Source organism: Macaca fascicularis, chromosome 6, assembly GCF_037993035.2.
Source record: "Macaca fascicularis isolate 582-1 chromosome 6, T2T-MFA8v1.1".
In the NCBI taxonomy this organism is placed as follows: domain Eukaryota; kingdom Metazoa; phylum Chordata; class Mammalia; order Primates; family Cercopithecidae; genus Macaca; species Macaca fascicularis.
In genome coordinates, this window is record NC_088380.1 from 188,652,817 (window position 1) to 188,787,109 (window position 134,293).

At 51.6% G+C, this 134,293-nt stretch overlaps 19 protein-coding genes and 1 pseudogene across 20 annotated transcripts; all 20 read right to left on the reverse strand.

Moving 5' to 3' along the window:
* Positions 1-9,945: 9,945 nt before the first annotated feature.
* On the reverse strand, positions 9,946-12,845 carry LOC102121773 (protein FRG2-like-2). 2 transcript variants are annotated; one of them, XM_015444696.3, is made up of 4 exons: positions 12,620-12,845; positions 12,282-12,359; positions 11,975-12,052; positions 9,946-11,651 (listed from the first exon to the last, which is right to left on the reverse strand). In XM_015444696.3, the coding sequence occupies exons 1-4, from the start codon at positions 12,792-12,794 to the stop codon at positions 11,185-11,187; spliced, it is 798 nt and encodes a 265-aa protein (XP_015300182.3). In that variant the 5' UTR covers positions 12,795-12,845; the 3' UTR covers positions 9,946-11,184. The 2 variants fall into 2 exon arrangements, with proteins under 2 accessions (XP_015300182.3, XP_015300181.3); XM_015444695.3 differs by having other exon boundaries at positions 12,282-12,362; positions 12,620-12,836.
* A 1,048-nt stretch (positions 12,846-13,893) lies between these two features.
* On the reverse strand, positions 13,894-17,892 carry LOC135971536 (double homeobox protein 1-like). Its single transcript, XM_073993211.1, has 3 exons — positions 17,163-17,892; positions 16,886-17,077; positions 13,894-13,938 (listed from the first exon to the last, which is right to left on the reverse strand). The coding sequence occupies exons 1-3, from the start codon at positions 17,781-17,783 to the stop codon at positions 13,894-13,896; spliced, it is 858 nt and encodes a 285-aa protein (XP_073849312.1). The 5' UTR covers positions 17,784-17,892.
* Positions 17,893-23,013: 5,121 nt separating this feature from the next.
* Positions 23,014-24,345, reverse strand: LOC123571617 (double homeobox protein 4C-like). Its single transcript, XM_045384624.3, has one exon. The coding sequence runs from the start codon at positions 24,289-24,291 to the stop codon at positions 23,014-23,016; it is 1,278 nt and encodes a 425-aa protein (XP_045240559.2). The 5' UTR covers positions 24,292-24,345.
* A 5,178-nt stretch (positions 24,346-29,523) lies between these two features.
* LOC135971170 (double homeobox protein 4C-like) lies at positions 29,524-30,855 on the reverse strand. The gene has a single exon (XM_065545988.2). It carries the CDS (start codon positions 30,799-30,801, stop codon positions 29,524-29,526), a length of 1,278 nt encoding a protein of 425 aa, XP_065402060.1. The 5' UTR covers positions 30,802-30,855.
* A 5,177-nt stretch (positions 30,856-36,032) lies between these two features.
* Positions 36,033-37,364, reverse strand: LOC135971171 (double homeobox protein 4C-like). Its single transcript, XM_065545989.2, has one exon. It carries the CDS (start codon positions 37,308-37,310, stop codon positions 36,033-36,035), a length of 1,278 nt encoding a protein of 425 aa, XP_065402061.1. The 5' UTR covers positions 37,311-37,364.
* A 4,046-nt stretch (positions 37,365-41,410) lies between these two features.
* Positions 41,411-42,742, reverse strand: LOC135971172 (double homeobox protein 4C-like). Its single transcript, XM_065545990.2, has one exon. It carries the CDS (start codon positions 42,686-42,688, stop codon positions 41,411-41,413), a length of 1,278 nt encoding a protein of 425 aa, XP_065402062.1. The 5' UTR covers positions 42,689-42,742.
* Positions 42,743-47,919: 5,177 nt separating this feature from the next.
* On the reverse strand, positions 47,920-49,251 carry LOC135971173 (double homeobox protein 4C-like). Its single transcript, XM_065545991.2, has one exon. It carries the CDS (start codon positions 49,195-49,197, stop codon positions 47,920-47,922), a length of 1,278 nt encoding a protein of 425 aa, XP_065402063.1. The 5' UTR covers positions 49,198-49,251.
* Positions 49,252-54,428: 5,177 nt separating this feature from the next.
* LOC135971174 (double homeobox protein 4C-like) lies at positions 54,429-55,760 on the reverse strand. The gene has a single exon (XM_065545992.2). It carries the CDS (start codon positions 55,704-55,706, stop codon positions 54,429-54,431), a length of 1,278 nt encoding a protein of 425 aa, XP_065402064.1. The 5' UTR covers positions 55,707-55,760.
* Positions 55,761-60,925: 5,165 nt separating this feature from the next.
* On the reverse strand, positions 60,926-62,257 carry LOC135971175 (double homeobox protein 4C-like). Its single transcript, XM_065545994.2, has one exon. It carries the CDS (start codon positions 62,201-62,203, stop codon positions 60,926-60,928), a length of 1,278 nt encoding a protein of 425 aa, XP_065402066.1. The 5' UTR covers positions 62,204-62,257.
* A 5,079-nt stretch (positions 62,258-67,336) lies between these two features.
* On the reverse strand, positions 67,337-68,859 carry LOC141406978 (double homeobox protein 4C-like; annotated as a pseudogene).
* Positions 68,860-73,933: 5,074 nt separating this feature from the next.
* Positions 73,934-75,265, reverse strand: LOC135971176 (double homeobox protein 4C-like). Its single transcript, XM_065545995.2, has one exon. The coding sequence runs from the start codon at positions 75,209-75,211 to the stop codon at positions 73,934-73,936; it is 1,278 nt and encodes a 425-aa protein (XP_065402067.1). The 5' UTR covers positions 75,212-75,265.
* A 5,159-nt stretch (positions 75,266-80,424) lies between these two features.
* Positions 80,425-81,756, reverse strand: LOC135971177 (double homeobox protein 4C-like). Its single transcript, XM_065545996.2, has one exon. The coding sequence runs from the start codon at positions 81,700-81,702 to the stop codon at positions 80,425-80,427; it is 1,278 nt and encodes a 425-aa protein (XP_065402068.1). The 5' UTR covers positions 81,703-81,756.
* A 5,159-nt stretch (positions 81,757-86,915) lies between these two features.
* Positions 86,916-88,247, reverse strand: LOC135971178 (double homeobox protein 4C-like). The gene has a single exon (XM_065545997.2). The coding sequence runs from the start codon at positions 88,191-88,193 to the stop codon at positions 86,916-86,918; it is 1,278 nt and encodes a 425-aa protein (XP_065402069.1). The 5' UTR covers positions 88,194-88,247.
* A 5,159-nt stretch (positions 88,248-93,406) lies between these two features.
* On the reverse strand, positions 93,407-94,738 carry LOC135971179 (double homeobox protein 4C-like). Its single transcript, XM_065545998.2, has one exon. It carries the CDS (start codon positions 94,682-94,684, stop codon positions 93,407-93,409), a length of 1,278 nt encoding a protein of 425 aa, XP_065402070.1. The 5' UTR covers positions 94,685-94,738.
* Positions 94,739-99,907: 5,169 nt separating this feature from the next.
* LOC135971180 (double homeobox protein 4C-like) lies at positions 99,908-101,239 on the reverse strand. Its single transcript, XM_065545999.2, has one exon. The coding sequence runs from the start codon at positions 101,183-101,185 to the stop codon at positions 99,908-99,910; it is 1,278 nt and encodes a 425-aa protein (XP_065402071.1). The 5' UTR covers positions 101,186-101,239.
* Positions 101,240-106,408: 5,169 nt separating this feature from the next.
* Positions 106,409-107,740, reverse strand: LOC135971181 (double homeobox protein 4C-like). The gene has a single exon (XM_065546001.2). The coding sequence runs from the start codon at positions 107,684-107,686 to the stop codon at positions 106,409-106,411; it is 1,278 nt and encodes a 425-aa protein (XP_065402073.1). The 5' UTR covers positions 107,687-107,740.
* Positions 107,741-112,905: 5,165 nt separating this feature from the next.
* LOC135971182 (double homeobox protein 4C-like) lies at positions 112,906-114,237 on the reverse strand. Its single transcript, XM_065546002.2, has one exon. The coding sequence runs from the start codon at positions 114,181-114,183 to the stop codon at positions 112,906-112,908; it is 1,278 nt and encodes a 425-aa protein (XP_065402074.1). The 5' UTR covers positions 114,184-114,237.
* Positions 114,238-119,402: 5,165 nt separating this feature from the next.
* Positions 119,403-120,734, reverse strand: LOC135971183 (double homeobox protein 4C-like). Its single transcript, XM_065546003.2, has one exon. It carries the CDS (start codon positions 120,678-120,680, stop codon positions 119,403-119,405), a length of 1,278 nt encoding a protein of 425 aa, XP_065402075.1. The 5' UTR covers positions 120,681-120,734.
* Positions 120,735-125,911: 5,177 nt separating this feature from the next.
* On the reverse strand, positions 125,912-127,243 carry LOC135971184 (double homeobox protein 4C-like). Its single transcript, XM_065546004.2, has one exon. It carries the CDS (start codon positions 127,187-127,189, stop codon positions 125,912-125,914), a length of 1,278 nt encoding a protein of 425 aa, XP_065402076.1. The 5' UTR covers positions 127,190-127,243.
* Positions 127,244-132,408: 5,165 nt separating this feature from the next.
* Positions 132,409-133,740, reverse strand: LOC135971185 (double homeobox protein 4C-like). The gene has a single exon (XM_065546005.2). The coding sequence runs from the start codon at positions 133,684-133,686 to the stop codon at positions 132,409-132,411; it is 1,278 nt and encodes a 425-aa protein (XP_065402077.1). The 5' UTR covers positions 133,687-133,740.
* Positions 133,741-134,293: the final 553 nt, after the last annotated feature.

The following is a 134,293-nucleotide window of genomic DNA, read 5'->3' on the forward strand; positions in this document are numbered from 1 at the left end:
AGTCACTGTTCGTAGATAACCTGGGGAAACCCTGCTAGGTATGCAGGGGGAGCCACACTCACCCACACACCTGCTATTAGGCCCACCATATAGCAGAACCTTGCCCTAGTGCCTGCTCTACAGAACAAAGCCCTGAAGACAATCCAGTCTGCCCAAAAACATGACAGGACTCACAACCACATGTGCTCCTGGTAACAAGCCCACTAAAGGTAAAACCCACTCCAGATTCAGCAGCCACCTTGTGACCCAGCTACAAGCCTTTTTACTACAAACCCAGTAAAGATCTCATCATCCTTGAGATCCAACAGATGAAGATCTTTACCTGCAGAAACCAGTTTATAAAAATGAAGAGAGGTGTTTGCTCCTTCAAATGCACAAACACCAATGCAAGTCTATATTACACCCATTCTAACGGTTCTAACATAGAACTGGAAGTCCTGCATAGAATAATTAAGTCCTACATCAAACAATTAAGCAAGAATATCGAAAAGATCCAAATTGAAAGGAAGGAAAAAAGTCACTGTTTGTAGATGACATAATCTTATATATAAAAAACATAAATAGTTCATTTAAATAGTGCACTTAAACTAATAAATACAGTCAGTAAAGAAGCAGAATATACAATTAACATACAAATATCAGTTTTGTTTCTATATGCTTGAGCAAACCAGTAAAAAAGAAAAAATCTCATTTACAATAGCAACAAAATAATAGATTTCTTAGCAATAAATTTAACCATTGTGGTGAAAGAGCTTTACAATAAAAAATAAAAGATATTGATGAAAAAAATTAAAGAAGATACAAATAAACATAGATTACATGTTTATGAATTAGAAGAATATTGTCTAAGTGACATATTATCCAAAGCAATCTGTAGATTATTTCAACTTCCTATCAAAACTCCTGTGCCACTTTTTACAGTAATAGAAAATAAAGTCTACAATGTATATAAACCTATAAGAAATATTGAATGGCCAAAGCAATCATGAGGAATACAAATCTAGGGACATTACACTTTATTATTTAAAACTACATTTCAAGACTACAGTAAACATAATAGAATGGTATGTTTATAGGAACCAACACAAAAACTAATGGAACAGAGTACAGAGCCCAGAAGTAAATCTATGCATCTAAAGTTAATCTTTGACAAGGGCACTATGAATATGCAATACAGAAAGTATAGCCTTTTCAATACTTGGTGCTGGGAAAACTGTATACTCACAAGCACAATAAAAAAATTAGATCATATTTCTTATGCCACACACAAAAATTGACTTAAAATAAAGACTTAAATTTGATACATAAATCCTTAAAAGAAAATATTTTAAAAAGCATATGAAAAGCCTCCACGATGCTGGCCTTGGCAATGATTTTTTAAATATGATATAAAAAGTACGACAATAAAAGCAAACATAAAGTTGTAGTGTATCAAAGCATTGTGCACAGCAAAAAATAAGAAAACTTTTAAGATGGGATAAAATATTTGCAAACCATATATGATAAGAGGTTAGTATTCAAAATATAGCAGAAAGTCATACAAATCAGAAACAAAACAATAATAATAATAATACCGAACTAAAAAATAGGCAAAAGACTAAGTATTTTAACAAACATATTCAAATGGCCAACAGATGTGTATAAAGATGCTAAACATTACCATTCGTCAGAAAATTGCAAATCAAAATCATAAGGAGATAGCACTTTACAGCGGTTACAATGGCTAATATCAAAAATAAGAAATATGACAAGTGTTAACAAGGATGTGACAAAATATTTCTGTACAGTCTTAATGAGTTGTAAACTGGAAGAGTCATTATGAAAATTAGCATGGAGGTTATTTAAGAAAAATAGAACTATCATACAATCCAGAAATTCTGCTTCTGTCTATAAACAAAATAAAATCAGATATCTCAAAAAAAACTTCACCCCTGTATTCAATGCAGCATTATTCACAACCGTCAAGAATATTTAAAAAAAAAACAAAAAACAAAAAACGACGTATCTGTAGATGCTGAATGGATAAGGAAAATGTGATATAAACAGACAACCGAATATTATTCACCCTTAAAAAAGATTGAAATTCTGCTATTTCAACATGAATGAACCTGGGTACATTATGCTAAGCAAAATAAGCCAGGCACAGAAAGACAAATGCTGTGTGTTCTCACTTAAATGGAAAATCTAAAAAGGCTGAACTCATAGAAGCAGAGAGTACAATGGTAATGACCAGGTCTGGAGGTAGAAAAAATGGTAAAGTGTTCAAAGAGTACAAACTTTCAGTTATAAGATAAATAAGTTTTGGGGATCTAATGTATAGCTTTAAAATGTAGTTAATAATAGTGTTTTGTATGCTTAAAATTTGCTACAACAGTAGGAGACCTCAAGTGCTCTCATTACAAAAAACAACCATGTGAGGTGACATAAATGTTCATCAACTTAATTGTATTAAACATTTTACAATATATATACCTATCAAATTATTATAATGTACACAATACATAATTATGCAATTTTTATTGGTCAAAAAATTGATGTTATGTGCATATGCATATATACACATAAGTGTGTATATACATAAGTGTGTCTATACAGGTATGTAAAACATATACACATATATCCATGACATATGTTGTTATGTATATACTCGTGTGTGTGTATATGTATACATACATATCAATAACACAGTCCTAGTAAGCTTCAAACTAAACAAGAGAAAATTATAAAATGATAACTATTTAAAAATCAGGAAAGAAATGGGAATTTAATACATGCTCAACAATGTTCTAAGTTCCTCAATGGCAAAGTACATGTTTTAAATGTAGAAAGTAGATACATTAAACCATATTACAGTTTAGGAATTAGGGCACAGAATGTTTACAGTATTAGTCTCAATACATACCAAAAAACTTAAAGTTTTGAAGTAAAATAACATTAGGTTTTATTATATGGGGCAAATGCTTAGTGTTCTGATAAAATTTTTGAGTATGAATTTCTGTAGAATCACATTTGAAACCTTCATAGGATATGAAATCGTAAAACAGAAAACACAACATCTGGATGTGGTGTTTCCGGGATTTCTAAACCAAATCCCAATATCTCCACTACTCTCACACATTTTAGACTCAAAATGGAAATTAGAAAATGTTTAACATGGACTTCCTTAAAAATCACAGACGGCCCCGTGTCCTCAAAAGCAATAAAAGAGCAAGCAGCCAGGTCCTCCAGTCCCTTGCAAGCCATGCAATGGGCTTTGATTTTCTTTGTAACCTGGAAGAATGATCCCCGAAGGGGAAGCCCAGTCCTAGAGAATTGAAGAGCCTGGAGCAGAAGATGTCTGTCTCTACATGACAGCAAGAGAAAGAAACCAGGGCTTCTCAGAAACGATTTCCATTGGAGCATAGCTTCGCAAACCACTCTTCAAGATCTGGCTTTCTCCTTGACCTTTGGACATCTCATCTGTGTCATCTGCTTTATTCATTCCCATCTATTTGGATGTTTGGCTACTACCTCCTGTCTCCTCACACTCTGGGGCTTTTTCTTTTTCTCAATATAGGTGATCAGGTTTAGCTTAGAGAACAGCCAAGGACTCTGTATTAGAAAAAGTAATATGACTTCTGCTGTGATTTTCCAGTTACTACTTAGTACTGTGCTCAGTGGAAAGCACAGAACATTATAAAAGAGTCTAAAAATTTAATACCAAATACTGTTTCCTCATAGAAACGTTATGATATTTAAAAACTTTTCTAAATTTGTGGGTCCTTAGCTCCATGACCCAGTCCTGCTGAATCAAAACTTGGTGGTGGTTGGCTGGGCATGGTGGCTCACACCTCTGATCCCAGCACTTTGAGAGGCCAAGACAGGCAAACCTCTTAAGCCCAGGGGTTTGTGGCCTGGGCAACATGGCAAGACCTAGTCTTGGGGGGGAGGGGGAAAGGTGGTGGTAATGAGAGGCGGTAATGCGATTATACGGTGTGGGCAACCATATTTTGTGCCTCTAAATTTCTGGAGTTACCACTAACCTAAATTAAGGATACACATCAGCTGAAGAAAGAAAAAGATTTACGTCAAGATGAAGCCTCCTCGTGGGGGTCCGCAGCTGCAGCACCGCCAGGCGGCAGCATCCCACCTCCTCCACCTGGCTGCAGCCCCACCAGGAGCCGGGCTCCAGCCAGGGCGCTGCGGCAGGCACCCGACCCCGAAGGCGCAGGCGTAGGTTTCCTGCCTTCCCGGGTGCCTTCCCGCTCCCCGGACGCCCGGGCAATTCAGTTCATTCATCCAGCGCCGCCGCAACCTTCCAAGCCGGAGGAAGGGGCGGGCAAGGGTAGCGGGTCCCACAGACGCCAGCCAAGACCTCCGCTCCAGAACCCGTGGGCTGCTTTCCCCGCGGAAGGACGTTGCCATCGCCAGCCACGAGGAAATCCATCCTTGTGCACCCGGATTCCCATTGCCACCGACTTCGTGTAAACCCCAGTCCCGGGGACACCAGAGAGACCCAGGCCTCGGGCCGTGGACACGCTCGGTGCCCCGGCTCTCGCCAGACGGACGGGCGCACTCTACAAATCTCGGGACCCACCGCAGCAAGAGGACAGGGAGAAGCCAACAAAGGAAGGACCCTATGAAACGCACCCCCAAAGCAACCAACCAGTCCAAGAAAAAACACGTCTCAGGTCTCCGTTTGTTTTCCCGCGTGGGGGGCCCTGACCCCTGTTCTAGCCCGGCCCAAGCTCCCTCCACCCTACCCCGGCCTGCTCAGTGGGACCTGTCTACCTGAACACAGCCTCGCTCTCCAAGGCTCTGTCGCTCTCGCTCTCCAGCTCCCTCACCCTCTTTCTCTTCCTCCCCCTCCACTTCGCGCTCTTCTGTCACCTTCTGTCTCTCTCTCCCCCTCCATCTCTGTCTCTGTCTCTCTCTTTCTCTCTCTCCCCGTTTCTCTCTCTCCATCCTGGTCTCCGTAGCTCTCTTTCAAGCTGTGTCTGTGTCTTTGTGTGTCCATGTGTGTGTGTCCGTGTGTGTTCCCGTGTGTGTGCGTGTCCGTGTGCGTGTCCGTGTGCGTGTCCGTGTGTGTGTGCGCCCGTGTGTGTCCGTGTGTGTCCGTGTGTGTCCGTGTGTGTGTTCGTGCCCGTGTGTGTACCAGTGTGTGTGTCCGTGTGTGTTCCCGTGTGTGTGTCCGTGTGTGTGTGCCCATGTGCGTGTCCGTGTGTGTGCCAGTGTGTCCGTGTGTGTTCCCGTGTGTGTCCATGTGTGTGTGCCCGCGTGTGTGTGTCCGTGTGTGTTCGTGTGTGTGTCCGTGTGTGTTCCTGTGTGTGTCCGTGTGTGTTCCCGTGTGTGTGTGTCTGTGTGTGTCCATGTGTGTGTGTGCCCGTGTGTGTGTCCGTGTGTGTGCCAGTGTGTGTCCGTGTGTCCGTGTGTGTGTCCGTGTGTGTGTGTCTGTGTGTGTGTGTGTGTGTGTCCGTGCGTGTCCATGTGTGCCCATGCGCGTGCACCCGTGTGTGTGTGTGTGTCGGGGTGGGTTTGCTCGTGCTGGTGGTGGGGTGTGTCGGATTGTCCGTCAGCCCCTCTCTCCCGGGATCAGGCTGCCGGGACTCTAGTGCCAGAGTGGGGCAAAGCAGAACCTTCCAGCCCCGTTGACCACGGGCAGGTCTTCGTGGGGACAAGGGACAGTGGTGGGGGCGTTGTGAGAAAAAGGGCCCGCGGGACTGGGCTGGCGGTGTGTCCCCGGACAGCCCTGGCGGCTCTGGGTGTGTGGGGCAAGAGGGGGCCTTGCAGGAGGGGCGGCGAGGCATCCAAAACAATGTTTCCGCGGCAAGGCGGAGCACCGGAGGGGATCCCAGGGCAGTGAGCCCTGGGCCCTGACGCCTCGGAGCACACCCCGTCCTGAGCCGGTCCGATGTGTTGGAAGCTCGGGAGCTGAGAGTCGGGGAAGGCCTGGAGCGTCTGCGAAAGGGACGCCGCCCAGAGAGCCCGGAGCCTGGGCAGGGGTGGAGGCATCACGGCCTGAGGACGGATTCCTGTTTCCGGCAACAAGGGGAGTCTCCACTGTGGCCTGTTTGGAAACTGGAAAGGAGAGCGAAGACACGGTGCTGCTTTTCCACGCTTCCCTGGAGGTTTCTGGGTCCCCACAGAGCTCGGGAAACAGTCAACATGGTCTCTCTTTCGGGGGCCAGAGACACCTGAGCAACAGGCCCCCTTGTAGAGGGCAAAGGAACGTGGAACCCGGAACCACGCTTCAGTCGGCCTGAGAGTGACTCCTGTGTGGACCCGACTATCCGCCTCTCGCTCTGTTGCAGGCTCAACGTGGGGCTATGTCATCTGTGAATCATGCGGATGAAAATGCTCTCTGGGCAATTTGCTCATTCCTTGGGAGACGGAATTCTGAATTGCTCCGGGATGAAGTAACCCAGGCTGGCGATCCGGAGGGCTGGTGAGCGCCCCACAGGCGGACGCGTCTGTGGGCTGAGCCCTTAGCCCTCACTGGGCACCCAACATTTTGCTGGAGTGCGAGGTCCTGCTGGTCCTGGAGGCAGAAGACCGCTTTTCTCTCTGCCTTCCTTTCTCTATTTCTTACTCCTTTTATCCCTCTGTCCATCGGTCCCTCTGTCCATCCCTCCTTTCCTCCCTCCCCCGCTCCCTCCCTCTATCCCTCCATCCCTTCCAAGGTCCCTCCATCCATCCGTCGTTTCCTCCCTCTGTCCCTCCCTCCCACTTTGTCTCAGTTCCTTTCCCCATCTCTGCTTGACTTTCCTCCCACCTGGAAAGGGCAGAACCACGGTTTGCGCGTGTTCTCGGGGGTCTACATTTGGTTGCCGGGCGCTCCACGTGATGCCGAGGAGGCTGGCGGGGCACGGGTGGCCAAGTGACGGTGGTGTGGAGAGGTAGAGGAGTCGAGCCGCGGAAAGGAGGGCAGGCCTGGCCGCTGCCCCGGCTGGTATTTCCCGGGGGGAGGTCTCCGCCCACCCCACTGAGGAATGCGGAGTGGGGGCGGGGGGGGAAGGGATGAGAGCTCTGCCTGGGCTGGTCCCAAACCCTAACCGGCTGCCTGCAGGACCCGCGCATGTGCAGTAGACGGCCCATCTCTGGGTACCTGAGCGGGCTCCGGGATCCCCGGGATGCTCAGGAAACAATGACAGCCCTCGTCTGTGTGGAGTCTCTCGCCGGACCTGGATCTCAGGGATCCTAGACATGTCAGCTGGAAGAGAAGAGACGCCTCTCCAAACCGAGCCAGAGGTTCATCGCGAAAGAGGGGCCACTGCCCTGCCCCCACCCCGTCCCAACCCCGCGTCCTAAAGCTCCTTCAGCAGAGCCAGGTATTCTTCCTGGCAGAGGAGTGGTTCCAGAAAAGCGGGCTCCTCCAAGTCCTTCAGCTCCCCCAGTGGCTCCGTTGTTAGGAAAGATTATGCCTTTTCCTGAAATTCTGGGGTCGACAGGAGCTCATATAACAGGGTGGATGTGAGCGCAGATGAACGCTGGAGCGGTTGGGAGGGCACCTGGATGGCTTGCATCTGCTTCTGCCACGCAGAGGCCTCGGGGGCACGAGATGCGCAGGTAGATGTGCCTCGGCTTCGGGGTTCCCACTCCGCCCTGGCGACCTGGGGACCCTGGCCCCAGCCCCAATATGGACTCATGTGGGACGTGTGCGGCGCAAGCACACCTTGGCCCCGTGACTCAGCCTGAGCGGGCCCAGGCTGTCCCACTGAGCACGCACCTGTACTGCGGGTCCTGGTCTCCCTGCCATCTGTTCGGGTGCAGAGGTCACTCAGGTGTCTGAGGGTGGGACAGCGCCACTTCCGAAGGAGCCAGGGCAGCAAACCCAAAATCCCCAAGTGCCGGGGCAGATTCCTTCTGGGCTTGGGGCAGAAGTCTGGCTGGGCTGCAGCAGAGGGGCGACCCTTGCTGCCTGGCTCACGAAACCCTCCTGTCCCCCATGCCCTGGTGTGGGTGAAGGTGACCAAGGAGGGAGGAGGGTGGCGCCCGCCGGGGTCGCGTTGCACAGGCCGCCTGCGTGCGCGGGTCCCTGCTACCCTGGCCTGGATGCCTGGACCTTCGATTCTGACAGGAAATCTGAATCCTGGACCCCAAAAGGCCAGTCTCTCCCAGTTCGCGTACGGGTTCCGCTCAAAGCACGCTGGCAGGGCATCTTTTCCTTCAGGTTACAAATGAGTCTCCTTCGCCGTCCTGTTCCTCGGGCTTCCGCCGGGAAAGGGCTGTCGGAAGATGTGGGGAGAGCATCGCGGGGGCACCTGGCCGGAATTTCACGGACAGACACGGGCAGAGAGAGGCCGGCCAGCTCCGGTGAGCCTCAGTTGGCCTCTGCGCTGCAGGCAGGTCCAGCCAGAGGCCCTGGGAAACACCCACCAGCTTCACCCTTCATGAATATGCATGAGCTCCGGGCCCAGGGTCCCGGGTAGCCGAAAAGTCTCGGAAGCAGAAAACCACAGGGACCAGGGCCTTGTGGGGTGCGTGGGTGCAGGGCCAGACTGGAGGGGAACGGGGCTTCGGGGCTGGCTCTCTGGGGTTCTCCAGTGATTCTATAGAAACTGGAAGCCGCTGTCTTGACTCGCACACGTTTTCAGGGAGAAACCACCCTGAAGGGTGGAGCGTGGAACTGAACCTCCACGACAGTCTTGAGTTTTCCAGGCCCTCTCCGTGAAGGCGGCAATGCCTGTGGGTGTCGCCGTTGCCGTGATAGTCTCACGCACGCAGGTGTGTGGATCTCGTTCATTGTCATGTAGAAAACGAGAGCGAAACCACAGAGAAAAGAAACGTGCGGAGCATCACGGCCTGAGGACGGATTCCTGTTTCCTGCGACAAGGGGAGTCTCCACTGTGGCCTGTTTGGAAACTGGAAAGGAGAGCGAAGACACGGCGCTGCTTTTCCACGCTTCCCTGCAGGTTTCTGGGTCCCCACAGAGCTCGGGAAACAGTCAACACGATCTCTCTTTCGGGGGCCAGAGACACGTGACCAACAGGCCCCCTTGCAGAGGGCAAAGGAACGTGGAACCCGAAACCACGCTTCATCGGCCTGAGTGCGACTCCTGTGCGGACGGGACTCTCCGCCTCGCGCTCTGTTGCAGGCTCAACGTGGGGCTCTGTCATCTGTGAACCATGTGGATGAAAAACGGACGATCACCTGAGTCTCGGCTCATTGCTCTCTGGGCAATTCGCTCATTCCGTGGGAGATGGAATTCGTCTGAATTGCTCCGGGATGAAGTGACCCAGACTGGGGATCCGGGGGCCCGGTGAGCGCCCCGCAGGCCGACGCAGCTGTGGGCCGAGCCCTTAGCCCGCACCGGGCACCCAACATTTTCCCGGAGTGCAAGGTCCTGTTGGTCCTGGAGGCAGAAGAGTGCTTTTCTCTCTGCCTTCCTCTCTCTGTCTCTGCCTCCCTTTCTCCCTCTGTCCTTCCCTTCCTCCCTCCCCACTCCCTACCTCCCTTCCTCCCCCTCTCCCCACTTTCTCCTTTCCAATGTCCCTCTGTTCATCTGTCTTTTTCTAGCTCCGTTCCTCCCTTTCTCTATGTCTGTGTTCCTCTCCCCATCTCTATTCTTCAACATTTTATGATCCCATTGTATGTATCTGTGTGTTAACTTTTTTAGCAATAAAGTTCATTTTCATTAAGATATGTACATTGTTATTTAGACACGTTATTTATGTACGTGCATTTATTTAATATACATAATTTTATGTCAGAGTTATTCTACAGCATAGTGTAAGCATAACTCGTAAGCTGTGTCAACCCGAAAATTGTGTGACTCACATGACTGTGGTTCTTTTCTATCGCAGTGGTGGAGGATAAAATCTCTACATCTCCAATTGCTATCTATGTATTCCCATTGAACTGGCCCCATTTCCTGTAGTAACGGAACACTGTCCCCGGACTATGACAGAGCTGTGGGCTGCGGGGAGGTCAGGGTTAGGATGACGCAGAAGTGAAGATAAGACATTCTCTTTTTCACATCTTTATTAGATACAAATTATATATGAAAGAAATTTAAAATTCCAAACAACATTAACGTTTATTTCATTATTACATAAAATGAAAATTATAAAGCAACCAAACAAGTAATTAATACTCCTAGATAATGAAAGATTGTATGATCTCAGTACAAAATACCAGAATGTATGTCAAATATAACAAAATACACTGTGCTGTAGTATGTGATGAAATCTCCATATCCTGCAATACAGTACAATCAATTGAAATGTATAAAATACAATAAAATTTAAATTTAGGATATTTAAAAAGAAATAAAACATGAGGCAGGTGAATAAATAAGTACAATCATTTACCATTTAATAGATCTTGACTTAAATTTTATGTAGAAATATTAAAAGTAAATAGCTTGCATATTAATTTTACTATACTTATATCAAACTGTAAAAATGTATAGACATTTTCCCACAGGGAGTGCTATTAATGGTTTGTGGATATTAGTACTCCATGGGTTCAGGCTGGAAGAGTGAGAGCCTATAACCTTTTCTGAATTAAAAGAGAAGCAATTTCTTGGTAAGGCAGCTCATGCCTGTAATCCCAGCACACTGGGAGGCGGAGGCTGGCGGATCACTTGAGTTCGAGGCCAACCTGGTCAATGTGACAAAACTCTGTCTCTACTAACAAAACAAGAAAAAAACTCAGCCAGGTGGTACCTGCCTGTAGTCCCAGCTACTTGGGAGGCTGAGGCATGAGAATTGTTTGAACCCAGGAAACGGAGGTTGCAGTGAGCTAGGATTGTGCCACTGCACTCCAGCCTGGGTAACATAGCAAGACTGTCTCAAAAAAAAAAAAAAAAAAAAAAGCATATAATTTTATATTTACTTTTCTACAATCTAAAATACGCAAATTCACATGATTACATTCTAATATTTTTGATTATACAGAAATGCACGACTGTCATCAGACATCCAAAAGGCATCAAATGTCTAACATGAAATATAAAATTTGTCTGTAGCCTTAGTGCTCTGCAAAATGGAAGGCTCACAATTCTGAGTATGCCACTCAAGTTTCTTTCCTATGACTTCTTCAAGTTCTGTCATTTATTAACACAGTGCATCCAAAATTGTCACTGCTGGTCATCTGGAAGAATCTGAGAAGTAACAGGTCCTTGTTCTCATTCCCAGAGATGCATCCTCTGCTGAATAGGGTCAGGGTGCTCCCAGCTCAGCCTCATCTGATCCACTGACAGGCTCAGTTATCTCCTGCCCAGGGATGGGCTTCTCTATCCAGGGCTGAATCCCGAGGACCAGGCAGTGTGGCTGGGACAAGCCAGCCCTCAGCAGGGAAGACATAAGCTGCCTGGGTGGACATGGAATACAAGGTCTGCACCTGGGCACACAGAGGCCCCCAGAGCTGAGTGAGCAGTGTGAGCTGCTCCCAGGTCAGTGGAGAACGGATCTGCTGTGCCCACACCTGGGCTAGGTCTTGATAAATAGCCTCCGACATAGCTCGCACAGAGGTCACCAAGCTTTTTCGAAGTGACGGTGTTTGGACTCCTAGGGCCCGAGACGTGTGCCGCTGGCTGCGCCCAGTGCGAGCCCTGGAATGTCCCCCATGGTGGCCATCACAAGTCTCCTGGATTTCACTGTTGTGCACAGCAGTGGAGGATCTTGATTTTTTTTTCAGCGGCAAGCCGCACTCTTCTTCTGGACAGTTCCCTGCAAAGAAAGCATGTGAGAGACTCGCCAGAGCAGTCCCCACAGACCCTCATTTCCAGAACCCCCTGTGCACCCAGGTGAACCCCACTTGTCTCTCCCACTCCTTCCTGACCATCTCAGCACTGGAATGAAGTGAGGTTGAACCCCTTGTGAGTCCCCAAATATTCTCAGAGTGCTAAGCTCTCAAAAATGTACTTGTCAGTAAGTAACTCCCTTTCCGCTCAAGCCTCGTATAAAAGTTTCCTGATTATTTACCTTTTGGGGCAAACCAAAAACAAAAAACCCACCACTACCACCACCAACAAAAAACACCAAGATTCTACCTGCTCTGTCTTGGCAGCTGTCCTTGGAACGGATTTTTCTTTTCCTGCAGTTTTCCCGGTATGAGCTGGACTCTGGTTCTGTGAATACAATGAGAGTTTGAGAAAGTGCCTCCAACTGAACACCCTGAAATTCCTAGTCCATCCTGGACACACAGGAGCTCAGGTTCCCACCAAACCCCAACTCTCCTCTGTTCTCCAGTGTCCAGGATCTGCACCGCCCTGGCTGCCAAGGAGCTCCCGGTTTTCTGGCCAGGGGAGCCAGTGTTGCTGCCCTGTCCCTTCTTGCCTGGAAAGAGTCAAATCTTACCGGATCCAGCAGTGCTGTTCCCGGCCTTGAGCTTGGTTTCCTCAGAATTCTCCTCCTTGTTTGGATTGGGCTCCGATCCTGCTGCAAAAGGAAGTTTAGATGACTCACCTCTCCCTAGGCAGAGTCCCATAGTCTATCTCTGATGAGTTTTTGCGGATCAGTCTTTCATGTGAAGTTCTGCCAGCATCACGAGGAACACATTTCTCAAAGTCCCCTGAGGGCACCAAGCCATTTCCCATCCCCAAATCTCAAAATAAAACCCTACTAAAGACACATGGCTCAGTATCCCTGATTCCAACTCTCCTTCCAGCCTCCATGGCAGCAGCCCAAGGCCTTACCTTGCCTTTGTATGTGCTTCTCACGGGAATGGGAGGAGGCCGTCTTGCCTTTTCCTTTGAATGGTTTCTTCTCATCTGGGCCCCTTTCTGTAAAGACCTGTGGGGAGGGGGGCTGGTCAGTGGGGTGCTGCCTGGAGGAGCAGTGGAGATCCGGGTCTTCATTTCCCTTTCCCATGTGGACGCTCAAGCGAAAGGAGGCCGCTCTTTCACGTCCAAAGGCGGACTGCGGGTTATTCCGCTGGACCTGCCTTTATACGTCCCTCGGCTGGGCGTGGCTGACTCTTATTGGCTGAACAGGTTTCTCCTTCCTGCCGCTTCTTAGAGCCTCAGCAAGAAGTTTCTTGCTGTAGTTCTACTGGGGGCCTAGACCAAGTTAAGGAGAGACTTTTTCAGGATCCTGTCATAGTGACGAGAAAACAAAGAACCGGGAGCACAGGGATCAGAAGAAGATCGGGGAATCATGTCTTCCGATTTCTGTCTCAGTTATATTTTGCACAGAAAGAGAATTTATTATACATAGTGTTAACATTGTATACATAGATATTATAATTTCTTAAATGCTTGGAAACAACAAATGTCAAATTATGGTTGATTGTGTTAGATCCACACATATATGATGAAATAAAAATGCAAAGAAAAAATAAATACCAAATGAAATGGCCCATCCTACCTTAAAAATGGGGAAGATAATTAGATCAAATGCAATAAAATTGAATTGATTAGATTAGAGCCAGTGCTAACCTAATCAGCCCTTGATTCCTGAGGTAGCAAAAAGTCTAGGTGGAAAATCATTTCCCCTTTCTCACCCTGCCTCAGTCATCCTGGGAGCACCACTGTGTTCTGTGGAATTTATTCAGCCTCCCTAGTAAAAATGGACTTGATTCCAAACAGGTAACCCAACTGATCACAAGAAAAACAGCCCTGATTCTGAACATTCAGCTCCTGTCTTCACACAGCAGACACCACCCGAATCCCATCAAAGCCCACATTGTTTCTCAACATCCACCATCAAGACATATTCCAGGGCAGCCTCTCAAAATTGCCTCAGTGAGACAGAACAAGGTGTGGTGGAGCTCTAGGTTCAGAACAGTGGCCTCATCCCTTCCTACTACAGCAGAGTCTGTCTCTGCTGGTCAGAGCCCTCAGACTGCAGAAGGGTTAGTTCATGTCCCAGCAAGTGTTTCCTGGCTGAAACACTTGCTGGGACATGCTCCCGGTTCTTTGTTTTCTTGTCACTGTGACAGGATCCTGAAAAAGTCTCTCCCTAACTGTGTCTAGGCCCCCAGTAGAACTACAGCAAGAAACTTCTTGTTGAGGCTCTAAGAAGCGGCAGGAAGGAGAAACCTGTTCAGCCAACAAGAAGTTTTCCTTCTTGTCTCCCGTCTGCTGAGGAAAGCATGCAGGAATGAGACACTCTGTGTTAGGGAGTACTCAGCCTCCAGGCCCAGATGACTTGATTGACTGATGAGCGGATTCCCTGAGGAGGAGAAAGAACCAGGGAAGAGACTGTGTTGGGTGAACCTGTGTTTTCCCAGCTGTGCTGTCCGTGCAAGTAGTGGAACCAAAAAAGATATTGGTGGTTGACAGACACTGCCTAGTGAAATTATCTGAGTGTAAATGGAACTTATAATATCGTTACATTGTATAATATTATGATATATAAAATTTATTTGACATCTAAATAAATTTTGATATATTATGATATCATAATATCATATAAAATTTGGTCAGGTAATTTTATAAGAAAATTGAGTTAAATTCTATAACCACATTAACATATAAACTCAACAGAAAGCTAGGAAAATTGTCTGCTCTTGTGTAAATTACTGCTTTTTGGATAACTCTGTAAAGATGTGAAGAGGGATCTGCTACTTACTTGATAAGTAAGTACTTGATAAGACATCAACTTGCAAATCTTTGCTGTTTTTAACCAGTGCCGTCTCAAGATATGAGAATATTTTACTCTAAGAAAGTATTTTCATAGATATCATAATAAGAATTTTGTTCATTTTAGTTAATAAATTATTATAACATTTATTGGTTATTAATAATTTGTGTCATTGTTAAACTATACTTCTACAGACAACACATTACACACGTTTTGATTTGTCCTTTAATCTCAGGTAAATTGTTTAAATTTTTATTTATTAAATTCTATTTTAGATAAAAGAGACCTTGTAACTGCCATATGCTGTACTTTCTTAGAAAGAGAAATGCTCAGGCAAAACTCAGGCCTGGCTGGGCACGGTGGCTCACACCTGTAATCCCAGCGCTTTGCGAGGCCAAGGCGGGTGGATCACCTTAGGTCAGGAGTTCGAGGGCAGCCTACCCAACATAAGGAAACCCCATCTGTACTAAAAAAAAAAAAAAAAAAAAAAAATTGGCTGAATGTAGTGGCTCACGCCTGTAATCCCAGCTACTCAGGAGGCAGGAGGATCACTTGAACTCGGGAGGCAGAGGTTTTGGTGAGCCGAGATCATGCCACTGTACTCCAGCTGGGTGACACAGCAAAACTTCATCTTAAAAAAATAAAAAACTCAGGCTTATTTTTATCAAAATCTAGATTTTAAATAACATTTCTAGGTGTGTCCTTTCAATAAAAATCCAAACCAAAACAAACAAAAAATGTCTAGGTAATTCCCATGAATATTAATATCTGTTAAATTGGATACTTTTATTTTTAAGAGAGGGATTGTTTATATGGATGTGTTGATGAGTCAAAAATGTACAGTTAAGATTGCACCTTTTTTTGACAGAGCCTCACTCGTCCCTCTGGATGGAGTGCAGCGGTGCAATCACAGCTCACTACAGCCTTGACCTCCCAGACTCCAGTGATCTTCCTAAGTCAGCCTCCCAAATAGCTGTGATGACAAGTGTGCGCCACTGTGCCCAACTAACTTTTAGAAAATTGTTGTAGAGATGAGGTCTCATATCTTGCCCCAGTGAGTTCTCGTTATGTTGCCTAGGCTGGTCTCAAACTCCTGAGCTCTGGCTCCCAAAGTGATGAAGTTAAAAACCTGAGCCACCGTGCCCAGCTAAGATTAGACCTTCCAATAAGTGCATATCTTACCTCAAAAAAAAAAAAAAAAAAAAAAAAAAACTTATTAAAAGGTAAAGTCTGAGTTAAAAATGGGTTCACGTTAATGATTTTTAATTTGGTACTTCTACTGTTAAAAGAGGGATTGTTTATATGGATGTGTTTATGTGTAAAAAGCTAGTTAAGATAGAAGCTTTATTTATTTATTTTGAGACAGAGTCACTCTGTCACCCAGGCTGATGTGCAGTGACACAATCACAACTCACTGTAGCCTCAAACTCCCAGAATCAAGGGATCCTGCTATGTCAACATCCCAAGTAGCTGGAACTCCAGGCATGCACCACCGCACCTGATTAATTAAAAAAAAATTGAAATGAAGTTGTGGTCTCACTATGCTGCCCAGGCTACTCTCAAACTCCTGACCTCAAATGATCCTCCTGCCTTGTCATTCCAAAGTAATGAGATTACACAGGCATAAGCCATTGTGCTCAGCCAAGATTTTACCTTCAATTTCTCTGTGTGAGAAATGAGTTGAAGTATAGATAACACAAAATTGGCATATTATTAGGTATTGATGAGCCTGGGTAACAGGCGTATTGTACTGCTTCTTTTATTTTGTATATGTTTTAAATTTTCTGTGATAAAACGTGTGAGAAAACAAAGTTGATCTACAATGTTAGCCCTTAAGATCTTAGTGACTTTGGGGGAATGAAAAGAGAGAAAGTGGTTGCCAGGGCATCAGTGAAGCTGGTTCTATTTCTAGGTTACACACGTGTGTTCACTTTGTAATAACTGATTGAACTTTACGTGATTTCTTTGTATATGTCTTTCTGCATGAATGTTATACATTACAAAAATTTAAATATTACCTATTTGCACAAAATTTTAACTTCATATTTCAGAATAATAGCATTGATTTGTATTGTTTTAAAGTAGGACGTGTTTACTCAGGGCATCATCAGGTGGATGTTAATATTCCAAGCTATTTACTTGTGTCCTAACACTTTGGTGACCTAGGTCTTCCCATGTTTACATCAATTTAGTAAGTAGGATGGTTTTAATTTTTTAGGGTATAGGCCAAGCATGGTGGCTCATGCCTACAGTGACAGCTCTTTGGGAAGCTAAGGCAGGAGAATCATTTGAGTCCAGTATGTTGAGTTTTTTTAGGATGCAATTATTATTCAGCATCCACCACGGACTCCCCTGGGACGTGGGCGGCGCCAGCACACCCTGGCCCTGCGGCTCAGCTCCAGCGGGCCCAGGCTGTCCCACCGAGCAAGGGCCCGGCAGGCTGTGGTGCTGCGGGTCCCGATCCCCCCGCCATTGGCTCGGGCGCGGAGGCCACCCCCGGGGAGTCTGAGGGTGGGAGAGCGCCCCTTCCGGAGTCGCCAGGGCAGCGTAGGAAAGATCCCAATCCCCGCCTGCCGGGGCGGGATGGGAGATCCCTGCTGCCTGCGCAGCCTGGCTGGGCTGCAGCGGGGCGACGGCCCCTGCTCCCTGGCCCACGAAAGCCCCCGGTGGGAGAGTCCAGGGCGCGCAGGGCACGTGGGGGGCGGGAAGCCCCGTTGCCCACGCCCCGGTGTGGGTGAAGGCGACCGGCGAGGGAGCGGGGGGACACCCGCCGGGGGCCGCGTCGCCCGGGCCGCCTGCGTGCGCCGGTGCCCCGCCACCCTGGCCTGGGTGCCTGGCCCTCCGGTTCTGAAACCAAATCTGAATCCGGGACTCCGGGAGGCCCGTCTCTCTGGCCAGTTCTTCCCGGGTGGCGATGCCTGGAAAGCGATCCTGCTGGAAGGCTCGCAGGAGCAGGGCGGTCTGGGACCGGGTGACGGCGGTCCGCTTTCGCCTGCCTTCTTGCGGGCCGCGTTTCCCGGGCCAGGGCCGAGATTCCCGCCGGTGCTGCCTCAGCTGGCGCGATCTCTCGTTCTGAAACCAAATCTGGACCCTGGGCTCCGGAATGCCGATGGCCTGGGCCAGCTCTTCCCTGGTGGCGATGCCCGGGTACGGGTTCCGCTCAAAGCAGGCTCGCAGGGCCTCCCTCTGGCTCGGGGTCCAAACGAGTCTCCTTCGCCGTCCTCGTCCTCGGGCTCCCGCCGGGAGGGCGCCGTCGCCGGGTGTCGGGAGAGCCATCGCGGGGAGACCTGGCCGGAATTTCGCGGACAGACACGGGCAGAGAGAGGCCGGCGGGCTCCAGTGCCCCTCAGTCGGCCCGTGCACGGCGAGCAGGTCCGGCCAGGAGGCCGGCCCAGCCGGCCAGCGGCCCTTATAAAGGCCCACAGGCTCCGCCCCTTCAGGAATGCCGGAGGAGCCCAGGGCAAGCCCGCCCTCGGAAGCCGGGACCCACAGGGCCCAGGTCACTGTGGCCTGGGTATGGGTGGGGCCGGAGAAGCCCCGGAAGTGGGGAGTGGGGTGGGGGGAGTGGTTGATGATTTTTAGGATTGGGTTGGATTTGCGTAGTGGAATCATGGGTGCTTTTGTAGTTGAGGTACAACGATGGTTTTTCGTATCATTGGTTATGGTTGGAGTCCATATGGAAGCAATGACATATGTTTTATCGACATTAAGTGTATTATTGGTTATGGGGTTTGTAGGTTTTTCTCCTAAGCCCTCTCCTATTTATGGGGGTTTAGCGTTAATTGTTAGTGGTGTGATTGGTTGTGTGATTATTTTCAATTATGGGGGGGCTTATATGGGTTTAATGATATTTTTAGTTTATCTGGGGGGTATAATAGTTGTCTTTGGTTATACTACAGCAATGGCCATTGAAGAGTATCCTGAGACATGGGGCTCAGGGCTTGAGGTTCTAGGGGGTCCTTTGGTAGGATTAATGATGGAGGTAGGGCTGGTTTTATGGGTTTTAAGTTTGGATGAAGAAGTGGTGGTGGTTAATTTCAATAATATGGGTAACTGGGTGATTTTTGAGGGCGAGGGGTCGGGGTTAATTCGAGGTGACTGTATTGGTGCGGGTGCCTTGTATGATTACGGGCGTTGGTTAGCGGTGGTTGCTGGTTGAACATTGTTTGTTGGTGTATACATTGTGATTGAGATTACTCGGGGTAATAGGTTATATTATTAGAAGTAGGGTCAGGATAGGGGGGATGAGGAAAGAGAGGAAGTAGAGTTTGATTATGCCTCTCTGGGTGGTTACAGTTGTGGAAGCGGTAATATGTGTTTGTGAGATTATTTCGGGTATAGATTTTTCTAGCCATGTTGAGTCTAATAAGAGGAGGGCTAAGTTTTGACTTATAAGTAGGTTTTGCTAGGGGATCATACGGTGAACTGTGGTGGGGAAGTATCCTAGTATGTTGGAGAATTTGAGTATTTGTGATGGGTTTTTCACTTTTAGTTTGTTGGTTATAAGGGCGAGGTCTAGGGCTGTTAGGAAACCGAGAGCAGTTGCGTCTAGGGCTGAGAGTTTGAGATAGAAGGGTGTTGTTGGCTGGGGGAGTGAGGTAGGGGGGATATTACTGGTGATAAGGAATCCCGTGATTCTACTGCCTATTTAATTGGGTTTAGTAGGGCGGGGTTGTTTTCGTTGATGTTTATTAGGGCTGGGAAGCGGGGTTGTCCTGTTAGGGTAAGGAGAATGGTTCGAGTACTGTAGGCGCTTGTTAGGGAGGTGGCGATGAGAGTAATAAATAGGGCTCAGGCGTTGGTATACGACGTATTTGTGGCTTCGATAATGAGATCTTTGGAGTAGAAGCCTGTGAGGAAAGGCATTCCTGTGAGTGCTAGGTTGCCAATAACTAGGGAAGTTGAGGTGAGGGGCAGTGTTTTAAACAGACCTCCTATTTTTCGAATGTCCTGTTCGTTGTTTAGGTTATGAATAATGGATCCGGAGCACATAAAAAGTACAGCTTTGAAGAAGGCATGGGTGCAGATGTGTAGGAATGCTAGGTATGGTTGGTTAATACCAATGGTGACTATTATTAGGCCTAGTTGACTTGAGGTAGGAAGGCCACGATTTTTTAAATATCGTGTTGTGTGAGGGCACAGATGGCTCTGAATAGAGTAGTAATGGCTCCCAGGCATAATGTGAGGTTTTGGATTAGTGTATAGTTTTCTATCAAAGGGTGGAAACGGATGAGTAGGAATACTCCGGCAACAACTATGGTGCTGGAGTGAAGTAGAGCTGAGACTGGAGTTGGGCCTTCTATGGCAGAGGGCAGTCGGGGTGAAGGCCAAATTGGGCTGATTTTCCTGTTGCTGCTAGGAGAAGGCCTATTAGTGGAAGGAGGTTTGAGTTGGAGTTTAGGGCTAATATCTGTTGAAAGCCTCATGAGTTGTAATGCAGGAGGAATCGTGTCATAGCTAGGATAAGACCAATGTCGCCAATACGGTTGTATAGGACTGCTTGGATGGCTGCTGTGTTGGCGTCCGCTCGAGCGTGTCATCAGCTAATTAGGAGGAAGGATATTAATTCCTACGCCTTCCCAACCGATGAAGAGTTGGAAAAGGTTGTTAGCAGTAACTGGAATTAGTATGGCAGCGAGGAAGATAAGGAGATATTTGAAGAGTTGGTTAATGTTTGGATCTGAGCTTATGTACCATAGCGAGGATTCTATAATGGATCAGGTGATGAACAGTGCGATTGGAATAAATATTATGGAAAAGTAATCTAGTTTAAAGCTTAGTGTTAGATCTAATGTCTGGGCTGTTATTCAATGTCAACTTCACATGGTTGTTTCTTGGTTGAAGAAAATGTAGAAAGTTGTTGGAAGAAGGCTAGTAATAAAAGCATATGTTACAGTTGTTTTTACATAATTTGGATATGAGCGTGTTTTGTCAGGGTTGATGAGGGTGGCAAAAATTGGAAGAGTTAGGGAGGCGAGGGTTGTTGTTATAACAGGGGTACACACGATTGTTACTTTTATTTGGAGTTGCACCAATGTTTTTGGCTCCTAAGGCCAATGGATAGCTGTTAGTTATCCTTTAAAAGTTGAGAAAGCCGTAATTTTAAGTACGGAGGCATGGATTAGCAGTCCTTGCAGGTTCTCTCGGTAAATAAGAAGTGATAAGCTTCCATAGTTAGGTTCACAATCTAATGTTTTGATTAAACTATATTTACAGGGAGCAAACCCTAGAATGATATTGGGGTTGAGGGATAGAAGAATGATTGGAGCGAGGTGTATAAATACGAACGTATTTTCTCGTGTGAAGGGGGGTTTTATGTTGATTATATGATGTGTAAGTGTTCCTCGCTGCATTGTGATGAACATGTGGAGAGAGTAGAGGGCTGTAATTAGTATGTTGAGTCCTGTTAGTACAATAGTCATATGGGATCAGGAAAATGAGGCTGCGATTACAAAGAGCTCACCTAGTAGGTTGATAGTGGGGGGTAGGGCAAGATTAGTAAGGTTTGCTGTGAACCATCTAAAGGTTATTAATGGGAGTAGGGTTTGAAGTCCTCGGGACAGTAGTAGGATACGGCTGTGGGTACGTTCATAGTCTGAGTTAGCTAGGCAGAAATAGATGGAGGAGGTGAGTCCATGGGCAATTATAAGGATAAAATTATGATGAATGCATGGGCCGTTACAATAACGTTGTAAATATGGTCGTTACCTAGTAGATTGCCGGGTTGACCTAGTTCAGCTCGAAGAAGAAGGCTTAGAGCTGTACCTAGGATTCCAGCTCATGCACCAAATAGTAGGTATAGAGTCCCAATGTCCTTATGGTTTGTTGAAAAGAGTCAACGGTTGATGAGCATAGGTAGAGATAGAGAGAAGGGAAGGGTAAAGTGGCTGAGTAAGCATTAGGCTGTAAACCTAAAGACAGGGGTCTAGTCCTCCTTTGACCAGCCCGGAGGTGATTTTCACATTGAATTGCAAGTTCAAAGGAGCAGCTTTAAAAGTTTCTGCCGGGGCTTCTCCCGCCTTTTTTCCCTGCGGCGGGAGAAGTGGATCAAAGCCAGTTGATTAGGGTATTTAGCTGTTCACTAAATTTTTGTGGGTTCGAGTCCCGTTGATCTAGTGAGGGCTTAGCTTAATGAAAGTAATTGATTTGCGTTCAATTGATGCAGAGTAGGTGTTTGCAGTCCTTATGTACTTCAGAAATTAAGTATTTACACTTACTAAGGGCTTTGAAGGCTCTTGGTCTTGTTTAACCTAAATTTCTAGTGGATAGCCAAAATTAGGGCGGAGGTTGGTAGTAAAAGGGTAGAGGCAATGACGAGTGGGGGAATAAGGAGTGTAGGTTTTGTGTTTTCGAATTGCCATATTATTTTTGTGTTGTTGGATGTAGGAAATAGTGTTAGGGAGATGGTATAGATTAGGCGTATAGAGAAATACGGGTTAAGCAGAGTTCTGATAATTATGATAGAGGGGATGAGAAAGTGATTGTTTATTGTGAGTTCTTGAACGGTAATTCATGTAGGTAGGAAGCCGGTTAGAGGGGGTAAGCCCCCTAGGGATAGGAGGGTGGATGCTCTTAGTGGTGCTAGACAGGTTGATTTGTTTCAGGTGTGGGATAGTATGAGGGTGGTGGTGTTTGAGTTTAGGTTGAGGGTCAGGAATATGGTAGTTGTTAGGATGATGTCTATGGTGAAGTAAAGAATTGTGATAGTTGGGTTATATACTAGTGTTCTTATTATTCAGCCTATGTGAGTGATTGAAGAATATCCTAGGATTTTGCGTAATTGTGTTCGGTTGAGACCTCCTCAGCTGCCTACTGTGATAGATAGGGTAGAGGGAGTTAGGAGGATATGGGTGTTGATTGATGGGTGAATTTGGTATATGATTGAGATGGGGGCTAGTATTTGCCATGTAAGGAGGAGTAGGCCAGAAGTTAGGGATGTTCCTTGGGTAACTTCTGGGACTCCAAAGTGGAAGGGGGCTATTCCTAGTTTGATGGCAAGGGCAGCCCAGTGCAGAACACGGTGGTGGTGCTTTCGGTGGGGGTGGGGGTGGGGGTGGGGGTGGGGGTGGGGGTGGGGGTGGTGTGTTTGGGTGTGTGGGTGTGTGGTTGTGTGGGTGTCTTGGGGTGTGTGTGCGTGTGCGCGGGCGCGCGCGCGCGCGCTGTGTTGGGGAGTGGGGTGGGGGATCAAGCGGGGGTCGGGTGGTGGAAAAGCGTGAGAGCTCTGCCGGGGCTGCTCCCAGAGCCTTGGCCGCTGCCCGCACGGCCGCGCATGCGCAGTAGACGGTCCCCCTCCTGGAACCTGGGCCGGCTCTGGAATCCCCGGGATGGATGCTCAGTTCTCCTCGGTGTGGAGTCTCCGGCCGCCGCCGCCGCGCCCAGACCGGGAAGGCAGGAATGCCAGGCTGGTCAGCCCGGAGGGAAAACAGGCCTCTCCACACCGAGCCAGGTGCTCACCGCGAAAGGGAGGCCACCGCCCCGCCCCCGATCCCGTCCCCAACCCCGCGTCCTAAAGCTCCTCCAGCAGAGCCCGGTACTCCTCGTCGCTGAGGAGTAGCGGTTCCAGCAAAGCGGGCTCTCCCACGTCCTGCAGCTCCGTCGGGGCCTCCGTTTCCAGCAAAGGTTGCCCCTGCTGCAGAAACTCGGGGGTCTCCAGGAGCTCATCCAGCAGGCTGCAGGGGAGTGCAGACGAGCGCCCAGGCTCCTGGAGCGGCGGGGAGGGCGCCCGGATGGCTTGCATCTGCTCCTGCCCCGCGGAGGCCTCCGGGGGCGCGGGCCCCGGAGGTGGAGCTGCCCCGACTTGGGGCTCCCACGCCGCCCCGGCGACCTGGGGCCCCTGGCCCCAGCCCCACCACGGACTCCCCTGGGACGTGGGCGGCGCCAGCACACCCTGGCCCTGCGGCTCAGCTCCAGCGGGCCCAGGCTGTCCCACCGAGCAAGGGCCCGGCAGGCTGTGGTGCTGCGGGTCCCGATCCCCCCGCCATTGGCTCGGGCGCGGAGGCCACCCCCGGGGAGTCTGAGGGTGGGAGAGCGCCCCTTCCGGAGTCGCCAGGGCAGCGTAGGAAAAATCCCAATCCCCGCCTGCCGGGGCGGGATGGGAGATCCCTGCTGCCTGCGCAGCCTGGCTGGGCTGCAGCGGGGCGACGGCCCCTGCTCCCTGGCCCACGAAAGCCCCCGGTGGGAGAGTCCAGGGCGCGCAGGGCACGTGGGGGGCGGGAAGCCCCGTTCCCCACGCCCCGGTGTGGGTGGAGGCGACCGGCGAGGGAGCGGGGGGACACCCGCCGGGGGCCGCGTCGCCCGGGCCGCCTGCGTGCGCCGGTGCCCCGCCACCCTGGCCTGGGTGCCTGGCCCTCCGGTTCTGAAACCAAATCTGAATCCGGGACTCCGGGAGGCCCGTCTCTCTGGCCAGTTCTTCCCGGGTGGCGATGCCTGGAAAGCGATCCTGCTGGAAGGCTCGCAGGAGCAGGGCGGTCTGGGACCGGGTGACGGCGGTCCGCTTTCGCCTGCCTTCTTGCGGGCCGCGTTTCCCGGGCCAGGGCCGAGATTCCCGCCGGTGCTGCCTCAGCTGGCGCGATCTCTCGTTCTGAAACCAAATCTGGACCCTGGGCTCCGGAATGCCGATGGCCTGGGCCAGCTCTTCCCTGGTGGCGATGCCCGGGTACGGGTTCCGCTCAAAGCAGGCTCGCAGGGCCTCCCTCTGGCTCGGGGTCCAAACGAGTCTCCTTCGCCGTCCTCGTCCTCGGGCTCCCGCCGGGAGGGCGCCGTCGCCGGGTGTCGGGAGAGCCATCGCGGGGAGACCTGGCCGGAATTTCGCGGACAGACACGGGCAGAGAGAGGCCGGCGGGCTCCAGTGCCCCTCAGTCGGCCCGTGCACGGCGAGCAGGTCCGGCCAGGAGGCCGGCCCAGCCGGCCAGCGGCCCTTATAAAGGCCCACAGGCTCCGCCCCTTCAGGAATGCCGGAGGAGCCCAGGGCAAGCCCGCCCTCGGAAGCCGGGACCCACAGGGCCCAGGTCACTGTGGCCTGGGTATGGGTGGGGCCGGAGAAGCCCCGGAAGTGGGGAGTGGGGTGGGGGGAGTGGTTGATGATTTTTAGGATTGGGTTGGATTTGCGTAGTGGAATCATGGGTGCTTTTGTAGTTGAGGTACAACGATGGTTTTTCGTATCATTGGTTATGGTTGGAGTCCATATGGAAGCAATGACATATGTTTTATCGACATTAAGTGTATTATTGGTTATGGGGTTTGTAGGTTTTTCTCCTAAGCCCTCTCCTATTTATGGGGGTTTAGCGTTAATTGTTAGTGGTGTGATTGGTTGTGTGATTATTTTCAATTATGGGGGGGGCTTATATGGGTTTAATGATATTTTTAGTTTATCTGGGGGGTATAATAGTTGTCTTTGGTTATACTACAGCAATGGCCATTGAAGAGTATCCTGAGACATGGGGCTCAGGGCTTGAGGTTCTAGGGGGTCCTTTGGTAGGATTAATGATGGAGGTAGGGCTGGTTTTATGGGTTTTAAGTTTGGATGAAGAAGTGGTGGTGGTTAATTTCAATAATATGGGTAACTGGGTGATTTTTGAGGGGGAGGGGTCGGGGTTAATTCGAGGTGACTGTATTGGTGCGGGTGCCTTGTATGATTACGGGCGTTGGTTAGCGGTGGTTGCTGGTTGAACATTGTTTGTTGGTGTATACATTGTGATTGAGATTACTCGGGGTAATAGGTTATATTATTAGAAGTAGGGTCAGGATAGGGGGGATGAGGAAAGAGAGGAAGTAGAGTTTGATTATGCCTCTCTGGGTGGTTACAGTTGTGGAAGCGGTAATATGTGTTTGTGAGATTATTTCGGGTATAGATTTTTCTAGCCATGTTGAGTCTAATAAGAGGAGGGCTAAGTTTTGACTTATAAGTAGGTTTTGCTAGGGGATCATACGGTGAACTGTGGTGGGGAAGTATCCTAGTATGTTGGAGAATTTGAGTATTTGTGATGGGTTTTTCACTTTTAGTTTGTTGGTTATAAGGGCGAGGTCTAGGGCTGTTAGGAAACCGAGAGCAGTTGCGTCTAGGGCTGAGAGTTTGAGATAGAAGGGTGTTGTTGGCTGGGGGAGTGAGGTAGGGGGGATATTACTGGTGATAAGGAATCCCGTGATTATACTGCCTATTTAATTGGGTTTAGTAGGGCGGGGTTGTTTTCGTTGATGTTTATTAGGGCTGGGAAGCGGGGTTGTCCTGTTAGGGTAAGGAGAATGGTTCGAGTACTGTAGGCGCTTGTTAGGGAGGTGGCGATGAGAGTAATAAATAGGGCTCAGGCGTTGGTATACGACGTATTTGTGGCTTCGATAATGAGATCTTTGGAGTAGAAGCCTGTGAGGAAAGGCATTCCTGTGAGTGCTAGGTTGCCAATAACTAGGGAAGTTGAGGTGAGGGGCAGTGTTTTAAACAGACCTCCTATTTTTCGAATGTCCTGTTCGTTGTTTAGGTTATGAATAATGGATCCGGAGCACATAAAAAGTACAGCTTTGAAGAAGGCATGGGTGCAGATGTGTAGGAATGCTAGGTATGGTTGGTTAATACCAATGGTGACTATTATTAGGCCTAGTTGACTTGAGGTAGGGAAGGCCACGATTTTTTAAATATCGTGTTGTGTGAGGGCACAGATGGCTCTGAATAGAGTAGTAATGGCTCCCAGGCATAATGTGAGGTTTTGGATTAGTGTATAGTTTTCTATCAAAGGGTGGAAACGGATGAGTAGGAATACTCCGGCAACAACTATGGTGCTGGAGTGAAGTAGAGCTGAGACTGGAGTTGGGCCTTCTATGGCAGAGGGCAGTCGGGGTGAAGGCCAAATTGGGCTGATTTTCCTGTTGCTGCTAGGAGAAGGCCTATTAGTGGAAGGAGGTTTGAGTTGGAGTTTAGGGCTAATATCTGTTGAAAGCCTCATGAGTTGTAATGCAGGAGGAATCGTGTCATAGCTAGGATAAGACCAATGTCGCCAATACGGTTGTATAGGACTGCTTGGATGGCTGCTGTGTTGGCGTCCGCTCGAGCGTGTCATCAGCTAATTAGGAGGAAGGATATTAATTCCTACGCCTTCCCAACCGATGAAGAGTTGGAAAAGGTTGTTAGCAGTAACTGGAATTAGTATGGCAGCGAGGAAGATAAGGAGATATTTGAAGAGTTGGTTAATGTTTGGATCTGAGCTTATGTACCATAGCGAGGATTCTATAATGGATCAGGTGATGAACAGTGCGATTGGAATAAATATTATGGAAAAGTAATCTAGTTTAAAGCTTAGTGTTAGATCTAATGTCTGGGCTGTTATTCAATGTCAACTTCACATGGTTGTTTCTTGGTTGAAGAAAATGTAGAAAGTTGTTGGAAGAAGGCTAGTAATAAAAGCATATGTTACAGTTGTTTTTACATAATTTGGATATGAGCGTGTTTTGTCAGGGTTGATGAGGGTGGCAAAAATTGGAAGAGTTAGGGAGGCGAGGGTTGTTGTTATAACAGGGGTACACACGATTGTTACTTTTATTTGGAGTTGCACCAATGTTTTTGGCTCCTAAGGCCAATGGATAGCTGTTAGTTATCCTTTAAAAGTTGAGAAAGCCGTAATTTTAAGTACGGAGGCATGGATTAGCAGTCCTTGCAGGTTCTCTCGGTAAATAAGAAGTGATAAGCTTCCATAGTTAGGTTCACAATCTAATGTTTTGATTAAACTATATTTACAGGGAGCAAACCCTAGAATGATATTGGGGTTGAGGGATAGAAGAATGATTGGAGCGAGGTGTATAAATACGAACGTATTTTCTCGTGTGAAGGGGGGTTTTATGTTGATTATATGATGTGTAAGTGTTCCTCGCTGCATTGTGATGAACATGTGGAGAGAGTAGAGGGCTGTAATTAGTATGTTGAGTCCTGTTAGTACAATAGTCATATGGGATCAGGAAAATGAGGCTGCGATTACAAAGAGCTCACCTAGTAGGTTGATAGTGGGGGGTAGGGCAAGATTAGTAAGGTTTGCTGTGAACCATCTAAAGGTTATTAATGGGAGTAGGGTTTGAAGTCCTCGGGACAGTAGTAGGATACGGCTGTGGGTACGTTCATAGTCTGAGTTAGCTAGGCAGAAATAGATGGAGGAGGTGAGTCCATGGGCAATTATAAGGATAAAATTATGATGAATGCATGGGCCGTTACAATAACGTTGTAAATATGGTCGTTACCTAGTAGATTGCCGGGTTGACCTAGTTCAGCTCGAAGAAGAAGGCTTAGAGCTGTACCTAGGATTCCAGCTCATGCACCAAATAGTAGGTATAGAGTCCCAATGTCCTTATGGTTTGTTGAAAAGAGTCAACGGTTGATGAGCATAGGTAGAGATAGAGAGAAGGGAAGGGTAAAGTGGCTGAGTAAGCATTAGGCTGTAAACCTAAAGACAGGGGTCTAGTCCTCCTTTGACCAGCCCGGAGGTGATTTTCACATTGAATTGCAAGTTCAAAGGAGCAGCTTTAAAAGTTTCTGCCGGGGCTTCTCCCGCCTTTTTTCCCTGCGGCGGGAGAAGTGGATCAAAGCCAGTTGATTAGGGTATTTAGCTGTTCACTAAATTTTTGTGGGTTCGAGTCCCGTTGATCTAGTGAGGGCTTAGCTTAATGAAAGTAATTGATTTGCGTTCAATTGATGCAGAGTAGGTGTTTGCAGTCCTTATGTACTTCAGAAATTAAGTATTTACACTTACTAAGGGCTTTGAAGGCTCTTGGTCTTGTTTAACCTAAATTTCTAGTGGATAGCCAAAATTAGGGCGGAGGTTGGTAGTAAAAGGGTAGAGGCAATGACGAGTGGGGGAATAAGGAGTGTAGGTTTTGTGTTTTCGAATTGCCATATTATTTTTGTGTTGTTGGATGTAGGAAATAGTGTTAGGGAGATGGTATAGATTAGGCGTATAGAGAAATACGGGTTAAGCAGAGTTCTGATAATTATGATAGAGGGGATGAGAAAGTGATTGTTTATTGTGAGTTCTTGAACGGTAATTCATGTAGGTAGGAAGCCGGTTAGAGGGGGTAAGCCCCCTAGGGATAGGAGGGTGGATGCTCTTAGTGGTGCTAGACAGGTTGATTTGTTTCAGGTGTGGGATAGTATGAGGGTGGTGGTGTTTGAGTTTAGGTTGAGGGTCAGGAATATGGTAGTTGTTAGGATGATGTCTATGGTGAAGTAAAGAATTGTGATAGTTGGGTTATATACTAGTGTTCTTATTATTCAGCCTATGTGAGTGATTGAAGAATATCCTAGGATTTTGCGTAATTGTGTTCGGTTGAGACCTCCTCAGCTGCCTACTGTGATAGATAGGGTAGAGGGAGTTAGGAGGATATGGGTGTTGATTGATGGGTGAATTTGGTATATGATTGAGATGGGGGCTAGTATTTGCCATGTAAGGAGGAGTAGGCCAGAAGTTAGGGATGTTCCTTGGGTAACTTCTGGGACTCCAAAGTGGAAGGGGGCTATTCCTAGTTTGATGGCAAGGGCAGCCCAGTGCAGAACACGGTGGTGGTGCTTTCGGTGGGGGTGGGGGTGGGGGTGGGGGTGGGGGTGGGGGTGGGGGTGGTGTGTTTGGGTGTGTGGGTGTGTGGTTGTGTGGGTGTCTTGGGGTGTGTGTGCGTGTGCGCGGGCGCGCGCGCGCGCGCTGTGTTGGGGAGTGGGGTGGGGGATCAAGCGGGGGTCGGGTGGTGGAAAAGCGTGAGAGCTCTGCCGGGGCTGCTCCCAGAGCCTTGGCCGCTGCCCGCACGGCCGCGCATGCGCAGTAGACGGTCCCCCTCCTGGAACCTGGGCCGGCTCTGGAATCCCCGGGATGGATGCTCAGTTCTCCTCGGTGTGGAGTCTCCGGCCGCCGCCGCCGCGCCCAGACCGGGAAGGCAGGAATGCCAGGCTGGTCAGCCCGGAGGGAAAACAGGCCTCTCCACACCGAGCCAGGTGCTCACCGCGAAAGGGAGGCCACCGCCCCGCCCCCGATCCCGTCCCCAACCCCGCGTCCTAAAGCTCCTCCAGCAGAGCCCGGTACTCCTCGTCGCTGAGGAGTAGCGGTTCCAGCAAAGCGGGCTCTCCCACGTCCTGCAGCTCCGTCGGGGCCTCCGTTTCCAGCAAAGGTTGCCCCTGCTGCAGAAACTCGGGGGTCTCCAGGAGCTCATCCAGCAGGCTGCAGGGGAGTGCAGACGAGCGCCCAGGCTCCTGGAGCGGCGGGGAGGGCGCCCGGATGGCTTGCATCTGCTCCTGCCCCGCGGAGGCCTCCGGGGGCGCGGGCCCCGGAGGTGGAGCTGCCCCGACTTGGGGCTCCCACGCCGCCCCGGCGACCTGGGGCCCCTGGCCCCAGCCCCACCACGGACTCCCCTGGGACGTGGGCGGCGCCAGCACACCCTGGCCCTGCGGCTCAGCTCCAGCGGGCCCAGGCTGTCCCACCGAGCAAGGGCCCGGCAGGCTGTGGTGCTGCGGGTCCCGATCCCCCCGCCATTGGCTCGGGCGCGGAGGCCACCCCCGGGGAGTCTGAGGGTGGGAGAGCGCCCCTTCCGGAGTCGCCAGGGCAGCGTAGGAAAAATCCCAATCCCCGCCTGCCGGGGCGGGATGGGAGATCCCTGCTGCCTGCGCAGCCTGGCTGGGCTGCAGCGGGGCGACGGCCCCTGCTCCCTGGCCCACGAAAGCCCCCGGTGGGAGAGTCCAGGGCGCGCAGGGCACGTGGGGGGCGGGAAGCCCCGTTCCCCACGCCCCGGTGTGGGTGGAGGCGACCGGCGAGGGAGCGGGGGGACACCCGCCGGGGGCCGCGTCGCCCGGGCCGCCTGCGTGCGCCGGTGCCCCGCCACCCTGGCCTGGGTGCCTGGCCCTCCGGTTCTGAAACCAAATCTGAATCCGGGACTCCGGGAGGCCCGTCTCTCTGGCCAGTTCTTCCCGGGTGGCGATGCCTGGAAAGCGATCCTGCTGGAAGGCTCGCAGGAGCAGGGCGGTCTGGGACCGGGTGACGGCGGTCCGCTTTCGCCTGCCTTCTTGCGGGCCGCGTTTCCCGGGCCAGGGCCGAGATTCCCGCCGGTGCTGCCTCAGCTGGCGCGATCTCTCGTTCTGAAACCAAATCTGGACCCTGGGCTCCGGAATGCCGATGGCCTGGGCCAGCTCTTCCCTGGTGGCGATGCCCGGGTACGGGTTCCGCTCAAAGCAGGCTCGCAGGGCCTCCCTCTGGCTCGGGGTCCAAACGAGTCTCCTTCGCCGTCCTCGTCCTCGGGCTCCCGCCGGGAGGGCGCCGTCGCCGGGTGTCGGGAGAGCCATCGCGGGGAGACCTGGCCGGAATTTCGCGGACAGACACGGGCAGAGAGAGGCCGGCGGGCTCCAGTGCCCCTCAGTCGGCCCGTGCACGGCGAGCAGGTCCGGCCAGGAGGCCGGCCCAGCCGGCCAGCGGCCCTTATAAAGGCCCACAGGCTCCGCCCCTTCAGGAATGCCGGAGGAGCCCAGGGCAAGCCCGCCCTCGGAAGCCGGGACCCACAGGGCCCAGGTCACTGTGGCCTGGGTATGGGTGGGGCCGGAGAAGCCCCGGAAGTGGGGAGTGGGGTGGGGGGAGTGGTTGATGATTTTTAGGATTGGGTTGGATTTGCGTAGTGGAATCATGGGTGCTTTTGTAGTTGAGGTACAACGATGGTTTTTCGTATCATTGGTTATGGTTGGAGTCCATATGGAAGCAATGACATATGTTTTATCGACATTAAGTGTATTATTGGTTATGGGGTTTGTAGGTTTTTCTCCTAAGCCCTCTCCTATTTATGGGGGTTTAGCGTTAATTGTTAGTGGTGTGATTGGTTGTGTGATTATTTTCAATTATGGGGGGGCTTATATGGGTTTAATGATATTTTTAGTTTATCTGGGGGGTATAATAGTTGTCTTTGGTTATACTACAGCAATGGCCATTGAAGAGTATCCTGAGACATGGGGCTCAGGGCTTGAGGTTCTAGGGGGTCCTTTGGTAGGATTAATGATGGAGGTAGGGCTGGTTTTATGGGTTTTAAGTTTGGATGAAGAAGTGGTGGTGGTTAATTTCAATAATATGGGTAACTGGGTGATTTTTGAGGGGGAGGGGTCGGGGTTAATTCGAGGTGACTGTATTGGTGCGGGTGCCTTGTATGATTACGGGCGTTGGTTAGCGGTGGTTGCTGGTTGAACATTGTTTGTTGGTGTATACATTGTGATTGAGATTACTCGGGGTAATAGGTTATATTATTAGAAGTAGGGTCAGGATAGGGGGGATGAGGAAAGAGAGGAAGTAGAGTTTGATTATGCCTCTCTGGGTGGTTACAGTTGTGGAAGCGGTAATATGTGTTTGTGAGATTATTTCGGGTATAGATTTTTCTAGCCATGTTGAGTCTAATAAGAGGAGGGCTAAGTTTTGACTTATAAGTAGGTTTTGCTAGGGGATCATACGGTGAACTGTGGTGGGGAAGTATCCTAGTATGTTGGAGAATTTGAGTATTTGTGATGGGTTTTTCACTTTTAGTTTGTTGGTTATAAGGGCGAGGTCTAGGGCTGTTAGGAAACCGAGAGCAGTTGCGTCTAGGGCTGAGAGTTTGAGATAGAAGGGTGTTGTTGGCTGGGGGAGTGAGGTAGGGGGGATATTACTGGTGATAAGGAATCCCGTGATTCTACTGCCTATTTAATTGGGTTTAGTAGGGCGGGGTTGTTTTCGTTGATGTTTATTAGGGCTGGGAAGCGGGGTTGTCCTGTTAGGGTAAGGAGAATGGTTCGAGTACTGTAGGCGCTTGTTAGGGAGGTGGCGATGAGAGTAACAAATAGGGCTCAGGCGTCGGTATACGACGTATTTGTGGCTTCGATAATGAGATCTTTGGAGTAGAAGCCTGTGAGGAAAGGTATTCCTGTGAGTGCTAGGTTGCCAATAACTAGGGAAGTTGAGGTGAGGGGCAGTGTTTTAAACAGACCTCCTATTTTTCGAATGTCCTGTTCGTTGTTTAGGTTATGAATAATGGATCCGGAGCACATAAAAAGTACAGCTTTGAAGAAGGCATGGGTGCAGATGTGTAGGAATGCTAGGTATGGTTGGTTAATACCAATGGTGACTATTATTAGGCCTAGTTGACTTGAGGTAGGGAAGGCCACGATTTTTTAAATATCGTGTTGTGTGAGGGCACAGATGGCTCTGAATAGAGTAGTAATGGCTCCCAGGCATAATGTGAGGTTTTGGATTAGTGTATAGTTTTCTATCAAAGGGTGGAAACGGATGAGTAGGAATACTCCGGCAACAACTATGGTGCTGGAGTGAAGTAGAGCTGAGACTGGAGTTGGGCCTTCTATGGCAGAGGGCAGTCGGGGTGAAGGCCAAATTGGGCTGATTTTCCTGTTGCTGCTAGGAGAAGGCCTATTAGTGGAAGGAGGTTTGAGTTGGAGTTTAGGGCTAATATCTGTTGAAAGCCTCATGAGTTGTAATGCAGGAGGAATCGTGTCATAGCTAGGATAAGACCAATGTCGCCAATACGGTTGTATAGGACTGCTTGGATGGCTGCTGTGTTGGCGTCCGCTCGAGCGTGTCATCAGCTAATTAGGAGGAAGGATATTAATTCCTACGCCTTCCCAACCGATGAAGAGTTGGAAAAGGTTGTTAGCAGTAACTGGAATTAGTATGGCAGCGAGGAAGATAAGGAGATATTTGAAGAGTTGGTTAATGTTTGGATCTGAGCTTATGTACCATAGCGAGGATTCTATAATGGATCAGGTGATGAACAGTGCGATTGGAATAAATATTATGGAAAAGTAATCTAGTTTAAAGCTTAGTGTTAGATCTAATGTCTGGGCTGTTATTCAATGTCAACTTCACATGGTTGTTTCTTGGTTGAAGAAAATGTAGAAAGTTGTTGGAAGAAGGCTAGTAATAAAAGCATATGTTACAGTTGTTTTTACATAATTTGGATATGAGCGTGTTTTGTCAGGGTTGATGAGGGTGGCAAAAATTGGAAGAGTTAGGGAGGCGAGGGTTGTTGTTATAACAGGGGTACACACGATTGTTACTTTTATTTGGAGTTGCACCAATGTTTTTGGCTCCTAAGGCCAATGGATAGCTGTTAGTTATCCTTTAAAAGTTGAGAAAGCCGTAATTTTAAGTACGGAGGCATGGATTAGCAGTCCTTGCAGGTTCTCTCGGTAAATAAGAAGTGATAAGCTTCCATAGTTAGGTTCACAATCTAATGTTTTGATTAAACTATATTTACAGGGAGCAAACCCTAGAATGATATTGGGGTTGAGGGATAGAAGAATGATTGGAGCGAGGTGTATAAATACGAACGTATTTTCTCGTGTGAAGGGGGGTTTTATGTTGATTATATGATGTGTAAGTGTTCCTCGCTGCATTGTGATGAACATGTGGAGAGAGTAGAGGGCTGTAATTAGTATGTTGAGTCCTGTTAGTACAATAGTCATATGGGATCAGGAAAATGAGGCTGCGATTACAAAGAGCTCACCTAGTAGGTTGATAGTGGGGGGTAGGGCAAGATTAGTAAGGTTTGCTGTGAACCATCTAAAGGTTATTAATGGGAGTAGGGTTTGAAGTCCTCGGGACAGTAGTAGGATACGGCTGTGGGTACGTTCATAGTCTGAGTTAGCTAGGCAGAAATAGATGGAGGAGGTGAGTCCATGGGCAATTATAAGGATAAAATTATGATGAATGCATGGGCCGTTACAATAACGTTGTAAATATGGTCGTTACCTAGTAGATTGCCGGGTTGACCTAGTTCAGCTCGAAGAAGAAGGCTTAGAGCTGTACCTAGGATTCCAGCTCATGCACCAAATAGTAGGTATAGAGTCCCAATGTCCTTATGGTTTGTTGAAAAGAGTCAACGGTTGATGAGCATAGGTAGAGATAGAGAGAAGGGAAGGGTAAAGTGGCTGAGTAAGCATTAGGCTGTAAACCTAAAGACAGGGGTCTAGTCCTCCTTTGACCAGCCCGGAGGTGATTTTCACATTGAATTGCAAGTTCAAAGGAGCAGCTTTAAAAGTTTCTGCCGGGGCTTCTCCCGCCTTTTTTCCCTGCGGCGGGAGAAGTGGATCAAAGCCAGTTGATTAGGGTATTTAGCTGTTCACTAAATTTTTGTGGGTTCGAGTCCCGTTGATCTAGTGAGGGCTTAGCTTAATGAAAGTAATTGATTTGCGTTCAATTGATGCAGAGTAGGTGTTTGCAGTCCTTATGTACTTCAGAAATTAAGTATTTACACTTACTAAGGGCTTTGAAGGCTCTTGGTCTTGTTTAACCTAAATTTCTAGTGGATAGCCAAAATTAGGGCGGAGGTTGGTAGTAAAAGGGTAGAGGCAATGACGAGTGGGGGAATAAGGAGTGTAGGTTTTGTGTTTTCGAATTGCCATATTATTTTTGTGTTGTTGGATGTAGGAAATAGTGTTAGGGAGATGGTATAGATTAGGCGTATAGAGAAATACGGGTTAAGCAGAGTTCTGATAATTATGATAGAGGGGATGAGAAAGTGATTGTTTATTGTGAGTTCTTGAACGGTAATTCATGTAGGTAGGAAGCCGGTTAGAGGGGGTAAGCCCCCTAGGGATAGGAGGGTGGATGCTCTTAGTGGTGCTAGACAGGTTGATTTGTTTCAGGTGTGGGATAGTATGAGGGTGGTGGTGTTTGAGTTTAGGTTGAGGGTCAGGAATATGGTAGTTGTTAGGATGATGTCTATGGTGAAGTAAAGAATTGTGATAGTTGGGTTATATACTAGTGTTCTTATTATTCAGCCTATGTGAGTGATTGAAGAATATCCTAGGATTTTGCGTAATTGTGTTCGGTTGAGACCTCCTCAGCTGCCTACTGTGATAGATAGGGTAGAGGGAGTTAGGAGGATATGGGTGTTGATTGATGGGTGAATTTGGTATATGATTGAGATGGGGGCTAGTATTTGCCATGTAAGGAGGAGTAGGCCAGAAGTTAGGGATGTTCCTTGGGTAACTTCTGGGACTCCAAAGTGGAAGGGGGCTATTCCTAGTTTGATGGCAAGGGCAGCCCAGTGCAGAACACGGTGGTGGTGCTTTCGGTGGGGGTGGGGGTGGGGGTGGGGGTGGGGGTGGGGGTGGGGGTGGTGTGTTTGGGTGTGTGGGTGTGTGGTTGTGTGGGTGTCTTGGGGTGTGTGTGCGTGTGCGCGGGCGCGCGCGCGCGCGCTGTGTTGGGGAGTGGGGTGGGGGATCAAGCGGGGGTCGGGTGGTGGAAAAGCGTGAGAGCTCTGCCGGGGCTGCTCCCAGAGCCTTGGCCGCTGCCCGCACGGCCGCGCATGCGCAGTAGACGGTCCCCCTCCTGGAACCTGGGCCGGCTCTGGAATCCCCGGGATGGATGCTCAGTTCTCCTCGGTGTGGAGTCTCCGGCCGCCGCCGCCGCGCCCAGACCGGGAAGGCAGGAATGCCAGGCTGGTCAGCCCGGAGGGAAAACAGGCCTCTCCACACCGAGCCAGGTGCTCACCGCGAAAGGGAGGCCACCGCCCCGCCCCCGATCCCGTCCCCAACCCCGCGTCCTAAAGCTCCTCCAGCAGAGCCCGGTACTCCTCGTCGCTGAGGAGTAGCGGTTCCAGCAAAGCGGGCTCTCCCACGTCCTGCAGCTCCGTCGGGGCCTCCGTTTCCAGCAAAGGTTGCCCCTGCTGCAGAAACTCGGGGGTCTCCAGGAGCTCATCCAGCAGGCTGCAGGGGAGTGCAGACGAGCGCCCAGGCTCCTGGAGCGGCGGGGAGGGCGCCCGGATGGCTTGCATCTGCTCCTGCCCCGCGGAGGCCTCCGGGGGCGCGGGCCCCGGAGGTGGAGCTGCCCCGACTTGGGGCTCCCACGCCGCCCCGGCGACCTGGGGCCCCTGGCCCCAGCCCCACCACGGACTCCCCTGGGACGTGGGCGGCGCCAGCACACCCTGGCCCTGCGGCTCAGCTCCAGCGGGCCCAGGCTGTCCCACCGAGCAAGGGCCCGGCAGGCTGTGGTGCTGCGGGTCCCGATCCCCCCGCCATTGGCTCGGGCGCGGAGGCCACCCCCGGGGAGTCTGAGGGTGGGAGAGCGCCCCTTCCGGAGTCGCCAGGGCAGCGTAGGAAAAATCCCAATCCCCGCCTGCCGGGGCGGGATGGGAGATCCCTGCTGCCTGCGCAGCCTGGCTGGGCTGCAGCGGGGCGACGGCCCCTGCTCCCTGGCCCACGAAAGCCCCCGGTGGGAGAGTCCAGGGCGCGCAGGGCACGTGGGGGGCGGGAAGCCCCGTTCCCCACGCCCCGGTGTGGGTGGAGGCGACCGGCGAGGGAGCGGGGGGACACCCGCCGGGGGCCGCGTCGCCCGGGCCGCCTGCGTGCGCCGGTGCCCCGCCACCCTGGCCTGGGTGCCTGGCCCTCCGGTTCTGAAACCAAATCTGAATCCGGGACTCCGGGAGGCCCGTCTCTCTGGCCAGTTCTTCCCGGGTGGCGATGCCTGGAAAGCGATCCTGCTGGAAGGCTCGCAGGAGCAGGGCGGTCTGGGACCGGGTGACGGCGGTCCGCTTTCGCCTGCCTTCTTGCGGGCCGCGTTTCCCGGGCCAGGGCCGAGATTCCCGCCGGTGCTGCCTCAGCTGGCGCGATCTCTCGTTCTGAAACCAAATCTGGACCCTGGGCTCCGGAATGCCGATGGCCTGGGCCAGCTCTTCCCTGGTGGCGATGCCCGGGTACGGGTTCCGCTCAAAGCAGGCTCGCAGGGCCTCCCTCTGGCTCGGGGTCCAAACGAGTCTCCTTCGCCGTCCTCGTCCTCGGGCTCCCGCCGGGAGGGCGCCGTCGCCGGGTGTCGGGAGAGCCATCGCGGGGAGACCTGGCCGGAATTTCGCGGACAGACACGGGCAGAGAGAGGCCGGCGGGCTCCAGTGCCCCTCAGTCGGCCCGTGCACGGCGAGCAGGTCCGGCCAGGAGGCCGGCCCAGCCGGCCAGCGGCCCTTATAAAGGCCCACAGGCTCCGCCCCTTCAGGAATGCCGGAGGAGCCCAGGGCAAGCCCGCCCTCGGAAGCCGGGACCCACAGGGCCCAGGTCACTGTGGCCTGGGTATGGGTGGGGCCGGAGAAGCCCCGGAAGTGGGGAGTGGGGTGGGGGGAGTGGTTGATGATTTTTAGGATTGGGTTGGATTTGCGTAGTGGAATCATGGGTGCTTTTGTAGTTGAGGTACAACGATGGTTTTTCGTATCATTGGTTATGGTTGGAGTCCATATGGAAGCAATGACATATGTTTTATCGACATTAAGTGTATTATTGGTTATGGGGTTTGTAGGTTTTTCTCCTAAGCCCTCTCCTATTTATGGGGGTTTAGCGTTAATTGTTAGTGGTGTGATTGGTTGTGTGATTATTTTCAATTATGGGGGGGCTTATATGGGTTTAATGATATTTTTAGTTTATCTGGGGGGTATAATAGTTGTCTTTGGTTATACTACAGCAATGGCCATTGAAGAGTATCCTGAGACATGGGGCTCAGGGCTTGAGGTTCTAGGGGGTCCTTTGGTAGGATTAATGATGGAGGTAGGGCTGGTTTTATGGGTTTTAAGTTTGGATGAAGAAGTGGTGGTGGTTAATTTCAATAATATGGGTAACTGGGTGATTTTTGAGGGGGAGGGGTCGGGGTTAATTCGAGGTGACTGTATTGGTGCGGGTGCCTTGTATGATTACGGGCGTTGGTTAGCGGTGGTTGCTGGTTGAACATTGTTTGTTGGTGTATACATTGTGATTGAGATTACTCGGGGTGAAGGCCAAATTGGGCTGATTTTCCTGTTGCTGCTAGGAGAAGGCCTATTAGTGGAAGGAGGTTTGAGTTGGAGTTTAGGGCTAATATCTGTTGAAAGCCTCATGAGTTGTAATGCAGGAGGAATCGTGTCATAGCTAGGATAAGACCAATGTCGCCAATACGGTTGTATAGGACTGCTTGGATGGCTGCTGTGTTGGCGTCCGCTCGAGCGTGTCATCAGCTAATTAGGAGGAAGGATATTAATTCCTACGCCTTCCCAACCGATGAAGAGTTGGAAAAGGTTGTTAGCAGTAACTGGAATTAGTATGGCAGCGAGGAAGATAAGGAGATATTTGAAGAGTTGGTTAATGTTTGGATCTGAGCTTATGTACCATAGCGAGGATTCTATAATGGATCAGGTGATGAACAGTGCGATTGGAATAAATATTATGGAAAAGTAATCTAGTTTAAAGCTTAGTGTTAGATCTAATGTCTGGGCTGTTATTCAATGTCAACTTCACATGGTTGTTTCTTGGTTGAAGAAAATGTAGAAAGTTGTTGGAAGAAGGCTAGTAATAAAAGCATATGTTACAGTTGTTTTTACATAATTTGGATATGAGCGTGTTTTGTCAGGGTTGATGAGGGTGGCAAAAATTGGAAGAGTTAGGGAGGCGAGGGTTGTTGTTATAACAGGGGTACACACGATTGTTACTTTTATTTGGAGTTGCACCAATGTTTTTGGCTCCTAAGGCCAATGGATAGCTGTTAGTTATCCTTTAAAAGTTGAGAAAGCCGTAATTTTAAGTACGGAGGCATGGATTAGCAGCCCTTGCAGGTTCTCTCGGTAAATAAGAAGTGATAAGCTTCCATAGTTAGGTTCACAATCTAATGTTTTGATTAAACTATATTTACAGGGAGCAAACCCTAGAATGATATTGGGGTTGAGGGATAGAAGAATGATTGGAGCGAGGTGTATAAATACGAACGTATTTTCTCGTGTGAAGGGGGGTTTTATGTTGATTATATGATGTGTAAGTGTTCCTCGCTGCATTGTGATGAACATGTGGAGAGAGTAGAGGGCTGTAATTAGTATGTTGAGTCCTGTTAGTACAATAGTCATATGGGATCAGGAAAATGAGGCTGCGATTACAAAGAGCTCACCTAGTAGGTTGATAGTGGGGGGTAGGGCAAGATTAGTAAGGTTTGCTGTGAACCATCTAAAGGTTATTAATGGGAGTAGGGTTTGAAGTCCTCGGGACAGTAGTAGGATACGGCTGTGGGTACGTTCATAGTCTGAGTTAGCTAGGCAGAAATAGATGGAGGAGGTGAGTCCATGGGCAATTATAAGGATAAAATTATGATGAATGCATGGGCCGTTACAATAACGTTGTAAATATGGTCGTTACCTAGTAGATTGCCGGGTTGACCTAGTTCAGCTCGAAGAAGAAGGCTTAGAGCTGTACCTAGGATTCCAGCTCATGCACCAAATAGTAGGTATAGAGTCCCAATGTCCTTATGGTTTGTTGAAAAGAGTCAACGGTTGATGAGCATAGGTAGAGATAGAGAGAAGGGAAGGGTAAAGTGGCTGAGTAAGCATTAGGCTGTAAACCTAAAGACAGGGGTCTAGTCCTCCTTTGACCAGCCCGGAGGTGATTTTCACATTGAATTGCAAGTTCAAAGGAGCAGCTTTAAAAGTTTCTGCCGGGGCTTCTCCCGCCTTTTTTCCCTGCGGCGGGAGAAGTGGATCAAAGCCAGTTGATTAGGGTATTTAGCTGTTCACTAAATTTTTGTGGGTTCGAGTCCCGTTGATCTAGTGAGGGCTTAGCTTAATGAAAGTAATTGATTTGCGTTCAATTGATGCAGAGTAGGTGTTTGCAGTCCTTATGTACTTCAGAAATTAAGTATTTACACTTACTAAGGGCTTTGAAGGCTCTTGGTCTTGTTTAACCTAAATTTCTAGTGGATAGCCAAAATTAGGGCGGAGGCTGGTAGTAAAAGGGTAGAGGCAATGACGAGTGGGGGAATAAGGAGTGTAGGTTTTGTGTTTTCGAATTGCCATATTATTTTTGTGTTGTTGGATGTAGGAAATAGTGTTAGGGAGATGGTATAGATTAGGCGTATAGAGAAATACGGGTTAAGCAGAGTTCTGATAATTATGATAGAGGGGATGAGAAAGTGATTGTTTATTGTGAGTTCTTGAACGGTAATTCATGTAGGTACGAAGCCGGTTAGAGGGGGTAAGCCCCCTAGGGATAGGAGGGTGGATGCTCTTAGTGGTGCTAGACAGGTTGATTTGTTTCAGGTGTGGGATAGTATGAGGGTGGTGGTGTTTGAGTTTAGGTTGAGGGTCAGGAATATGGTAGTTGTTAGGGTGATGTCTATGGTGAAGTAAAGAATTGTGATAGTTGGGTTATATACTAGTGTTCTTATTATTCAGCCTATGTGAGTGATTGAAGAATATCCTAGGATTTTGCGTAATTGTGTTCGGTTGAGACCTCCTCAGCTGCCTACTGTGATAGATAGGGTAGAGGGAGTTAGGAGGATATGGGTGTTGATTGATGGGTGAATTTGGTATATGATTGAGATGGGGGCTAGTATTTGCCATGTAAGGAGGAGTAGGCCAGAAGTTAGGGATGTTCCTTGGGTAACTTCTGGGACTCCAAAGTGGAAGGGGGCTATTCCTAGTTTGATGGCAAGGGCAGCCCAGTGCAGAACACGGTGGTGGTGCTTTCGGTGGGGGTGGGGGTGGGGGTGGGGGTGGGGGTGGTGTGTTTGGGTGTGTGGGTGTGTGGTTGTGTGGGTGTCTTGGGGTGTGTGTGCGTGTGCGCGGGCGCGCGCGCGCGCGCTGTGTTGGGGAGTGGGGTGGGGGATCAAGCGGGGGTCGGGTGGTGGAAAAGCGTGAGAGCTCTGCCGGGGCTGCTCCCAGAGCCTTGGCCGCTGCCCGCACGGCCGCGCATGCGCAGTAGACGGTCCCCCTCCTGGAACCTGGGCCGGCTCTGGAATCCCCGGGATGGATGCTCAGTTCTCCTCGGTGTGGAGTCTCCGGCCGCCGCCGCCGCGCCCAGACCGGGAAGGCAGGAATGCCAGGCTGGTCAGCCCGGAGGGAAAACAGGCCTCTCCACACCGAGCCAGGTGCTCACCGCGAAAGGGAGGCCACCGCCCCGCCCCCGATCCCGTCCCCAACCCCGCGTCCTAAAGCTCCTCCAGCAGAGCCCGGTACTCCTCGTCGCTGAGGAGTAGCGGTTCCAGCAAAGCGGGCTCTCCCACGTCCTGCAGCTCCGTCGGGGCCTCCGTTTCCAGCAAAGGTTGCCCCTGCTGCAGAAACTCGGGGGTCTCCAGGAGCTCATCCAGCAGGCTGCAGGGGAGTGCAGACGAGCGCCCAGGCTCCTGGAGCGGCGGGGAGGGCGCCCGGATGGCTTGCATCTGCTCCTGCCCCGCGGAGGCCTCCGGGGGCGCGGGCCCCGGAGGTGGAGCTGCCCCGACTTGGGGCTCCCACGCCGCCCCGGCGACCTGGGGCCCCTGGCCCCAGCCCCACCACGGACTCCCCTGGGACGTGGGCGGCGCCAGCACACCCTGGCCCTGCGGCTCAGCTCCAGCGGGCCCAGGCTGTCCCACCGAGCAAGGGCCCGGCAGGCTGTGGTGCTGCGGGTCCCGATCCCCCCGCCATTGGCTCGGGCGCGGAGGCCACCCCCGGGGAGTCTGAGGGTGGGAGAGCGCCCCTTCCGGAGTCGCCAGGGCAGCGTAGGAAAAATCCCAATCCCCGCCTGCCGGGGCGGGATGGGAGATCCCTGCTGCCTGCGCAGCCTGGCTGGGCTGCAGCGGGGCGACGGCCCCTGCTCCCTGGCCCACGAAAGCCCCCGGTGGGAGGGTCCAGGGCGCGCAGGGCACGTGGGGGGCGGGAAGCCCCGTTCCCCACGCCCCGGTGTGGGTGGAGGCGACCGGCGAGGGAGCGGGGGGACACCCGCCGGGGGCCGCGTCGCCCGGGCCGCCTGCGTGCGCCGGTGCCCCGCCACCCTGGCCTGGGTGCCTGGCCCTCCGGTTCTGAAACCAAATCTGAATCCGGGACTCCGGGAGGCCCGTCTCTCTGGCCAGTTCTTCCCGGGTGGCGATGCCTGGAAAGCGATCCTGCTGGAAGGCTCGCAGGAGCAGGGCGGTCTGGGACCGGGTGACGGCGGTCCGCTTTCGCCTGCCTTCTTGCGGGCCGCGTTTCCCGGGCCAGGGCCGAGATTCCCGCCGGTGCTGCCTCAGCTGGCGCGATCTCTCGTTCTGAAACCAAATCTGGACCCTGGGCTCCGGAATGCCGATGGCCTGGGCCAGCTCTTCCCTGGTGGCGATGCCCGGGTACGGGTTCCGCTCAAAGCAGGCTCGCAGGGCCTCCCTCTGGCTCGGGGTCCAAACGAGTCTCCTTCGCCGTCCTCGTCCTCGGGCTCCCGCCGGGAGGGCGCCGTCGCCGGGTGTCGGGAGAGCCATCGCGGGGAGACCTGGCCGGAATTTCGCGGACAGACACGGGCAGAGAGAGGCCGGCGGGCTCCAGTGCCCCTCAGTCGGCCCGTGCACGGCGAGCAGGTCCGGCCAGGAGGCCGGCCCAGCCGGCCAGCGGCCCTTATAAAGGCCCACAGGCTCCGCCCCTTCAGGAATGCCGGAGGAGCCCAGGGCAAGCCCGCCCTCGGAAGCCGGGACCCACAGGGCCCAGGTCACTGTGGCCTGGGTATGGGTGGGGCCGGAGAAGCCCCGGAAGTGGGGAGTGGGGTGGGGGGAGTGGTTGATGATTTTTAGGATTGGGTTGGATTTGCGTAGTGGAATCATGGGTGCTTTTGTAGTTGAGGTACAACGATGGTTTTTCGTATCATTGGTTATGGTTGGAGTCCATATGGAAGCAATGACATATGTTTTATCGACATTAAGTGTATTATTGGTTATGGGGTTTGTAGGTTTTTCTCCTAAGCCCTCTCCTATTTATGGGGGTTTAGCGTTAATTGTTAGTGGTGTGATTGGTTGTGTGATTATTTTCAATTATGGGGGGGCTTATATGGGTTTAATGATATTTTTAGTTTATCTGGGGGGTATAATAGTTGTCTTTGGTTATACTACAGCAATGGCCATTGAAGAGTATCCTGAGACATGGGGCTCAGGGCTTGAGGTTCTAGGGGGTCCTTTGGTAGGATTAATGATGGAGGTAGGGCTGGTTTTATGGGTTTTAAGTTTGGATGAAGAAGTGGTGGTGGTTAATTTCAATAATATGGGTAACTGGGTGATTTTTGAGGGGGAGGGGTCGGGGTTAATTCGAGGTGACTGTATTGGTGCGGGTGCCTTGTATGATTACGGGCGTTGGTTAGCGGTGGTTGCTGGTTGAACATTGTTTGTTGGTGTATACATTGTGATTGAGATTACTCGGGGTAATAGGTTATATTATTAGAAGTAGGGTCAGGATAGGGGGGATGAGGAAAGAGAGGAAGTAGAGTTTGATTATGCCTCTCTGGGTGGTTACAGTTGTGGAAGCGGTAATATGTGTTTGTGAGATTATTTCGGGTATAGATTTTTCTAGCCATGTTGAGTCTAATAAGAGGAGGGCTAAGTTTTGACTTATAAGTAGGTTTTGCTAGGGGATCATACGGTGAACTGTGGTGGGGAAGTATCCTAGTATGTTGGAGAATTTGAGTATTTGTGATGGGTTTTTCACTTTTAGTTTGTTGGTTATAAGGGCGAGGTCTAGGGCTGTTAGGAAACCGAGAGCAGTTGCGTCTAGGGCTGAGAGTTTGAGATAGAAGGGTGTTGTTGGCTGGGGGAGTGAGGTAGGGGGGATATTACTGGTGATAAGGAATCCCGTGATTCTACTGCCTATTTAATTGGGTTTAGTAGGGCGGGGTTGTTTTCGTTGATGTTTATTAGGGCTGGGAAGCGGGGTTGTCCTGTTAGGGTAAGGAGAATGGTTCGAGTACTGTAGGCGCTTGTTAGGGAGGTGGCGATGAGAGTAATAAATAGGGCTCAGGCGTTGGTATACGACGTATTTGTGGCTTCGATAATGAGATCTTTGGAGTAGGAGCCTGTGAGGAAAGGCATTCCTGTGAGTGCTAGGTTGCCAATAACTAGGGAAGTTGAGGTGAGGGGCAGTGTTTTAAACAGACCTCCTATTTTTCGAATGTCCTGTTCGTTGTTTAGGTTATGAATAATGGATCCGGAGCACATAAAAAGTACAGCTTTGAAGAAGGCATGGGTGCAGATGTGTAGGAATGCTAGGTATGGTTGGTTAATACCAATGGTGACTATTATTAGGCCTAGTTGACTTGAGGTAGGGAAGGCCACGATTTTTTAAATATCGTGTTGTGTGAGGGCACAGATGGCTCTGAATAGAGTAGTAATGGCTCCCAGGCATAATGTGAGGTTTTGGATTAGTGTATAGTTTTCTATCAAAGGGTGGAAACGGATGAGTAGGAATACTCCGGCAACAACTATGGTGCTGGAGTGAAGTAGAGCTGAGACTGGAGTTGGGCCTTCTATGGCAGAGGGCAGTCGGGGTGAAGGCCAAATTGGGCTGATTTTCCTGTTGCTGCTAGGAGAAGGCCTATTAGTGGAAGGAGGTTTGAGTTGGAGTTTAGGGCTAATATCTGTTGAAAGCCTCATGAGTTGTAATGCAGGAGGAATCGTGTCATAGCTAGGATAAGACCAATGTCGCCAATACGGTTGTATAGGACTGCTTGGATGGCTGCTGTGTTGGCGTCCGCTCGAGCGTGTCATCAGCTAATTAGGAGGAAGGATATTAATTCCTACGCCTTCCCAACCGATGAAGAGTTGGAAAAGGTTGTTAGCAGTAACTGGAATTAGTATGGCAGCGAGGAAGATAAGGAGATATTTGAAGAGTTGGTTAATGTTTGGATCTGAGCTTATGTACCATAGCGAGGATTCTATAATGGATCAGGTGATGAACAGTGCGATTGGAATAAATATTATGGAAAAGTAATCTAGTTTAAAGCTTAGTGTTAGATCTAATGTCTGGGCTGTTATTCAATGTCAACTTCACATGGTTGTTTCTTGGTTGAAGAAAATGTAGAAAGTTGTTGGAAGAAGGCTAGTAATAAAAGCATATGTTACAGTTGTTTTTACATAATTTGGATATGAGCGTGTTTTGTCAGGGTTGATGAGGGTGGCAAAAATTGGAAGAGTTAGGGAGGCGAGGGTTGTTGTTATAACAGGGGTACACACGATTGTTACTTTTATTTGGAGTTGCACCAATGTTTTTGGCTCCTAAGGCCAATGGATAGCTGTTAGTTATCCTTTAAAAGTTGAGAAAGCCGTAATTTTAAGTACGGAGGCATGGATTAGCAGTCCTTGCAGGTTCTCTCGGTAAATAAGAAGTGATAAGCTTCCATAGTTAGGTTCACAATCTAATGTTTTGATTAAACTATATTTACAGGGAGCAAACCCTAGAATGATATTGGGGTTGAGGGATAGAAGAATGATTGGAGCGAGGTGTATAAATACGAACGTATTTTCTCGTGTGAAGGGGGGTTTTATGTTGATTATATGATGTGTAAGTGTTCCTCGCTGCATTGTGATGAACATGTGGAGAGAGTAGAGGGCTGTAATTAGTATGTTGAGTCCTGTTAGTACAATAGTCATATGGGATCAGGAAAATGAGGCTGCGATTACAAAGAGCTCACCTAGTAGGTTGATAGTGGGGGGTAGGGCAAGATTAGTAAGGTTTGCTGTGAACCATCTAAAGGTTATTAATGGGAGTAGGGTTTGAAGTCCTCGGGACAGTAGTAGGATACGGCTGTGGGTACGTTCATAGTCTGAGTTAGCTAGGCAGAAATAGATGGAGGAGGTGAGTCCATGGGCAATTATAAGGATAAAATTATGATGAATGCATGGGCCGTTACAATAACGTTGTAAATATGGTCGTTACCTAGTAGATTGCCGGGTTGACCTAGTTCAGCTCGAAGAAGAAGGCTTAGAGCTGTACCTAGGATTCCAGCTCATGCACCAAATAGTAGGTATAGAGTCCCAATGTCCTTATGGTTTGTTGAAAAGAGTCAACGGTTGATGAGCATAGGTAGAGATAGAGAGAAGGGAAGGGTAAAGTGGCTGAGTAAGCATTAGGCTGTAAACCTAAAGACAGGGGTCTAGTCCTCCTTTGACCAGCCCGGAGGTGATTTTCACATTGAATTGCAAGTTCAAAGGAGCAGCTTTAAAAGTTTCTGCCGGGGCTTCTCCCGCCTTTTTTCCCTGCGGCGGGAGAAGTGGATCAAAGCCAGTTGATTAGGGTATTTAGCTGTTCACTAAATTTTTGTGGGTTCGAGTCCCGTTGATCTAGTGAGGGCTTAGCTTAATGAAAGTAATTGATTTGCGTTCAATTGATGCAGAGTAGGTGTTTGCAGTCCTTATGTACTTCAGAAATTAAGTATTTACACTTACTAAGGGCTTTGAAGGCTCTTGGTCTTGTTTAACCTAAATTTCTAGTGGATAGCCAAAATTAGGGCGGAGGTTGGTAGTAAAAGGGTAGAGGCAATGACGAGTGGGGGAATAAGGAGTGTAGGTTTTGTGTTTTCGAATTGCCATATTATTTTTGTGTTGTTGGATGTAGGAAATAGTGTTAGGGAGATGGTATAGATTAGGCGTATAGAGAAATACGGGTTAAGCAGAGTTCTGATAATTATGATAGAGGGGATGAGAAAGTGATTGTTTATTGTGAGTTCTTGAACGGTAATTCATGTAGGTAGGAAGCCGGTTAGAGGGGGTAAGCCCCCTAGGGATAGGAGGGTGGATGCTCTTAGTGGTGCTAGACAGGTTGATTTGTTTCAGGTGTGGGATAGTATGAGGGTGGTGGTGTTTGAGTTTAGGTTGAGGGTCAGGAATATGGTAGTTGTTAGGATGATGTCTATGGTGAAGTAAAGAATTGTGATAGTTGGGTTATATACTAGTGTTCTTATTATTCAGCCTATGTGAGTGATTGAAGAATATCCTAGGATTTTGCGTAATTGTGTTCGGTTGAGACCTCCTCAGCTGCCTACTGTGATAGATAGGGTAGAGGGAGTTAGGAGGATATGGGTGTTGATTGATGGGTGAATTTGGTATATGATTGAGATGGGGGCTAGTATTTGCCATGTAAGGAGGAGTAGGCCAGAAGTTAGGGATGTTCCTTGGGTAACTTCTGGGACTCCAAAGTGGAAGGGGGCTATTCCTAGTTTGATGGCAAGGGCAGCCCAGTGCAGAACACGGTGGTGGTGCTTTCGGTGGGGGTGGGGGTGGGGGTGGGGGTGGGGGTGGGGGTGGGGGTGGTGTGTTTGGGTGTGTGGGTGTGTGGTTGTGTGGGTGTCTTGGGGTGTGTGTGCGTGTGCGCGGGCGCGCGCGCGCGCGCTGTGTTGGGGAGTGGGGTGGGGGATCAAGCGGGGGTCGGGTGGTGGAAAAGCGTGAGAGCTCTGCCGGGGCTGCTCCCAGAGCCTTGGCCGCTGCCCGCACGGCCGCGCATGCGCAGTAGACGGTCCCCCTCCTGGAACCTGGGCCGGCTCTGGAATCCCCGGGATGGATGCTCAGTTCTCCTCGGTGTGGAGTCTCCGGCCGCCGCCGCCGCGCCCAGACCGGGAAGGCAGGAATGCCAGGCTGGTCAGCCCGGAGGGAAAACAGGCCTCTCCACACCGAGCCAGGTGCTCACCGCGAAAGGGAGGCCACCGCCCCGCCCCCGATCCCGTCCCCAACCCCGCGTCCTAAAGCTCCTCCAGCAGAGCCCGGTACTCCTCGTCGCTGAGGAGTAGCGGTTCCAGCAAAGCGGGCTCTCCCACGTCCTGCAGCTCCGTCGGGGCCTCCGTTTCCAGCAAAGGTTGCCCCTGCTGCAGAAACTCGGGGGTCTCCAGGAGCTCATCCAGCAGGCTGCAGGGGAGTGCAGACGAGCGCCCAGGCTCCTGGAGCGGCGGGGAGGGCGCCCGGATGGCTTGCATCTGCTCCTGCCCCGCGGAGGCCTCCGGGGGCGCGGGCCCCGGAGGTGGAGCTGCCCCGACTTGGGGCTCCCACGCCGCCCCGGCGACCTGGGGCCCCTGGCCCCAGCCCCACCACGGACTCCCCTGGGACGTGGGCGGCGCCAGCACACCCTGGCCCTGCGGCTCAGCTCCAGCGGGCCCAGGCTGTCCCACCGAGCAAGGGCCCGGCAGGCTGTGGTGCTGCGGGTCCCGATCCCCCCGCCATTGGCTCGGGCGCGGAGGCCACCCCCGGGGAGTCTGAGGGTGGGAGAGCGCCCCTTCCGGAGTCGCCAGGGCAGCGTAGGAAAAATCCCAATCCCCGCCTGCCGGGGCGGGATGGGAGATCCCTGCTGCCTGCGCAGCCTGGCTGGGCTGCAGCGGGGCGACGGCCCCTGCTCCCTGGCCCACGAAAGCCCCCGGTGGGAGAGTCCAGGGCGCGCAGGGCACGTGGGGGGCGGGAAGCCCCGTTCCCCACGCCCCGGTGTGGGTGGAGGCGACCGGCGAGGGAGCGGGGGGACACCCGCCGGGGGCCGCGTCGCCCGGGCCGCCTGCGTGCGCCGGTGCCCCGCCACCCTGGCCTGGGTGCCTGGCCCTCCGGTTCTGAAACCAAATCTGAATCCGGGACTCCGGGAGGCCCGTCTCTCTGGCCAGTTCTTCCCGGGTGGCGATGCCTGGAAAGCGATCCTGCTGGAAGGCTCGCAGGAGCAGGGCGGTCTGGGACCGGGTGACGGCGGTCCGCTTTCGCCTGCCTTCTTGCGGGCCGCGTTTCCCGGGCCAGGGCCGAGATTCCCGCCGGTGCTGCCTCAGCTGGCGCGATCTCTCGTTCTGAAACCAAATCTGGACCCTGGGCTCCGGAATGCCGATGGCCTGGGCCAGCTCTTCCCTGGTGGCGATGCCCGGGTACGGGTTCCGCTCAAAGCAGGCTCGCAGGGCCTCCCTCTGGCTCGGGGTCCAAACGAGTCTCCTTCGCCGTCCTCGTCCTCGGGCTCCCGCCGGGAGGGCGCCGTCGCCGGGTGTCGGGAGAGCCATCGCGGGGAGACCTGGCCGGAATTTCGCGGACAGACACGGGCAGAGAGAGGCCGGCGGGCTCCAGTGCCCCTCAGTCGGCCCGTGCACGGCGAGCAGGTCCGGCCAGGAGGCCGGCCCAGCCGGCCAGCGGCCCTTATAAAGGCCCACAGGCTCCGCCCCTTCAGGAATGCCGGAGGAGCCCAGGGCAAGCCCGCCCTCGGAAGCCGGGACCCACAGGGCCCAGGTCACTGTGGCCTGGGTATGGGTGGGGCCGGAGAAGCCCCGGAAGTGGGGAGTGGGGTGGGGGGAGTGGTTGATGATTTTTAGGATTGGGTTGGATTTGCGTAGTGGAATCATGGGTGCTTTTGTAGTTGAGGTACAACGATGGTTTTTCGTATCATTGGTTATGGTTGGAGTCCATATGGAAGCAATGACATATGTTTTATCGACATTAAGTGTATTATTGGTTATGGGGTTTGTAGGTTTTTCTCCTAAGCCCTCTCCTATTTATGGGGGTTTAGCGTTAATTGTTAGTGGTGTGATTGGTTGTGTGATTATTTTCAATTATGGGGGGGCTTATATGGGTTTAATGATATTTTTAGTTTATCTGGGGGGTATAATAGTTGTCTTTGGTTATACTACAGCAATGGCCATTGAAGAGTATCCTGAGACATGGGGCTCAGGGCTTGAGGTTCTAGGGGGTCCTTTGGTAGGATTAATGATGGAGGTAGGGCTGGTTTTATGGGTTTTAAGTTTGGATGAAGAAGTGGTGGTGGTTAATTTCAATAATATGGGTAACTGGGTGATTTTTGAGGGGGAGGGGTCGGGGTTAATTCGAGGTGACTGTATTGGTGCGGGTGCCTTGTATGATTACGGGCGTTGGTTAGCGGTGGTTGCTGGTTGAACATTGTTTGTTGGTGTATACATTGTGATTGAGATTACTCGGGGTAATAGGTTATATTATTAGAAGTAGGGTCAGGATAGGGGGGATGAGGAAAGAGAGGAAGTAGAGTTTGATTATGCCTCTCTGGGTGGTTACAGTTGTGGAAGCGGTAATATGTGTTTGTGAGATTATTTCGGGTATAGATTTTTCTAGCCATGTTGAGTCTAATAAGAGGAGGGCTAAGTTTTGACTTATAAGTAGGTTTTGCTAGGGGATCATACGGTGAACTGTGGTGGGGAAGTATCCTAGTATGTTGGAGAATTTGAGTATTTGTGATGGGTTTTTCACTTTTAGTTTGTTGGTTATAAGGGCGAGGTCTAGGGCTGTTAGGAAACCGAGAGCAGTTGCGTCTAGGGCTGAGAGTTTGAGATAGAAGGGTGTTGTTGGCTGGGGGAGTGAGGTAGGGGGGATATTACTGGTGATAAGGAATCCCGTGATTATACTGCCTATTTAATTGGGTTTAGTAGGGCGGGGTTGTTTTCGTTGATGTTTATTAGGGCTGGGAAGCGGGGTTGTCCTGTTAGGGTAAGGAGAATGGTTCGAGTACTGTAGGCGCTTGTTAGGGAGGTGGCGATGAGAGTAATAAATAGGGCTCAGGCGTTGGTATACGACGTATTTGTGGCTTCGATAATGAGATCTTTGGAGTAGAAGCCTGTGAGGAAAGGCATTCCTGTGAGTGCTAGGTTGCCAATAACTAGGGAAGTTGAGGTGAGGGGCAGTGTTTTAAACAGACCTCCTATTTTTCGAATGTCCTGTTCGTTGTTTAGGTTATGAATAATGGATCCGGAGCACATAAAAAGTACAGCTTTGAAGAAGGCATGGGTGCAGATGTGTAGGAATGCTAGGTATGGTTGGTTAATACCAATGGTGACTATTATTAGGCCTAGTTGACTTGAGGTAGGGAAGGCCACGATTTTTTAAATATCGTGTTGTGTGAGGGCACAGATGGCTCTGAATAGAGTAGTAATGGCTCCCAGGCATAATGTGAGGTTTTGGATTAGTGTATAGTTTTCTATCAAAGGGTGGAAACGGATGAGTAGGAATACTCCGGCAACAACTATGGTGCTGGAGTGAAGTAGAGCTGAGACTGGAGTTGGGCCTTCTATGGCAGAGGGCAGTCGGGGTGAAGGCCAAATTGGGCTGATTTTCCTGTTGCTGCTAGGAGAAGGCCTATTAGTGGAAGGAGGTTTGAGTTGGAGTTTAGGGCTAATATCTGTTGAAAGCCTCATGAGTTGTAATGCAGGAGGAATCGTGTCATAGCTAGGATAAGACCAATGTCGCCAATACGGTTGTATAGGACTGCTTGGATGGCTGCTGTGTTGGCGTCCGCTCGAGCGTGTCATCAGCTAATTAGGAGGAAGGATATTAATTCCTACGCCTTCCCAACCGATGAAGAGTTGGAAAAGGTTGTTAGCAGTAACTGGAATTAGTATGGCAGCGAGGAAGATAAGGAGATATTTGAAGAGTTGGTTAATGTTTGGATCTGAGCTTATGTACCATAGCGAGGATTCTATAATGGATCAGGTGATGAACAGTGCGATTGGAATAAATATTATGGAAAAGTAATCTAGTTTAAAGCTTAGTGTTAGATCTAATGTCTGGGCTGTTATTCAATGTCAACTTCACATGGTTGTTTCTTGGTTGAAGAAAATGTAGAAAGTTGTTGGAAGAAGGCTAGTAATAAAAGCATATGTTACAGTTGTTTTTACATAATTTGGATATGAGCGTGTTTTGTCAGGGTTGATGAGGGTGGCAAAAATTGGAAGAGTTAGGGAGGCGAGGGTTGTTGTTATAACAGGGGTACACACGATTGTTACTTTTATTTGGAGTTGCACCAATGTTTTTGGCTCCTAAGGCCAATGGATAGCTGTTAGTTATCCTTTAAAAGTTGAGAAAGCCGTAATTTTAAGTACGGAGGCATGGATTAGCAGTCCTTGCAGGTTCTCTCGGTAAATAAGAAGTGATAAGCTTCCATAGTTAGGTTCACAATCTAATGTTTTGATTAAACTATATTTACAGGGAGCAAACCCTAGAATGATATTGGGGTTGAGGGATAGAAGAATGATTGGAGCGAGGTGTATAAATACGAACGTATTTTCTCGTGTGAAGGGGGGTTTTATGTTGATTATATGATGTGTAAGTGTTCCTCGCTGCATTGTGATGAACATGTGGAGAGAGTAGAGGGCTGTAATTAGTATGTTGAGTCCTGTTAGTACAATAGTCATATGGGATCAGGAAAATGAGGCTGCGATTACAAAGAGCTCACCTAGTAGGTTGATAGTGGGGGGTAGGGCAAGATTAGTAAGGTTTGCTGTGAACCATCTAAAGGTTATTAATGGGAGTAGGGTTTGAAGTCCTCGGGACAGTAGTAGGATACGGCTGTGGGTACGTTCATAGTCTGAGTTAGCTAGGCAGAAATAGATGGAGGAGGTGAGTCCATGGGCAATTATAAGGATAAAATTATGATGAATGCATGGGCCGTTACAATAACGTTGTAAATATGGTCGTTACCTAGTAGATTGCCGGGTTGACCTAGTTCAGCTCGAAGAAGAAGGCTTAGAGCTGTACCTAGGATTCCAGCTCATGCACCAAATAGTAGGTATAGAGTCCCAATGTCCTTATGGTTTGTTGAAAAGAGTCAACGGTTGATGAGCATAGGTAGAGATAGAGAGAAGGGAAGGGTAAAGTGGCTGAGTAAGCATTAGGCTGTAAACCTAAAGACAGGGGTCTAGTCCTCCTTTGACCAGCCCGGAGGTGATTTTCACATTGAATTGCAAGTTCAAAGGAGCAGCTTTAAAAGTTTCTGCCGGGGCTTCTCCCGCCTTTTTTCCCTGCGGCGGGAGAAGTGGATCAAAGCCAGTTGATTAGGGTATTTAGCTGTTCACTAAATTTTTGTGGGTTCGAGTCCCGTTGATCTAGTGAGGGCTTAGCTTAATGAAAGTAATTGATTTGCGTTCAATTGATGCAGAGTAGGTGTTTGCAGTCCTTATGTACTTCAGAAATTAAGTATTTACACTTACTAAGGGCTTTGAAGGCTCTTGGTCTTGTTTAACCTAAATTTCTAGTGGATAGCCAAAATTAGGGCGGAGGTTGGTAGTAAAAGGGTAGAGGCAATGACGAGTGGGGGAATAAGGAGTGTAGGTTTTGTGTTTTCGAATTGCCATATTATTTTTGTGTTGTTGGATGTAGGAAATAGTGTTAGGGAGATGGTATAGATTAGGCGTATAGAGAAATACGGGTTAAGCAGAGTTCTGATAATTATGATAGAGGGGATGAGAAAGTGATTGTTTATTGTGAGTTCTTGAACGGTAATTCATGTAGGTAGGAAGCCGGTTAGAGGGGGTAAGCCCCCTAGGGATAGGAGGGTGGATGCTCTTAGTGGTGCTAGACAGGTTGATTTGTTTCAGGTGTGGGATAGTATGAGGGTGGTGGTGTTTGAGTTTAGGTTGAGGGTCAGGAATATGGTAGTTGTTAGGATGATGTCTATGGTGAAGTAAAGAATTGTGATAGTTGGGTTATATACTAGTGTTCTTATTATTCAGCCTATGTGAGTGATTGAAGAATATCCTAGGATTTTGCGTAATTGTGTTCGGTTGAGACCTCCTCAGCTGCCTACTGTGATAGATAGGGTAGAGGGAGTTAGGAGGATATGGGTGTTGATTGATGGGTGAATTTGGTATATGATTGAGATGGGGGCTAGTATTTGCCATGTAAGGAGGAGTAGGCCAGAAGTTAGGGATGTTCCTTGGGTAACTTCTGGGACTCCAAAGTGGAAGGGGGCTATTCCTAGTTTGATGGCAAGGGCAGCCCAGTGCAGAACACGGTGGTGGTGCTTTCGGTGGGGGTGGGGGTGGGGGTGGGGGTGGGGGTGGGGGTGGGGGTGGTGTGTTTGGGTGTGTGGGTGTGTGGTTGTGTGGGTGTCTTGGGGTGTGTGTGCGTGTGCGCGGGCGCGCGCGCGCGCGCTGTGTTGGGGAGTGGGGTGGGGGATCAAGCGGGGGTCGGGTGGTGGAAAAGCGTGAGAGCTCTGCCGGGGCTGCTCCCAGAGCCTTGGCCGCTGCCCGCACGGCCGCGCATGCGCAGTAGACGGTCCCCCTCCTGGAACCTGGGCCGGCTCTGGAATCCCCGGGATGGATGCTCAGTTCTCCTCGGTGTGGAGTCTCCGGCCGCCGCCGCCGCGCCCAGACCGGGAAGGCAGGAATGCCAGGCTGGTCAGCCCGGAGGGAAAACAGGCCTCTCCACACCGAGCCAGGTGCTCACCGCGAAAGGGAGGCCACCGCCCCGCCCCCGATCCCGTCCCCAACCCCGCGTCCTAAAGCTCCTCCAGCAGAGCCCGGTACTCCTCGTCGCTGAGGAGTAGCGGTTCCAGCAAAGCGGGCTCTCCCACGTCCTGCAGCTCCGTCGGGGCCTCCGTTTCCAGCAAAGGTTGCCCCTGCTGCAGAAACTCGGGGGTCTCCAGGAGCTCATCCAGCAGGCTGCAGGGGAGTGCAGACGAGCGCCCAGGCTCCTGGAGCGGCGGGGAGGGCGCCCGGATGGCTTGCATCTGCTCCTGCCCCGCGGAGGCCTCCGGGGGCGCGGGCCCCGGAGGTGGAGCTGCCCCGACTTGGGGCTCCCACGCCGCCCCGGCGACCTGGGGCCCCTGGCCCCAGCCCCACCACGGACTCCCCTGGGACGTGGGCGGCGCCAGCACACCCTGGCCCTGCGGCTCAGCTCCAGCGGGCCCAGGCTGTCCCACCGAGCAAGGGCCCGGCAGGCTGTGGTGCTGCGGGTCCCGATCCCCCCGCCATTGGCTCGGGCGCGGAGGCCACCCCCGGGGAGTCTGAGGGTGGGAGAGCGCCCCTTCCGGAGTCGCCAGGGCAGCGTAGGAAAAATCCCAATCCCCGCCTGCCGGGGCGGGATGGGAGATCCCTGCTGCCTGCGCAGCCTGGCTGGGCTGCAGCGGGGCGACGGCCCCTGCTCCCTGGCCCACGAAAGCCCCCGGTGGGAGAGTCCAGGGCGCGCAGGGCACGTGGGGGGCGGGAAGCCCCGTTCCCCACGCCCCGGTGTGGGTGGAGGCGACCGGCGAGGGAGCGGGGGGACACCCGCCGGGGGCCGCGTCGCCCGGGCCGCCTGCGTGCGCCGGTGCCCCGCCACCCTGGCCTGGGTGCCTGGCCCTCCGGTTCTGAAACCAAATCTGAATCCGGGACTCCGGGAGGCCCGTCTCTCTGGCCAGTTCTTCCCGGGTGGCGATGCCTGGAAAGCGATCCTGCTGGAAGGCTCGCAGGAGCAGGGCGGTCTGGGACCGGGTGACGGCGGTCCGCTTTCGCCTGCCTTCTTGCGGGCCGCGTTTCCCGGGCCAGGGCCGAGATTCCCGCCGGTGCTGCCTCAGCTGGCGCGATCTCTCGTTCTGAAACCAAATCTGGACCCTGGGCTCCGGAATGCCGATGGCCTGGGCCAGCTCTTCCCTGGTGGCGATGCCCGGGTACGGGTTCCGCTCAAAGCAGGCTCGCAGGGCCTCCCTCTGGCTCGGGGTCCAAACGAGTCTCCTTCGCCGTCCTCGTCCTCGGGCTCCCGCCGGGAGGGCGCCGTCGCCGGGTGTCGGGAGAGCCATCGCGGGGAGACCTGGCCGGAATTTCGCGGACAGACACGGGCAGAGAGAGGCCGGCGGGCTCCAGTGCCCCTCAGTCGGCCCGTGCACGGCGAGCAGGTCCGGCCAGGAGGCCGGCCCAGCCGGCCAGCGGCCCTTATAAAGGCCCACAGGCTCCGCCCCTTCAGGAATGCCGGAGGAGCCCAGGGCAAGCCCGCCCTCGGAAGCCGGGACCCACAGGGCCCAGGTCACTGTGGCCTGGGTATGGGTGGGGCCGGAGAAGCCCCGGAAGTGGGGAGTGGGGTGGGGGGAGTGGTTGATGATTTTTAGGATTGGGTTGGATTTGCGTAGTGGAATCATGGGTGCTTTTGTAGTTGAGGTACAACGATGGTTTTTCGTATCATTGGTTATGGTTGGAGTCCATATGGAAGCAATGACATATGTTTTATCGACATTAAGTGTATTATTGGTTATGGGGTTTGTAGGTTTTTCTCCTAAGCCCTCTCCTATTTATGGGGGTTTAGCGTTAATTGTTAGTGGTGTGATTGGTTGTGTGATTATTTTCAATTATGGGGGGGCTTATATGGGTTTAATGATATTTTTAGTTTATCTGGGGGGTATAATAGTTGTCTTTGGTTATACTACAGCAATGGCCATTGAAGAGTATCCTGAGACATGGGGCTCAGGGCTTGAGGTTCTAGGGGGTCCTTTGGTAGGATTAATGATGGAGGTAGGGCTGGTTTTATGGGTTTTAAGTTTGGATGAAGAAGTGGTGGTGGTTAATTTCAATAATATGGGTAACTGGGTGATTTTTGAGGGGGAGGGGTCGGGGTTAATTCGAGGTGACTGTATTGGTGCGGGTGCCTTGTATGATTACGGGCGTTGGTTAGCGGTGGTTGCTGGTTGAACATTGTTTGTTGGTGTATACATTGTGATTGAGATTACTCGGGGTAATAGGTTATATTATTAGAAGTAGGGTCAGGATAGGGGGGATGAGGAAAGAGAGGAAGTAGAGTTTGATTATGCCTCTCTGGGTGGTTACAGTTGTGGAAGCGGTAATATGTGTTTGTGAGATTATTTCGGGTATAGATTTTTCTAGCCATGTTGAGTCTAATAAGAGGAGGGCTAAGTTTTGACTTATAAGTAGGTTTTGCTAGGGGATCATACGGTGAACTGTGGTGGGGAAGTATCCTAGTATGTTGGAGAATTTGAGTATTTGTGATGGGTTTTTCACTTTTAGTTTGTTGGTTATAAGGGCGAGGTCTAGGGCTGTTAGGAAACCGAGAGCAGTTGCGTCTAGGGCTGAGAGTTTGAGATAGAAGGGTGTTGTTGGCTGGGGGAGTGAGGTAGGGGGGATATTACTGGTGATAAGGAATCCCGTGATTCTACTGCCTATTTAATTGGGTTTAGTAGGGCGGGGTTGTTTTCGTTGATGTTTATTAGGGCTGGGAAGCGGGGTTGTCCTGTTAGGGTAAGGAGAATGGTTCGAGTACTGTAGGCGCTTGTTAGGGAGGTGGCGATGAGAGTAATAAATAGGGCTCAGGCGTTGGTATACGACGTATTTGTGGCTTCGATAATGAGATCTTTGGAGTAGGAGCCTGTGAGGAAAGGCATTCCTGTGAGTGCTAGGTTGCCAATAACTAGGGAAGTTGAGGTGAGGGGCAGTGTTTTAAACAGACCTCCTATTTTTCGAATGTCCTGTTCGTTGTTTAGGTTATGAATAATGGATCCGGAGCACATAAAAAGTACAGCTTTGAAGAAGGCATGGGTGCAGATGTGTAGGAATGCTAGGTATGGTTGGTTAATACCAATGGTGACTATTATTAGGCCTAGTTGACTTGAGGTAGGGAAGGCCACGATTTTTTAAATATCGTGTTGTGTGAGGGCACAGATGGCTCTGAATAGAGTAGTAATGGCTCCCAGGCATAATGTGAGGTTTTGGATTAGTGTATAGTTTTCTATCAAAGGGTGGAAACGGATGAGTAGGAATACTCCGGCAACAACTATGGTGCTGGAGTGAAGTAGAGCTGAGACTGGAGTTGGGCCTTCTATGGCAGAGGGCAGTCGGGGTGAAGGCCAAATTGGGCTGATTTTCCTGTTGCTGCTAGGAGAAGGCCTATTAGTGGAAGGAGGTTTGAGTTGGAGTTTAGGGCTAATATCTGTTGAAAGCCTCATGAGTTGTAATGCAGGAGGAATCGTGTCATAGCTAGGATAAGACCAATGTCGCCAATACGGTTGTATAGGACTGCTTGGATGGCTGCTGTGTTGGCGTCCGCTCGAGCGTGTCATCAGCTAATTAGGAGGAAGGATATTAATTCCTACGCCTTCCCAACCGATGAAGAGTTGGAAAAGGTTGTTAGCAGTAACTGGAATTAGTATGGCAGCGAGGAAGATAAGGAGATATTTGAAGAGTTGGTTAATGTTTGGATCTGAGCTTATGTACCATAGCGAGGATTCTATAATGGATCAGGTGATGAACAGTGCGATTGGAATAAATATTATGGAAAAGTAATCTAGTTTAAAGCTTAGTGTTAGATCTAATGTCTGGGCTGTTATTCAATGTCAACTTCACATGGTTGTTTCTTGGTTGAAGAAAATGTAGAAAGTTGTTGGAAGAAGGCTAGTAATAAAAGCATATGTTACAGTTGTTTTTACATAATTTGGATATGAGCGTGTTTTGTCAGGGTTGATGAGGGTGGCAAAAATTGGAAGAGTTAGGGAGGCGAGGGTTGTTGTTATAACAGGGGTACACACGATTGTTACTTTTATTTGGAGTTGCACCAATGTTTTTGGCTCCTAAGGCCAATGGATAGCTGTTAGTTATCCTTTAAAAGTTGAGAAAGCCGTAATTTTAAGTACGGAGGCATGGATTAGCAGCCCTTGCAGGTTCTCTCGGTAAATAAGAAGTGATAAGCTTCCATAGTTAGGTTCACAATCTAATGTTTTGATTAAACTATATTTACAGGGAGCAAACCCTAGAATGATATTGGGGTTGAGGGATAGAAGAATGATTGGAGCGAGGTGTATAAATACGAACGTATTTTCTCGTGTGAAGGGGGGTTTTATGTTGATTATATGATGTGTAAGTGTTCCTCGCTGCATTGTGATGAACATGTGGAGAGAGTAGAGGGCTGTAATTAGTATGTTGAGTCCTGTTAGTACAATAGTCATATGGGATCAGGAAAATGAGGCTGCGATTACAAAGAGCTCACCTAGTAGGTTGATAGTGGGGGGTAGGGCAAGATTAGTAAGGTTTGCTGTGAACCATCTAAAGGTTATTAATGGGAGTAGGGTTTGAAGTCCTCGGGACAGTAGTAGGATACGGCTGTGGGTACGTTCATAGTCTGAGTTAGCTAGGCAGAAATAGATGGAGGAGGTGAGTCCATGGGCAATTATAAGGATAAAATTATGATGAATGCATGGGCCGTTACAATAACGTTGTAAATATGGTCGTTACCTAGTAGATTGCCGGGTTGACCTAGTTCAGCTCGAAGAAGAAGGCTTAGAGCTGTACCTAGGATTCCAGCTCATGCACCAAATAGTAGGTATAGAGTCCCAATGTCCTTATGGTTTGTTGAAAAGAGTCAACGGTTGATGAGCATAGGTAGAGATAGAGAGAAGGGAAGGGTAAAGTGGCTGAGTAAGCATTAGGCTGTAAACCTAAAGACAGGGGTCTAGTCCTCCTTTGACCAGCCCGGAGGTGATTTTCACATTGAATTGCAAGTTCAAAGGAGCAGCTTTAAAAGTTTCTGCCGGGGCTTCTCCCGCCTTTTTTCCCTGCGGCGGGAGAAGTGGATCAAAGCCAGTTGATTAGGGTATTTAGCTGTTCACTAAATTTTTGTGGGTTCGAGTCCCGTTGATCTAGTGAGGGCTTAGCTTAATGAAAGTAATTGATTTGCGTTCAATTGATGCAGAGTAGGTGTTTGCAGTCCTTATGTACTTCAGAAATTAAGTATTTACACTTACTAAGGGCTTTGAAGGCTCTTGGTCTTGTTTAACCTAAATTTCTAGTGGATAGCCAAAATTAGGGCGGAGGTTGGTAGTAAAAGGGTAGAGGCAATGACGAGTGGGGGAATAAGGAGTGTAGGTTTTGTGTTTTCGAATTGCCATATTATTTTTGTGTTGTTGGATGTAGGAAATAGTGTTAGGGAGATGGTATAGATTAGGCGTATAGAGAAATACGGGTTAAGCAGAGTTCTGATAATTATGATAGAGGGGATGAGAAAGTGATTGTTTATTGTGAGTTCTTGAACGGTAATTCATGTAGGTAGGAAGCCGGTTAGAGGGGGTAAGCCCCCTAGGGATAGGAGGGTGGATGCTCTTAGTGGTGCTAGACAGGTTGATTTGTTTCAGGTGTGGGATAGTATGAGGGTGGTGGTGTTTGAGTTTAGGTTGAGGGTCAGGAATATGGTAGTTGTTAGGGTGATGTCTATGGTGAAGTAAAGAATTGTGATAGTTGGGTTATATACTAGTGTTCTTATTATTCAGCCTATGTGAGTGATTGAAGAATATCCTAGGATTTTGCGTAATTGTGTTCGGTTGAGACCTCCTCAGCTGCCTACTGTGATAGATAGGGTAGAGGGAGTTAGGAGGATATGGGTGTTGATTGATGGGTGAATTTGGTATATGATTGAGATGGGGGCTAGTATTTGCCATGTAAGGAGGAGTAGGCCAGAAGTTAGGGATGTTCCTTGGGTAACTTCTGGGACTCCAAAGTGGAAGGGGGCTATTCCTAGTTTGATGGCAAGGGCAGCCCAGTGCAGAACACGGTGGTGGTGCTTTCGGTGGGGGTGGGGGTGGGGGTGGGGGTGGGGGTGGTGTGTTTGGGTGTGTGGGTGTGTGGTTGTGTGGGTGTCTTGGGGTGTGTGTGCGTTTGCGCGGGCGCGCGCGCGCGCGCTGTGTTGGGGAGTGGGGTGGGGGATCAAGCGGGGGTCGGGTGGTGGAAAAGCGTGAGAGCTCTGCCGGGGCTGCTCCCAGAGCCTTGGCCGCTGCCCGCACGGCCGCGCATGCGCAGTAGACGGTCCCCCTCCTGGAACCTGGGCCGGCTCTGGAATCCCCGGGATGGATGCTCAGTTCTCCTCGGTGTGGAGTCTCCGGCCGCCGCCGCCGCGCCCAGACCGGGAAGGCAGGAATGCCAGGCTGGTCAGCCCGGAGGGAAAACAGGCCTCTCCACACCGAGCCAGGTGCTCACCGCGAAAGGGAGGCCACCGCCCCGCCCCCGATCCCGTCCCCAACCCCGCGTCCTAAAGCTCCTCCAGCAGAGCCCGGTACTCCTCGTCGCTGAGGAGTAGCGGTTCCAGCAAAGCGGGCTCTCCCACGTCCTGCAGCTCCGTCGGGGCCTCCGTTTCCAGCAAAGGTTGCCCCTGCTGCAGAAACTCGGGGGTCTCCAGGAGCTCATCCAGCAGGCTGCAGGGGAGTGCAGACGAGCGCCCAGGCTCCTGGAGCGGCGGGGAGGGCGCCCGGATGGCTTGCATCTGCTCCTGCCCCGCGGAGGCCTCCGGGGGCGCGGGCCCCGGAGGTGGAGCTGCCCCGACTTGGGGCTCCCACGCCGCCCCGGCGACCTGGGGCCCCTGGCCCCAGCCCCACCACGGACTCCCCTGGGACGTGGGCGGCGCCAGCACACCCTGGCCCTGCGGCTCAGCTCCAGCGGGCCCAGGCTGTCCCACCGAGCAAGGGCCCGGCAGGCTGTGGTGCTGCGGGTCCCGATCCCCCCGCCATTGGCTCGGGCGCGGAGGCCACCCCCGGGGAGTCTGAGGGTGGGAGAGCGCCCCTTCCGGAGTCGCCAGGGCAGCGTAGGAAAAATCCCAATCCCCGCCTGCCGGGGCGGGATGGGAGATCCCTGCTGCCTGCGCAGCCTGGCTGGGCTGCAGCGGGGCGACGGCCCCTGCTCCCTGGCCCACGAAAGCCCCCGGTGGGAGAGTCCAGGGCGCGCAGGGCACGTGGGGGGCGGGAAGCCCCGTTCCCCACGCCCCGGTGTGGGTGAAGGCGACCGGCGAGGGAGCGGGGGGACACCCGCCGGGGGCCGCGTCGCCCGGGCCGCCTGCGTGCGCCGGTGCCCCGCCACCCTGGCCTGGGTGCCTGGCCCTCCGGTTCTGAAACCAAATCTGAATCCGGGACTCCGGGAGGCCCGTCTCTCTGGCCAGTTCTTCCCGGGTGGCGATGCCTGGAAAGCGATCCTGCTGGAAGGCTCGCAGGAGCAGGGCGGTCTGGGACCGGGTGACGGCGGTCCGCTTTCGCCTGCCTTCTTGCGGGCCGCGTTTCCCGGGCCAGGGCCGAGATTCCCGCCGGTGCTGCCTCAGCTGGCGCGATCTCTCGTTCTGAAACCAAATCTGGACCCTGGGCTCCGGAATGCCGATGGCCTGGGCCAGCTCTTCCCTGGTGGCGATGCCCGGGTACGGGTTCCGCTCAAAGCAGGCTCGCAGGGCCTCCCTCTGGCTCGGGGTCCAAACGAGTCTCCTTCGCCGTCCTCGTCCTCGGGCTCCCGCCGGGAGGGCGCCGTCGCCGGGTGTCGGGAGAGCCATCGCGGGGAGACCTGGCCGGAATTTCGCGGACAGACACGGGCAGAGAGAGGCCGGCGGGCTCCAGTGCCCCTCAGTCGGCCCGTGCACGGCGAGCAGGTCCGGCCAGGAGGCCGGCCCAGCCGGCCAGCGGCCCTTATAAAGGCCCACAGGCTCCGCCCCTTCAGGAATGCCGGAGGAGCCCAGGGCAAGCCCGCCCTCGGAAGCCGGGACCCACAGGGCCCAGGTCACTGTGGCCTGGGTATGGGTGGGGCCGGAGAAGCCCCGGAAGTGGGGAGTGGGGTGGGGGGAGTGGTTGATGATTTTTAGGATTGGGTTGGATTTGCGTAGTGGAATCATGGGTGCTTTTGTAGTTGAGGTACAACGATGGTTTTTCGTATCATTGGTTATGGTTGGAGTCCATATGGAAGCAATGACATATGTTTTATCGACATTAAGTGTATTATTGGTTATGGGGTTTGTAGGTTTTTCTCCTAAGCCCTCTCCTATTTATGGGGGTTTAGCGTTAATTGTTAGTGGTGTGATTGGTTGTGTGATTATTTTCAATTATGGGGGGGCTTATATGGGTTTAATGATATTTTTAGTTTATCTGGGGGGTATAATAGTTGTCTTTGGTTATACTACAGCAATGGCCATTGAAGAGTATCCTGAGACATGGGGCTCAGGGCTTGAGGTTCTAGGGGGTCCTTTGGTAGGATTAATGATGGAGGTAGGGCTGGTTTTATGGGTTTTAAGTTTGGATGAAGAAGTGGTGGTGGTTAATTTCAATAATATGGGTAACTGGGTGATTTTTGAGGGGGAGGGGTCGGGGTTAATTCGAGGTGACTGTATTGGTGCGGGTGCCTTGTATGATTACGGGCGTTGGTTAGCGGTGGTTGCTGGTTGAACATTGTTTGTTGGTGTATACATTGTGATTGAGATTACTCGGGGTAATAGGTTATATTATTAGAAGTAGGGTCAGGATAGGGGGGATGAGGAAAGAGAGGAAGTAGAGTTTGATTATGCCTCTCTGGGTGGTTACAGTTGTGGAAGCGGTAATATGTGTTTGTGAGATTATTTCGGGTATAGATTTTTCTAGCCATGTTGAGTCTAATAAGAGGAGGGCTAAGTTTTGACTTATAAGTAGGTTTTGCTAGGGGATCATACGGTGAACTGTGGTGGGGAAGTATCCTAGTATGTTGGAGAATTTGAGTATTTGTGATGGGTTTTTCACTTTTAGTTTGTTGGTTATAAGGGCGAGGTCTAGGGCTGTTAGGAAACCGAGAGCAGTTGCGTCTAGGGCTGAGAGTTTGAGATAGAAGGGTGTTGTTGGCTGGGGGAGTGAGGTAGGGGGGATATTACTGGTGATAAGGAATCCCGTGATTCTACTGCCTATTTAATTGGGTTTAGTAGGGCGGGGTTGTTTTCGTTGATGTTTATTAGGGCTGGGAAGCGGGGTTGTCCTGTTAGGGTAAGGAGAATGGTTCGAGTACTGTAGGCGCTTGTTAGGGAGGTGGCGATGAGAGTAATAAATAGGGCTCAGGCGTTGGTATACGACGTATTTGTGGCTTCGATAATGAGATCTTTGGAGTAGGAGCCTGTGAGGAAAGGCATTCCTGTGAGTGCTAGGTTGCCAATAACTAGGGAAGTTGAGGTGAGGGGCAGTGTTTTAAACAGACCTCCTATTTTTCGAATGTCCTGTTCGTTGTTTAGGTTATGAATAATGGATCCGGAGCACATAAAAAGTACAGCTTTGAAGAAGGCATGGGTGCAGATGTGTAGGAATGCTAGGTATGGTTGGTTAATACCAATGGTGACTATTATTAGGCCTAGTTGACTTGAGGTAGGGAAGGCCACGATTTTTTAAATATCGTGTTGTGTGAGGGCACAGATGGCTCTGAATAGAGTAGTAATGGCTCCCAGGCATAATGTGAGGTTTTGGATTAGTGTATAGTTTTCTATCAAAGGGTGGAAACGGATGAGTAGGAATACTCCGGCAACAACTATGGTGCTGGAGTGAAGTAGAGCTGAGACTGGAGTTGGGCCTTCTATGGCAGAGGGCAGTCGGGGTGAAGGCCAAATTGGGCTGATTTTCCTGTTGCTGCTAGGAGAAGGCCTATTAGTGGAAGGAGGTTTGAGTTGGAGTTTAGGGCTAATATCTGTTGAAAGCCTCATGAGTTGTAATGCAGGAGGAATCGTGTCACAGCTAGGATAAGACCAATGTCGCCAATACGGTTGTATAGGACTGCTTGGATGGCTGCTGTGTTGGCGTCCGCTCGAGCGTGTCATCAGCTAATTAGGAGGAAGGATATTAATTCCTACGCCTTCCCAACCGATGAAGAGTTGGAAAAGGTTGTTAGCAGTAACTGGAATTAGTATGGCAGCGAGGAAGATAAGGAGATATTTGAAGAGTTGGTTAATGTTTGGATCTGAGCTTATGTACCATAGCGAGGATTCTATAATGGATCAGGTGATGAACAGTGCGATTGGAATAAATATTATGGAAAAGTAATCTAGTTTAAAGCTTAGTGTTAGATCTAATGTCTGGGCTGTTATTCAATGTCAACTTCACATGGTTGTTTCTTGGTTGAAGAAAATGTAGAAAGTTGTTGGAAGAAGGCTAGTAATAAAAGCATATGTTACAGTTGTTTTTACATAATTTGGATATGAGCGTGTTTTGTCAGGGTTGATGAGGGTGGCAAAAAATGGAAGAGTTAGGGAGGCGAGGGTTGTTGTTATAACAGGGGTACACACGATTGTTACTTTTATTTGGAGTTGCACCAATGTTTTTGGCTCCTAAGGCCAATGGATAGCTGTTAGTTATCCTTTAAAAGTTGAGAAAGCCGTAATTTTAAGTACGGAGGCATGGATTAGCAGCCCTTGCAGGTTCTCTCGGTAAATAAGAAGTGATAAGCTTCCATAGTTAGGTTCACAATCTAATGTTTTGATTAAACTATATTTACAGGGAGCAAACCCTAGAATGATATTGGGGTTGAGGGATAGAAGAATGATTGGAGCGAGGTGTATAAATACGAACGTATTTTCTCGTGTGAAGGGGGGTTTTATGTTGATTATATGATGTGTAAGTGTTCCTCGCTGCATTGTGATGAACATGTGGAGAGAGTAGAGGGCTGTAATTAGTATGTTGAGTCCTGTTAGTACAATAGTCATATGGGATCAGGAAAATGAGGCTGCGATTACAAAGAGCTCACCTAGTAGGTTGATAGTGGGGGGTAGGGCAAGATTAGTAAGGTTTGCTGTGAACCATCTAAAGGTTATTAATGGGAGTAGGGTTTGAAGTCCTCGGGACAGTAGTAGGATACGGCTGTGGGTACGTTCATAGTCTGAGTTAGCTAGGCAGAAATAGATGGAGGAGGTGAGTCCATGGGCAATTATAAGGATAAAATTATGATGAATGCATGGGCCGTTACAATAACGTTGTAAATATGGTCGTTACCTAGTAGATTGCCGGGTTGACCTAGTTCAGCTCGAAGAAGAAGGCTTAGAGCTGTACCTAGGATTCCAGCTCATGCACCAAATAGTAGGTATAGAGTCCCAATGTCCTTATGGTTTGTTGAAAAGAGTCAACGGTTGATGAGCATAGGTAGAGATAGAGAGAAGGGAAGGGTAAAGTGGCTGAGTAAGCATTAGGCTGTAAACCTAAAGACAGGGGTCTAGTCCTCCTTTGACCAGCCCGGAGGTGATTTTCACATTGAATTGCAAGTTCAAAGGAGCAGCTTTAAAAGTTTCTGCCGGGGCTTCTCCCGCCTTTTTTCCCTGCGGCGGGAGAAGTGGATCAAAGCCAGTTGATTAGGGTATTTAGCTGTTCACTAAATTTTTGTGGGTTCGAGTCCCGTTGATCTAGTGAGGGCTTAGCTTAATGAAAGTAATTGATTTGCGTTCAATTGATGCAGAGTAGGTGTTTGCAGTCCTTATGTACTTCAGAAATTAAGTATTTACACTTACTAAGGGCTTTGAAGGCTCTTGGTCTTGTTTAACCTAAATTTCTAGTGGATAGCCAAAATTAGGGCGGAGGTTGGTAGTAAAAGGGTAGAGGCAATGACGAGTGGGGGAATAAGGAGTGTAGGTTTTGTGTTTTCGAATTGCCATATTATTTTTGTGTTGTTGGATGTAGGAAATAGTGTTAGGGAGATGGTATAGATTAGGCGTATAGAGAAATACGGGTTAAGCAGAGTTCTGATAATTATGATAGAGGGGATGAGAAAGTGATTGTTTATTGTGAGTTCTTGAACGGTAATTCATGTAGGTAGGAAGCCGGTTAGAGGGGGTAAGCCCCCTAGGGATAGGAGGGTGGATGCTCTTAGTGGTGCTAGACAGGTTGATTTGTTTCAGGTGTGGGATAGTATGAGGGTGGTGGTGTTTGAGTTTAGGTTGAGGGTCAGGAATATGGTAGTTGTTAGGATGATGTCTATGGTGAAGTAAAGAATTGTGATAGTTGGGTTATATACTAGTGTTCTTATTATTCAGCCTATGTGAGTGATTGAAGAATATCCTAGGATTTTGCGTAATTGTGTTCGGTTGAGACCTCCTCAGCTGCCTACTGTGATAGATAGGGTAGAGGGAGTTAGGAGGATATGGGTGTTGATTGATGGGTGAATTTGGTATATGATTGAGATGGGGGCTAGTATTTGCCATGTAAGGAGGAGTAGGCCAGAAGTTAGGGATGTTCCTTGGGTAACTTCTGGGACTCCAAAGTGGAAGGGGGCTATTCCTAGTTTGATGGCAAGGGCAGCCCAGTGCAGAACACGGTGGTGGTGCTTTCGGTGGGGGTGGGGGTGGGGGTGGGGGTGGGGGTGGGGGTGGGGGTGGTGTGTTTGGGTGTGTGGGTGTGTGGTTGTGTGGGTGTCTTGGGGTGTGTGTGCGTGTGCGCGGGCGCGCGCGCGCGCGCGCTGTGTTGGGGAGTGGGGTGGGGGATCAAGCGGGGGTCGGGTGGTGGAAAAGCGTGAGAGCTCTGCCGGGGCTGCTCCCAGAGCCTTGGCCGCTGCCCGCACGGCCGCGCATGCGCAGTAGACGGTCCCCCTCCTGGAACCTGGGCCGGCTCTGGAATCCCCGGGATGGATGCTCAGTTCTCCTCGGTGTGGAGTCTCCGGCCGCCGCCGCCGCGCCCAGACCGGGAAGGCAGGAATGCCAGGCTGGTCAGCCCGGAGGGAAAACAGGCCTCTCCACACCGAGCCAGGTGCTCACCGCGAAAGGGAGGCCACCGCCCCGCCCCCGATCCCGTCCCCAACCCCGCGTCCTAAAGCTCCTCCAGCAGAGCCCGGTACTCCTCGTCGCTGAGGAGTAGCGGTTCCAGCAAAGCGGGCTCTCCCACGTCCTGCAGCTCCGTCGGGGCCTCCGTTTCCAGCAAAGGTTGCCCCTGCTGCAGAAACTCGGGGGTCTCCAGGAGCTCATCCAGCAGGCTGCAGGGGAGTGCAGACGAGCGCCCAGGCTCCTGGAGCGGCGGGGAGGGCGCCCGGATGGCTTGCATCTGCTCCTGCCCCGCGGAGGCCTCCGGGGTCGCGGGCCCCGGAGGTGGAGCTGCCCCGACTTGGGGCTCCCACGCCGCCCCGGCGACCTGGGGCCCCTGGCCCCAGCCCCACCACGGACTCCCCTGGGACGTGGGCGGCGCCAGCACACCCTGGCCCTGCGGCTCAGCTCCAGCGGGCCCAGGCTGTCCCACCGAGCAAGGGCCCGGCAGGCTGTGGTGCTGCGGGTCCCGATCCCCCCGCCATTGGCTCGGGCGCGGAGGCCACCCCCGGGGAGTCTGAGGGTGGGAGAGCGCCCCTTCCGGAGTCGCCAGGGCAGCGTAGGAAAAATCCCAATCCCCGCCTGCCGGGGCGGGATGGGAGATCCCTGCTGCCTGCGCAGCCTGGCTGGGCTGCAGCGGGGCGACGGCCCCTGCTCCCTGGCCCACGAAAGCCCCCGGTGGGAGAGTCCAGGGCGCGCAGGGCACGTGGGGGGCGGGAAGCCCCGTTCCCCACGCCCCGGTGTGGGTGGAGGCGACCGGCGAGGGAGCGGGGGGACACCCGCCGGGGGCCGCGTCGCCCGGGCCGCCTGCGTGCGCCGGTGCCCCGCCACCCTGGCCTGGGTGCCTGGCCCTCCGGTTCTGAAACCAAATCTGAATCCGGGACTCCGGGAGGCCCGTCTCTCTGGCCAGTTCTTCCCGGGTGGCGATGCCTGGAAAGCGATCCTGCTGGAAGGCTCGCAGGAGCAGGGCGGTCTGGGACCGGGTGACGGCGGTCCGCTTTCGCCTGCCTTCTTGCGGGCCGCGTTTCCCGGGCCAGGGCCGAGATTCCCGCCGGTGCTGCCTCAGCTGGCGCGATCTCTCGTTCTGAAACCAAATCTGGACCCTGGGCTCCGGAATGCCGATGGCCTGGGCCAGCTCTTCCCTGGTGGCGATGCCCGGGTACGGGTTCCGCTCAAAGCAGGCTCGCAGGGCCTCCCTCTGGCTCGGGGTCCAAACGAGTCTCCTTCGCCGTCCTCGTCCTCGGGCTCCCGCCGGGAGGGCGCCGTCGCCGGGTGTCGGGAGAGCCATCGCGGGGAGACCTGGCCGGAATTTCGCGGACAGACACGGGCAGAGAGAGGCCGGCGGGCTCCAGTGCCCCTCAGTCGGCCCGTGCACGGCGAGCAGGTCCGGCCAGGAGGCCGGCCCAGCCGGCCAGCGGCCCTTATAAAGGCCCACAGGCTCCGCCCCTTCAGGAATGCCGGAGGAGCCCAGGGCAAGCCCGCCCTCGGAAGCCGGGACCCACAGGGCCCAGGTCACTGTGGCCTGGGTATGGGTGGGGCCGGAGAAGCCCCGGAAGTGGGGAGTGGGGTGGGGGGAGTGGTTGATGATTTTTAGGATTGGGTTGGATTTGCGTAGTGGAATCATGGGTGCTTTTGTAGTTGAGGTACAACGATGGTTTTTCGTATCATTGGTTATGGTTGGAGTCCATATGGAAGCAATGACATATGTTTTATCGACATTAAGTGTATTATTGGTTATGGGGTTTGTAGGTTTTTCTCCTAAGCCCTCTCCTATTTATGGGGGTTTAGCGTTAATTGTTAGTGGTGTGATTGGTTGTGTGATTATTTTCAATTATGGGGGGGCTTATATGGGTTTAATGATATTTTTAGTTTATCTGGGGGGTATAATAGTTGTCTTTGGTTATACTACAGCAATGGCCATTGAAGAGTATCCTGAGACATGGGGCTCAGGGCTTGAGGTTCTAGGGGGTCCTTTGGTAGGATTAATGATGGAGGTAGGGCTGGTTTTATGGGTTTTAAGTTTGGATGAAGAAGTGGTGGTGGTTAATTTCAATAATATGGGTAACTGGGTGATTTTTGAGGGGGAGGGGTCGGGGTTAATTCGAGGTGACTGTATTGGTGCGGGTGCCTTGTATGATTACGGGCGTTGGTTAGCGGTGGTTGCTGGTTGAACATTGTTTGTTGGTGTATACATTGTGATTGAGATTACTCGGGGTAATAGGTTATATTATTAGAAGTAGGGTCAGGATAGGGGGGATGAGGAAAGAGAGGAAGTAGAGTTTGATTATGCCTCTCTGGGTGGTTACAGTTGTGGAAGCGGTAATATGTGTTTGTGAGATTATTTCGGGTATAGATTTTTCTAGCCATGTTGAGTCTAATAAGAGGAGGGCTAAGTTTTGACTTATAAGTAGGTTTTGCTAGGGGATCATACGGTGAACTGTGGTGGGGAAGTATCCTAGTATGTTGGAGAATTTGAGTATTTGTGATGGGTTTTTCACTTTTAGTTTGTTGGTTATAAGGGCGAGGTCTAGGGCTGTTAGGAAACCGAGAGCAGTTGCGTCTAGGGCTGAGAGTTTGAGATAGAAGGGTGTTGTTGGCTGGGGGAGTGAGGTAGGGGGGATATTACTGGTGATAAGGAATCCCGTGATTCTACTGCCTATTTAATTGGGTTTAGTAGGGCGGGGTTGTTTTCGTTGATGTTTATTAGGGCTGGGAAGCGGGGTTGTCCTGTTAGGGTAAGGAGAATGGTTCGAGTACTGTAGGCGCTTGTTAGGGAGGTGGCGATGAGAGTAATAAATAGGGCTCAGGCGTTGGTATACGACGTATTTGTGGCTTCGATAATGAGATCTTTGGAGTAGGAGCCTGTGAGGAAAGGCATTCCTGTGAGTGCTAGGTTGCCAATAACTAGGGAAGTTGAGGTGAGGGGCAGTGTTTTAAACAGACCTCCTATTTTTCGAATGTCCTGTTCGTTGTTTAGGTTATGAATAATGGATCCGGAGCACATAAAAAGTACAGCTTTGAAGAAGGCATGGGTGCAGATGTGTAGGAATGCTAGGTATGGTTGGTTAATACCAATGGTGACTATTATTAGGCCTAGTTGACTTGAGGTAGGGAAGGCCACGATTTTTTAAATATCGTGTTGTGTGAGGGCACAGATGGCTCTGAATAGAGTAGTAATGGCTCCCAGGCATAATGTGAGGTTTTGGATTAGTGTATAGTTTTCTATCAAAGGGTGGAAACGGATGAGTAGGAATACTCCGGCAACAACTATGGTGCTGGAGTGAAGTAGAGCTGAGACTGGAGTTGGGCCTTCTATGGCAGAGGGCAGTCGGGGTGAAGGCCAAATTGGGCTGATTTTCCTGTTGCTGCTAGGAGAAGGCCTATTAGTGGAAGGAGGTTTGAGTTGGAGTTTAGGGCTAATATCTGTTGAAAGCCTCATGAGTTGTAATGCAGGAGGAATCGTGTCATAGCTAGGATAAGACCAATGTCGCCAATACGGTTGTATAGGACTGCTTGGATGGCTGCTGTGTTGGCGTCCGCTCGAGCGTGTCATCAGCTAATTAGGAGGAAGGATATTAATTCCTACGCCTTCCCAACCGATGAAGAGTTGGAAAAGGTTGTTAGCAGTAACTGGAATTAGTATGGCAGCGAGGAAGATAAGGAGATATTTGAAGAGTTGGTTAATGTTTGGATCTGAGCTTATGTACCATAGCGAGGATTCTATAATGGATCAGGTGATGAACAGTGCGATTGGAATAAATATTATGGAAAAGTAATCTAGTTTAAAGCTTAGTGTTAGATCTAATGTCTGGGCTGTTATTCAATGTCAACTTCACATGGTTGTTTCTTGGTTGAAGAAAATGTAGAAAGTTGTTGGAAGAAGGCTAGTAATAAAAGCATATGTTACAGTTGTTTTTACATAATTTGGATATGAGCGTGTTTTGTCAGGGTTGATGAGGGTGGCAAAAATTGGAAGAGTTAGGGAGGCGAGGGTTGTTGTTATAACAGGGGTACACACGATTGTTACTTTTATTTGGAGTTGCACCAATGTTTTTGGCTCCTAAGGCCAATGGATAGCTGTTAGTTATCCTTTAAAAGTTGAGAAAGCCGTAATTTTAAGTACGGAGGCATGGATTAGCAGCCCTTGCAGGTTCTCTCGGTAAATAAGAAGTGATAAGCTTCCATAGTTAGGTTCACAATCTAATGTTTTGATTAAACTATATTTACAGGGAGCAAACCCTAGAATGATATTGGGGTTGAGGGATAGAAGAATGATTGGAGCGAGGTGTATAAATACGAACGTATTTTCTCGTGTGAAGGGGGGTTTTATGTTGATTATATGATGTGTAAGTGTTCCTCGCTGCATTGTGATGAACATGTGGAGAGAGTAGAGGGCTGTAATTAGTATGTTGAGTCCTGTTAGTACAATAGTCATATGGGATCAGGAAAATGAGGCTGCGATTACAAAGAGCTCACCTAGTAGGTTGATAGTGGGGGGTAGGGCAAGATTAGTAAGGTTTGCTGTGAACCATCTAAAGGTTATTAATGGGAGTAGGGTTTGAAGTCCTCGGGACAGTAGTAGGATACGGCTGTGGGTACGTTCATAGTCTGAGTTAGCTAGGCAGAAATAGATGGAGGAGGTGAGTCCATGGGCAATTATAAGGATAAAATTATGATGAATGCATGGGCCGTTACAATAACGTTGTAAATATGGTCGTTACCTAGTAGATTGCCGGGTTGACCTAGTTCAGCTCGAAGAAGAAGGCTTAGAGCTGTACCTAGGATTCCAGCTCATGCACCAAATAGTAGGTATAGAGTCCCAATGTCCTTATGGTTTGTTGAAAAGAGTCAACGGTTGATGAGCATAGGTAGAGATAGAGAGAAGGGAAGGGTAAAGTGGCTGAGTAAGCATTAGGCTGTAAACCTAAAGACAGGGGTCTAGTCCTCCTTTGACCAGCCCGGAGGTGATTTTCACATTGAATTGCAAGTTCAAAGGAGCAGCTTTAAAAGTTTCTGCCGGGGCTTCTCCCGCCTTTTTTCCCTGCGGCGGGAGAAGTGGATCAAAGCCAGTTGATTAGGGTATTTAGCTGTTCACTAAATTTTTGTGGGTTCGAGTCCCGTTGATCTAGTGAGGGCTTAGCTTAATGAAAGTAATTGATTTGCGTTCAATTGATGCAGAGTAGGTGTTTGCAGTCCTTATGTACTTCAGAAATTAAGTATTTACACTTACTAAGGGCTTTGAAGGCTCTTGGTCTTGTTTAACCTAAATTTCTAGTGGATAGCCAAAATTAGGGCGGAGGTTGGTAGTAAAAGGGTAGAGGCAATGACGAGTGGGGGAATAAGGAGTGTAGGTTTTGTGTTTTCGAATTGCCATATTATTTTTGTGTTGTTGGATGTAGGAAATAGTGTTAGGGAGATGGTATAGATTAGGCGTATAGAGAAATACGGGTTAAGCAGAGTTCTGATAATTATGATAGAGGGGATGAGAAAGTGATTGTTTATTGTGAGTTCTTGAACGGTAATTCATGTAGGTAGGAAGCCGGTTAGAGGGGGTAAGCCCCCTAGGGATAGGAGGGTGGATGCTCTTAGTGGTGCTAGACAGGTTGATTTGTTTCAGGTGTGGGATAGTATGAGGGTGGTGGTGTTTGAGTTTAGGTTGAGGGTCAGGAATATGGTAGTTGTTAGGGTGATGTCTATGGTGAAGTAAAGAATTGTGATAGTTGGGTTATATACTAGTGTTCTTATTATTCAGCCTATGTGAGTGATTGAAGAATATCCTAGGATTTTGCGTAATTGTGTTCGGTTGAGACCTCCTCAGCTGCCTACTGTGATAGATAGGGTAGAGGGAGTTAGGAGGATATGGGTGTTGATTGATGGGTGAATTTGGTATATGATTGAGATGGGGGCTAGTATTTGCCATGTAAGGAGGAGTAGGCCAGAAGTTAGGGATGTTCCTTGGGTAACTTCTGGGACTCCAAAGTGGAAGGGGGCTATTCCTAGTTTGATGGCAAGGGCAGCCCAGTGCAGAACACGGTGGTGGTGCTTTCGGTGGGGGTGGGGGTGGGGGTGGGGGTGGGGGTGGTGTGTTTGGGTGTGTGGGTGTGTGGTTGTGTGGGTGTCTTGGGGTGTGTGTGCGTGTGCGCGGGCGCGCGCGCGCGCGCTGTGTTGGGGAGTGGGGTGGGGGATCAAGCGGGGGTCGGGTGGTGGAAAAGCGTGAGAGCTCTGCGGGGGCTGCTCCCAGAGCCTTGGCCGCTGCCCGCACGGCCGCGCATGCGCAGTAGACGGTCCCCCTCCTGGAACCTGGGCCGGCTCTGGAATCCCCGGGATGGATGCTCAGTTCTCCTCGGTGTGGAGTCTCCGGCCGCCGCCGCCGCGCCCAGACCGGGAAGGCAGGAATGCCAGGCTGGTCAGCCCGGAGGGAAAACAGGCCTCTCCACACCGAGCCAGGTGCTCACCGCGAAAGGGAGGCCACCGCCCCGCCCCCGATCCCGTCCCCAACCCCGCGTCCTAAAGCTCCTCCAGCAGAGCCCGGTACTCCTCGTCGCTGAGGAGTAGCGGTTCCAGCAAAGCGGGCTCTCCCACGTCCTGCAGCTCCGTCGGGGCCTCCGTTTCCAGCAAAGGTTGCCCCTGCTGCAGAAACTCGGGGGTCTCCAGGAGCTCATCCAGCAGGCTGCAGGGGAGTGCAGACGAGCGCCCAGGCTCCTGGAGCGGCGGGGAGGGCGCCCGGATGGCTTGCATCTGCTCCTGCCCCGCGGAGGCCTCCGGGGGCGCGGGCCCCGGAGGTGGAGCTGCCCCGACTTGGGGCTCCCACGCCGCCCCGGCGACCTGGGGCCCCTGGCCCCAGCCCCACCACGGACTCCCCTGGGACGTGGGCGGCGCCAGCACACCCTGGCCCTGCGGCTCAGCTCCAGCGGGCCCAGGCTGTCCCACCGAGCAAGGGCCCGGCAGGCTGTGGTGCTGCGGGTCCCGATCCCCCCGCCATTGGCTCGGGCGCGGAGGCCACCCCCGGGGAGTCTGAGGGTGGGAGAGCGCCCCTTCCGGAGTCGCCAGGGCAGCGTAGGAAAAATCCCAATCCCCGCCTGCCGGGGCGGGATGGGAGATCCCTGCTGCCTGCGCAGCCTGGCTGGGCTGCAGCGGGGCGACGGCCCCTGCTCCCTGGCCCACGAAAGCCCCCGGTGGGAGAGTCCAGGGCGCGCAGGGCACGTGGGGGGCGGGAAGCCCCGTTCCCCACGCCCCGGTGTGGGTGAAGGCGACCGGCGAGGGAGCGGGGGGACACCCGCCGGGGGCCGCGTCGCCCGGGCCGCCTGCGTGCGCCGGTGCCCCGCCACCCTGGCCTGGGTGCCTGGCCCTCCGGTTCTGAAACCAAATCTGAATCCGGGACTCCGGGAGGCCCGTCTCTCTGGCCAGTTCTTCCCGGGTGGCGATGCCTGGAAAGCGATCCTGCTGGAAGGCTCGCAGGAGCAGGGCGGTCTGGGACCGGGTGACGGCGGTCCGCTTTCGCCTGCCTTCTTGCGGGCCGCGTTTCCCGGGCCAGGGCCGAGATTCCCGCCGGTGCTGCCTCAGCTGGCGCGATCTCTCGTTCTGAAACCAAATCTGGACCCTGGGCTCCGGAATGCCGATGGCCTGGGCCAGCTCTTCCCTGGTGGCGATGCCCGGGTACGGGTTCCGCTCAAAGCAGGCTCGCAGGGCCTCCCTCTGGCTCGGGGTCCAAACGAGTCTCCTTCGCCGTCCTCGTCCTCGGGCTCCCGCCGGGAGGGCGCCGTCGCCGGGTGTCGGGAGAGCCATCGCGGGGAGACCTGGCCGGAATTTCGCGGACAGACACGGGCAGAGAGAGGCCGGCGGGCTCCAGTGCCCCTCAGTCGGCCCGTGCACGGCGAGCAGGTCCGGCCAGGAGGCCGGCCCAGCCGGCCAGCGGCCCTTATAAAGGCCCACAGGCTCCGCCCCTTCAGGAATGCCGGAGGAGCCCAGGGCAAGCCCGCCCTCGGAAGCCGGGACCCACAGGGCCCAGGTCACTGTGGCCTGGGTATGGGTGGGGCCGGAGAAGCCCCGGAAGTGGGGAGTGGGGTGGGGGGAGTGGTTGATGATTTTTAGGATTGGGTTGGATTTGCGTAGTGGAATCATGGGTGCTTTTGTAGTTGAGGTACAACGATGGTTTTTCGTATCATTGGTTATGGTTGGAGTCCATATGGAAGCAATGACATATGTTTTATCGACATTAAGTGTATTATTGGTTATGGGGTTTGTAGGTTTTTCTCCTAAGCCCTCTCCTATTTATGGGGGTTTAGCGTTAATTGTTAGTGGTGTGATTGGTTGTGTGATTATTTTCAATTATGGGGGGGCTTATATGGGTTTAATGATATTTTTAGTTTATCTGGGGGGTATAATAGTTGTCTTTGGTTATACTACAGCAATGGCCATTGAAGAGTATCCTGAGACATGGGGCTCAGGGCTTGAGGTTCTAGGGGGTCCTTTGGTAGGATTAATGATGGAGGTAGGGCTGGTTTTATGGGTTTTAAGTTTGGATGAAGAAGTGGTGGTGGTTAATTTCAATAATATGGGTAACTGGGTGATTTTTGAGGGGGAGGGGTCGGGGTTAATTCGAGGTGACTGTATTGGTGCGGGTGCCTTGTATGATTACGGGCGTTGGTTAGCGGTGGTTGCTGGTTGAACATTGTTTGTTGGTGTATACATTGTGATTGAGATTACTCGGGGTAATAGGTTATATTATTAGAAGTAGGGTCAGGATAGGGGGGATGAGGAAAGAGAGGAAGTAGAGTTTGATTATGCCTCTCTGGGTGGTTACAGTTGTGGAAGCGGTAATATGTGTTTGTGAGATTATTTCGGGTATAGATTTTTCTAGCCATGTTGAGTCTAATAAGAGGAGGGCTAAGTTTTGACTTATAAGTAGGTTTTGCTAGGGGATCATACGGTGAACTGTGGTGGGGAAGTATCCTAGTATGTTGGAGAATTTGAGTATTTGTGATGGGTTTTTCACTTTTAGTTTGTTGGTTATAAGGGCGAGGTCTAGGGCTGTTAGGAAACCGAGAGCAGTTGCGTCTAGGGCTGAGAGTTTGAGATAGAAGGGTGTTGTTGGCTGGGGGAGTGAGGTAGGGGGGATATTACTGGTGATAAGGAATCCCGTGATTATACTGCCTATTTAATTGGGTTTAGTAGGGCGGGGTTGTTTTCGTTGATGTTTATTAGGGCTGGGAAGCGGGGTTGTCCTGTTAGGGTAAGGAGAATGGTTCGAGTACTGTAGGCGCTTGTTAGGGAGGTGGCGATGAGAGTAATAAATAGGGCTCAGGCGTTGGTATACGACGTATTTGTGGCTTCGATAATGAGATCTTTGGAGTAGGAGCCTGTGAGGAAAGGTATTCCTGTGAGTGCTAGGTTGCCAATAACTAGGGAAGTTGAGGTGAGGGGCAGTGTTTTAAACAGACCTCCTATTTTTCGAATGTCCTGTTCGTTGTTTAGGTTATGAATAATGGATCCGGAGCACATAAAAAGTACAGCTTTGAAGAAGGCATGGGTGCAGATGTGTAGGAATGCTAGGTATGGTTGGTTAATACCAATGGTGACTATTATTAGGCCTAGTTGACTTGAGGTAGGGAAGGCCACGATTTTTTAAATATCGTGTTGTGTGAGGGCACAGATGGCTCTGAATAGAGTAGTAATGGCTCCCAGGCATAATGTGAGGTTTTGGATTAGTGTATAGTTTTCTATCAAAGGGTGGAAACGGATGAGTAGGAATACTCCGGCAACAACTATGGTGCTGGAGTGAAGTAGAGCTGAGACTGGAGTTGGGCCTTCTATGGCAGAGGGCAGTCGGGGTGAAGGCCAAATTGGGCTGATTTTCCTGTTGCTGCTAGGAGAAGGCCTATTAGTGGAAGGAGGTTTGAGTTGGAGTTTAGGGCTAATATCTGTTGAAAGCCTCATGAGTTGTAATGCAGGAGGAATCGTGTCATAGCTAGGATAAGACCAATGTCGCCAATACGGTTGTATAGGACTGCTTGGATGGCTGCTGTGTTGGCGTCCGCTCGAGCGTGTCATCAGCTAATTAGGAGGAAGGATATTAATTCCTACGCCTTCCCAACCGATGAAGAGTTGGAAAAGGTTGTTAGCAGTAACTGGAATTAGTATGGCAGCGAGGAAGATAAGGAGATATTTGAAGAGTTGGTTAATGTTTGGATCTGAGCTTATGTACCATAGCGAGGATTCTATAATGGATCAGGTGATGAACAGTGCGATTGGAATAAATATTATGGAAAAGTAATCTAGTTTAAAGCTTAGTGTTAGATCTAATGTCTGGGCTGTTATTCAATGTCAACTTCACATGGTTGTTTCTTGGTTGAAGAAAATGTAGAAAGTTGTTGGAAGAAGGCTAGTAATAAAAGCATATGTTACAGTTGTTTTTACATAATTTGGATATGAGCGTGTTTTGTCAGGGTTGATGAGGGTGGCAAAAATTGGAAGAGTTAGGGAGGCGAGGGTTGTTGTTATAACAGGGGTACACACGATTGTTACTTTTATTTGGAGTTGCACCAATGTTTTTGGCTCCTAAGGCCAATGGATAGCTGTTAGTTATCCTTTAAAAGTTGAGAAAGCCGTAATTTTAAGTACGGAGGCATGGATTAGCAGCCCTTGCAGGTTCTCTCGGTAAATAAGAAGTGATAAGCTTCCATAGTTAGGTTCACAATCTAATGTTTTGATTAAACTATATTTACAGGGAGCAAACCCTAGAATGATATTGGGGTTGAGGGATAGAAGAATGATTGGAGCGAGGTGTATAAATACGAACGTATTTTCTCGTGTGAAGGGGGGTTTTATGTTGATTATATGATGTGTAAGTGTTCCTCGCTGCATTGTGATGAACATGTGGAGAGAGTAGAGGGCTGTAATTAGTATGTTGAGTCCTGTTAGTACAATAGTCATATGGGATCAGGAAAATGAGGCTGCGATTACAAAGAGCTCACCTAGTAGGTTGATAGTGGGGGGTAGGGCAAGATTAGTAAGGTTTGCTGTGAACCATCTAAAGGTTATTAATGGGAGTAGGGTTTGAAGTCCTCGGGACAGTAGTAGGATACGGCTGTGGGTACGTTCATAGTCTGAGTTAGCTAGGCAGAAATAGATGGAGGAGGTGAGTCCATGGGCAATTATAAGGATAAAATTATGATGAATGCATGGGCCGTTACAATAACGTTGTAAATATGGTCGTTACCTAGTAGATTGCCGGGTTGACCTAGTTCAGCTCGAAGAAGAAGGCTTAGAGCTGTACCTAGGATTCCAGCTCATGCACCAAATAGTAGGTATAGAGTCCCAATGTCCTTATGGTTTGTTGAAAAGAGTCAACGGTTGATGAGCATAGGTAGAGATAGAGAGAAGGGAAGGGTAAAGTGGCTGAGTAAGCATTAGGCTGTAAACCTAAAGACAGGGGTCTAGTCCTCCTTTGACCAGCCCGGAGGTGATTTTCACATTGAATTGCAAGTTCAAAGGAGCAGCTTTAAAAGTTTCTGCCGGGGCTTCTCCCGCCTTTTTTCCCTGCGGCGGGAGAAGTGGATCAAAGCCAGTTGATTAGGGTATTTAGCTGTTCACTAAATTTTTGTGGGTTCGAGTCCCGTTGATCTAGTGAGGGCTTAGCTTAATGAAAGTAATTGATTTGCGTTCAATTGATGCAGAGTAGGTGTTTGCAGTCCTTATGTACTTCAGAAATTAAGTATTTACACTTACTAAGGGCTTTGAAGGCTCTTGGTCTTGTTTAACCTAAATTTCTAGTGGATAGCCAAAATTAGGGCGGAGGTTGGTAGTAAAAGGGTAGAGGCAATGACGAGTGGGGGAATAAGGAGTGTAGGTTTTGTGTTTTCGAATTGCCATATTATTTTTGTGTTGTTGGATGTAGGAAATAGTGTTAGGGAGATGGTATAGATTAGGCGTATAGAGAAATACGGGTTAAGCAGAGTTCTGATAATTATGATAGAGGGGATGAGAAAGTGATTGTTTATTGTGAGTTCTTGAACGGTAATTCATGTAGGTAGGAAGCCGGTTAGAGGGGGTAAGCCCCCTAGGGATAGGAGGGTGGATGCTCTTAGTGGTGCTAGACAGGTTGATTTGTTTCAGGTGTGGGATAGTATGAGGGTGGTGGTGTTTGAGTTTAGGTTGAGGGTCAGGAATATGGTAGTTGTTAGGGTGATGTCTATGGTGAAGTAAAGAATTGTGATAGTTGGGTTATATACTAGTGTTCTTATTATTCAGCCTATGTGAGTGATTGAAGAATATCCTAGGATTTTGCGTAATTGTGTTCGGTTGAGACCTCCTCAGCTGCCTACTGTGATAGATAGGGTAGAGGGAGTTAGGAGGATATGGGTGTTGATTGATGGGTGAATTTGGTATATGATTGAGATGGGGGCTAGTATTTGCCATGTAAGGAGGAGTAGGCCAGAAGTTAGGGATGTTCCTTGGGTAACTTCTGGGACTCCAAAGTGGAAGGGGGCTATTCCTAGTTTGATGGCAAGGGCAGCCCAGTGCAGAACACGGTGGTGGTGCTTTCGGTGGGGGTGGGGGTGGGGGTGGGGGTGGTGTGTTTGTGTGTGTGGGTGTGTGGTTGTGTGGGTGTCTTGGGGTGTGTGTGCGTGTGCGCGGGCGCGCGCGCGCGCGCTGTGTTGGGGAGTGGGGTGGGGGATCAAGCGGGGGTCGGGTGGTGGAAAAGCGTGAGAGCTCTGCCGGGGCTGCTCCCAGAGCCTTGGCCGCTGCCCGCACGGCCGCGCATGCGCAGTAGACGGTCCCCCTCCTGGAACCTGGGCCGGCTCTGGAATCCCCGGGATGGATGCTCAGTTCTCCTCGGTGTGGAGTCTCCGGCCGCCGCCGCCGCGCCCAGACCGGGAAGGCAGGAATGCCAGGCTGGTCAGCCCGGAGGGAAAACAGGCCTCTCCACACCGAGCCAGGTGCTCACCGCGAAAGGGAGGCCACCGCCCCGCCCCCGATCCCGTCCCCAACCCCGCGTCCTAAAGCTCCTCCAGCAGAGCCCGGTACTCCTCGTCGCTGAGGAGTAGCGGTTCCAGCAAAGCGGGCTCTCCCACGTCCTGCAGCTCCGTCGGGGCCTCCGTTTCCAGCAAAGGTTGCCCCTGCTGCAGAAACTCGGGGGTCTCCAGGAGCTCATCCAGCAGGCTGCAGGGGAGTGCAGACGAGCGCCCAGGCTCCTGGAGCGGCGGGGAGGGCGCCCGGATGGCTTGCATCTGCTCCTGCCCCGCGGAGGCCTCCGGGGGCGCGGGCCCCGGAGGTGGAGCTGCCCCGACTTGGGGCTCCCACGCCGCCCCGGCGACCTGGGGCCCCTGGCCCCAGCCCCACCACGGACTCCCCTGGGACGTGGGCGGCGCCAGCACACCCTGGCCCTGCGGCTCAGCTCCAGCGGGCCCAGGCTGTCCCACCGAGCAAGGGCCCGGCAGGCTGTGGTGCTGCGGGTCCCGATCCCCCCGCCATTGGCTCGGGCGCGGAGGCCACCCCCGGGGAGTCTGAGGGTGGGAGAGCGCCCCTTCCGGAGTCGCCAGGGCAGCGTAGGAAAAATCCCAATCCCCGCCTGCCGGGGCGGGATGGGAGATCCCTGCTGCCTGCGCAGCCTGGCTGGGCTGCAGCGGGGCGACGGCCCCTGCTCCCTGGCCCACGAAAGCCCCCGGTGGGAGAGTCCAGGGCGCGCAGGGCACGTGGGGGGCGGGAAGCCCCGTTCCCCACGCCCCGGTGTGGGTGAAGGCGACCGGCGAGGGAGCGGGGGGACACCCGCCGGGGGCCGCGTCGCCCGGGCCGCCTGCGTGCGCCGGTGCCCCGCCACCCTGGCCTGGGTGCCTGGCCCTCCGGTTCTGAAACCAAATCTGAATCCGGGACTCCGGGAGGCCCGTCTCTCTGGCCAGTTCTTCCCGGGTGGCGATGCCTGGAAAGCGATCCTGCTGGAAGGCTCGCAGGAGCAGGGCGGTCTGGGACCGGGTGACGGCGGTCCGCTTTCGCCTGCCTTCTTGCGGGCCGCGTTTCCCGGGCCAGGGCCGAGATTCCCGCCGGTGCTGCCTCAGCTGGCGCGATCTCTCGTTCTGAAACCAAATCTGGACCCTGGGCTCCGGAATGCCGATGGCCTGGGCCAGCTCTTCCCTGGTGGCGATGCCCGGGTACGGGTTCCGCTCAAAGCAGGCTCGCAGGGCCTCCCTCTGGCTCGGGGTCCAAACGAGTCTCCTTCGCCGTCCTCGTCCTCGGGCTCCCGCCGGGAGGGCGCCGTCGCCGGGTGTCGGGAGAGCCATCGCGGGGAGACCTGGCCGGAATTTCGCGGACAGACACGGGCAGAGAGAGGCCGGCGGGCTCCAGTGCCCCTCAGTCGGCCCGTGCACGGCGAGCAGGTCCGGCCAGGAGGCCGGCCCAGCCGGCCAGCGGCCCTTATAAAGGCCCACAGGCTCCGCCCCTTCAGGAATGCCGGAGGAGCCCAGGGCAAGCCCGCCCTCGGAAGCCGGGACCCACAGGGCCCAGGTCACTGTGGCCTGGGTATGGGTGGGGCCGGAGAAGCCCCGGAAGTGGGGAGTGGGGTGGGGGGAGTGGTTGATGATTTTTAGGATTGGGTTGGATTTGCGTAGTGGAATCATGGGTGCTTTTGTAGTTGAGGTACAACGATGGTTTTTCGTATCATTGGTTATGGTTGGAGTCCATATGGAAGCAATGACATATGTTTTATCGACATTAAGTGTATTATTGGTTATGGGGTTTGTAGGTTTTTCTCCTAAGCCCTCTCCTATTTATGGGGGTTTAGCGTTAATTGTTAGTGGTGTGATTGGTTGTGTGATTATTTTCAATTATGGGGGGGCTTATATGGGTTTAATGATATTTTTAGTTTATCTGGGGGGTATAATAGTTGTCTTTGGTTATACTACAGCAATGGCCATTGAAGAGTATCCTGAGACATGGGGCTCAGGGCTTGAGGTTCTAGGGGGTCCTTTGGTAGGATTAATGATGGAGGTAGGGCTGGTTTTATGGGTTTTAAGTTTGGATGAAGAAGTGGTGGTGGTTAATTTCAATAATATGGGTAACTGGGTGATTTTTGAGGGGGAGGGGTCGGGGTTAATTCGAGGTGACTGTATTGGTGCGGGTGCCTTGTATGATTACGGGCGTTGGTTAGCGGTGGTTGCTGGTTGAACATTGTTTGTTGGTGTATACATTGTGATTGAGATTACTCGGGGTAATAGGTTATATTATTAGAAGTAGGGTCAGGATAGGGGGGATGAGGAAAGAGAGGAAGTAGAGTTTGATTATGCCTCTCTGGGTGGTTACAGTTGTGGAAGCGGTAATATGTGTTTGTGAGATTATTTCGGGTATAGATTTTTCTAGCCATGTTGAGTCTAATAAGAGGAGGGCTAAGTTTTGACTTATAAGTAGGTTTTGCTAGGGGATCATACGGTGAACTGTGGTGGGGAAGTATCCTAGTATGTTGGAGAATTTGAGTATTTGTGATGGGTTTTTCACTTTTAGTTTGTTGGTTATAAGGGCGAGGTCTAGGGCTGTTAGGAAACCGAGAGCAGTTGCGTCTAGGGCTGAGAGTTTGAGATAGAAGGGTGTTGTTGGCTGGGGGAGTGAGGTAGGGGGGATATTACTGGTGATAAGGAATCCCGTGATTATACTGCCTATTTAATTGGGTTTAGTAGGGCGGGGTTGTTTTCGTTGATGTTTATTAGGGCTGGGAAGCGGGGTTGTCCTGTTAGGGTAAGGAGAATGGTTCGAGTACTGTAGGCGCTTGTTAGGGAGGTGGCGATGAGAGTAATAAATAGGGCTCAGGCGTTGGTATACGACGTATTTGTGGCTTCGATAATGAGATCTTTGGAGTAGGAGCCTGTGAGGAAAGGTATTCCTGTGAGTGCTAGGTTGCCAATAACTAGGGAAGTTGAGGTGAGGGGCAGTGTTTTAAACAGACCTCCTATTTTTCGAATGTCCTGTTCGTTGTTTAGGTTATGAATAATGGATCCGGAGCACATAAAAAGTACAGCTTTGAAGAAGGCATGGGTGCAGATGTGTAGGAATGCTAGGTATGGTTGGTTAATACCAATGGTGACTATTATTAGGCCTAGTTGACTTGAGGTAGGGAAGGCCACGATTTTTTAAATATCGTGTTGTGTGAGGGCACAGATGGCTCTGAATAGAGTAGTAATGGCTCCCAGGCATAATGTGAGGTTTTGGATTAGTGTATAGTTTTCTATCAAAGGGTGGAAACGGATGAGTAGGAATACTCCGGCAACAACTATGGTGCTGGAGTGAAGTAGAGCTGAGACTGGAGTTGGGCCTTCTATGGCAGAGGGCAGTCGGGGTGAAGGCCAAATTGGGCTGATTTTCCTGTTGCTGCTAGGAGAAGGCCTATTAGTGGAAGGAGGTTTGAGTTGGAGTTTAGGGCTAATATCTGTTGAAAGCCTCATGAGTTGTAATGCAGGAGGAATCGTGTCATAGCTAGGATAAGACCAATGTCGCCAATACGGTTGTATAGGACTGCTTGGATGGCTGCTGTGTTGGCGTCCGCTCGAGCGTGTCATCAGCTAATTAGGAGGAAGGATATTAATTCCTACGCCTTCCCAACCGATGAAGAGTTGGAAAAGGTTGTTAGCAGTAACTGGAATTAGTATGGCAGCGAGGAAGATAAGGAGATATTTGAAGAGTTGGTTAATGTTTGGATCTGAGCTTATGTACCATAGCGAGGATTCTATAATGGATCAGGTGATGAACAGTGCGATTGGAATAAATATTATGGAAAAGTAATCTAGTTTAAAGCTTAGTGTTAGATCTAATGTCTGGGCTGTTATTCAATGTCAACTTCACATGGTTGTTTCTTGGTTGAAGAAAATGTAGAAAGTTGTTGGAAGAAGGCTAGTAATAAAAGCATATGTTACAGTTGTTTTTACATAATTTGGATATGAGCGTGTTTTGTCAGGGTTGATGAGGGTGGCAAAAATTGGAAGAGTTAGGGAGGCGAGGGTTGTTGTTATAACAGGGGTACACACGATTGTTACTTTTATTTGGAGTTGCACCAATGTTTTTGGCTCCTAAGGCCAATGGATAGCTGTTAGTTATCCTTTAAAAGTTGAGAAAGCCGTAATTTTAAGTACGGAGGCATGGATTAGCAGCCCTTGCAGGTTCTCTCGGTAAATAAGAAGTGATAAGCTTCCATAGTTAGGTTCACAATCTAATGTTTTGATTAAACTATATTTACAGGGAGCAAACCCTAGAATGATATTGGGGTTGAGGGATAGAAGAATGATTGGAGCGAGGTGTATAAATACGAACGTATTTTCTCGTGTGAAGGGGGGTTTTATGTTGATTATATGATGTGTAAGTGTTCCTCGCTGCATTGTGATGAACATGTGGAGAGAGTAGAGGGCTGTAATTAGTATGTTGAGTCCTGTTAGTACAATAGTCATATGGGATCAGGAAAATGAGGCTGCGATTACAAAGAGCTCACCTAGTAGGTTGATAGTGGGGGGTAGGGCAAGATTAGTAAGGTTTGCTGTGAACCATCTAAAGGTTATTAATGGGAGTAGGGTTTGAAGTCCTCGGGACAGTAGTAGGATACGGCTGTGGGTACGTTCATAGTCTGAGTTAGCTAGGCAGAAATAGATGGAGGAGGTGAGTCCATGGGCAATTATAAGGATAAAATTATGATGAATGCATGGGCCGTTACAATAACGTTGTAAATATGGTCGTTACCTAGTAGATTGCCGGGTTGACCTAGTTCAGCTCGAAGAAGAAGGCTTAGAGCTGTACCTAGGATTCCAGCTCATGCACCAAATAGTAGGTATAGAGTCCCAATGTCCTTATGGTTTGTTGAAAAGAGTCAACGGTTGATGAGCATAGGTAGAGATAGAGAGAAGGGAAGGGTAAAGTGGCTGAGTAAGCATTAGGCTGTAAACCTAAAGACAGGGGTCTAGTCCTCCTTTGACCAGCCCGGAGGTGATTTTCACATTGAATTGCAAGTTCAAAGGAGCAGCTTTAAAAGTTTCTGCCGGGGCTTCTCCCGCCTTTTTTCCCTGCGGCGGGAGAAGTGGATCAAAGCCAGTTGATTAGGGTATTTAGCTGTTCACTAAATTTTTGTGGGTTCGAGTCCCGTTGATCTAGTGAGGGCTTAGCTTAATGAAAGTAATTGATTTGCGTTCAATTGATGCAGAGTAGGTGTTTGCAGTCCTTATGTACTTCAGAAATTAAGTATTTACACTTACTAAGGGCTTTGAAGGCTCTTGGTCTTGTTTAACCTAAATTTCTAGTGGATAGCCAAAATTAGGGCGGAGGTTGGTAGTAAAAGGGTAGAGGCAATGACGAGGGGGGGAATAAGGAGTGTAGGTTTTGTGTTTTCGAATTGCCATATTATTTTTGTGTTGTTGGATGTAGGAAATAGTGTTAGGGAGATGGTATAGATTAGGCGTATAGAGAAATACGGGTTAAGCAGAGTTCTGATAATTATGATAGAGGGGATGAGAAAGTGATTGTTTATTGTGAGTTCTTGAACGGTAATTCATGTAGGTAGGAAGCCGGTTAGAGGGGGTAAGCCCCCTAGGGATAGGAGGGTGGATGCTCTTAGTGGTGCTAGACAGGTTGATTTGTTTCAGGTGTGGGATAGTATGAGGGTGGTGGTGTTTGAGTTTAGGTTGAGGGTCAGGAATATGGTAGTTGTTAGGGTGATGTCTATGGTGAAGTAAAGAATTGTGATAGTTGGGTTATATACTAGTGTTCTTATTATTCAGCCTATGTGAGTGATTGAAGAATATCCTAGGATTTTGCGTAATTGTGTTCGGTTGAGACCTCCTCAGCTGCCTACTGTGATAGATAGGGTAGAGGGAGTTAGGAGGATATGGGTGTTGATTGATGGGTGAATTTGGTATATGATTGAGATGGGGGCTAGTATTTGCCATGTAAGGAGGAGTAGGCCAGAAGTTAGGGATGTTCCTTGGGTAACTTCTGGGACTCCAAAGTGGAAGGGGGCTATTCCTAGTTTGATGGCAAGGGCAGCCCAGTGCAGAACACGGTGGTGGTGCTTTCGGTGGGGGTGGGGGTGGGGGTGGGGGTGGTGTGTTTGGGTGTGTGGGTGTGTGGTTGTGTGGGTGTCTTGGGGTGTGTGTGCGTGTGCGCGGGCGCGCGCGCGCGCGCTGTGTTGGGGAGTGGGGTGGGGGATCAAGCGGGGGTCGGGTGGTGGAAAAGCGTGAGAGCTCTGCCGGGGCTGCTCCCAGAGCCTTGGCCGCTGCCCGCACGGCCGCGCATGCGCAGTAGACGGTCCCCCTCCTGGAACCTGGGCCGGCTCTGGAATCCCCGGGATGGATGCTCAGTTCTCCTCGGTGTGGAGTCTCCGGCCGCCGCCGCCGCGCCCAGACCGGGAAGGCAGGAATGCCAGGCTGGTCAGCCCGGAGGGAAAACAGGCCTCTCCACACCGAGCCAGGTGCTCACCGCGAAAGGGAGGCCACCGCCCCGCCCCCGATCCCGTCCCCAACCCCGCGTCCTAAAGCTCCTCCAGCAGAGCCCGGTACTCCTCGTCGCTGAGGAGTAGCGGTTCCAGCAAAGCGGGCTCTCCCACGTCCTGCAGCTCCGTCGGGGCCTCCGTTTCCAGCAAAGGTTGCCCCTGCTGCAGAAACTCGGGGGTCTCCAGGAGCTCATCCAGCAGGCTGCAGGGGAGTGCAGACGAGCGCCCAGGCTCCTGGAGCGGCGGGGAGGGCGCCCGGATGGCTTGCATCTGCTCCTGCCCCGCGGAGGCCTCCGGGGGCGCGGGCCCCGGAGGTGGAGCTGCCCCGACTTGGGGCTCCCACGCCGCCCCGGCGACCTGGGGCCCCTGGCCCCAGCCCCACCACGGACTCCCCTGGGACGTGGGCGGCGCCAGCACACCCTGGCCCTGCGGCTCAGCTCCAGCGGGCCCAGGCTGTCCCACCGAGCAAGGGCCCGGCAGGCTGTGGTGCTGCGGGTCCCGATCCCCCCGCCATTGGCTCGGGCGCGGAGGCCACCCCCGGGGAGTCTGAGGGTGGGAGAGCGCCCCTTCCGGAGTCGCCAGGGCAGCGTAGGAAAAATCCCAATCCCCGCCTGCCGGGGCGGGATGGGAGATCCCTGCTGCCTGCGCAGCCTGGCTGGGCTGCAGCGGGGCGACGGCCCCTGCTCCCTGGCCCACGAAAGCCCCCGGTGGGAGAGTCCAGGGCGCGCAGGGCACGTGGGGGGCGGGAAGCCCCGTTCCCCACGCCCCGGTGTGGGTGAAGGCGACCGGCGAGGGAGCGGGGGGACACCCGCCGGGGGCCGCGTCGCCCGGGCCGCCTGCGTGCGCCGGTGCCCCGCCACCCTGGCCTGGGTGCCTGGCCCTCCGGTTCTGAAACCAAATCTGAATCCGGGACTCCGGGAGGCCCGTCTCTCTGGCCAGTTCTTCCCGGGTGGCGATGCCTGGAAAGCGATCCTGCTGGAAGGCTCGCAGGAGCAGGGCGGTCTGGGACCGGGTGACGGCGGTCCGCTTTCGCCTGCCTTCTTGCGGGCCGCGTTTCCCGGGCCAGGGCCGAGATTCCCGCCGGTGCTGCCTCAGCTGGCGCGATCTCTCGTTCTGAAACCAAATCTGGACCCTGGGCTCCGGAATGCCGATGGCCTGGGCCAGCTCTTCCCTGGTGGCGATGCCCGGGTACGGGTTCCGCTCAAAGCAGGCTCGCAGGGCCTCCCTCTGGCTCGGGGTCCAAACGAGTCTCCTTCGCCGTCCTCGTCCTCGGGCTCCCGCCGGGAGGGCGCCGTCGCCGGGTGTCGGGAGAGCCATCGCGGGGAGACCTGGCCGGAATTTCGCGGACAGACACGGGCAGAGAGAGGCCGGCGGGCTCCAGTGCCCCTCAGTCGGCCCGTGCACGGCGAGCAGGTCCGGCCAGGAGGCCGGCCCAGCCGGCCAGCGGCCCTTATAAAGGCCCACAGGCTCCGCCCCTTCAGGAATGCCGGAGGAGCCCAGGGCAAGCCCGCCCTCGGAAGCCGGGACCCACAGGGCCCAGGTCACTGTGGCCTGGGTATGGGTGGGGCCGGAGAAGCCCCGGAAGTGGGGAGTGGGGTGGGGGGAGTGGTTGATGATTTTTAGGATTGGGTTGGATTTGCGTAGTGGAATCATGGGTGCTTTTGTAGTTGAGGTACAACGATGGTTTTTCGTATCATTGGTTATGGTTGGAGTCCATATGGAAGCAATGACATATGTTTTATCGACATTAAGTGTATTATTGGTTATGGGGTTTGTAGGTTTTTCTCCTAAGCCCTCTCCTATTTATGGGGGTTTAGCGTTAATTGTTAGTGGTGTGATTGGTTGTGTGATTATTTTCAATTATGGGGGGGCTTATATGGGTTTAATGATATTTTTAGTTTATCTGGGGGGTATAATAGTTGTCTTTGGTTATACTACAGCAATGGCCATTGAAGAGTATCCTGAGACATGGGGCTCAGGGCTTGAGGTTCTAGGGGGTCCTTTGGTAGGATTAATGATGGAGGTAGGGCTGGTTTTATGGGTTTTAAGTTTGGATGAAGAAGTGGTGGTGGTTAATTTCAATAATATGGGTAACTGGGTGATTTTTGAGGGGGAGGGGTCGGGGTTAATTCGAGGTGACTGTATTGGTGCGGGTGCCTTGTATGATTACAGGCGTTGGTTAGCGGTGGTTGCTGGTTGAACATTGTTTGTTGGTGTATACATTGTGATTGAGATTACTCGGGGTAATAGGTTATATTATTAGAAGTAGGGTCAGGATAGGGGGGATGAGGAAAGAGAGGAAGTAGAGTTTGATTATGCCTCTCTGGGTGGTTACAGTTGTGGAAGCGGTAATATGTGTTTGTGAGATTATTTCGGGTATAGATTTTTCTAGCCATGTTGAGTCTAATAAGAGGAGGGCTAAGTTTTGACTTATAAGTAGGTTTTGCTAGGGGATCATACGGTGAACTGTGGTGGGGAAGTATCCTAGTATGTTGGAGAATTTGAGTATTTGTGATGGGTTTTTCACTTTTAGTTTGTTGGTTATAAGGGCGAGGTCTAGGGCTGTTAGGAAACCGAGAGCAGTTGCGTCTAGGGCTGAGAGTTTGAGATAGAAGGGTGTTGTTGGCTGGGGGAGTGAGGTAGGGGGGATATTACTGGTGATAAGGAATCCCGTGATTATACTGCCTATTTAATTGGGTTTAGTAGGGCGGGGTTGTTTTCGTTGATGTTTATTAGGGCTGGGAAGCGGGGTTGTCCTGTTAGGGTAAGGAGAATGGTTCGAGTACTGTAGGCGCTTGTTAGGGAGGTGGCGATGAGAGTAATAAATAGGGCTCAGGCGTTGGTATACGACGTATTTGTGGCTTCGATAATGAGATCTTTGGAGTAGGAGCCTGTGAGGAAAGGCATTCCTGTGAGTGCTAGGTTGCCAATAACTAGGGAAGTTGAGGTGAGGGGCAGTGTTTTAAACAGACCTCCTATTTTTCGAATGTCCTGTTCGTTGTTTAGGTTATGAATAATGGATCCGGAGCACATAAAAAGTACAGCTTTGAAGAAGGCATGGGTGCAGATATGTAGGAATGCTAGGTATGGTTGGTTAATACCAATGGTGACTATTATTAGGCCTAGTTGACTTGAGGTAGGGAAGGCCACGATTTTTTAAATATCGTGTTGTGTGAGGGCACAGATGGCTCTGAATAGAGTAGTAATGGCTCCCAGGCATAATGTGAGGTTTTGGATTAGTGTATAGTTTTCTATCAAAGGGTGGAAACGGATGAGTAGGAATACTCCGGCAACAACTATGGTGCTGGAGTGAAGTAGAGCTGAGACTGGAGTTGGGCCTTCTATGGCAGAGGGCAGTCGGGGTGAAGGCCAAATTGGGCTGATTTTCCTGTTGCTGCTAGGAGAAGGCCTATTAGTGGAAGGAGGTTTGAGTTGGAGTTTAGGGCTAATATCTGTTGAAAGCCTCATGAGTTGTAATGCAGGAGGAATCGTGTCACAGCTAGGATAAGACCAATGTCGCCAATACGGTTGTATAGGACTGCTTGGATGGCTGCTGTGTTGGCGTCCGCTCGAGCGTGTCATCAGCTAATTAGGAGGAAGGATATTAATTCCTACGCCTTCCCAACCGATGAAGAGTTGGAAAAGGTTGTTAGCAGTAACTGGAATTAGTATGGCAGCGAGGAAGATAAGGAGATATTTGAAGAGTTGGTTAATGTTTGGATCTGAGCTTATGTACCATAGCGAGGATTCTATAATGGATCAGGTGATGAACAGTGCGATTGGAATAAATATTATGGAAAAGTAATCTAGTTTAAAGCTTAGTGTTAGATCTAATGTCTGGGCTGTTATTCAATGTCAACTTCACATGGTTGTTTCTTGGTTGAAGAAAATGTAGAAAGTTGTTGGAAGAAGGCTAGTAATAAAAGCATATGTTACAGTTGTTTTTACATAATTTGGATATGAGCGTGTTTTGTCAGGGTTGATGAGGGTGGCAAAAATTGGAAGAGTTAGGGAGGCGAGGGTTGTTGTTATAACAGGGGTACACACGATTGTTACTTTTATTTGGAGTTGCACCAATGTTTTTGGCTCCTAAGGCCAATGGATAGCTGTTAGTTATCCTTTAAAAGTTGAGAAAGCCGTAATTTTAAGTACGGAGGCATGGATTAGCAGCCCTTGCAGGTTCTCTCGGTAAATAAGAAGTGATAAGCTTCCATAGTTAGGTTCACAATCTAATGTTTTGATTAAACTATATTTACAGGGAGCAAACCCTAGAATGATATTGGGGTTGAGGGATAGAAGAATGATTGGAGCGAGGTGTATAAATACGAACGTATTTTCTCGTGTGAAGGGGGGTTTTATGTTGATTATATGATGTGTAAGTGTTCCTCGCTGCATTGTGATGAACATGTGGAGAGAGTAGAGGGCTGTAATTAGTATGTTGAGTCCTGTTAGTACAATAGTCATATGGGATCAGGAAAATGAGGCTGCGATTACAAAGAGCTCACCTAGTAGGTTGATAGTGGGGGGTAGGGCAAGATTAGTAAGGTTTGCTGTGAACCATCTAAAGGTTATTAATGGGAGTAGGGTTTGAAGTCCTCGGGACAGTAGTAGGATACGGCTGTGGGTACGTTCATAGTCTGAGTTAGCTAGGCAGAAATAGATGGAGGAGGTGAGTCCATGGGCAATTATAAGGATAAAATTATGATGAATGCATGGGCCGTTACAATAACGTTGTAAATATGGTCGTTACCTAGTAGATTGCCGGGTTGACCTAGTTCAGCTCGAAGAAGAAGGCTTAGAGCTGTACCTAGGATTCCAGCTCATGCACCAAATAGTAGGTATAGAGTCCCAATGTCCTTATGGTTTGTTGAAAAGAGTCAACGGTTGATGAGCATAGGTAGAGATAGAGAGAAGGGAAGGGTAAAGTGGCTGAGTAAGCATTAGGCTGTAAACCTAAAGACAGGGGTCTAGTCCTCCTTTGACCAGCCCGGAGGTGATTTTCACATTGAATTGCAAGTTCAAAGGAGCAGCTTTAAAAGTTTCTGCCGGGGCTTCTCCCGCCTTTTTTCCCTGCGGCGGGAGAAGTGGATCAAAGCCAGTTGATTAGGGTATTTAGCTGTTCACTAAATTTTTGTGGGTTCGAGTCCCGTTGATCTAGTGAGGGCTTAGCTTAATGAAAGTAATTGATTTGCGTTCAATTGATGCAGAGTAGGTGTTTGCAGTCCTTATGTACTTCAGAAATTAAGTATTTACACTTACTAAGGGCTTTGAAGGCTCTTGGTCTTGTTTAACCTAAATTTCTAGTGGATAGCCAAAATTAGGGCGGAGGTTGGTAGTAAAAGGGTAGAGGCAATGACGAGTGGGGGAATAAGGAGTGTAGGTTTTGTGTTTTCGAATTGCCATATTATTTTTGTGTTGTTGGATGTAGGAAATAGTGTTAGGGAGATGGTATAGATTAGGCGTATAGAGAAATACGGGTTAAGCAGAGTTCTGATAATTATGATAGAGGGGATGAGAAAGTGATTGTTTATTGTGAGTTCTTGAACGGTAATTCATGTAGGTAGGAAGCCGGTTAGAGGGGGTAAGCCCCCTAGGGATAGGAGGGTGGATGCTCTTAGTGGTGCTAGACAGGTTGATTTGTTTCAGGTGTGGGATAGTATGAGGGTGGTGGTGTTTGAGTTTAGGTTGAGGGTCAGGAATATGGTAGTTGTTAGGGTGATGTCTATGGTGAAGTAAAGAATTGTGATAGTTGGGTTATATACTAGTGTTCTTATTATTCAGCCTATGTGAGTGATTGAAGAATATCCTAGGATTTTGCGTAATTGTGTTCGGTTGAGACCTCCTCAGCTGCCTACTGTGATAGATAGGGTAGAGGGAGTTAGGAGGATATGGGTGTTGATTGATGGGTGAATTTGGTATATGATTGAGATGGGGGCTAGTATTTGCCATGTAAGGAGGAGTAGGCCAGAAGTTAGGGATGTTCCTTGGGTAACTTCTGGGACTCCAAAGTGGAAGGGGGCTATTCCTAGTTTGATGGCAAGGGCAGCCCAGTGCAGAACACGGTGGTGGTGCTTTCGGTGGGGGTGGGGGTGGGGGTGGGGGTGGTGTGTTTGGGTGTGTGGGTGTGTGGTTGTGTGGGTGTCTTGGGGTGTGTGTGCGTGTGCGCGGGCGCGCGCGCGCGCGCTGTGTTGGGGAGTGGGGTGGGGGATCAAGCGGGGGTCGGGTGGTGGAAAAGCGTGAGAGCTCTGCCGGGGCTGCTCCCAGAGCCTTGGCCGCTGCCCGCACGGCCGCGCATGCGCAGTAGACGGTCCCCCTCCTGGAACCTGGGCCGGCTCTGGAATCCCCGGGATGGATGCTCAGTTCTCCTCGGTGTGGAGTCTCCGGCCGCCGCCGCCGCGCCCAGACCGGGAAGGCAGGAATGCCAGGCTGGTCAGCCCGGAGGGAAAACAGGCCTCTCCACACCGAGCCAGGTGCTCACCGCGAAAGGGAGGCCACCGCCCCGCCCCCGATCCCGTCCCCAACCCCGCGTCCTAAAGCTCCTCCAGCAGAGCCCGGTACTCCTCGTCGCTGAGGAGTAGCGGTTCCAGCAAAGCGGGCTCTCCCACGTCCTGCAGCTCCGTCGGGGCCTCCGTTTCCAGCAAAGGTTGCCCCTGCTGCAGAAACTCGGGGGTCTCCAGGAGCTCATCCAGCAGGCTGCAGGGGAGTGCAGACGAGCGCCCAGGCTCCTGGAGCGGCGGGGAGGGCGCCCGGATGGCTTGCATCTGCTCCTGCCCCGCGGAGGCCTCCGGGGGCGCGGGCCCCGGAGGTGGAGCTGCCCCGACTTGGGGCTCCCACGCCGCCCCGGCGACCTGGGGCCCCTGGCCCCAGCCCCACCACGGACTCCCCTGGGACGTGGGCGGCGCCAGCACACCCTGGCCCTGCGGCTCAGCTCCAGCGGGCCCAGGCTGTCCCACCGAGCAAGGGCCCGGCAGGCTGTGGTGCTGCGGGTCCCGATCCCCCCGCCATTGGCTCGGGCGCGGAGGCCACCCCCGGGGAGTCTGAGGGTGGGAGAGCGCCCCTTCCGGAGTCGCCAGGGCAGCGTAGGAAAAATCCCAATCCCCGCCTGCCGGGGCGGGATGGGAGATCCCTGCTGCCTGCGCAGCCTGGCTGGGCTGCAGCGGGGCGACGGCCCCTGCTCCCTGGCCCACGAAAGCCCCCGGTGGGAGAGTCCAGGGCGCGCAGGGCACGTGGGGGGCGGGAAGCCCCGTTCCCCACGCCCCGGTGTGGGTGAAGGCGACCGGCGAGGGAGCGGGGGGACACCCGCCGGGGGCCGCGTCGCCCGGGCCGCCTGCGTGCGCCGGTGCCCCGCCACCCTGGCCTGGGTGCCTGGCCCTCCGGTTCTGAAACCAAATCTGAATCCGGGACTCCGGGAGGCCCGTCTCTCTGGCCAGTTCTTCCCGGGTGGCGATGCCTGGAAAGCGATCCTGCTGGAAGGCTCGCAGGAGCAGGGCGGTCTGGGACCGGGTGACGGCGGTCCGCTTTCGCCTGCCTTCTTGCGGGCCGCGTTTCCCGGGCCAGGGCCGAGATTCCCGCCGGTGCTGCCTCAGCTGGCGCGATCTCTCGTTCTGAAACCAAATCTGGACCCTGGGCTCCGGAATGCCGATGGCCTGGGCCAGCTCTTCCCTGGTGGCGATGCCCGGGTACGGGTTCCGCTCAAAGCAGGCTCGCAGGGCCTCCCTCTGGCTCGGGGTCCAAACGAGTCTCCTTCGCCGTCCTCGTCCTCGGGCTCCCGCCGGGAGGGCGCCGTCGCCGGGTGTCGGGAGAGCCATCGCGGGGAGACCTGGCCGGAATTTCGCGGACAGACACGGGCAGAGAGAGGCCGGCGGGCTCCAGTGCCCCTCAGTCGGCCCGTGCACGGCGAGCAGGTCCGGCCAGGAGGCCGGCCCAGCCGGCCAGCGGCCCTTATAAAGGCCCACAGGCTCCGCCCCTTCAGGAATGCCGGAGGAGCCCAGGGCAAGCCCGCCCTCGGAAGCCGGGACCCACAGGGCCCAGGTCACTGTGGCCTGGGTATGGGTGGGGCCGGAGAAGCCCCGGAAGTGGGGAGTGGGGTGGGGGGAGTGGTTGATGATTTTTAGGATTGGGTTGGATTTGCGTAGTGGAATCATGGGTGCTTTTGTAGTTGAGGTACAACGATGGTTTTTCGTATCATTGGTTATGGTTGGAGTCCATATGGAAGCAATGACATATGTTTTATCGACATTAAGTGTATTATTGGTTATGGGGTTTGTAGGTTTTTCTCCTAAGCCCTCTCCTATTTATGGGGGTTTAGCGTTAATTGTTAGTGGTGTGATTGGTTGTGTGATTATTTTCAATTATGGGGGGGCTTATATGGGTTTAATGATATTTTTAGTTTATCTGGGGGGTATAATAGTTGTCTTTGGTTATACTACAGCAATGGCCATTGAAGAGTATCCTGAGACATGGGGCTCAGGGCTTGAGGTTCTAGGGGGTCCTTTGGTAGGATTAATGATGGAGGTAGGGCTGGTTTTATGGGTTTTAAGTTTGGATGAAGAAGTGGTGGTGGTTAATTTCAATAATATGGGTAACTGGGTGATTTTTGAGGGGGAGGGGTCGGGGTTAATTCGAGGTGACTGTATTGGTGCGGGTGCCTTGTATGATTACGGGCGTTGGTTAGCGGTGGTTGCTGGTTGAACATTGTTTGTTGGTGTATACATTGTGATTGAGATTACTCGGGGTAATAGGTTATATTATTAGAAGTAGGGTCAGGATAGGGGGGATGAGGAAAGAGAGGAAGTAGAGTTTGATTATGCCTCTCTGGGTGGTTACAGTTGTGGAAGCGGTAATATGTGTTTGTGAGATTATTTCGGGTATAGATTTTTCTAGCCATGTTGAGTCTAATAAGAGGAGGGCTAAGTTTTGACTTATAAGTAGGTTTTGCTAGGGGATCATACGGTGAACTGTGGTGGGGAAGTATCCTAGTATGTTGGAGAATTTGAGTATTTGTGATGGGTTTTTCACTTTTAGTTTGTTGGTTATAAGGGCGAGGTCTAGGGCTGTTAGGAAACCGAGAGCAGTTGCGTCTAGGGCTGAGAGTTTGAGATAGAAGGGTGTTGTTGGCTGGGGGAGTGAGGTAGGGGGGATATTACTGGTGATAAGGAATCCCGTGATTATACTGCCTATTTAATTGGGTTTAGTAGGGCGGGGTTGTTTTCGTTGATGTTTATTAGGGCTGGGAAGCGGGGTTGTCCTGTTAGGGTAAGGAGAATGGTTCGAGTACTGTAGGCGCTTGTTAGGGAGGTGGCGATGAGAGTAATAAATAGGGCTCAGGCGTTGGTATACGACGTATTTGTGGCTTCGATAATGAGATCTTTGGAGTAGGAGCCTGTGAGGAAAGGTATTCCTGTGAGTGCTAGGTTGCCAATAACTAGGGAAGTTGAGGTGAGGGGCAGTGTTTTAAACAGACCTCCTATTTTTCGAATGTCCTGTTCGTTGTTTAGGTTATGAATAATGGATCCGGAGCACATAAAAAGTACAGCTTTGAAGAAGGCATGGGTGCAGATGTGTAGGAATGCTAGGTATGGTTGGTTAATACCAATGGTGACTATTATTAGGCCTAGTTGACTTGAGGTAGGGAAGGCCACGATTTTTTAAATATCGTGTTGTGTGAGGGCACAGATGGCTCTGAATAGAGTAGTAATGGCTCCCAGGCATAATGTGAGGTTTTGGATTAGTGTATAGTTTTCTATCAAAGGGTGGAAACGGATGAGTAGGAATACTCCGGCAACAACTATGGTGCTGGAGTGAAGTAGAGCTGAGACTGGAGTTGGGCCTTCTATGGCAGAGGGCAGTCGGGGTGAAGGCCAAATTGGGCTGATTTTCCTGTTGCTGCTAGGAGAAGGCCTATTAGTGGAAGGAGGTTTGAGTTGGAGTTTAGGGCTAATATCTGTTGAAAGCCTCATGAGTTGTAATGCAGGAGGAATCGTGTCATAGCTAGGATAAGACCAATGTCGCCAATACGGTTGTATAGGACTGCTTGGATGGCTGCTGTGTTGGCGTCCGCTCGAGCGTGTCATCAGCTAATTAGGAGGAAGGATATTAATTCCTACGCCTTCCCAACCGATGAAGAGTTGGAAAAGGTTGTTAGCAGTAACTGGAATTAGTATGGCAGCGAGGAAGATAAGGAGATATTTGAAGAGTTGGTTAATGTTTGGATCTGAGCTTATGTACCATAGCGAGGATTCTATAATGGATCAGGTGATGAACAGTGCGATTGGAATAAATATTATGGAAAAGTAATCTAGTTTAAAGCTTAGTGTTAGATCTAATGTCTGGGCTGTTATTCAATGTCAACTTCACATGGTTGTTTCTTGGTTGAAGAAAATGTAGAAAGTTGTTGGAAGAAGGCTAGTAATAAAAGCATATGTTACAGTTGTTTTTACATAATTTGGATATGAGCGTGTTTTGTCAGGGTTGATGAGGGTGGCAAAAATTGGAAGAGTTAGGGAGGCGAGGGTTGTTGTTATAACAGGGGTACACACGATTGTTACTTTTATTTGGAGTTGCACCAATGTTTTTGGCTCCTAAGGCCAATGGATAGCTGTTAGTTATCCTTTAAAAGTTGAGAAAGCCGTAATTTTAAGTACGGAGGCATGGATTAGCAGCCCTTGCAGGTTCTCTCGGTAAATAAGAAGTGATAAGCTTCCATAGTTAGGTTCACAATCTAATGTTTTGATTAAACTATATTTACAGGGAGCAAACCCTAGAATGATATTGGGGTTGAGGGATAGAAGAATGATTGGAGCGAGGTGTATAAATACGAACGTATTTTCTCGTGTGAAGGGGGGTTTTATGTTGATTATATGATGTGTAAGTGTTCCTCGCTGCATTGTGATGAACATGTGGAGAGAGTAGAGGGCTGTAATTAGTATGTTGAGTCCTGTTAGTACAATAGTCATATGGGATCAGGAAAATGAGGCTGCGATTACAAAGAGCTCACCTAGTAGGTTGATAGTGGGGGGTAGGGCAAGATTAGTAAGGTTTGCTGTGAACCATCTAAAGGTTATTAATGGGAGTAGGGTTTGAAGTCCTCGGGACAGTAGTAGGATACGGCTGTGGGTACGTTCATAGTCTGAGTTAGCTAGGCAGAAATAGATGGAGGAGGTGAGTCCATGGGCAATTATAAGGATAAAATTATGATGAATGCATGGGCCGTTACAATAACGTTGTAAATATGGTCGTTACCTAGTAGATTGCCGGGTTGACCTAGTTCAGCTCGAAGAAGAAGGCTTAGAGCTGTACCTAGGATTCCAGCTCATGCACCAAATAGTAGGTATAGAGTCCCAATGTCCTTATGGTTTGTTGAAAAGAGTCAACGGTTGATGAGCATAGGTAGAGATAGAGAGAAGGGAAGGGTAAAGTGGCTGAGTAAGCATTAGGCTGTAAACCTAAAGACAGGGGTCTAGTCCTCCTTTGACCAGCCCGGAGGTGATTTTCACATTGAATTGCAAGTTCAAAGGAGCAGCTTTAAAAGTTTCTGCCGGGGCTTCTCCCGCCTTTTTTCCCTGCGGCGGGAGAAGTGGATCAAAGCCAGTTGATTAGGGTATTTAGCTGTTCACTAAATTTTTGTGGGTTCGAGTCCCGTTGATCTAGTGAGGGCTTAGCTTAATGAAAGTAATTGATTTGCGTTCAATTGATGCAGAGTAGGTGTTTGCAGTCCTTATGTACTTCAGAAATTAAGTATTTACACTTACTAAGGGCTTTGAAGGCTCTTGGTCTTGTTTAACCTAAATTTCTAGTGGATAGCCAAAATTAGGGCGGAGGCTGGTAGTAAAAGGGTAGAGGCAATGACGAGTGGGGGAATAAGGAGTGTAGGTTTTGTGTTTTCGAATTGCCATATTATTTTTGTGTTGTTGGATGTAGGAAATAGTGTTAGGGAGATGGTATAGATTAGGCGTATAGAGAAATACGGGTTAAGCAGAGTTCTGATAATTATGATAGAGGGGATGAGAAAGTGATTGTTTATTGTGAGTTCTTGAACGGTAATTCATGTAGGTACGAAGCCGGTTAGAGGGGGTAAGCCCCCTAGGGATAGGAGGGTGGATGCTCTTAGTGGTGCTAGACAGGTTGATTTGTTTCAGGTGTGGGATAGTATGAGGGTGGTGGTGTTTGAGTTTAGGTTGAGGGTCAGGAATATGGTAGTTGTTAGGGTGATGTCTATGGTGAAGTAAAGAATTGTGATAGTTGGGTTATATACTAGTGTTCTTATTATTCAGCCTATGTGAGTGATTGAAGAATATCCTAGGATTTTGCGTAATTGTGTTCGGTTGAGACCTCCTCAGCTGCCTACTGTGATAGATAGGGTAGAGGGAGTTAGGAGGATATGGGTGTTGATTGATGGGTGAATTTGGTATATGATTGAGATGGGGGCTAGTATTTGCCATGTAAGGAGGAGTAGGCCAGAAGTTAGGGATGTTCCTTGGGTAACTTCTGGGACTCCAAAGTGGAAGGGGGCTATTCCTAGTTTGATGGCAAGGGCAGCCCAGTGCAGAACACGGTGGTGGTGCTTTCGGTGGGGGTGGGGGTGGGGGTGGGGGTGGGGGTGGTGTGTTTGGGTGTGTGGGTGTGTGGTTGTGTGGGTGTCTTGGGGTGTGTGTGCGTGTGCGCGGGCGCGCGCGCGCGCGCTGTGTTGGGGAGTGGGGTGGGGGATCAAGCGGGGGTCGGGTGGTGGAAAAGCGTGAGAGCTCTGCCGGGGCTGCTCCCAGAGCCTTGGCCGCTGCCCGCACGGCCGCGCATGCGCAGTAGACGGTCCCCCTCCTGGAACCTGGGCCGGCTCTGGAATCCCCGGGATGGATGCTCAGTTCTCCTCGGTGTGGAGTCTCCGGCCGGCCGCCGCCGCCGCGCCCAGACCGGGAAGGCAGGAATGCCAGGCTGGTCAGCCCGGAGGGAAAACAGGCCTCTCCACACCGAGCCAGGTGCTCACCGCGAAAGGGAGGCCACCGCCCCGCCCCCGATCCCGTCCCCAACCCCGCGTCCTAAAGCTCCTCCAGCAGAGCCCGGTACTCCTCGTCGCTGAGGAGTAGCGGTTCCAGCAAAGCGGGCTCTCCCACGTCCTGCAGCTCCGTCGGGGCCTCCGTTTCCAGCAAAGGTTGCCCCTGCTGCAGAAACTCGGGGGTCTCCAGGAGCTCATCCAGCAGGCTGCAGGGGAGTGCAGACGAGCGCCCAGGCTCCTGGAGCGGCGGGGAGGGCGCCCGGATGGCTTGCATCTGCTCCTGCCCCGCGGAGGCCTCCGGGGGCGCGGGCCCCGGAGGTGGAGCTGCCCCGACTTGGGGCTCCCACGCCGCCCCGGCGACCTGGGGCCCCTGGCCCCAGCCCCACCACGGACTCCCCTGGGACGTGGGCGGCGCCAGCACACCCTGGCCCTGCGGCTCAGCTCCAGCGGGCCCAGGCTGTCCCACCGAGCAAGGGCCCGGCAGGCTGTGGTGCTGCGGGTCCCGATCCCCCCGCCATTGGCTCGGGCGCGGAGGCCACCCCCGGGGAGTCTGAGGGTGGGAGAGCGCCCCTTCCGGAGTCGCCAGGGCAGCGTAGGAAAAATCCCAATCCCCGCCTGCCGGGGCGGGATGGGAGATCCCTGCTGCCTGCGCAGCCTGGCTGGGCTGCAGCGGGGCGACGGCCCCTGCTCCCTGGCCCACGAAAGCCCCCGGTGGGAGAGTCCAGGGCGCGCAGGGCACGTGGGGGGCGGGAAGCCCCGTTCCCCACGCCCCGGTGTGGGTGGAGGCGACCGGCGAGGGAGCGGGGGGACACCCGCCGGGGGCCGCGTCGCCCGGGCCGCCTGCGTGCGCCGGTGCCCCGCCACCCTGGCCTGGGTGCCTGGCCCTCCGGTTCTGAAACCAAATCTGAATCCGGGACTCCGGGAGGCCCGTCTCTCTGGCCAGTTCTTCCCGGGTGGCGATGCCTGGAAAGCGATCCTGCTGGAAGGCTCGCAGGAGCAGGGCGGTCTGGGACCGGGTGACGGCGGTCCGCTTTCGCCTGCCTTCTTGCGGGCCGCGTTTCCCGGGCCAGGGCCGAGATTCCCGCCGGTGCTGCCTCAGCTGGCGCGATCTCTCGTTCTGAAACCAAATCTGGACCCTGGGCTCCGGAATGCCGATGGCCTGGGCCAGCTCTTCCCTGGTGGCGATGCCCGGGTACGGGTTCCGCTCAAAGCAGGCTCGCAGGGCCTCCCTCTGGCTCGGGGTCCAAACGAGTCTCCTTCGCCGTCCTCGTCCTCGGGCTCCCGCCGGGAGGGCGCCGTCGCCGGGTGTCGGGAGAGCCATCGCGGGGAGACCTGGCCGGAATTTCGCGGACAGACACGGGCAGAGAGAGGCCGGCGGGCTCCAGTGCCCCTCAGTCGGCCCGTGCACGGCGAGCAGGTCCGGCCAGGAGGCCGGCCCAGCCGGCCAGCGGCCCTTATAAAGGCCCACAGGCTCCGCCCCTTCAGGAATGCCGGAGGAGCCCAGGGCAAGCCCGCCCTCGGAAGCCGGGACCCACAGGGCCCAGGTCACTGTGGCCTGGGTATGGGTGGGGCCGGAGAAGCCCCGGAAGTGGGGAGTGGGGTGGGGGGAGTGGTTGATGATTTTTAGGATTGGGTTGGATTTGCGTAGTGGAATCATGGGTGCTTTTGTAGTTGAGGTACAACGATGGTTTTTCGTATCATTGGTTATGGTTGGAGTCCATATGGAAGCAATGACATATGTTTTATCGACATTAAGTGTATTATTGGTTATGGGGTTTGTAGGTTTTTCTCCTAAGCCCTCTCCTATTTATGGGGGTTTAGCGTTAATTGTTAGTGGTGTGATTGGTTGTGTGATTATTTTCAATTATGGGGGGGCTTATATGGGTTTAATGATATTTTTAGTTTATCTGGGGGGTATAATAGTTGTCTTTGGTTATACTACAGCAATGGCCATTGAAGAGTATCCTGAGACATGGGGCTCAGGGCTTGAGGTTCTAGGGGGTCCTTTGGTAGGATTAATGATGGAGGTAGGGCTGGTTTTATGGGTTTTAAGTTTGGATGAAGAAGTGGTGGTGGTTAATTTCAATAATATGGGTAACTGGGTGATTTTTGAGGGGGAGGGGTCGGGGTTAATTCGAGGTGACTGTATTGGTGCGGGTGCCTTGTATGATTACGGGCGTTGGTTAGCGGTGGTTGCTGGTTGAACATTGTTTGTTGGTGTATACATTGTGATTGAGATTACTCGGGGTAATAGGTTATATTATTAGAAGTAGGGTCAGGATAGGGGGGATGAGGAAAGAGAGGAAGTAGAGTTTGATTATGCCTCTCTGGGTGGTTACAGTTGTGGAAGCGGTAATATGTGTTTGTGAGATTATTTCGGGTATAGATTTTTCTAGCCATGTTGAGTCTAATAAGAGGAGGGCTAAGTTTTGACTTATAAGTAGGTTTTGCTAGGGGATCATACGGTGAACTGTGGTGGGGAAGTATCCTAGTATGTTGGAGAATTTGAGTATTTGTGATGGGTTTTTCACTTTTAGTTTGTTGGTTATAAGGGCGAGGTCTAGGGCTGTTAGGAAACCGAGAGCAGTTGCGTCTAGGGCTGAGAGTTTGAGATAGAAGGGTGTTGTTGGCTGGGGGAGTGAGGTAGGGGGGATATTACTGGTGATAAGGAATCCCGTGATTATACTGCCTATTTAATTGGGTTTAGTAGGGCGGGGTTGTTTTCGTTGATGTTTATTAGGGCTGGGAAGCGGGGTTGTCCTGTTAGGGTAAGGAGAATGGTTCGAGTACTGTAGGCGCTTGTTAGGGAGGTGGCGATGAGAGTAATAAATAGGGCTCAGGCGTTGGTATACGACGTATTTGTGGCTTCGATAATGAGATCTTTGGAGTAGGAGCCTGTGAGGAAAGGTATTCCTGTGAGTGCTAGGTTGCCAATAACTAGGGAAGTTGAGGTGAGGGGCAGTGTTTTAAACAGACCTCCTATTTTTCGAATGTCCTGTTCGTTGTTTAGGTTATGAATAATGGATCCGGAGCACATAAAAAGTACAGCTTTGAAGAAGGCATGGGTGCAGATGTGTAGGAATGCTAGGTATGGTTGGTTAATACCAATGGTGACTATTATTAGGCCTAGTTGACTTGAGGTAGGGAAGGCCACGATTTTTTAAATATCGTGTTGTGTGAGGGCACAGATGGCTCTGAATAGAGTAGTAATGGCTCCCAGGCATAATGTGAGGTTTTGGATTAGTGTATAGTTTTCTATCAAAGGGTGGAAACGGATGAGTAGGAATACTCCGGCAACAACTATGGTGCTGGAGTGAAGTAGAGCTGAGACTGGAGTTGGGCCTTCTATGGCAGAGGGCAGTCGGGGTGAAGGCCAAATTGGGCTGATTTTCCTGTTGCTGCTAGGAGAAGGCCTATTAGTGGAAGGAGGTTTGAGTTGGAGTTTAGGGCTAATATCTGTTGAAAGCCTCATGAGTTGTAATGCAGGAGGAATCGTGTCATAGCTAGGATAAGACCAATGTCGCCAATACGGTTGTATAGGACTGCTTGGATGGCTGCTGTGTTGGCGTCCGCTCGAGCGTGTCATCAGCTAATTAGGAGGAAGGATATTAATTCCTACGCCTTCCCAACCGATGAAGAGTTGGAAAAGGTTGTTAGCAGTAACTGGAATTAGTATGGCAGCGAGGAAGATAAGGAGATATTTGAAGAGTTGGTTAATGTTTGGATCTGAGCTTATGTACCATAGCGAGGATTCTATAATGGATCAGGTGATGAACAGTGCGATTGGAATAAATATTATGGAAAAGTAATCTAGTTTAAAGCTTAGTGTTAGATCTAATGTCTGGGCTGTTATTCAATGTCAACTTCACATGGTTGTTTCTTGGTTGAAGAAAATGTAGAAAGTTGTTGGAAGAAGGCTAGTAATAAAAGCATATGTTACAGTTGTTTTTACATAATTTGGATATGAGCGTGTTTTGTCAGGGTTGATGAGGGTGGCAAAAATTGGAAGAGTTAGGGAGGCGAGGGTTGTTGTTATAACAGGGGTACACACGATTGTTACTTTTATTTGGAGTTGCACCAATGTTTTTGGCTCCTAAGGCCAATGGATAGCTGTTAGTTATCCTTTAAAAGTTGAGAAAGCCGTAATTTTAAGTACGGAGGCATGGATTAGCAGCCCTTGCAGGTTCTCTCGGTAAATAAGAAGTGATAAGCTTCCATAGTTAGGTTCACAATCTAATGTTTTGATTAAACTATATTTACAGGGAGCAAACCCTAGAATGATATTGGGGTTGAGGGATAGAAGAATGATTGGAGCGAGGTGTATAAATACGAACGTATTTTCTCGTGTGAAGGGGGGTTTTATGTTGATTATATGATGTGTAAGTGTTCCTCGCTGCATTGTGATGAACATGTGGAGAGAGTAGAGGGCTGTAATTAGTATGTTGAGTCCTGTTAGTACAATAGTCATATGGGATCAGGAAAATGAGGCTGCGATTACAAAGAGCTCACCTAGTAGGTTGATAGTGGGGGGTAGGGCAAGATTAGTAAGGTTTGCTGTGAACCATCTAAAGGTTATTAATGGGAGTAGGGTTTGAAGTCCTCGGGACAGTAGTAGGATACGGCTGTGGGTACGTTCATAGTCTGAGTTAGCTAGGCAGAAATAGATGGAGGAGGTGAGTCCATGGGCAATTATAAGGATAAAATTATGATGAATGCATGGGCCGTTACAATAACGTTGTAAATATGGTCGTTACCTAGTAGATTGCCGGGTTGACCTAGTTCAGCTCGAAGAAGAAGGCTTAGAGCTGTACCTAGGATTCCAGCTCATGCACCAAATAGTAGGTATAGAGTCCCAATGTCCTTATGGTTTGTTGAAAAGAGTCAACGGTTGATGAGCATAGGTAGAGATAGAGAGAAGGGAAGGGTAAAGTGGCTGAGTAAGCATTAGGCTGTAAACCTAAAGACAGGGGTCTAGTCCTCCTTTGACCAGCCCGGAGGTGATTTTCACATTGAATTGCAAGTTCAAAGGAGCAGCTTTAAAAGTTTCTGCCGGGGCTTCTCCCGCCTTTTTTCCCTGCGGCGGGAGAAGTGGATCAAAGCCAGTTGATTAGGGTATTTAGCTGTTCACTAAATTTTTGTGGGTTCGAGTCCCGTTGATCTAGTGAGGGCTTAGCTTAATGAAAGTAATTGATTTGCGTTCAATTGATGCAGAGTAGGTGTTTGCAGTCCTTATGTACTTCAGAAATTAAGTATTTACACTTACTAAGGGCTTTGAAGGCTCTTGGTCTTGTTTAACCTAAATTTCTAGTGGATAGCCAAAATTAGGGCGGAGGCTGGTAGTAAAAGGGTAGAGGCAATGACGAGTGGGGGAATAAGGAGTGTAGGTTTTGTGTTTTCGAATTGCCATATTATTTTTGTGTTGTTGGATGTAGGAAATAGTGTTAGGGAGATGGTATAGATTAGGCGTATAGAGAAATACGGGTTAAGCAGAGTTCTGATAATTATGATAGAGGGGATGAGAAAGTGATTGTTTATTGTGAGTTCTTGAACGGTAATTCATGTAGGTACGAAGCCGGTTAGAGGGGGTAAGCCCCCTAGGGATAGGAGGGTGGATGCTCTTAGTGGTGCTAGACAGGTTGATTTGTTTCAGGTGTGGGATAGTATGAGGGTGGTGGTGTTTGAGTTTAGGTTGAGGGTCAGGAATATGGTAGTTGTTAGGGTGATGTCTATGGTGAAGTAAAGAATTGTGATAGTTGGGTTATATACTAGTGTTCTTATTATTCAGCCTATGTGAGTGATTGAAGAATATCCTAGGATTTTGCGTAATTGTGTTCGGTTGAGACCTCCTCAGCTGCCTACTGTGATAGATAGGGTAGAGGGAGTTAGGAGGATATGGGTGTTGATTGATGGGTGAATTTGGTATATGATTGAGATGGGGGCTAGTATTTGCCATGTAAGGAGGAGTAGGCCAGAAGTTAGGGATGTTCCTTGGGTAACTTCTGGGACTCCAAAGTGGAAGGGGGCTATTCCTAGTTTGATGGCAAGGGCAGCCCAGTGCAGAACACGGTGGTGGTGCTTTCGGTGGGGGTGGGGGTGGGGGTGGGGGTGGGGGTGGTGTGTTTGGGTGTGTGGGTGTGTGGTTGTGTGGGTGTCTTGGGGTGTGTGTGCGTGTGCGCGGGCGCGCGCGCGCGCGCTGTGTTGGGGAGTGGGGTGGGGGATCAAGCGGGGGTCGGGTGGTGGAAAAGCGTGAGAGCTCTGCCGGGGCTGCTCCCAGAGCCTTGGCCGCTGCCCGCACGGCCGCGCATGCGCAGTAGACGGTCCCCCTCCTGGAACCTGGGCCGGCTCTGGAATCCCCGGGATGGATGCTCAGTTCTCCTCGGTGTGGAGTCTCCGGCCGGCCGCCGCCGCCGCGCCCAGACCGGGAAGGCAGGAATGCCAGGCTGGTCAGCCCGGAGGGAAAACAGGCCTCTCCACACCGAGCCAGGTGCTCACCGCGAAAGGGAGGCCACCGCCCCGCCCCCGATCCCGTCCCCAACCCCGCGTCCTAAAGCTCCTCCAGCAGAGCCCGGTACTCCTCGTCGCTGAGGAGTAGCGGTTCCAGCAAAGCGGGCTCTCCCACGTCCTGCAGCTCCGTCGGGGCCTCCGTTTCCAGCAAAGGTTGCCCCTGCTGCAGAAACTCGGGGGTCTCCAGGAGCTCATCCAGCAGGCTGCAGGGGAGTGCAGACGAGCGCCCAGGCTCCTGGAGCGGCGGGGAGGGCGCCCGGATGGCTTGCATCTGCTCCTGCCCCGCGGAGGCCTCCGGGGGCGCGGGCCCCGGAGGTGGAGCTGCCCCGACTTGGGGCTCCCACGCCGCCCCGGCGACCTGGGGCCCCTGGCCCCAGCCCCACCACGGACTCCCCTGGGACGTGGGCGGCGCCAGCACACCCTGGCCCTGCGGCTCAGCTCCAGCGGGCCCAGGCTGTCCCACCGAGCAAGGGCCCGGCAGGCTGTGGTGCTGCGGGTCCCGATCCCCCCGCCATTGGCTCGGGCGCGGAGGCCACCCCCGGGGAGTCTGAGGGTGGGAGAGCGCCCCTTCCGGAGTCGCCAGGGCAGCGTAGGAAAAATCCCAATCCCCGCCTGCCGGGGCGGGATGGGAGATCCCTGCTGCCTGCGCAGCCTGGCTGGGCTGCAGCGGGGCGACGGCCCCTGCTCCCTGGCCCACGAAAGCCCCCGGTGGGAGAGTCCAGGGCGCGCAGGGCACGTGGGGGGCGGGAAGCCCCGTTCCCCACGCCCCGGTGTGGGTGGAGGCGACCGGCGAGGGAGCGGGGGGACACCCGCCGGGGGCCGCGTCGCCCGGGCCGCCTGCGTGCGCCGGTGCCCCGCCACCCTGGCCTGGGTGCCTGGCCCTCCGGTTCTGAAACCAAATCTGAATCCGGGACTCCGGGAGGCCCGTCTCTCTGGCCAGTTCTTCCCGGGTGGCGATGCCTGGAAAGCGATCCTGCTGGAAGGCTCGCAGGAGCAGGGCGGTCTGGGACCGGGTGACGGCGGTCCGCTTTCGCCTGCCTTCTTGCGGGCCGCGTTTCCCGGGCCAGGGCCGAGATTCCCGCCGGTGCTGCCTCAGCTGGCGCGATCTCTCGTTCTGAAACCAAATCTGGACCCTGGGCTCCGGAATGCCGATGGCCTGGGCCAGCTCTTCCCTGGTGGCGATGCCCGGGTACGGGTTCCGCTCAAAGCAGGCTCGCAGGGCCTCCCTCTGGCTCGGGGTCCAAACGAGTCTCCTTCGCCGTCCTCGTCCTCGGGCTCCCGCCGGGAGGGCGCCGTCGCCGGGTGTCGGGAGAGCCATCGCGGGGAGACCTGGCCGGAATTTCGCGGACAGACACGGGCAGAGAGAGGCCGGCGGGCTCCAGTGCCCCTCAGTCGGCCCGTGCACGGCGAGCAGGTCCGGCCAGGAGGCCGGCCCAGCCGGCCAGCGGCCCTTATAAAGGCCCACAGGCTCCGCCCCTTCAGGAATGCCGGAGGAGCCCAGGGCAAGCCCGCCCTCGGAAGCCGGGACCCACAGGGCCCAGGTCACTGTGGCCTGGGTATGGGTGGGGCCGGAGAAGCCCCGGAAGTGGGGAGTGGGGTGGGGGGAGTGGTTGATGATTTTTAGGATTGGGTTGGATTTGCGTAGTGGAATCATGGGTGCTTTTGTAGTTGAGGTACAACGATGGTTTTTCGTATCATTGGTTATGGTTGGAGTCCATATGGAAGCAATGACATATGTTTTATCGACATTAAGTGTATTATTGGTTATGGGGTTTGTAGGTTTTTCTCCTAAGCCCTCTCCTATTTATGGGGGTTTAGCGTTAATTGTTAGTGGTGTGATTGGTTGTGTGATTATTTTCAATTATGGGGGGGCTTATATGGGTTTAATGATATTTTTAGTTTATCTGGGGGGTATAATAGTTGTCTTTGGTTATACTACAGCAATGGCCATTGAAGAGTATCCTGAGACATGGGGCTCAGGGCTTGAGGTTCTAGGGGGTCCTTTGGTAGGATTAATGATGGAGGTAGGGCTGGTTTTATGGGTTTTAAGTTTGGATGAAGAAGTGGTGGTGGTTAATTTCAATAATATGGGTAACTGGGTGATTTTTGAGGGGGAGGGGTCGGGGTTAATTCGAGGTGACTGTATTGGTGCGGGTGCCTTGTATGATTACGGGCGTTGGTTAGCGGTGGTTGCTGGTTGAACATTGTTTGTTGGTGTATACATTGTGATTGAGATTACTCGGGGTAATAGGTTATATTATTAGAAGTAGGGTCAGGATAGGGGGGATGAGGAAAGAGAGGAAGTAGAGTTTGATTATGCCTCTCTGGGTGGTTACAGTTGTGGAAGCGGTAATATGTGTTTGTGAGATTATTTCGGGTATAGATTTTTCTAGCCATGTTGAGTCTAATAAGAGGAGGGCTAAGTTTTGACTTATAAGTAGGTTTTGCTAGGGGATCATACGGTGAACTGTGGTGGGGAAGTATCCTAGTATGTTGGAGAATTTGAGTATTTGTGATGGGTTTTTCACTTTTAGTTTGTTGGTTATAAGGGCGAGGTCTAGGGCTGTTAGGAAACCGAGAGCAGTTGCGTCTAGGGCTGAGAGTTTGAGATAGAAGGGTGTTGTTGGCTGGGGGAGTGAGGTAGGGGGGATATTACTGGTGATAAGGAATCCCGTGATTATACTGCCTATTTAATTGGGTTTAGTAGGGCGGGGTTGTTTTCGTTGATGTTTATTAGGGCTGGGAAGCGGGGTTGTCCTGTTAGGGTAAGGAGAATGGTTCGAGTACTGTAGGCGCTTGTTAGGGAGGTGGCGATGAGAGTAATAAATAGGGCTCAGGCGTTGGTATACGACGTATTTGTGGCTTCGATAATGAGATCTTTGGAGTAGGAGCCTGTGAGGAAAGGCATTCCTGTGAGTGCTAGGTTGCCAATAACTAGGGAAGTTGAGGTGAGGGGCAGTGTTTTAAACAGACCTCCTATTTTTCGAATGTCCTGTTCGTTGTTTAGGTTATGAATAATGGATCCGGAGCACATAAAAAGTACAGCTTTGAAGAAGGCATGGGTGCAGATGTGTAGGAATGCTAGGTATGGTTGGTTAATACCAATGGTGACTATTATTAGGCCTAGTTGACTTGAGGTAGGGAAGGCCACGATTTTTTAAATATCGTGTTGTGTGAGGGCACAGATGGCTCTGAATAGAGTAGTAATGGCTCCCAGGCATAATGTGAGGTTTTGGATTAGTGTATAGTTTTCTATCAAAGGGTGGAAACGGATGAGTAGGAATACTCCGGCAACAACTATGGTGCTGGAGTGAAGTAGAGCTGAGACTGGAGTTGGGCCTTCTATGGCAGAGGGCAGTCGGGGTGAAGGCCAAATTGGGCTGATTTTCCTGTTGCTGCTAGGAGAAGGCCTATTAGTGGAAGGAGGTTTGAGTTGGAGTTTAGGGCTAATATCTGTTGAAAGCCTCATGAGTTGTAATGCAGGAGGAATCGTGTCATAGCTAGGATAAGACCAATGTCGCCAATACGGTTGTATAGGACTGCTTGGATGGCTGCTGTGTTGGCGTCCGCTCGAGCGTGTCATCAGCTAATTAGGAGGAAGGATATTAATTCCTACGCCTTCCCAACCGATGAAGAGTTGGAAAAGGTTGTTAGCAGTAACTGGAATTAGTATGGCAGCGAGGAAGATAAGGAGATATTTGAAGAGTTGGTTAATGTTTGGATCTGAGCTTATGTACCATAGCGAGGATTCTATAATGGATCAGGTGATGAACAGTGCGATTGGAATAAATATTATGGAAAAGTAATCTAGTTTAAAGCTTAGTGTTAGATCTAATGTCTGGGCTGTTATTCAATGTCAACTTCACATGGTTGTTTCTTGGTTGAAGAAAATGTAGAAAGTTGTTGGAAGAAGGCTAGTAATAAAAGCATATGTTACAGTTGTTTTTACATAATTTGGATATGAGCGTGTTTTGTCAGGGTTGATGAGGGTGGCAAAAATTGGAAGAGTTAGGGAGGCGAGGGTTGTTGTTATAACAGGGGTACACACGATTGTTACTTTTATTTGGAGTTGCACCAATGTTTTTGGCTCCTAAGGCCAATGGATAGCTGTTAGTTATCCTTTAAAAGTTGAGAAAGCCGTAATTTTAAGTACGGAGGCATGGATTAGCAGCCCTTGCAGGTTCTCTCGGTAAATAAGAAGTGATAAGCTTCCATAGTTAGGTTCACAATCTAATGTTTTGATTAAACTATATTTACAGGGAGCAAACCCTAGAATGATATTGGGGTTGAGGGATAGAAGAATGATTGGAGCGAGGTGTATAAATACGAACGTATTTTCTCGTGTGAAGGGGGGTTTTATGTTGATTATATGATGTGTAAGTGTTCCTCGCTGCATTGTGATGAACATGTGGAGAGAGTAGAGGGCTGTAATTAGTATGTTGAGTCCTGTTAGTACAATAGTCATATGGGATCAGGAAAATGAGGCTGCGATTACAAAGAGCTCACCTAGTAGGTTGATAGTGGGGGGTAGGGCAAGATTAGTAAGGTTTGCTGTGAACCATCTAAAGGTTATTAATGGGAGTAGGGTTTGAAGTCCTCGGGACAGTAGTAGGATACGGCTGTGGGTACGTTCATAGTCTGAGTTAGCTAGGCAGAAATAGATGGAGGAGGTGAGTCCATGGGCAATTATAAGGATAAAATTATGATGAATGCATGGGCCGTTACAATAACGTTGTAAATATGGTCGTTACCTAGTAGATTGCCGGGTTGACCTAGTTCAGCTCGAAGAAGAAGGCTTAGAGCTGTACCTAGGATTCCAGCTCATGCACCAAATAGTAGGTATAGAGTCCCAATGTCCTTATGGTTTGTTGAAAAGAGTCAACGGTTGATGAGCATAGGTAGAGATAGAGAGAAGGGAAGGGTAAAGTGGCTGAGTAAGCATTAGGCTGTAAACCTAAAGACAGGGGTCTAGTCCTCCTTTGACCAGCCCGGAGGTGATTTTCACATTGAATTGCAAGTTCAAAGGAGCAGCTTTAAAAGTTTCTGCCGGGGCTTCTCCCGCCTTTTTTCCCTGCGGCGGGAGAAGTGGATCAAAGCCAGTTGATTAGGGTATTTAGCTGTTCACTAAATTTTTGTGGGTTCGAGTCCCGTTGATCTAGTGAGGGCTTAGCTTAATGAAAGTAATTGATTTGCGTTCAATTGATGCAGAGTAGGTGTTTGCAGTCCTTATGTACTTCAGAAATTAAGTATTTACACTTACTAAGGGCTTTGAAGGCTCTTGGTCTTGTTTAACCTAAATTTCTAGTGGATAGCCAAAATTAGGGCGGAGGCTGGTAGTAAAAGGGTAGAGGCAATGACGAGTGGGGGAATAAGGAGTGTAGGTTTTGTGTTTTCGAATTGCCATATTATTTTTGTGTTGTTGGATGTAGGAAATAGTGTTAGGGAGATGGTATAGATTAGGCGTATAGAGAAATACGGGTTAAGCAGAGTTCTGATAATTATGATAGAGGGGATGAGAAAGTGATTGTTTATTGTGAGTTCTTGAACGGTAATTCATGTAGGTACGAAGCCGGTTAGAGGGGGTAAGCCCCCTAGGGATAGGAGGGTGGATGCTCTTAGTGGTGCTAGACAGGTTGATTTGTTTCAGGTGTGGGATAGTATGAGGGTGGTGGTGTTTGAGTTTAGGTTGAGGGTCAGGAATATGGTAGTTGTTAGGGTGATGTCTATGGTGAAGTAAAGAATTGTGATAGTTGGGTTATATACTAGTGTTCTTATTATTCAGCCTATGTGAGTGATTGAAGAATATCCTAGGATTTTGCGTAATTGTGTTCGGTTGAGACCTCCTCAGCTGCCTACTGTGATAGATAGGGTAGAGGGAGTTAGGAGGATATGGGTGTTGATTGATGGGTGAATTTGGTATATGATTGAGATGGGGGCTAGTATTTGCCATGTAAGGAGGAGTAGGCCAGAAGTTAGGGATGTTCCTTGGGTAACTTCTGGGACTCCAAAGTGGAAGGGGGCTATTCCTAGTTTGATGGCAAGGGCAGCCCAGTGCAGAACACGGTGGTGGTGCTTTCGGTGGGGGTGGGGGTGGGGGTGGGGGTGGGGGTGGTGTGTTTGGGTGTGTGGGTGTGTGGTTGTGTGGGTGTCTTGGGGTGTGTGTGCGTGTGCGCGGGCGCGCGCGCGCGCGCTGTGTTGGGGAGTGGGGTGGGGGATCAAGCGGGGGTCGGGTGGTGGAAAAGCGTGAGAGCTCTGCCGGGGCTGCTCCCAGAGCCTTGGCCGCTGCCCGCACGGCCGCGCATGCGCAGTAGACGGTCCCCCTCCTGGAACCTGGGCCGGCTCTGGAATCCCCGGGATGGATGCTCAGTTCTCCTCGGTGTGGAGTCTCCGGCCGCCGCCGCCGCGCCCAGACCGGGAAGGCAGGAATGCCAGGCTGGTCAGCCCGGAGGGAAAACAGGCCTCTCCACACCGAGCCAGGTGCTCACCGCGAAAGGGAGGCCACCGCCCCGCCCCCGATCCCGTCCCCAACCCCGCGTCCTAAAGCTCCTCCAGCAGAGCCCGGTACTCCTCGTCGCTGAGGAGTAGCGGTTCCAGCAAAGCGGGCTCTCCCACGTCCTGCAGCTCCGTCGGGGCCTCCGTTTCCAGCAAAGGTTGCCCCTGCTGCAGAAACTCGGGGGTCTCCAGGAGCTCATCCAGCAGGCTGCAGGGGAGTGCAGACGAGCGCCCAGGCTCCTGGAGCGGCGGGGAGGGCGCCCGGATGGCTTGCATCTGCTCCTGCCCCGCGGAGGCCTCCGGGGGCGCGGGCCCCGGAGGTGGAGCTGCCCCGACTTGGGGCTCCCACGCCGCCCCGGCGACCTGGGGCCCCTGGCCCCAGCCCCACCACGGACTCCCCTGGGACGTGGGCGGCGCCAGCACACCCTGGCCCTGCGGCTCAGCTCCAGCGGGCCCAGGCTGTCCCACCGAGCAAGGGCCCGGCAGGCTGTGGTGCTGCGGGTCCCGATCCCCCCGCCATTGGCTCGGGCGCGGAGGCCACCCCCGGGGAGTCTGAGGGTGGGAGAGCGCCCCTTCCGGAGTCGCCAGGGCAGCGTAGGAAAAATCCCAATCCCCGCCTGCCGGGGCGGGATGGGAGATCCCTGCTGCCTGCGCAGCCTGGCTGGGCTGCAGCGGGGCGACGGCCCCTGCTCCCTGGCCCACGAAAGCCCCCGGTGGGAGGGTCCAGGGCGCGCAGGGCACGTGGGGGGCGGGAAGCCCCGTTCCCCACGCCCCGGTGTGGGTGGAGGCGACCGGCGAGGGAGCGGGGGGACACCCGCCGGGGGCCGCGTCGCCCGGGCCGCCTGCGTGCGCCGGTGCCCCGCCACCCTGGCCTGGGTGCCTGGCCCTCCGGTTCTGAAACCAAATCTGAATCCGGGACTCCGGGAGGCCCGTCTCTCTGGCCAGTTCTTCCCGGGTGGCGATGCCTGGAAAGCGATCCTGCTGGAAGGCTCGCAGGAGCAGGGCGGTCTGGGACCGGGTGACGGCGGTCCGCTTTCGCCTGCCTTCTTGCGGGCCGCGTTTCCCGGGCCAGGGCCGAGATTCCCGCCGGTGCTGCCTCAGCTGGCGCGATCTCTCGTTCTGAAACCAAATCTGGACCCTGGGCTCCGGAATGCCGATGGCCTGGGCCAGCTCTTCCCTGGTGGCGATGCCCGGGTACGGGTTCCGCTCAAAGCAGGCTCGCAGGGCCTCCCTCTGGCTCGGGGTCCAAACGAGTCTCCTTCGCCGTCCTCGTCCTCGGGCTCCCGCCGGGAGGGCGCCGTCGCCGGGTGTCGGGAGAGCCATCGCGGGGAGACCTGGCCGGAATTTCGCGGACAGACACGGGCAGAGAGAGGCCGGCGGGCTCCAGTGCCCCTCAGTCGGCCCGTGCACGGCGAGCAGGTCCGGCCAGGAGGCCGGCCCAGCCGGCCAGCGGCCCTTATAAAGGCCCACAGGCTCCGCCCCTTCAGGAATGCCGGAGGAGCCCAGGGCAAGCCCGCCCTCGGAAGCCGGGACCCACAGGGCCCAGGTCACTGTGGCCTGGGTATGGGTGGGGCCGGAGAAGCCCCGGAAGTGGGGAGTGGGGTGGGGGGAGTGGTTGATGATTTTTAGGATTGGGTTGGATTTGCGTAGTGGAATCATGGGTGCTTTTGTAGTTGAGGTACAACGATGGTTTTTCGTATCATTGGTTATGGTTGGAGTCCATATGGAAGCAATGACATATGTTTTATCGACATTAAGTGTATTATTGGTTATGGGGTTTGTAGGTTTTTCTCCTAAGCCCTCTCCTATTTATGGGGGTTTAGCGTTAATTGTTAGTGGTGTGATTGGTTGTGTGATTATTTTCAATTATGGGGGGGCTTATATGGGTTTAATGATATTTTTAGTTTATCTGGGGGGTATAATAGTTGTCTTTGGTTATACTACAGCAATGGCCATTGAAGAGTATCCTGAGACATGGGGCTCAGGGCTTGAGGTTCTAGGGGGTCCTTTGGTAGGATTAATGATGGAGGTAGGGCTGGTTTTATGGGTTTTAAGTTTGGATGAAGAAGTGGTGGTGGTTAATTTCAATAATATGGGTAACTGGCTGATTTTTGAGGGGGAGGGGTCGGGGTTAATTCGAGGTGACTGTATTGGTGCGGGTGCCTTGTATGATTACGGGCGTTGGTTAGCGGTGGTTGCTGGTTGAACATTGTTTGTTGGTGTATACATTGTGATTGAGATTACTCGGGGTAATAGGTTATATTATTAGAAGTAGGGTCAGGATAGGGGGGATGAGGAAAGAGAGGAAGTAGAGTTTGATTATGCCTCTCTGGGTGGTTACAGTTGTGGAAGCGGTAATATGTGTTTGTGAGATTATTTCGGGTATAGATTTTTCTAGCCATGTTGAGTCTAATAAGAGGAGGGCTAAGTTTTGACTTATAAGTAGGTTTTGCTAGGGGATCATACGGTGAACTGTGGTGGGGAAGTATCCTAGTATGTTGGAGAATTTGAGTATTTGTGATGGGTTTTTCACTTTTAGTTTGTTGGTTATAAGGGCGAGGTCTAGGGCTGTTAGGAAACCGAGAGCAGTTGCGTCTAGGGCTGAGAGTTTGAGATAGAAGGGTGTTGTTGGCTGGGGGAGTGAGGTAGGGGGGATATTACTGGTGATAAGGAATCCCGTGATTCTACTGCCTATTTAATTGGGTTTAGTAGGGCGGGGTTGTTTTCGTTGATGTTTATTAGGGCTGGGAAGCGGGGTTGTCCTGTTAGGGTAAGGAGAATGGTTCGAGTACTGTAGGCGCTTGTTAGGGAGGTGGCGATGAGAGTAATAAATAGGGCTCAGGCGTTGGTATACGACGTATTTGTGGCTTCGATAATGAGATCTTTGGAGTAGGAGCCTGTGAGGAAAGGCATTCCTGTGAGTGCTAGGTTGCCAATAACTAGGGAAGTTGAGGTGAGGGGCAGTGTTTTAAACAGACCTCCTATTTTTCGAATGTCCTGTTCGTTGTTTAGGTTATGAATAATGGATCCGGAGCACATAAAAAGTACAGCTTTGAAGAAGGCATGGGTGCAGATGTGTAGGAATGCTAGGTATGGTTGGTTAATACCAATGGTGACTATTATTAGGCCTAGTTGACTTGAGGTAGGGAAGGCCACGATTTTTTAAATATCGTGTTGTGTGAGGGCACAGATGGCTCTGAATAGAGTAGTAATGGCTCCCAGGCATAATGTGAGGTTTTGGATTAGTGTATAGTTTTCTATCAAAGGGTGGAAACGGATGAGTAGGAATACTCCGGCAACAACTATGGTGCTGGAGTGAAGTAGAGCTGAGACTGGAGTTGGGCCTTCTATGGCAGAGGGCAGTCGGGGTGAAGGCCAAATTGGGCTGATTTTCCTGTTGCTGCTAGGAGAAGGCCTATTAGTGGAAGGAGGTTTGAGTTGGAGTTTAGGGCTAATATCTGTTGAAAGCCTCATGAGTTGTAATGCAGGAGGAATCGTGTCATAGCTAGGATAAGACCAATGTCGCCAATACGGTTGTATAGGACTGCTTGGATGGCTGCTGTGTTGGCGTCCGCTCGAGCGTGTCATCAGCTAATTAGGAGGAAGGATATTAATTCCTACGCCTTCCCAACCGATGAAGAGTTGGAAAAGGTTGTTAGCAGTAACTGGAATTAGTATGGCAGCGAGGAAGATAAGGAGATATTTGAAGAGTTGGTTAATGTTTGGATCTGAGCTTATGTACCATAGCGAGGATTCTATAATGGATCAGGTGATGAACAGTGCGATTGGAATAAATATTATGGAAAAGTAATCTAGTTTAAAGCTTAGTGTTAGATCTAATGTCTGGGCTGTTATTCAATGTCAACTTCACATGGTTGTTTCTTGGTTGAAGAAAATGTAGAAAGTTGTTGGAAGAAGGCTAGTAATAAAAGCATATGTTACAGTTGTTTTTACATAATTTGGATATGAGCGTGTTTTGTCAGGGTTGATGAGGGTGGCAAAAATTGGAAGAGTTAGGGAGGCGAGGGTTGTTGTTATAACAGGGGTACACACGATTGTTACTTTTATTTGGAGTTGCACCAATGTTTTTGGCTCCTAAGGCCAATGGATAGCTGTTAGTTATCCTTTAAAAGTTGAGAAAGCCGTAATTTTAAGTACGGAGGCATGGATTAGCAGCCCTTGCAGGTTCTCTCGGTAAATAAGAAGTGATAAGCTTCCATAGTTAGGTTCACAATCTAATGTTTTGATTAAACTATATTTACAGGGAGCAAACCCTAGAATGATATTGGGGTTGAGGGATAGAAGAATGATTGGAGCGAGGTGTATAAATACGAACGTATTTTCTCGTGTGAAGGGGGGTTTTATGTTGATTATATGATGTGTAAGTGTTCCTCGCTGCATTGTGATGAACATGTGGAGAGAGTAGAGGGCTGTAATTAGTATGTTGAGTCCTGTTAGTACAATAGTCATATGGGATCAGGAAAATGAGGCTGCGATTACAAAGAGCTCACCTAGTAGGTTGATAGTGGGGGGTAGGGCAAGATTAGTAAGGTTTGCTGTGAACCATCTAAAGGTTATTAATGGGAGTAGGGTTTGAAGTCCTCGGGACAGTAGTAGGATACGGCTGTGGGTACGTTCATAGTCTGAGTTAGCTAGGCAGAAATAGATGGAGGAGGTGAGTCCATGGGCAATTATAAGGATAAAATTATGATGAATGCATGGGCCGTTACAATAACGTTGTAAATATGGTCGTTACCTAGTAGATTGCCGGGTTGACCTAGTTCAGCTCGAAGAAGAAGGCTTAGAGCTGTACCTAGGATTCCAGCTCATGCACCAAATAGTAGGTATAGAGTCCCAATGTCCTTATGGTTTGTTGAAAAGAGTCAACGGTTGATGAGCATAGGTAGAGATAGAGAGAAGGGAAGGGTAAAGTGGCTGAGTAAGCATTAGGCTGTAAACCTAAAGACAGGGGTCTAGTCCTCCTTTGACCAGCCCGGAGGTGATTTTCACATTGAATTGCAAGTTCAAAGGAGCAGCTTTAAAAGTTTCTGCCGGGGCTTCTCCCGCCTTTTTTCCCTGCGGCGGGAGAAGTGGATCAAAGCCAGTTGATTAGGGTATTTAGCTGTTCACTAAATTTTTGTGGGTTCGAGTCCCGTTGATCTAGTGAGGGCTTAGCTTAATGAAAGTAATTGATTTGCGTTCAATTGATGCAGAGTAGGTGTTTGCAGTCCTTATGTACTTCAGAAATTAAGTATTTACACTTACTAAGGGCTTTGAAGGCTCTTGGTCTTGTTTAACCTAAATTTCTAGTGGATAGCCAAAATTAGGGCGGAGGCTGGTAGTAAAAGGGTAGAGGCAATGACGAGTGGGGGAATAAGGAGTGTAGGTTTTGTGTTTTCGAATTGCCATATTATTTTTGTGTTGTTGGATGTAGGAAATAGTGTTAGGGAGATGGTATAGATTAGGCGTATAGAGAAATACGGGTTAAGCAGAGTTCTGATAATTATGATAGAGGGGATGAGAAAGTGATTGTTTATTGTGAGTTCTTGAACGGTAATTCATGTAGGTACGAAGCCGGTTAGAGGGGGTAAGCCCCCTAGGGATAGGAGGGTGGATGCTCTTAGTGGTGCTAGACAGGTTGATTTGTTTCAGGTGTGGGATAGTATGAGGGTGGTGGTGTTTGAGTTTAGGTTGAGGGTCAGGAATATGGTAGTTGTTAGGGTGATGTCTATGGTGAAGTAAAGAATTGTGATAGTTGGGTTATATACTAGTGTTCTTATTATTCAGCCTATGTGAGTGATTGAAGAATATCCTAGGATTTTGCGTAATTGTGTTCGGTTGAGACCTCCTCAGCTGCCTACTGTGATAGATAGGGTAGAGGGAGTTAGGAGGATATGGGTGTTGATTGATGGGTGAATTTGGTATATGATTGAGATGGGGGCTAGTATTTGCCATGTAAGGAGGAGTAGGCCAGAAGTTAGGGATGTTCCTTGGGTAACTTCTGGGACTCCAAAGTGGAAGGGGGCTATTCCTAGTTTGATGGCAAGGGCAGCCCAGTGCAGAACACGGTGGTGGTGCTTTCGGTGGGGGTGGGGGTGGGGGTGGGGGTGGGGGTGGTGTGTTTGGGTGTGTGGGTGTGTGGTTGTGTGGGTGTCTTGGGGTGTGTGTGCGTGTGCGCGGGCGCGCGCGCGCGCGCTGTGTTGGGGAGTGGGGTGGGGGATCAAGCGGGGGTCGGGTGGTGGAAAAGCGTGAGAGCTCTGCCGGGGCTGCTCCCAGAGCCTTGGCCGCTGCCCGCACGGCCGCGCATGCGCAGTAGACGGTCCCCCTCCTGGAACCTGGGCCGGCTCTGGAATCCCCGGGATGGATGCTCAGTTCTCCTCGGTGTGGAGTCTCCGGCCGCCGCCGCCGCGCCCAGACCGGGAAGGCAGGAATGCCAGGCTGGTCAGCCCGGAGGGAAAACAGGCCTCTCCACACCGAGCCAGGTGCTCACCGCGAAAGGGAGGCCACCGCCCCGCCCCCGATCCCGTCCCCAACCCCGCGTCCTAAAGCTCCTCCAGCAGAGCCCGGTACTCCTCGTCGCTGAGGAGTAGCGGTTCCAGCAAAGCGGGCTCTCCCACGTCCTGCAGCTCCGTCGGGGCCTCCGTTTCCAGCAAAGGTTGCCCCTGCTGCAGAAACTCGGGGGTCTCCAGGAGCTCATCCAGCAGGCTGCAGGGGAGTGCAGACGAGCGCCCAGGCTCCTGGAGCGGCGGGGAGGGCGCCCGGATGGCTTGCATCTGCTCCTGCCCCGCGGAGGCCTCCGGGGGCGCGGGCCCCGGAGGTGGAGCTGCCCCGACTTGGGGCTCCCACGCCGCCCCGGCGACCTGGGGCCCCTGGCCCCAGCCCCACCACGGACTCCCCTGGGACGTGGGCGGCGCCAGCACACCCTGGCCCTGCGGCTCAGCTCCAGCGGGCCCAGGCTGTCCCACCGAGCAAGGGCCCGGCAGGCTGTGGTGCTGCGGGTCCCGATCCCCCCGCCATTGGCTCGGGCGCGGAGGCCACCCCCGGGGAGTCTGAGGGTGGGAGAGCGCCCCTTCCGGAGTCGCCAGGGCAGCGTAGGAAAAATCCCAATCCCCGCCTGCCGGGGCGGGATGGGAGATCCCTGCTGCCTGCGCAGCCTGGCTGGGCTGCAGCGGGGCGACGGCCCCTGCTCCCTGGCCCACGAAAGCCCCCGGTGGGAGGGTCCAGGGCGCGCAGGGCACGTGGGGGGCGGGAAGCCCCGTTCCCCACGCCCCGGTGTGGGTGGAGGCGACCGGCGAGGGAGCGGGGGGACACCCGCCGGGGGCCGCGTCGCCCGGGCCGCCTGCGTGCGCCGGTGCCCCGCCACCCTGGCCTGGGTGCCTGGCCCTCCGGTTCTGAAACCAAATCTGAATCCGGGACTCCGGGAGGCCCGTCTCTCTGGCCAGTTCTTCCCGGGTGGCGATGCCTGGAAAGCGATCCTGCTGGAAGGCTCGCAGGAGCAGGGCGGTCTGGGACCGGGTGACGGCGGTCCGCTTTCGCCTGCCTTCTTGCGGGCCGCGTTTCCCGGGCCAGGGCCGAGATTCCCGCCGGTGCTGCCTCAGCTGGCGCGATCTCTCGTTCTGAAACCAAATCTGGACCCTGGGCTCCGGAATGCCGATGGCCTGGGCCAGCTCTTCCCTGGTGGCGATGCCCGGGTACGGGTTCCGCTCAAAGCAGGCTCGCAGGGCCTCCCTCTGGCTCGGGGTCCAAACGAGTCTCCTTCGCCGTCCTCGTCCTCGGGCTCCCGCCGGGAGGGCGCCGTCGCCGGGTGTCGGGAGAGCCATCGCGGGGAGACCTGGCCGGAATTTCGCGGACAGACACGGGCAGAGAGAGGCCGGCGGGCTCCAGTGCCCCTCAGTCGGCCCGTGCACGGCGAGCAGGTCCGGCCAGGAGGCCGGCCCAGCCGGCCAGCGGCCCTTATAAAGGCCCACAGGCTCCGCCCCTTCAGGAATGCCGGAGGAGCCCAGGGCAAGCCCGCCCTCGGAAGCCGGGACCCACAGGGCCCAGGTCACTGTGGCCTGGGTATGGGTGGGGCCGGAGAAGCCCCGGAAGTGGGGAGTGGGGTGGGGGGAGTGGTTGATGATTTTTAGGATTGGGTTGGATTTGCGTAGTGGAATCATGGGTGCTTTTGTAGTTGAGGTACAACGATGGTTTTTCGTATCATTGGTTATGGTTGGAGTCCATATGGAAGCAATGACATATGTTTTATCGACATTAAGTGTATTATTGGTTATGGGGTTTGTAGGTTTTTCTCCTAAGCCCTCTCCTATTTATGGGGGTTTAGCGTTAATTGTTAGTGGTGTGATTGGTTGTGTGATTATTTTCAATTATGGGGGGGCTTATATGGGTTTAATGATATTTTTAGTTTATCTGGGGGGTATAATAGTTGTCTTTGGTTATACTACAGCAATGGCCATTGAAGAGTATCCTGAGACATGGGGCTCAGGGCTTGAGGTTCTAGGGGGTCCTTTGGTAGGATTAATGATGGAGGTAGGGCTGGTTTTATGGGTTTTAAGTTTGGATGAAGAAGTGGTGGTGGTTAATTTCAATAATATGGGTAACTGGGTGATTTTTGAGGGGGAGGGGTCGGGGTTAATTCGAGGTGACTGTATTGGTGCGGGTGCCTTGTATGATTACGGGCGTTGGTTAGCGGTGGTTGCTGGTTGAACATTGTTTGTTGGTGTATACATTGTGATTGAGATTACTCGGGGTAATAGGTTATATTATTAGAAGTAGGGTCAGGATAGGGGGGATGAGGAAAGAGAGGAAGTAGAGTTTGATTATGCCTCTCTGGGTGGTTACAGTTGTGGAAGCGGTAATATGTGTTTGTGAGATTATTTCGGGTATAGATTTTTCTAGCCATGTTGAGTCTAATAAGAGGAGGGCTAAGTTTTGACTTATAAGTAGGTTTTGCTAGGGGATCATACGGTGAACTGTGGTGGGGAAGTATCCTAGTATGTTGGAGAATTTGAGTATTTGTGATGGGTTTTTCACTTTTAGTTTGTTGGTTATAAGGGCGAGGTCTAGGGCTGTTAGGAAACCGAGAGCAGTTGCGTCTAGGGCTGAGAGTTTGAGATAGAAGGGTGTTGTTGGCTGGGGGAGTGAGGTAGGGGGGATATTACTGGTGATAAGGAATCCCGTGATTATACTGCCTATTTAATTGGGTTTAGTAGGGCGGGGTTGTTTTCGTTGATGTTTATTAGGGCTGGGAAGCGGGGTTGTCCTGTTAGGGTAAGGAGAATGGTTCGAGTACTGTAGGCGCTTGTTAGGGAGGTGGCGATGAGAGTAATAAATAGGGCTCAGGCGTTGGTATACGACGTATTTGTGGCTTCGATAATGAGATCTTTGGAGTAGGAGCCTGTGAGGAAAGGTATTCCTGTGAGTGCTAGGTTGCCAATAACTAGGGAAGTTGAGGTGAGGGGCAGTGTTTTAAACAGACCTCCTATTTTTCGAATGTCCTGTTCGTTGTTTAGGTTATGAATAATGGATCCGGAGCACATAAAAAGTACAGCTTTGAAGAAGGCATGGGTGCAGATGTGTAGGAATGCTAGGTATGGTTGGTTAATACCAATGGTGACTATTATTAGGCCTAGTTGACTTGAGGTAGGGAAGGCCACGATTTTTTAAATATCGTGTTGTGTGAGGGCACAGATGGCTCTGAATAGAGTAGTAATGGCTCCCAGGCATAATGTGAGGTTTTGGATTAGTGTATAGTTTTCTATCAAAGGGTGGAAACGGATGAGTAGGAATACTCCGGCAACAACTATGGTGCTGGAGTGAAGTAGAGCTGAGACTGGAGTTGGGCCTTCTATGGCAGAGGGCAGTCGGGGTGAAGGCCAAATTGGGCTGATTTTCCTGTTGCTGCTAGGAGAAGGCCTATTAGTGGAAGGAGGTTTGAGTTGGAGTTTAGGGCTAATATCTGTTGAAAGCCTCATGAGTTGTAATGCAGGAGGAATCGTGTCATAGCTAGGATAAGACCAATGTCGCCAATACGGTTGTATAGGACTGCTTGGATGGCTGCTGTGTTGGCGTCCGCTCGAGCGTGTCATCAGCTAATTAGGAGGAAGGATATTAATTCCTACGCCTTCCCAACCGATGAAGAGTTGGAAAAGGTTGTTAGCAGTAACTGGAATTAGTATGGCAGCGAGGAAGATAAGGAGATATTTGAAGAGTTGGTTAATGTTTGGATCTGAGCTTATGTACCATAGCGAGGATTCTATAATGGATCAGGTGATGAACAGTGCGATTGGAATAAATATTATGGAAAAGTAATCTAGTTTAAAGCTTAGTGTTAGATCTAATGTCTGGGCTGTTATTCAATGTCAACTTCACATGGTTGTTTCTTGGTTGAAGAAAATGTAGAAAGTTGTTGGAAGAAGGCTAGTAATAAAAGCATATGTTACAGTTGTTTTTACATAATTTGGATATGAGCGTGTTTTGTCAGGGTTGATGAGGGTGGCAAAAATTGGAAGAGTTAGGGAGGCGAGGGTTGTTGTTATAACAGGGGTACACACGATTGTTACTTTTATTTGGAGTTGCACCAATGTTTTTGGCTCCTAAGGCCAATGGATAGCTGTTAGTTATCCTTTAAAAGTTGAGAAAGCCGTAATTTTAAGTACGGAGGCATGGATTAGCAGCCCTTGCAGGTTCTCTCGGTAAATAAGAAGTGATAAGCTTCCATAGTTAGGTTCACAATCTAATGTTTTGATTAAACTATATTTACAGGGAGCAAACCCTAGAATGATATTGGGGTTGAGGGATAGAAGAATGATTGGAGCGAGGTGTATAAATACGAACGTATTTTCTCGTGTGAAGGGGGGTTTTATGTTGATTATATGATGTGTAAGTGTTCCTCGCTGCATTGTGATGAACATGTGGAGAGAGTAGAGGGCTGTAATTAGTATGTTGAGTCCTGTTAGTACAATAGTCATATGGGATCAGGAAAATGAGGCTGCGATTACAAAGAGCTCACCTAGTAGGTTGATAGTGGGGGGTAGGGCAAGATTAGTAAGGTTTGCTGTGAACCATCTAAAGGTTATTAATGGGAGTAGGGTTTGAAGTCCTCGGGACAGTAGTAGGATACGGCTGTGGGTACGTTCATAGTCTGAGTTAGCTAGGCAGAAATAGATGGAGGAGGTGAGTCCATGGGCAATTATAAGGATAAAATTATGATGAATGCATGGGCCGTTACAATAACGTTGTAAATATGGTCGTTACCTAGTAGATTGCCGGGTTGACCTAGTTCAGCTCGAAGAAGAAGGCTTAGAGCTGTACCTAGGATTCCAGCTCATGCACCAAATAGTAGGTATAGAGTCCCAATGTCCTTATGGTTTGTTGAAAAGAGTCAACGGTTGATGAGCATAGGTAGAGATAGAGAGAAGGGAAGGGTAAAGTGGCTGAGTAAGCATTAGGCTGTAAACCTAAAGACAGGGGTCTAGTCCTCCTTTGACCAGCCCGGAGGTGATTTTCACATTGAATTGCAAGTTCAAAGGAGCAGCTTTAAAAGTTTCTGCCGGGGCTTCTCCCGCCTTTTTTCCCTGCGGCGGGAGAAGTGGATCAAAGCCAGTTGATTAGGGTATTTAGCTGTTCACTAAATTTTTGTGGGTTCGAGTCCCGTTGATCTAGTGAGGGCTTAGCTTAATGAAAGTAATTGATTTGCGTTCAATTGATGCAGAGTAGGTGTTTGCAGTCCTTATGTACTTCAGAAATTAAGTATTTACACTTACTAAGGGCTTTGAAGGCTCTTGGTCTTGTTTAACCTAAATTTCTAGTGGATAGCCAAAATTAGGGCGGAGGCTGGTAGTAAAAGGGTAGAGGCAATGACGAGTGGGGGAATAAGGAGTGTAGGTTTTGTGTTTTCGAATTGCCATATTATTTTTGTGTTGTTGGATGTAGGAAATAGTGTTAGGGAGATGGTATAGATTAGGCGTATAGAGAAATACGGGTTAAGCAGAGTTCTGATAATTATGATAGAGGGGATGAGAAAGTGATTGTTTATTGTGAGTTCTTGAACGGTAATTCATGTAGGTAGGAAGCCGGTTAGAGGGGGTAAGCCCCCTAGGGATAGGAGGGTGGATGCTCTTAGTGGTGCTAGACAGGTTGATTTGTTTCAGGTGTGGGATAGTATGAGGGTGGTGGTGTTTGAGTTTAGGTTGAGGGTCAGGAATATGGTAGTTGTTAGGATGATGTCTATGGTGAAGTAAAGAATTGTGATAGTTGGGTTATATACTAGTGTTCTTATTATTCAGCCTATGTGAGTGATTGAAGAATATCCTAGGATTTTGCGTAATTGTGTTCGGTTGAGACCTCCTCAGCTGCCTACTGTGATAGATAGGGTAGAGGGAGTTAGGAGGATATGGGTGTTGATTGATGGGTGAATTTGGTATATGATTGAGATGGGGGCTAGTATTTGCCATGTAAGGAGGAGTAGGCCAGAAGTTAGGGATGTTCCTTGGGTAACTTCTGGGACTCCAAAGTGGAAGGGGGCTATTCCTAGTTTGATGGCAAGGGCAGCCCAGTGCAGAACACGGTGGTGGTGCTTTCGGTGGGGGTGGGGGTGGGGGTGGGGGTGGGGGTGGGGGTGGGGGTGGTGTGTTTGGGTGTGTGGGTGTGTGGTTGTGTGGGTGTCTTGGGGTGTGTGTGCGTGTGCGCGGGCGCGCGCGCGCGCGCTGTGTTGGGGAGTGGGGTGGGGGATCAAGCGGGGGTCGGGTGGTGGAAAAGCGTGAGAGCTCTGCCGGGGCTGCTCCCAGAGCCTTGGCCGCTGCCCGCACGGCCGCGCATGCGCAGTAGACGGTCCCCCTCCTGGAACCTGGGCCGGCTCTGGAATCCCCGGGATGGATGCTCAGTTCTCCTCGGTGTGGAGTCTCCGGCCGCCGCCGCCGCGCCCAGACCGGGAAGGCAGGAATGCCAGGCTGGTCAGCCCGGAGGGAAAACAGGCCTCTCCACACCGAGCCAGGTGCTCACCGCGAAAGGGAGGCCACCGCCCCGCCCCCGATCCCGTCCCCAACCCCGCGTCCTAAAGCTCCTCCAGCAGAGCCCGGTACTCCTCGTCGCTGAGGAGTAGCGGTTCCAGCAAAGCGGGCTCTCCCACGTCCTGCAGCTCCGTCGGGGCCTCCGTTTCCAGCAAAGGTTGCCCCTGCTGCAGAAACTCGGGGGTCTCCAGGAGCTCATCCAGCAGGCTGCAGGGGAGTGCAGACGAGCGCCCAGGCTCCTGGAGCGGCGGGGAGGGCGCCCGGATGGCTTGCATCTGCTCCTGCCCCGCGGAGGCCTCCGGGGGCGCGGGCCCCGGAGGTGGAGCTGCCCCGACTTGGGGCTCCCACGCCGCCCCGGCGACCTGGGGCCCCTGGCCCCAGCCCCACCACGGACTCCCCTGGGACGTGGGCGGCGCCAGCACACCCTGGCCCTGCGGCTCAGCTCCAGCGGGCCCAGGCTGTCCCACCGAGCAAGGGCCCGGCAGGCTGTGGTGCTGCGGGTCCCGATCCCCCCGCCATTGGCTCGGGCGCGGAGGCCACCCCCGGGGAGTCTGAGGGTGGGAGAGCGCCCCTTCCGGAGTCGCCAGGGCAGCGTAGGAAAAATCCCAATCCCCGCCTGCCGGGGCGGGATGGGAGATCCCTGCTGCCTGCGCAGCCTGGCTGGGCTGCAGCGGGGCGACGGCCCCTGCTCCCTGGCCCACGAAAGCCCCCGGTGGGAGGGTCCAGGGCGCGCAGGGCACGTGGGGGGCGGGAAGCCCCGTTCCCCACGCCCCGGTGTGGGTGGAGGCGACCGGCGAGGGAGCGGGGGGACACCCGCCGGGGGCCGCGTCGCCCGGGCCGCCTGCGTGCGCCGGTGCCCCGCCACCCTGGCCTGGGTGCCTGGCCCTCCGGTTCTGAAACCAAATCTGAATCCGGGACTCCGGGAGGCCCGTCTCTCTGGCCAGTTCTTCCCGGGTGGCGATGCCTGGAAAGCGATCCTGCTGGAAGGCTCGCAGGAGCAGGGCGGTCTGGGACCGGGTGACGGCGGTCCGCTTTCGCCTGCCTTCTTGCGGGCCGCGTTTCCCGGGCCAGGGCCGAGATTCCCGCCGGTGCTGCCTCAGCTGGCGCGATCTCTCGTTCTGAAACCAAATCTGGACCCTGGGCTCCGGAATGCCGATGGCCTGGGCCAGCTCTTCCCTGGTGGCGATGCCCGGGTACGGGTTCCGCTCAAAGCAGGCTCGCAGGGCCTCCCTCTGGCTCGGGGTCCAAACGAGTCTCCTTCGCCGTCCTCGTCCTCGGGCTCCCGCCGGGAGGGCGCCGTCGCCGGGTGTCGGGAGAGCCATCGCGGGGAGACCTGGCCGGAATTTCGCGGACAGACACGGGCAGAGAGAGGCCGGCGGGCTCCAGTGCCCCTCAGTCGGCCCGTGCACGGCGAGCAGGTCCGGCCAGGAGGCCGGCCCAGCCGGCCAGCGGCCCTTATAAAGGCCCACAGGCTCCGCCCCTTCAGGAATGCCGGAGGAGCCCAGGGCAAGCCCGCCCTCGGAAGCCGGGACCCACAGGGCCCAGGTCACTGTGGCCTGGGTATGGGTGGGGCCGGAGAAGCCCCGGAAGTGGGGAGTGGGGTGGGGGGAGTGGTTGATGATTTTTAGGATTGGGTTGGATTTGCGTAGTGGAATCATGGGTGCTTTTGTAGTTGAGGTACAACGATGGTTTTTCGTATCATTGGTTATGGTTGGAGTCCATATGGAAGCAATGACATATGTTTTATCGACATTAAGTGTATTATTGGTTATGGGGTTTGTAGGTTTTTCTCCTAAGCCCTCTCCTATTTATGGGGGTTTAGCGTTAATTGTTAGTGGTGTGATTGGTTGTGTGATTATTTTCAATTATGGGGGGGCTTATATGGGTTTAATGATATTTTTAGTTTATCTGGGGGGTATAATAGTTGTCTTTGGTTATACTACAGCAATGGCCATTGAAGAGTATCCTGAGACATGGGGCTCAGGGCTTGAGGTTCTAGGGGGTCCTTTGGTAGGATTAATGATGGAGGTAGGGCTGGTTTTATGGGTTTTAAGTTTGGATGAAGAAGTGGTGGTGGTTAATTTCAATAATATGGGTAACTGGCTGATTTTTGAGGGGGAGGGGTCGGGGTTAATTCGAGGTGACTGTATTGGTGCGGGTGCCTTGTATGATTACGGGCGTTGGTTAGCGGTGGTTGCTGGTTGAACATTGTTTGTTGGTGTATACATTGTGATTGAGATTACTCGGGGTAATAGGTTATATTATTAGAAGTAGGGTCAGGATAGGGGGGATGAGGAAAGAGAGGAAGTAGAGTTTGATTATGCCTCTCTGGGTGGTTACAGTTGTGGAAGCGGTAATATGTGTTTGTGAGATTATTTCGGGTATAGATTTTTCTAGCCATGTTGAGTCTAATAAGAGGAGGGCTAAGTTTTGACTTATAAGTAGGTTTTGCTAGGGGATCATACGGTGAACTGTGGTGGGGAAGTATCCTAGTATGTTGGAGAATTTGAGTATTTGTGATGGGTTTTTCACTTTTAGTTTGTTGGTTATAAGGGCGAGGTCTAGGGCTGTTAGGAAACCGAGAGCAGTTGCGTCTAGGGCTGAGAGTTTGAGATAGAAGGGTGTTGTTGGCTGGGGGAGTGAGGTAGGGGGGATATTACTGGTGATAAGGAATCCCGTGATTCTACTGCCTATTTAATTGGGTTTAGTAGGGCGGGGTTGTTTTCGTTGATGTTTATTAGGGCTGGGAAGCGGGGTTGTCCTGTTAGGGTAAGGAGAATGGTTCGAGTACTGTAGGCGCTTGTTAGGGAGGTGGCGATGAGAGTAATAAATAGGGCTCAGGCGTTGGTATACGACGTATTTGTGGCTTCGATAATGAGATCTTTGGAGTAGGAGCCTGTGAGGAAAGGCATTCCTGTGAGTGCTAGGTTGCCAATAACTAGGGAAGTTGAGGTGAGGGGCAGTGTTTTAAACAGACCTCCTATTTTTCGAATGTCCTGTTCGTTGTTTAGGTTATGAATAATGGATCCGGAGCACATAAAAAGTACAGCTTTGAAGAAGGCATGGGTGCAGATGTGTAGGAATGCTAGGTATGGTTGGTTAATACCAATGGTGACTATTATTAGGCCTAGTTGACTTGAGGTAGGGAAGGCCACGATTTTTTAAATATCGTGTTGTGTGAGGGCACAGATGGCTCTGAATAGAGTAGTAATGGCTCCCAGGCATAATGTGAGGTTTTGGATTAGTGTATAGTTTTCTATCAAAGGGTGGAAACGGATGAGTAGGAATACTCCGGCAACAACTATGGTGCTGGAGTGAAGTAGAGCTGAGACTGGAGTTGGGCCTTCTATGGCAGAGGGCAGTCGGGGTGAAGGCCAAATTGGGCTGATTTTCCTGTTGCTGCTAGGAGAAGGCCTATTAGTGGAAGGAGGTTTGAGTTGGAGTTTAGGGCTAATATCTGTTGAAAGCCTCATGAGTTGTAATGCAGGAGGAATCGTGTCATAGCTAGGATAAGACCAATGTCGCCAATACGGTTGTATAGGACTGCTTGGATGGCTGCTGTGTTGGCGTCCGCTCGAGCGTGTCATCAGCTAATTAGGAGGAAGGATATTAATTCCTACGCCTTCCCAACCGATGAAGAGTTGGAAAAGGTTGTTAGCAGTAACTGGAATTAGTATGGCAGCGAGGAAGATAAGGAGATATTTGAAGAGTTGGTTAATGTTTGGATCTGAGCTTATGTACCATAGCGAGGATTCTATAATGGATCAGGTGATGAACAGTGCGATTGGAATAAATATTATGGAAAAGTAATCTAGTTTAAAGCTTAGTGTTAGATCTAATGTCTGGGCTGTTATTCAATGTCAACTTCACATGGTTGTTTCTTGGTTGAAGAAAATGTAGAAAGTTGTTGGAAGAAGGCTAGTAATAAAAGCATATGTTACAGTTGTTTTTACATAATTTGGATATGAGCGTGTTTTGTCAGGGTTGATGAGGGTGGCAAAAATTGGAAGAGTTAGGGAGGCGAGGGTTGTTGTTATAACAGGGGTACACACGATTGTTACTTTTATTTGGAGTTGCACCAATGTTTTTGGCTCCTAAGGCCAATGGATAGCTGTTAGTTATCCTTTAAAAGTTGAGAAAGCCGTAATTTTAAGTACGGAGGCATGGATTAGCAGCCCTTGCAGGTTCTCTCGGTAAATAAGAAGTGATAAGCTTCCATAGTTAGGTTCACAATCTAATGTTTTGATTAAACTATATTTACAGGGAGCAAACCCTAGAATGATATTGGGGTTGAGGGATAGAAGAATGATTGGAGCGAGGTGTATAAATACGAACGTATTTTCTCGTGTGAAGGGGGGTTTTATGTTGATTATATGATGTGTAAGTGTTCCTCGCTGCATTGTGATGAACATGTGGAGAGAGTAGAGGGCTGTAATTAGTATGTTGAGTCCTGTTAGTACAATAGTCATATGGGATCAGGAAAATGAGGCTGCGATTACAAAGAGCTCACCTAGTAGGTTGATAGTGGGGGGTAGGGCAAGATTAGTAAGGTTTGCTGTGAACCATCTAAAGGTTATTAATGGGAGTAGGGTTTGAAGTCCTCGGGACAGTAGTAGGATACGGCTGTGGGTACGTTCATAGTCTGAGTTAGCTAGGCAGAAATAGATGGAGGAGGTGAGTCCATGGGCAATTATAAGGATAAAATTATGATGAATGCATGGGCCGTTACAATAACGTTGTAAATATGGTCGTTACCTAGTAGATTGCCGGGTTGACCTAGTTCAGCTCGAAGAAGAAGGCTTAGAGCTGTACCTAGGATTCCAGCTCATGCACCAAATAGTAGGTATAGAGTCCCAATGTCCTTATGGTTTGTTGAAAAGAGTCAACGGTTGATGAGCATAGGTAGAGATAGAGAGAAGGGAAGGGTAAAGTGGCTGAGTAAGCATTAGGCTGTAAACCTAAAGACAGGGGTCTAGTCCTCCTTTGACCAGCCCGGAGGTGATTTTCACATTGAATTGCAAGTTCAAAGGAGCAGCTTTAAAAGTTTCTGCCGGGGCTTCTCCCGCCTTTTTTCCCTGCGGCGGGAGAAGTGGATCAAAGCCAGTTGATTAGGGTATTTAGCTGTTCACTAAATTTTTGTGGGTTCGAGTCCCGTTGATCTAGTGAGGGCTTAGCTTAATGAAAGTAATTGATTTGCGTTCAATTGATGCAGAGTAGGTGTTTGCAGTCCTTATGTACTTCAGAAATTAAGTATTTACACTTACTAAGGGCTTTGAAGGCTCTTGGTCTTGTTTAACCTAAATTTCTAGTGGATAGCCAAAATTAGGGCGGAGGCTGGTAGTAAAAGGGTAGAGGCAATGACGAGTGGGGGAATAAGGAGTGTAGGTTTTGTGTTTTCGAATTGCCATATTATTTTTGTGTTGTTGGATGTAGGAAATAGTGTTAGGGAGATGGTATAGATTAGGCGTATAGAGAAATACGGGTTAAGCAGAGTTCTGATAATTATGATAGAGGGGATGAGAAAGTGATTGTTTATTGTGAGTTCTTGAACGGTAATTCATGTAGGTACGAAGCCGGTTAGAGGGGGTAAGCCCCCTAGGGATAGGAGGGTGGATGCTCTTAGTGGTGCTAGACAGGTTGATTTGTTTCAGGTGTGGGATAGTATGAGGGTGGTGGTGTTTGAGTTTAGGTTGAGGGTCAGGAATATGGTAGTTGTTAGGGTGATGTCTATGGTGAAGTAAAGAATTGTGATAGTTGGGTTATATACTAGTGTTCTTATTATTCAGCCTATGTGAGTGATTGAAGAATATCCTAGGATTTTGCGTAATTGTGTTCGGTTGAGACCTCCTCAGCTGCCTACTGTGATAGATAGGGTAGAGGGAGTTAGGAGGATATGGGTGTTGATTGATGGGTGAATTTGGTATATGATTGAGATGGGGGCTAGTATTTGCCATGTAAGGAGGAGTAGGCCAGAAGTTAGGGATGTTCCTTGGGTAACTTCTGGGACTCCAAAGTGGAAGGGGGCTATTCCTAGTTTGATGGCAAGGGCAGCCCAGTGCAGAACACGGTGGTGGTGCTTTCGGTGGGGGTGGGGGTGGGGGTGGGGGTGGGGGTGGTGTGTTTGGGTGTGTGGGTGTGTGGTTGTGTGGGTGTCTTGGGGTGTGTGTGCGTGTGCGCGGGCGCGCGCGCGCGCGCTGTGTTGGGGAGTGGGGTGGGGGATCAAGCGGGGGTCGGGTGGTGGAAAAGCGTGAGAGCTCTGCCGGGGCTGCTCCCAGAGCCTTGGCCGCTGCCCGCACGGCCGCGCATGCGCAGTAGACGGTCCCCCTCCTGGAACCTGGGCCGGCTCTGGAATCCCCGGGATGGATGCTCAGTTCTCCTCGGTGTGGAGTCTCCGGCCGCCGCCGCCGCGCCCAGACCGGGAAGGCAGGAATGCCAGGCTGGTCAGCCCGGAGGGAAAACAGGCCTCTCCACACCGAGCCAGGTGCTCACCGCGAAAGGGAGGCCACCGCCCCGCCCCCGATCCCGTCCCCAACCCCGCGTCCTAAAGCTCCTCCAGCAGAGCCCGGTACTCCTCGTCGCTGAGGAGTAGCGGTTCCAGCAAAGCGGGCTCTCCCACGTCCTGCAGCTCCGTCGGGGCCTCCGTTTCCAGCAAAGGTTGCCCCTGCTGCAGAAACTCGGGGGTCTCCAGGAGCTCATCCAGCAGGCTGCAGGGGAGTGCAGACGAGCGCCCAGGCTCCTGGAGCGGCGGGGAGGGCGCCCGGATGGCTTGCATCTGCTCCTGCCCCGCGGAGGCCTCCGGGGGCGCGGGCCCCGGAGGTGGAGCTGCCCCGACTTGGGGCTCCCACGCCGCCCCGGCGACCTGGGGCCCCTGGCCCCAGCCCCACCACGGACTCCCCTGGGACGTGGGCGGCGCCAGCACACCCTGGCCCTGCGGCTCAGCTCCAGCGGGCCCAGGCTGTCCCACCGAGCAAGGGCCCGGCAGGCTGTGGTGCTGCGGGTCCCGATCCCCCCGCCATTGGCTCGGGCGCGGAGGCCACCCCCGGGGAGTCTGAGGGTGGGAGAGCGCCCCTTCCGGAGTCGCCAGGGCAGCGTAGGAAAAATCCCAATCCCCGCCTGCCGGGGCGGGATGGGAGATCCCTGCTGCCTGCGCAGCCTGGCTGGGCTGCAGCGGGGCGACGGCCCCTGCTCCCTGGCCCACGAAAGCCCCCGGTGGGAGGGTCCAGGGCGCGCAGGGCACGTGGGGGGCGGGAAGCCCCGTTCCCCACGCCCCGGTGTGGGTGGAGGCGACCGGCGAGGGAGCGGGGGGACACCCGCCGGGGGCCGCGTCGCCCGGGCCGCCTGCGTGCGCCGGTGCCCCGCCACCCTGGCCTGGGTGCCTGGCCCTCCGGTTCTGAAACCAAATCTGAATCCGGGACTCCGGGAGGCCCGTCTCTCTGGCCAGTTCTTCCCGGGTGGCGATGCCTGGAAAGCGATCCTGCTGGAAGGCTCGCAGGAGCAGGGCGGTCTGGGACCGGGTGACGGCGGTCCGCTTTCGCCTGCCTTCTTGCGGGCCGCGTTTCCCGGGCCAGGGCCGAGATTCCCGCCGGTGCTGCCTCAGCTGGCGCGATCTCTCGTTCTGAAACCAAATCTGGACCCTGGGCTCCGGAATGCCGATGGCCTGGGCCAGCTCTTCCCTGGTGGCGATGCCCGGGTACGGGTTCCGCTCAAAGCAGGCTCGCAGGGCCTCCCTCTGGCTCGGGGTCCAAACGAGTCTCCTTCGCCGTCCTCGTCCTCGGGCTCCCGCCGGGAGGGCGCCGTCGCCGGGTGTCGGGAGAGCCATCGCGGGGAGACCTGGCCGGAATTTCGCGGACAGACACGGGCAGAGAGAGGCCGGCGGGCTCCAGTGCCCCTCAGTCGGCCCGTGCACGGCGAGCAGGTCCGGCCAGGAGGCCGGCCCAGCCGGCCAGCGGCCCTTATAAAGGCCCACAGGCTCCGCCCCTTCAGGAATGCCGGAGGAGCCCAGGGCAAGCCCGCCCTCGGAAGCCGGGACCCACAGGGCCCAGGTCACTGTGGCCTGGGTATGGGTGGGGCCGGAGAAGCCCCGGAAGTGGGGAGTGGGGTGGGGGGAGTGGTTGATGATTTTTAGGATTGGGTTGGATTTGCGTAGTGGAATCATGGGTGCTTTTGTAGTTGAGGTACAACGATGGTTTTTCGTATCATTGGTTATGGTTGGAGTCCATATGGAAGCAATGACATATGTTTTATCGACATTAAGTGTATTATTGGTTATGGGGTTTGTAGGTTTTTCTCCTAAGCCCTCTCCTATTTATGGGGGTTTAGCGTTAATTGTTAGTGGTGTGATTGGTTGTGTGATTATTTTCAATTATGGGGGGGCTTATATGGGTTTAATGATATTTTTAGTTTATCTGGGGGGTATAATAGTTGTC

Coding starts and splice junctions, on each gene's coding strand:
- LOC135971184 (XM_065546004.2), bottom strand. CDS start 127,189: ATGGCTCTCCCGACACCCGGCGACGGCGCCCTCCCGGCGGGAGCCCGA.
- LOC123571617 (XM_045384624.3), bottom strand. CDS start 24,291: ATGGCTCTCCCGACACCCGGCGACGGCGCCCTCCCGGCGGGAGCCCGA.
- LOC135971172 (XM_065545990.2), bottom strand. CDS start 42,688: ATGGCTCTCCCGACACCCGGCGACGGCGCCCTCCCGGCGGGAGCCCGA.
- LOC135971174 (XM_065545992.2), bottom strand. CDS start 55,706: ATGGCTCTCCCGACACCCGGCGACGGCGCCCTCCCGGCGGGAGCCCGA.
- LOC135971173 (XM_065545991.2), bottom strand. CDS start 49,197: ATGGCTCTCCCGACACCCGGCGACGGCGCCCTCCCGGCGGGAGCCCGA.
- LOC135971183 (XM_065546003.2), bottom strand. CDS start 120,680: ATGGCTCTCCCGACACCCGGCGACGGCGCCCTCCCGGCGGGAGCCCGA.
- LOC135971175 (XM_065545994.2), bottom strand. CDS start 62,203: ATGGCTCTCCCGACACCCGGCGACGGCGCCCTCCCGGCGGGAGCCCGA.
- LOC135971170 (XM_065545988.2), bottom strand. CDS start 30,801: ATGGCTCTCCCGACACCCGGCGACGGCGCCCTCCCGGCGGGAGCCCGA.
- LOC135971176 (XM_065545995.2), bottom strand. CDS start 75,211: ATGGCTCTCCCGACACCCGGCGACGGCGCCCTCCCGGCGGGAGCCCGA.
- LOC135971181 (XM_065546001.2), bottom strand. CDS start 107,686: ATGGCTCTCCCGACACCCGGCGACGGCGCCCTCCCGGCGGGAGCCCGA.
- LOC135971185 (XM_065546005.2), bottom strand. CDS start 133,686: ATGGCTCTCCCGACACCCGGCGACGGCGCCCTCCCGGCGGGAGCCCGA.
- LOC135971179 (XM_065545998.2), bottom strand. CDS start 94,684: ATGGCTCTCCCGACACCCGGCGACGGCGCCCTCCCGGCGGGAGCCCGA.
- LOC135971536 (XM_073993211.1), bottom strand. CDS start 17,783: ATGGCTCTCCCGACACCCGGCGACGGCGCCCTCCCGGCGGGAGCCCGA. Junction 17,078..17,162: donor CTCTCCCACCGGGGGCTTTC/GTGGGCCAGGGA, acceptor CCGCCCCGGCAG/GCGGGGATTGGGATCTTTCC. Junction 13,939..16,885: donor AGCTGAGCCGCAGGGCCAGG/GTGTGCTGGCGC, acceptor GCCGCTTCTTAG/AGCCTCAACAAGAAGTTTCT.
- LOC102121773 (XM_015444695.3), bottom strand. CDS start 12,794: ATGGGAAAGGGAAATGAAGACCCGGATCTCCACTGCTCCTCCAGGCAG. Junction 12,053..12,281: donor GAACAGCACTGCTGGATCCG/GTAAGATTTGAC, acceptor TTGTATTCACAG/AACCAGAGTCCAGCTCATAC. Junction 11,652..11,974: donor CAGCTGCCAAGACAGAGCAG/GTAGAATCTTGG, acceptor CTTTCTTTGCAG/GGAACTGTCCAGAAGAAGAG.
- LOC135971171 (XM_065545989.2), bottom strand. CDS start 37,310: ATGGCTCTCCCGACACCCGGCGACGGCGCCCTCCCGGCGGGAGCCCGA.
- LOC135971177 (XM_065545996.2), bottom strand. CDS start 81,702: ATGGCTCTCCCGACACCCGGCGACGGCGCCCTCCCGGCGGGAGCCCGA.
- LOC135971182 (XM_065546002.2), bottom strand. CDS start 114,183: ATGGCTCTCCCGACACCCGGCGACGGCGCCCTCCCGGCGGGAGCCCGA.
- LOC135971178 (XM_065545997.2), bottom strand. CDS start 88,193: ATGGCTCTCCCGACACCCGGCGACGGCGCCCTCCCGGCGGGAGCCCGA.
- LOC135971180 (XM_065545999.2), bottom strand. CDS start 101,185: ATGGCTCTCCCGACACCCGGCGACGGCGCCCTCCCGGCGGGAGCCCGA.